Source organism: Phyllostomus discolor, chromosome 9 (assembly GCF_004126475.2).
Source record: "Phyllostomus discolor isolate MPI-MPIP mPhyDis1 chromosome 9, mPhyDis1.pri.v3, whole genome shotgun sequence".
NCBI lineage: Eukaryota > Metazoa > Chordata > Mammalia > Chiroptera > Phyllostomidae > Phyllostomus > Phyllostomus discolor.
The window spans coordinates 8,540,260-8,670,649 of NC_040911.2; the positions used below are offsets into that span (position 1 = coordinate 8,540,260).

At 49.7% G+C, this 130,390-nt stretch overlaps 1 protein-coding gene across 1 annotated transcript; it reads right to left on the reverse strand.

Moving 5' to 3' along the window:
• Nucleotides 1-12,783: 12,783 nt before the first annotated feature.
• On the reverse strand, nucleotides 12,784-59,777 carry ZCCHC2 (zinc finger CCHC-type containing 2). Its single transcript, XM_028524947.2, has 14 exons — nucleotides 58,388-59,777; nucleotides 46,399-46,510; nucleotides 44,221-44,297; nucleotides 41,755-41,826; nucleotides 37,370-37,482; nucleotides 32,539-32,633; nucleotides 30,055-30,138; nucleotides 28,389-28,446; nucleotides 25,954-26,089; nucleotides 24,556-24,620; nucleotides 24,074-24,168; nucleotides 19,765-19,893; nucleotides 14,367-15,788; nucleotides 12,784-13,242 (listed from the first exon to the last, which is right to left on the reverse strand). Exons 1-14 carry the CDS (start codon nucleotides 59,333-59,335, stop codon nucleotides 13,175-13,177), a joined length of 3,474 nt encoding a protein of 1,157 aa, XP_028380748.1. The 5' UTR covers nucleotides 59,336-59,777; the 3' UTR covers nucleotides 12,784-13,174.
• Nucleotides 59,778-130,390: the final 70,613 nt, after the last annotated feature.

The following is a 130,390-nucleotide window of genomic DNA, read 5'->3' on the forward strand; positions in this document are numbered from 1 at the left end:
GACACACCCAATGAGCCAACCCCAAGTGCAGGGCAGGTGGGCGGAGCAGGCCTGCAGGAGCTCCCCCACCGCCGTCCCCCCGCAACCCACCCCCGTCCCGTCCCACCTGGGAACCTGCCTCTCCAGAACCACATCCCAGGCAGCCTGGGCGGGGACCCCTGTGGCATCAGGTCCCGTCAGCCGCAGGCCAAGAGTGTCCATCACACGTGGGCCCAGGTGCGGGATTTCAAACAGATCGTTTGGGACCAGACCCGCGAAGACACTGGCAGAAGCCGTTCTGTTGTTCAGCTCCTGTTATCGAGCACCATCCGTGGATTTCCGATCCGTGCGGCGGGGCGGGGCGGGGGGGGTGGAGCCTGGGCCCAGCCTCTTCCCGCTCACTCTGCTCTGGGGTCAGGGGGTCGTCCTCCTTCAGGGCTCTGGCCCCCTCTCCGGGGCAGTTCTCAGGGCACAGGGTTTCCCGAGAGCTTGGGAGCTGACCAGACGCCCGCTAGACAGCCAGTCTGTGCGGACAGGGTTCTCTCCCACGCCCACTCGTGTTGTAGTTAGAGCTCTCTGCCGTTCCCACCTTCTCTTGCTTCAGCTCCTCCCACGTCTCAAACCCACCGGGCGCACGGCAGCCTCAGCGCTCCCCTTACTGCTTAGCTTAGCAGCTACAGGCCGGTGCTCGCATCGTCTCAGCTGCACTGGGCTTGATTTTTGCCACCTTTTCTTGACCATCCTCTGCGGAGGGTTGTCTACCTTATTACTCTTTTAAAAATGTTTTTAGTTTTATACATTTAAATTTTCTATTGATTTTTGCTATTGAATTTAACTGAAGATTTGAAATTATTTTTTTAAGTTATTTATTTCTAGAGATAGGGGAAAGGAGGGAGAAAAAGGAGAGAAACATCAATATGTGGTTGCCTCTTGCACGCCCCCTATTGGGGACCTGGCCAGCAACCCAGGCATGTGCCCTGACTGGGAATTGAACTGGCCACCCTTTGGATCACAGGCCAGTGCTCAGTCCACTGAGCCACACCAGCCAGGGCTAAAATTAATTTTTATTTTAACAAAGTACACAGAGTCTTTGAAGGCCAAATAGGGCTTTAAAAGCTTGTTGAGAAGAACAGCAGTTCTCCGACCTGCTGACCGACCACTGTCTACTGTCCACCCTCTCCCTCTGGCAGGCACGCCCCTGTGTCCAGCCGCTCACTGACAACACTGCCCACGACCTGCAGCCAGGGCAGAGTGATACCCCACTCTTGACCTGAGAGGAGGTCTCGTATGTCTGGGTGTGAGGTTCACACACTTTCACTGCAGCTCGGGGGTGGCTGGGCGGGCCCAGGGCAGCACCTCCAGAACCCCATTGCTATTCGTCCTGTTTTCCTGATGAGAATCAAGGCATTTCAGTGTTTGTCCGAAGGACTGCGGACGACAGAGTCCAGATCTAAATCCAGATGTTTAGGCTTCTAAGGTGTACGCTTTTAACTTCACGGTTTTCAAAACCCACGTGCATCTGGTTGTCCTGGGTGCTGGTGAAATGCATGTTCTCGGGCCCCCTGGCATCCTGCCATGGGGCCCTGCAGCCTGCATGTCTCGGGCTCCCCGGGGGGCCTTCGAGGGCACCGGGAGGAATGCTGCAGCCTGCTGCGCCCCTCCACTCTCGCTGGACTCGCGGGGCCCTTTCCAAGGGTTTCCCACCAAGAATTATCACCGGCTCTGCCAGCGCAAACACGCCCCCCTTTTCTATGGGGGGCGGGGCACGTCTGATGTCAGCGGAAACGGGATGGACAATCAGCCGAGCACAGTGAGCTCTGTCCTTTGGGGCCCCACGCCCTCCAGAGCAGCCCGCTCTGTCCACGCCGTGTTCCTCCAAGATCTCCGGAAACGGGTGCGTTTTAATCGTCCCTCCAGAGAAGACGCAGTAGCTACTCTGAAGTCCGGACGACTCCCCAGGAGGCGGGCGGGGTGGGAGGAACGTTCTGGAGACCCACAGGAAGCGCTCTCCGCGGGGCTGGCGGACAGCCACGGGAGGGTTTTCCCTCCTGCGGGGAGCGGACGGCGGACTCCTAGTCCGGGCTATTGTCTTCTGTTCCGCCGCGGCCCCGCCCAGGGCGGCCAGCGTGTTCCCGGCGGCGGCAACAGGCAGCACCTGCGACCCCGGCGGGGCGCCAGAATTAGAAACCGCTTACTTCTCCTTTTGCTCTGCACGTCCCTATAAATACACGGGGGAGGAGCCCGGTCCTGGGTCCCAGCAAGGCTGGAGAAGTGATGAGGGGAGGTCCCCGTCGGCCCACAGTCTCTGTCCTCTGGAGGAGCAATGGAAGGGGCCGCAGTGGCTCAGCCCCTGCGAGTGCCCAGTTGTCCCCAAAGCGAGGGACCTGGAGACCCCCAGCCCCTCCGTCCCCCACCCCACAGCCAGGCTGCAGCACCAGCTCCGGGGTGAGGATGCAGCAACCGCTGGGGAGTCCCTCTCTGGCATGTTCTGAATGCTCAAGAAAGAACCACTGGAGCACGCTGGGCGCTGCCTCTGATAAGAATAAAGACAAGAAGGAGAGAAAAAGAAGAAGAAAGGTGGAGTGGAAACCATCTGTCTGGTTTCTGCCCCTTGGCATGCCTGCGTTTCCATTTCCTTGCACCAAAAAGGGCAGAGGCATCCAAAGGATGAAGAGACAAGGGGCCAGCATCTGCAAAACGTGTATCCCACCGAGGGCTGGCGTCCCAAATAGACAAGGAACTCTTCAAACTCGACAGTAAAAAAAACAAAACCCAGTTTCAAAAATCGGCGGAAGAGAGGGACAGACGCCGCACTGCAAAGATGCTCCACATCCTGCATTGCTGGAGAACGAACCGCAGATCCCACGAGAACGAGATCCCGCCACACACGCACCAGAGAGACTGAACCCCAAAACACCAGCGAGGGGGTGGAGCGACAGGAACCCTCCTCACTCCCGGCTGGTGGGGGTGCGGGCGGGCGCAGCCGCTTGGGAAGAGAGTTGGGCAGTTTTGTGCAAAATGAAACGTGCTTTTACCAGACGATCCAGAAGCTGTGCTCCTTGGTATTATTCACCCACATAAGCTGAAAAGTTACGTTCACGCAAACAGGTGCTTAGAGCAACATTATTCGTAACTGCCCAAACCTGGAAACAGCCCAGATGTCCTTTACCAAGTGATAAATAAATACACTGGGGTGCATCCAGACATTGGAATATGCAGGGGAAAAAAAGAAAAGAAAAGAAACGAGCTACCAGGCCATGAAAAGACATGGAGGGACCTTAAATGCGTGTCACTAAGTATAAAGGAGCCAGTCTGACAAGGCTGCGTGCTGTCTGAGGCCAACTGGACAACACCCCGGAGAAGGCAGATCTAGGGGGACAGTGACAGGGCAGTGGTGGTGGGGGGGGGAGAGGCGGGATGGACAGGCGGGGCACAGGGGTGTTGGGGCAGCGGAACTGCCCTGCGTGGTGTCGCAGGGGTAGGGACACGTCACGATGCGTCTGCCAAAGCCCCCAGCACGTACACCACAGTGAACGCTAACATGGACCGACTACGGGCTTCGGCGATAAAGTGCCAGCACCGGCTCACCCATCGTGAAAAGAAAGGTGTCACACGGACGTGAAGGGTGATTGTAGGAAATAAAAATAGCCCGCCCAAAGGCAAGGACGAAACGCGGTCTAACCCGAGAAGGGAGGTGGTCGTAGTGCTGACATCGGAAGGCCTGTCTTCAGTAGGAAGGCATTTTTAAAGGAAAGAGAACCACGTGTTAGTTCCACCTGACCGGCGGGGGGGGGGGGGGGGGGTGCACCACATTTGAGTGCAGAAGCCCTCCCACAGCCCAGCAGGCGGACACTGTTGTCACCTTTACTCGCAGGTGAGGCGCTGTGCCCAGAGGCCCCAGCTCAGGCGGCAGCCTTGGAGATCAAACGCCTGTGCCAGTAACCACTGCATTATCCTGCCCTCAAACAAGGTGCACCTGCACTGAGGTTGGAAGTTTGTCCAGGGACCCCCTGAAAACCAGAGCTGAGTTATAATCCCTTCTCCGGTAGTAGACGGGCCCTTCTGAGACGGCCGTCCTCGCCGTTTGCCCCGGGATGGAAGTGGCGCTCTGTGCCCAGCAAACCGCTCTCCCTCCCTCCTCTCCCCGACCCAGTGAGGGGCACAGTCAGCCTCTCCCCTTCCCGGGTTTTCCTGTGAATCCAGATCAGGGCCCCTTCCCACCGGCCGGCCGCTCTTGCATTAGGTTTCGTCTGCCCCTGCTCACTGAGTTGAGAAGACACGGCTTCTGGTGGCTGGGGACTCGCTCCTGCCCCCAGCTTGTTTGACTGCCGGGAGTGACTAGTGACGCGTGGACCAGGTTTGGGTCTCCCGGGACTTCCCTGAGAACTGTTCCCTGGAAGCCGGGCACAGACGGAGAGCCGGTAAGTGAAGGCGGACGGGGAAGAGGGAGGCGGCAGCATCCCGGGGGCCTGGCAGGAGCCCCTGGGGCCTGACTTCTGACAGCAGACGCCGCTGTTCCTCTACTAGCTGTCGTCTCAGCGTCGCCAGTGACTGACTGTCACGAAACCCGCTGGGCACGATTCCTGAGCTGGGCTGCATGTGGCAGGAATGGCCACTTTATTCTTGAGAGCTTTCTTTTTCTTTCTATTTTTATTTTTTGGTCTTTGGGGCACGTTCCATTCTCACGGTCAGCCTCTGCTTTGCCCTCCCCAGCGAATCCTGGAACGTCCATTCTGCACACCTGCGTCAGTGGAGGCAGGGTCAAGGCACCTGTGATTTTATTTAAGCCCCAGCAGGTGCTCCAAGGTCATGCTTGGGGACGAACGCTGGGCTACCAGATGTCACTTGGGCATCGGAGGTTCAGCCTGAGCAGAGGACCGCAGGCTTTTCTCTTTCAAACCTACTTCTCCTGCCGCCTTTCTGGGTTACGGGGAGGGCTGGCACTCTCCTGTCCTCACCCCTGCCCCCCCCCACCCGCGCCCCGCCACCCGGGCCTTGCTCCCTACTCAGCGGTGCTTTTTCTGAATATACCTTTGATGATGACACTGTTTCCTTTGCCGCCGTCCACCCCTTCACTGAGGAATGAGTATCTCATGTCTCCCTTCTCTGCCCAACTAAAACGTTGTCCTTTAAAAATCCTCCGGGGGTCTCGGCAGGCAGAGCTCACCTCCGTGCTCACCGTGACCCTGCCGCTTGTCACGGTGCTGCGGCCAGCTAGCGATGCCCCTCGCTGCTGCCCCGGGCTCCCAGCCGAGAGACTCCGCCCCACCGCCACCGCCGGGAGCACGCCCTGCTCCAGCACCCGGTGCTGTTCCCCTGTGCGGTGCAGACGCAGCACCAGTAAGGACCGAGTGCAAATCGCGACACTCACAACATTAGGGCCCGAGAGACACTGGCAAGGGCGTCTCTGTTTAGGGCAGGGAGACACACGTCAGGGTCGGCCAGCCTTTCCCACGCGGGGCAGACGCAGGGTGTTTCAGACTCCGGGGGGCCACGGCCTGTCGGAGCTGCTCCGCTTGGCCGGGGCAGGAACCGAGCCCCCGGAGCTATGAATACTCTTTCTTGCAGGACCGGCTGGGGTCCAGAGAACTTCACTCCTAGGCCCTGAAATGTGAATTTCATCTAATTTTCCCGTGTCGTGAAAAAGGATTCCTGTGTTTTTTAGCCACTTAAAGAGGTACAGCTTTTCTCAGCTGCGGCCGCGGTTTGCTGCCCCGTATGTGGCCCCTCCGCGGGCTGGGCCTCACCCTGCGCGGCAGCAGGAGGCTGTACGCGGCGATGAGCCTGACGTTCAGACTGAACGGCTCCCAGACACAAGCAGAGAAGAGCCTAGAGCCTTGACCGCCAGCGACCAGGCTGTGGGCCAGGACGGCTGGAACCCCTGCGCATGCTGCCATCTAGTGGCCGGGCCGCGTAACGTGCGGCCTTCCCTCTCGGCTGGCCCCGGGGCCTGGAAAACATTCTCCCCTCCCATCAGCCGTGGTGACAGCTGGGGGTCAGTGCCCCGACCACGGCCAGCAAGGAATTCGAGTCAGTTAAACCCGAGGTAAGTGGAACAGTAAAGAGTTAGAAAATCTTGACAAATCATTTACAGTGAACAGCTTCCAGCCACAGACGTCTGAGATCATTGAGGTGGGATTTCTACCACCCTCTCCCGACGGAACACACTCAGCTTCCGGGGGAGGAAGAGAAAAGTCCGGGACGGCCGGCCGCTCTGGAGGACAGCAGCAAACGCAGAGCCTGCCCGAGGGGCGACGGGCCTGACCTCCCCCTCCCCCCCACCGCCCCGGCGTGCAGGCGCAGGGTCCTCGCCCTGACACGGCACGAAGCAGAAACAGTCTCCCCGAGGTAAGGGCACGGGTTCCAATCTCCACCCTGTCACTTAACTTCCGAGTCCCTGGGCATGTGCTTAGCCTTTGTGCCTCAACTTCCCCACCTGTAAAATGGGACACAGTACCTACCTCTTAGGGACGTTGTGAGGCTCATAGTGGCCGGCCACTAAAGGGCACGAAGGTGTTTGCTGCCGTTAAGAATTTACTGTGCACCCACTCCGTGTTCGACATTTAGTGCTTTAAGTACTTTGGCAAAGGTAACTGCTGTCCCTCTTCTACACAGTGAAGGGCATCCCCATTCTGTAAGTCAGCCTGAAGAAGGTCATGTGTACGGGGGGGGGGGGGGGGGGGGGGCAGGGGCGGTGGTGTGGGAACACAGTCACGATGGCTGCCACCTCCGGCACCAGTTACCGGAGGCGTCCCATGCACAACTGGGTTACCGCATTGCATCGTGACCCAACCCCGACAGGCCAGCAAGAGTGAGCACAAGGGAGCGCCCGGCAACCTGCTGGCGTTCCTAGCCTTCCTTTGGGGTAACTTGCACTGCTCCTGCTCCAAGGCCAAGGCCAAGGCCATCCTTCTGGGCCTTGGGGGTGTATGTGAGTAGTGGTGGCTGCCAGAGGAACAATCTTCATGCAGATGTAAAAGCTTGGAAAATGCCAGCAGCTGCGTGCATCTCTTCTGCCTGCCCCGATGCTTTATTTCTTGACTTCTGACGTCTGCATGGCCCAGTGTTTCAGCGGGGGGGGGGGGGGGGGGGGGGGGGTGCTTGCATAGGTTTGTCCCCTTGGATGTAGGTGAGAGGTGAAGCCCGTCGGGCCTATCTGAGATAGGCATGTGCTTACAGCCTGGTTCTGAGAGCCCTGAGGTGCCCACTCTGCAACGTCCCTTCACCCCACGTCTTCCAGCCCTTCCACAGACACACAGAAAAGAGACGCTCTGACCAACCAGGACCCGGCCCAGTCCTGTCTCAGGAGTCCGTGGCTCCCTGAGGTTTTATATGGTTTGTAAAGGCCATCGTCCTTGCCTTGGCTGGTGTGGCCCAGTGGGCTGGAGCGTCGTCCCGTAACTGAGACGTTGTGGGTCAGGGCACAAACCTAGGTTGCGGGTTTGATCCCCAGTTGGGGCGTGTCCAGGAGGCAACGGATCCATGTTGCTCTCATACATCGATGTTTCTCTCCCTCCTTCTCTCCCTGCCTTCCCCCCTCTCTAAAACCCATGATCATGTCCTCGAGTGAGGATTACGAGTAAGTAAGTAAACAATAAATAAGTGGGCGGTCACCGCCCTCAGTGCTGCAGAGAAGCACCCGGGGCAGGTGGCAGTGCGGGAGGAGAGCATCAGTCTGCAGCTGGGGCCTGGCCCTCAGCCCCTCTGCACCCTGAGTGTCCACCCTGTACAACAGGGAGGAGGGCGATTCCAGGCCCTTCACAGTTGTGCTGACCAGTGACCACAGAGAAAAACTGCAAAGTACCATCCATGCATTTAAGATGTTTATAACACACTTAGACCACAATGGCCTGAGGAGGAGACTGCTGGTTGCTTCCATGGCCGTCTGCCCGCACTCTTGAAGGTTTTGGGCACAGGCCTGCAATCGCAAACATTTTGTCTCACACTCAATATTCTCTAAATTGCATCAGTGGGAAATGGCATCTGCTTGCGTGCACTCTCCTTGCCCACCACAAGGTGGCGCTGCTGCCCAATGAGCAATTTCCTTCGGCGAGAGGCTGGCCGAGATCGGTGCCCGCGGATCAAGTCGGAGCTGCCAGAGGAAAAAGGAAACAATGAAGAATCGCCCCACCCTAACTTCCCCCACGCCGCCCCGTCTCCAGGAGCAAAACCGGATGCTGGGATTACGAGTGCTGGCGACCGAAACCTGCAGTCACAGCAGAAGAGTTGTGATTGCTTGGCTGTCCCCCCCCCCCCCCCCCCCCCCCGGTGGTGCCCCTTTCCCAGAGCAGACAGGGGAAGCCTAAAGCGCGCGCGCTCCCGAGGTGGGCAGATGTTCGCGGTGGGTGTTCAGCCGCGGCGTCCGGAGGGCTTGTGTTGTTCAAAAGAGGGCTGATGTGACACTGACCTCAAGACCCCGCTGTTCTGGGACTGCACGGTGCCGCCCTCTGGCCGCGGGTGAAGGGTCTAGGGCGAAGCAGGAAACACACACACCAAAGCACAACAACAACAAAAAAACGAATGCGCCCGTTGCCTGAACTCACACCTGCCCCTCCACCCTCACCCCACAGCCCTTCATTCTAAGGCTGACCCAAGTCGCAGTCACCACGTTTGAAATCAGAGGACCCCCCAGGCCTTCACCCCCCACACCTCCCTCCTTTCCCTAAAAATAAACAGGCCGTTTTGGAGGGGCGGGCAGGGTGGGGGAAGTCAGCGTTTTTTCTTATTTGAGATGAAACGATGGGAGGTGGTTCTGGGGCTGAACTCTCTTGTGGTAGCTGGCCGCCATCTGGTGCCGCAGCCTCCACCTTAAATGGTTTTGTGATCAGTACGGAGAATTGGAAGGAGGTGTCTTTCAAGCTCAGAGGGATGGTGCTCCTAAGTACTAGATGTTGTTTTTTTTTTAATTATTTTACACAGTGCTTTAATGTGTTTGGAGCCATCTCAGAAAAATTTAATTTTTAGCACTGACATACAAGAATGAAATGTGAGCCTGTCTCGTAAGGAACTTATTCTATTTTGGTGCTGAAAATGCAGGACTGTGGGGAGGAGCTCTTGTATTAAGAGCCCATCGCTGCCTTTCACCGGGAAGCTCTTCAGCCAGATAGAATCTCTGAGGGCCAGGGCGGTCTGATGTCTTTTATGTCAGTGGTGAGAGCAGACATGGTGACACTTGATAGAGCGGAGCGCTGCTGGCAGGCTTCCTCGCCGGCCGCCAATCACCGCCTTCGAGCAGACCTAATCCCCTTCCCCTGCTCCTGCCTCTTAAACCAGGATCCCCATCTGTTCGTCAAAATTGAATCCCACCAACATCTGAGTGCCTTCCTGGTGCTTCTGCGTGCATTATGTCAGGCCTTTCCCATTCATTGTTTCATTCACTCTCCACGGCCTCGATTTAAAGCCAACAATCGCATTGTACGTCCCTGGAAAACGAGGCTCGGGGAGCCAAGTCGCCGTCTGCTTGCCTCTTCCATCCCCTCCCTTTCCCCCGGCCTCACCCTAACCAGCCTCTGAATGCCCAGGCTTTGTGCAAGCTCAGCCATCCAGCGGTTTCCCCCAAAACTCCTGCTAACGTGCCTTCCCTCTGTGTAACACCCGGTGACGCCCAACTTCTCATCAGTCAGCACGCACACCTCCCGTCCGGGTCTGTTCTGGGCACCCACAACCCTCGTGACTCTTTCAACACGTTCCCTGGACCTCAGCTGCCCTCGTGTCCTCCTCCTGCCCCCCCCCCCGCCCCTCTCCGTCACATCCAGGCGTGGCTTGCACACGCTTCCTCCCCAGAGTGCAGTCCCTTCCCCGGCGCGGTCCCTGGACCCGCCCACACTGGCAGGCTCTGCACACTCACCTCGGAGCCTCACGCAGACACGTCCAGGCCGCCCGGTGTCCCCCTTGCCAACCCCCCGTGGCACTGTTTCGGGGTCATTTCAGGAGGGTGTCAGGAGGCGGCCCGAGGGACTCCCGCGCCGCAGGTGGGAGAGGAAACCTCTTGGAAAGTGGTACGGCCCGTCTTGCGGTATTTATGTGTGTGCCCCCGCCCCCACGCAATGGAATATTGTCAAGTCAGTAAAAATGGCTGAGCCTCAGGAAAGTGACATCCGCTACATCCTTTCGACCCTGAGAAAGCATGCTTCCTATGGCTTATTTTCATCCTGGCGGTGGCGGATATTAAAATATGCACACTTGAGGAATAGTGTTTTTGACTTTTAAAATTGCAAATTAAATTCACGCCGGTTAACTCGGGAGGGCACGAAGGGCAGGATGACCGGACTTCCACAGGGGGCGGGGCCCAGGACACGCCTCCTCGGAAGCCGAAGCGTGTTTGAAGGAGGGCGTGAACTGCGTGAAGAGTAAAATTTGGGGTGGTTCTTCCCTCGGTGTGGGGGTGGGGAGGGTGAAGGGACGGGAGAGGACACAGGTGTGATGCTGGAGACCCGTGCACCGGCTCAGAGGGGCTTGCGTGTGCGTCACGCACGGGTGCACGCTCGGTTGGCGAAGCGGAAAGTTGGTGCCCTGTAAGCCGCACACCCCCCACCCCACCCCGCCCTCTGGAGGCAGAGGGGCTTCTGTCAGGTGGCTCCAGACGGTCACTCGGTGCCCTGAGAGCTGGGGGACCCCCGAGGGCCTGGGCGGAGTGACAAGACATTAGTTGTTGCCAGAGGCCGGGACTGATGCACAGACACCTGGGAAGTGCCGCCCCACCATCTTTTAGAAATCAACGACAGTACGAAAACTGACATGAGACTGGATCATGAAGACCTGACCCATGAAATAAAGGTATGCAGCACTGCGCTGGGAGAGCTGCTGGGGAAACAAAATCATATCGATACATTTGAGAAAGCAAACTGTGTCCTCTACACTTTCAGCGGGAAAGGCCTAAACCAGTGACACGGCTCCAGGGTGACAAGGACTCTGTCCTGGCTACCGGGGCAGCACACAGTGCATGTCCAGGGAGCACAGACGTGCAGTGTCCGCTTCTGGGGGTCGCCCGCCAACCATGGGGCCCAGCTGCCCGGGGGACTGACGGGCATCCGGATGGCAGCTGACTCGGGCCCAGCGCCTGTGCTGCAGGGCGATGGTGGGTTGGTTCTTCGGAGAGAAAAACATAATGAGTGGTGTGGCATGTCCTCCTGTGGTTCAGTTTTATATCATTCGTAGTGAAGCGCAACTCTTAGGCTGTTTTTCATTTTTTTTTTTATTGCTGTTAATTCAAGGAAAAAAGGTTGCATAAAATCCAATCTGTTCTAGAAATATAAGTGGCCTTTCCAGTACATAACATTTCAAATATCAAAGTATATGGTAAACATACAAACGAGGAGAAGGCAGCACACCTCCTATGTACAGTACAGTATTTCAGACCGTGAAACAGGCTCCGTGGAGCACACTGGCGAGCCACCCCCACGCGGCCCGTCCGCGGCTCGTCAGAACTCTCGCTGGAACGACTCTGCGGCAGCGTAACAGTTAATATTTAATAATAACGTGGTCCAAAGTGCCCAGATCAAATAAAATATAATTAATCAAAATAATTTCCTTTACTCAAACTCTGTTTCTTTTTAAATTAAAGCTTTCCTCGACCCCTTCCCACGCCCCCCCCCCCCCCCCCGCTTTCCCCTTTAACTCCCGACCCCTGAAAGAAAGTTTCAAAATGTACATCGGTGCCATAAATACAAACGCTACCTAGGAAGCACGACAGGAAGCTCCTTCTTTCTTCAAGTGTTTCCTTCCATTGAGCGATCTGTCAGGCTTCAGAGCCAGGGCCAGACACCGACGTTCCCTGGCCGCACACCCCGGTGCCGCCCAGGACAGAAACCTCTCGTCCGGGCTCCACCCTGAGGCGCGGGGACCAGAGCCCACCCGGACCCCGGACCCCCGGGACCGCAGCTGCGCGGCGGGAGGTGCCTGTCGCTGCGGGCCGCGGCAGCCTGAGGAACGCCCCTGATCTCCCAGATAACCTCAGTGCACTTTAGGAAATCAAAGATTACCTGGAAGCAATTTAGTACATAGATTGGCTTTAAAAAAACCTTTTTTTTTTAAACAGCAGCATTGAACGTAGTGACAGGACACGGACATGATCAACCCCGTCCTGCGCTCAGCAGTCTGTCACGTCCTCACCAAGCGCGGCAGGAACGGGCAGGGGAGCGGCTCTGCGACGAGAGGCCGGGCAGGGCGCCGACGCCGGGCGCCGGCGGGGACGCAGGGCTCTGTGCGGGCTGCAGGGAGGCACAGCACACGCGTGTTCGCCGCGACGTAACACTGGGACAGGTGGCGCGGGAAAGGGGGGCTGCCACTCGGGCGGCGTCCGAGCACGACACCGGGGCAGGCTGCGAGTGAGACCGGCCGCCCCCACCAACAGACACGCAGGGACATCCACGCCGGCTCGCTCACTCGACGTCTCTCTGAGGCAACGGGCTACAAAGGGTGACGAGTTACCAAGGTCGTCTGTTTGTGGGGAAAAGCTCTCCGTCCACGTCACACATCATGTTTCCTCAGGGTTATATGGTTTTACTGCTTCCACTTATTTCAGTGTGCAGGCGGACAACGAGCACCGTGTGCATGGATTTCCGTGGCGTTGCTCATTGCACACACGCACACTCCCTGGGGAATCTGACTCCTCCCTCACGATTCGGGTGGACAGCTCACCCACGGCGTGTGTACAGAGCAGTCTCCAAGGGTGGGCACCAGGGCACCGGCCCCCCGCCCTGCAAGGGGCCACTGGCGAGCGGGAGGGGGCAGGGAGAACAGTGTGCTTTAGGGTGAGAGTGAGAAAAGCTGGGGAAGAAGCAGAGCATCTTTTTTTTTTTTTTTCAAAACCATATGACTGTCACCAGTGTTGTCAAAAAAAAAAAAAAAAGTTCAAATACACAGTTTTAAAGATTCAGTAAACATTGCACACAGCAAGTATTCAGTGTAAAAAAGAAACACCACGCATCCATGTTCCTTTTGATAGTTTGGATGTTTAAGTTACACGGGTCACACAGACAAGCCGGTTGTTGAACCAGGAGACCGGAGGCTCAAAAGCAATGCGTTCGTTTCTGTTTTGGACATTGGTACAGGAAACAGGAGAAACCCCGACTGCATAGAAATTCCGGAAATGTGTAGACAAAGAAACATGAACAAAATACCTTTCCTTTCCTGCCCTCCACACCCCACCAGGCCCCCCCCACTTCACGTATTAGGCAGGCAAGCTTTACTTGGTTCAGTCTGCAGAGTCCAACGTATCACTAGGAGGGGGGAGGGGAGGTGCGTACCTCAGTCTGTAAGTGCCTAAAACGGGAAAGACAGAACGGCTAAGTCACTGCTCACAAGGCAACGCATCACAAACCACCACAGACAGCACGCGGGCATGCTCGCCGGAAGGCCTCTTCTTCCGCACTCCCGCAATTCCAAAGTGGCAAAATGTTACTTTTCAAAAGTGACCTGAAGTTTGTGCTCTAAGTTCAACCTAAAGCTGTCAAACTCCAGCTTCTTTTAAAAATGCCAAGTAGCCCTGGCTGGTGTGGCTCAGGGGACTGAGCACCGGCCTGTGAACCGCAAGGTCACCAGTTCGATTCCCGGTCAAGGCACATGTCTGGGTTGCAGGCCAGGTCCCCGGTTAAGGGTGTGCGAGAGGCAACCAAATGTTTCTCTCCCTCTTCCTCTCCCTCCCTCCCTTCCCCTCTCTCTAAAAATAAAATAAATAAATAAAAAAGCTTTAAAAGTGCCAGGTATATACTCCCAATTCAAGACTATTTTTGGCAAAATGACAAAAAACACACACAAGTGAAAGATAATGGTGTGAGGTGTATATGGAATTTTGTACCTTACTCATATACTTATTTAAGAACATCTTCCTGTTTTTTTTGGTGGCAATAATAATAATAATCAACTTAGGTCAAATTCCCTTACTACCAAACCAGTGCTTAAAATATTTTGTTCCTTAAAATGCAATAGCATTTAATTTCAAACACCTGCTGGGCAGGGAAAGCACGTGGGGGGGTGCACCGGGCCCCTTGGTAATGCGCGGCGCAGATACTAATACCGAAAACCTTACGTGTCAGATGACTGTCTTACTTCCTAGTTTTTTAGTATGTAAAAATTGTCCTTACTTTATGAAAGAGGATTGTAGCTTTCTAAAAAAGTGCCGCAAGCCAGAGATTTGATGTTCCATAACACAAATTCCCACTCTACTCCTTCAAAAGTGCCTTTCTGGTTTCCTCCGGACTCGGAGATGGAGCCCCTGCGAACTCCCCGGTGCTGGGACCTGGGTCTACGCTAGGCTCCGCCGTCCCGTCCGCAAGAACCACATCCGTAAACACACACCACGACTCCGCCAGGAGAGAACCCTGGCGGCCACTAAGGCGGGGGCGCGGCCCACTAAAAGCAAGTCCGCTGCGAGCCCTCGGGATTACCTTGTTGGCTGGCCTCCATGGACGCCTGCTTGCACTCCTGCGCAAAGTGTCCGCTCACGCCGCAGTTGTAGCACGAGACGTTCCCGCTCTTCTTGGGCCCCGAGCCGCTCGTGTTGGCAACCACACCGGGAGCTGCGTAGACGGCGTAGTACCTCCCGAATCCCGCCACCTGCTGCAGGCCGTAGCTGGCTTGGCTCCCCAGGACCGGGTCGTGCACCAGCCCGTTTGCATACGGGGCCGGAGGCAGAAAGAAAGGAAGCTGGTTTCCGTTGCTCTGATGTGCTTGGTTGAGGTAGCTGCCGTTGCAGATGGACGGCAGAGGGAAGAGAGGGGGGACTCGGTACATGGGCACGGGGTTGGGGTAATAGTAGCTACTCAGCTGGAGGTTGCCGTTGGTCCCACAGCCGCACCTCCGCCCGCAAGAGCCGCAGGGCCCCGAGCCCAGCTGCGGGGGCGGCAGCACGGCGCCGCTGGCGTTCGTGCTCCCCACCGCACTGATGTAGGACGCGCCGTCGCTCTGCGCGGTGCTGTGCGTCAGCGCGGGGCTCGGGCTGGGCGCCGGGCCCGGCGTGTGCGTGGGGACCGCGGGCTGGGCCTGCGCGGACGGCGCTGCGGCGGCAGTCTGGCTGGGTAGCCCTCCCGCGGCGGCGAGGGGCGAGCCCGCCAGGGCGTAGGGGGCTGGTGGCTGAGCGGCCGAGAGGCCGGCTGCTGAGAGCACTACGTTCACACTGGTGGGCTGAGGGACTGTCCCTGCGTTCCCCTCCATTTGAGGCACCATTTGATTGAGTCCTGCCATCTGGGAGGCGGGTTTGGTGGCGGGGTCCGTGGAAGGCCCAGGAGAGCCCGCAAACCCTCCTGGGCTGTGCACCGGGAGGAAGGCAGTGCCCAGGGACCCGACGCTCAGGCCCCCGGCCGGCGGCTGCGGCCCGCCCAGCGCGCAGCCCTCGGAAGATCCCTGCGGCTGTGGCTGCGGCGGCAGCTTCAGCCTCTGGACGTGCGGGAGGAACGTGGCCTGGAGGGGCAAGGGCGAGGCCAGCAGCTCGAGGTGCTTTTCTGAATCTCCAGTAGGGGCTGCGGGCCCCAGGAGCCCCACGGGGGTCGCGCCGGACTCCCTCAGTGCAGAAAGGGCGACAGGACCGGGAACCAGCATGCCTATCGTCTTGCCGTCGCCGGGTTTGGGGGCAGGAACGACCACGTCCGACTTCTGGGCGCCGCTGTGCACGACACAGTGTAGAGCCGGCATGAACGAAATGTGCGGGTACTTGGGCGCGCCGGCGGGGTCCTCGAGAAGGCCTCCGCTCCCGTCTCCCAAGGAGGCGATGTTTCCCGGGGGCGGGGCGGCAGCAGTCTGGGCCACGGAGCCGGAACCGGGGAACCTGCGCGTGGCCGGCGCGCCCGAGTCCTCGGAGTTGCTGTCGGTGTCTGCGGGAGAGCACGGAGAGGCGCGTGACACCGGTGCCGACTCCCACCGCCCCTGCCGGAGGGGGCTTCAGTGCGCCTGACCTGAGCTCTGCCGTTTGGGGCTGGAGTAAGTGGGGCCCCTCGGCTCCCTAACGGCCAACCTGGCCTCCTTTTGATTTTTGGCTCTCTACCTACTTCATTTAAAAATTAGAGAGATTCTGGAAAAGGCAACACCATGGAGACAAAAGGAAGACCAACGGAGGGCAGGGGTGGGGGGTGGCAGAGCGCGGACCAGGAGCATGGAGACTGCCAGGCAGCGAAGACTCCGCGTGATGTTGCCTGGACAGACCGTGTTGTCGGACCTGCGTCCAAGGCCACTGGGAGCGGGAGTGCGCAGGTACACCGCGGCCTCGGGGCAGTAACCACGCGCCAGTGTTGGCTCATCCTTGGTTTAAAAAAAAAAAAAAAAAAGTGCCATTCTAGTGAACTAGGTTGAAAATGGAGGAGGTTGAACATGTGTGGAAAATCTCTGTACTTTCCTTAATTATACTGTAAACCTAAAACTGCTAAAAAAATTAAAGTCTTTAAGAAAATCAGTGGAGAGAAAAGCAACAGAAGGTTAACTGGAGACAATGAAGTGCGATGTAAAATACAGAGATATATTAATTCCACCTTATTGCGGAGAAAAGGATCAGGTATTTTTAACATCAGTCAATTTTAGACAATTCACTTGATTTATAGTCTGCACTGCCAAACCCAAGGTCTTGTATTTGTTGCACATAAATGATACAATTTAAAGGAGCTCAATTCAGAGTGTATTTAACTCAAATATCTAGGGGTAGGAAGTGGAAGAGAATTTTTCCAGAATAAAATAAATATTCTCACGCTGAACTATTTCAGTGGCGCAGAGAGTGTAAAGCGTCCAAGGCAGCCCTACCGCGAGCGCACGGAAGCCCGGGGAGCGGGGTCGCCAGGCGGCGCCGCCTTTTCCAGCAGCAGCACGGCAGGGGCAGGAGCCACACGGCCAGCGCCTGCGCTTATTGCTGCATTGCCCTTGGCTTGTATGCGGAGAGAGCTTCAATCCAGACTCCCCCGGCTCCCTGACTTTCAGTGCAAAGGGGCGAAGATAAAATCTCATTCGCGGTGCTGCGATACCGTGAGCCCAGATGCTGCAGTAACGTGCACGGAGAGCACGCGGTTAGCCGTGGTGCCTGTTCTACCATCTCTGTTCTTAAATAGAAGCAGAACTGCAAAACATACTTAAAGGTTTACATTTATTAAGGTAATAACTAGCTATGTTCAGCTAAGATATTAAAAATATTTTAAACAGAACACTAAAAACAAATCATTTAAGTCTTTCTGGAGGAAGGTTAAACAGAACCTGCTCAGTGGCAGGCTGTCCACAGTGTCATTAACTCGACTATTAGAATGTACATTTCAGGGAGGAGATTCAATTGGTGAGTAAATGGTTCTAGTATAAACTCCCCTTAATGAGGTGTTTATTGCTAAGCTTTACCAAACAAAAAGTATCCAAAGATGAATAACTTATTTAAGGCATTATATCTGTATCTGTACCATCATGATGAGTACAGAGTTAAACATTTGGTCAATTAAATTTCTAAATGAGCTGGACACAACCTTCTCCGCCCCCCCCCCCCAAACTATAAGAGAACGTTTACTTGGAAAGCTACAGAGAAGCAGAAGTGAGCCCTGCGGACTCAGGAAACCAGTTGCAGAAGCAGAGGCAGGGCCCTGGGAGCCGAGGGGAGAGGGAGGCGCTGCTGGGCAAGGCCAGGGGACGACAGCACCGGCCCTGCGGCCTCCAGGGAGGGTGCGCCTGAAGCCTCCTCCGTCAGCAAAAGGCCCCCTGATTTCAAATGGTCCCCGGTGGTTTTCTGGGCAGTGTAAGCACTCATCTAGCTATTTAGGGATAGGCTCTGTCCTATTTTCTTTTTTATGTTGACTTTGAAAAGTATAAAGTCTCAAAACAATACCCCATTAGGACCAATAAGAACAATAGCAACAAAGCCATATGCTTTTCCAGGCCACCTTTTCATTCCCTCAAAATCAAAGCTTTTTCTTTTTTTTTTAACTGCAGTGGATCTTTAGCCCTTGCTGGTTTCAGACAGCCCCGAAGGAGTCTTCAGTTGGAGAAGGCTCGTTCAGTCCCTGCTAGCTGCGCCCACTGGAAGAGGGCGAGCCCCTACTCCACACAGGCCCACCTCAGCCTGCCCCGCGGAATGAGGTGCCGCCCAGCGGCCCCCGTGTGCAGGTGTGCTCTGCAGATCAGAAAGGCCCTGTGGCTGCAGGCTGGGACACACGCAGTGGGGGGCGAGTCACTGCGTGAAACTTTTGGTAGGACTTGAAAATGACTGCAAAAGTGGAGAGTGGCTTTAATTGTACATGACACAGCAGCACAAGTGCCACTGACCTTGAGATGTGACCTGACCCTGTTAGCGCAGAAGCCAGGGTCTCAGAGCGCGGTGGGCTGCCCAGGAAGCAGCCACACGTGGCTGCAAGGCTGCGGTCTGAGGACCTCCCCAGCTCCCCGGGTGAACCCAGCGACGTCACTGAACAACACTGCTGGCAGCACAGCAGACACCTTACAACCAAAAGGCTCGGATGTCGTGGGCATGTGTGAAAAACGACATCCTCACTCAACCTGCATGTTTTTGGGACACCACTTCTGGAATGGCAGACTAAGGACTTCTCACACTCCACTCTTTAAAAGCAACAAGAGTCTTGGCAAACACTGTCAAAATCAAAATTTTCAGACCTGCAGAAATTAACTAAAGACTTGCAGCACTCTGAGGAGTGTTGCTTCAAGAAAAACAGCTGCATCTCTTAAGAACTGCAAGTACTGTGGCGTTTTCCCTCGCCTAACTCTATCTCCCTTTCTCCAGCTCTGAAGAAGCCGTGTGACCTTCCAGTCCCACAGATGAGGTCGCCAGGAAAACCAGCCGCCGAGCGGCGACTAGCAGCAGCATGGGTGTGGGGCTCCACAGAAGCCGTCCCCAAAGACTGTCACTATCTGATCATCTGGCAACTTGCGTTCACTCTTTCACAGTCCTTCACCCACAGGGCACTGGTCACTTGGATGCGCAGCGACTGTTTAAGGGCTTGGTGGCCTGAGGCAGCATGGCCATTAGGGCCAGCAAGGAGGGGACCAGCACACTGTGGAGGAGAAACTGGAGAATGACACATCCACGAGGAGTTCTGAGAGCTCTGATGTACTCCTGGCAATCTGGAAGGCCACACTCCCGTCTAGGGCTGTCTGCATGCCCAGGAAAGACCTAGAAGGATCCTGAACTCTCATTTCCGGTGCCTCTGAGCCTCTGTTTAAGGAAAAACTGAGGAAGTAATTCATACAGAAACCAAAAACCAAAGTGGCAGACGTAAATCCTGACTTATCAATAATTCCAGTAAGTTTAAAGAGAGCATACACTCCAATCAGGCGACGGAGGTGGACAGAACGGCTAGCACACCATCACCCAACTACACGCTGTGACAGACACACCTGAGATTCAAAGACACACATAGGCTTAAAGTGAAAGCATGGAAACAGGGGCGCCCTGCAAACAATGTCCCGAGGAGAACTGGAGCGGCTGCATCACTATCAGATGAAAAGTGAGACAAAAGGTGTTACTAAACACAAAGAAGGATACGTTATAAGGATAAAAGGGTCAACCCGTCAGGAAGCAAAAAATTATAAATATGTGTGCACCTAAGTTTCCAATCTCTCTGCACGAACTCTCCATTTTGTTATGGCTGTCTTCTTTCTATTTAATTTCATATGCAGTGAAGTGCTCTTTTTTTTTTTAAATCAACGCGGCTATGACCTGCTAAGTCACCGGTCTACATGTTCTTTATGCCAATTGAATTAAAAATCAGTGATGCTGTTCATGAGAGCATAAAGCTACTTCCCTTGGGCCCATGTTCAGAGACAACACGCACTGCCCTCCACTGCCCCCGCCCCCGTTCCCTCCGAAGAGCAAACCTCTGTCTCTTTCTTCCTCGCTGTCGAAACTCTCTCTCCCGTCGTGCCGTGGACTGGACGGAGAGCTGTAGCTCTCTGAGGATGTCTCTCCACACGTGTCATGTCCAGATCCAATGTCCAAATTCGCATCTAAAAATAATAATTCTATTTTTAAAAATGGTGTTGAGTAGTTAAAGTAAATTCCAACTTAAACCATTAGAAATTAGTTACAGCTGTAACTTTTTTTTTCCGTTTTCCTGCAATCACCTAAAAAACTGGTCGGTCCCACAGCTTTTTAATCATGAAAAAATTCATTATTAAATCACGATTTTAATTGAAAGTAACTTATACATGCATTCTTAGAGCAACAAAGGCAGAGGGAAAAGTCAACCTTAGTGACTCTAAAAACTCAGAGTTAAGGCTCTTCGTGGGGTCTGTCCAACACCGGCATGCTGGGCCACTTTCAAAGTCTAGATATTCTAACTTCTCAGAACTTGTTGGACATTCACTGTTTCAAACACCTTAAGAATAGGACTGACTGCTAAAAAAATGCCTCCTCGGTTAGAATTACTGTGCCTGAGAATTACTGTGCCTGCGGGCTGAGTAGCTCTTTGAGTTCTGCCCAGCAGCCAAGGCGATGCTGAGGCGGGGTCAGGGGTGGGGGTCGGGGTCATGGTCAGTTAGCTACATCTGTTTGGAGCTCACGGCAAGGTTACTGGCATCACTAGCACTGGCCAATCCTGTACTGGCCCTCACTCAGGGTGCTGTCCTACTCATTCCTGTAAATCCAGTAGCCTGCAGAGTTCCTGCCTTGCAGCAAGCATTCAACCTGCTCAGTGTATGCTTTAGTGCATAAATCCCCACACGAGGGATCTTCAGAACTAGATGAGTGAGTTGTTTCCATAGCCAGCTGGCAGAAACAAACAGAGGTTGCAACTATTAATCACTTGGACAAACTGTGTGTTAGAGAAAAGATGTGGTTTGTGATAGCCAAGTTAGTTAACTAATCTGTGTCTTCTGAAGGGGGGAAATTTGTAACTAACTAGTAAGATTGTTAAGATGACCTAGCTTAACCCAGGAACTCAAATGGTAGATGAATACTCAAATAACAATAAAGTCATTAAATGTTGCTGATTCATTTTGAGTAATAAAATGCAAAACCAGCAAGGAAAAATGCACAAAACCTGGTAACGCTGTAAGTGGCTGAGGCATTATTTGGGCAAATAAAAACTTGACAGAAAAGTAACCTGGCGTATCCTTGTGCACGATAATAGCATTTGAATTGATCCGTTGGCAGTGTGACCCAGGGATGCACATCCACACCAGGGGCCCCTTGGAGACAATCTAATGTGCTACAGTGGCCCAACCTGGCATTCAACTGCACTCGTGAAGCGAAACATAAATATAAAACCATGGCACATACAGAAATTCTGCATATAAGTATTTCAACTGGCATAGAACAGAACGAACCATTTAAGGAAGAAGAGAGTCAAGGATTCAGTGTGGCAGTCTCAGAGTGGAGAGGGCAGGCTGGCACGGGCCTCTGGGGCAGGCGAGCTGAGGTCTCCTCACCCAAACTCAGACAGTGAGACTCCCATGGAGTCTTGGAAACTTCAGAGTAAGTTACAGAACGTGCTTTTTTAAAAAGCAGCCATTTCTCAAAATGACACAATTTTAAAAATTATTTTCTTTACATTATATAGCTAGTAAACATCCGAAGCACCAAATTATCATATATTAATTTGCAGTTTTCAAAGAATTAAATACACAGACCTAAATCTACACTAGACATCATGTTCTCTTTTTGACCATCCAGAGGGTGCTTTGGAACTGTACAGAGTCCTTGGAGCTGTTATGAGAAATGGCGTGACATCCTCGAGTCAGAAGGTGTGCAGGTGAGGATGTGCCGAAGGATATGCCACAAACTGCCCATTTAAGTAAATACGAACTTTATTGTTTGTCATCGTGTCTCACAGGGTAAAGGATCATGCATGCAAGAAGACAAAAGGCAAAAACTTACAGTAGCCACTACTCCAACAATGAAAATCCTGGTTATTAGCATTTATGAACAAACAGGAATTAGTCTGACTTAACTGTTTAGGTACATCAGAACCACAAGTAGAGAAAAGCAGGAGGCTCTAAACCACTACAGTCTTTCGAAAGAGACTGAGAGTGGACCACCTCGCTCCCCTCAGACTTCCCGGTGCTGCACCAGCTACAGGAGGGCGGTGCGGAGCAAACACGCAGGTGCACTGCAACAGACGCTTAGTGATGTCGCCACGGAAACCCTACTTCTCCTCGGTGGAGGGATTTAAGGCTTGAGGTTTTAAAGCAAACCCACTGAAAGAATACAGTCGATGAGCAGCACTGGGAACCTCCTGGGAGGCAACCACGTGGAGAGAGACAGTAAATGATTATTTTGTTCCTTTTTGTACCTCTAGAATTTCGAACTACATGAATGTATTATTACTCAAAATAGAAGTTAAATTTTTAAATTAAAAATAAGTGATATCTATCTTAAATCAAACTGACTTATTTAAAAATCCAAACACGAATCAGAAAGACCCAATATTTTCAGTTTTAATACAATTTCTACATTTTATGATAAGTGTCATTGTTCCATAAAAAAAGAAATCTTAATAGATCTTGAGTTTACTAAATGCTAAAGGTAATTCCTTGATACCTTAATATATTAAAGAGAAACTAATAAATGGGTTTTTCGTAAGTTGGAGTCAGCAAACATCTGAGCTACATTTGACATTGACAAGTTGTACAAAGTATATTTCATTTATAGTTATACTCTTTAAGTATAAATATATATCAATCAGAGAAATACATACAAGATAAAAGAGACAAAATAAGGTTTATCTTTTTCTTTGTAATCCTCAGCAAGGACACTGCCTTTAGAGAGAGAAGGCAGAGAGAGAAAAACACATTGACTGGTTGCCTTCTTGTAAGCGCTGGACCGGGGGACTGTACACACCCAGACTGAAGGCTGAACCTGCAAACCTACGTATCTGCCCAGACTGGGAATCGAACCCACAGCCTTTCAGTTACAGGGCGTCGTTCCACCGCAGCCCCACTGGCCAGGGCCACAGTAAGGTCTATCCTAATCAAACACCCTCAGGTTGTATTGTACATCCATAATATTTGAAAATAAAGAGGAAAGGAAGCTTGTGATAGTACTAAAAAGCTCTTAATAAATTTTACGGCATGTTTTCTTCTAACTTAGAGTGGTGAGAAGACACTAAACTATTGAACGCCTGTGTGCTCAGTACTAGCTAACTGCTTTCCACACGCCGTCACATTCGATTTTTGCGATCTTGTGAGGCAGGTCCTATTCCTGTTTCACAAATGAGAAAACTAAAGCTTCAGAGAGGCTGCCCACTTAGGAAACTGGTGGAGCACCCCATTCTAAGCCACGTCTGTCTGAGATCAAAGTCCACGCGTTTCTCCTCCGACGGTTTGAAGCTGAAAAGGAAGAAGTGTGGCGAACTCGCCTGGCGAGCAGCGGTTCCCAAACGACGTGGGAGGCGAGAGACAGAGGGATCGTGAGAGGACCGGGTGTGCAGGGGCGGGCAAAAGCAGGTTCACAGTTGTGAGCTCACAGAACACAGAGAGTGGTTCCTGCGATATCAGTATTTATTAATTGACTCTTTTCCTGCACCAACTGGAAGCCTCCTTTGTGCACCCCTGCACCCGGCCGAATTCCGGCCAGGAGTGCCCGCTCTACCCCGTGTGTGCTGCGGAAGACAGAGTGGGGGCGGTGCGGGGCTGACCTTGGAGGAGGGAGGACAGAGGCCGGGAAGCCGGGCAGAAGCTACTGCCCACACGCACCAGCAGAGGGACCTCAGAATAATGGTGGGTATACAGAAACCACGCAAATCTAGTCCAAGAACCCGAGGGTCTGAATTCCCCTAAAGTGCCATAAAACTCCAGAAGACAGCCATCACACATGATTCTACACAGTCAACCAGACTCTACACAGTGACTTCATATACGAACAGGTCCCGAGGTCCATGAGGGTGGGGGAGACCTTCGGGGTCCTCGGGGGCGGGGAACAGGCTCGAGAAGGAGACCAGCGAGGAGACCTTGGGCACCAGGGGGGTGCGAGAGCTGGCAAAGGAAACGCACCTCCAGGGTGGCCCCGTATTGCCTAAACGGACTCCGCCAACACTCCAGAATCGTGTAATTCTGAAAGCGCTGTTCGCACCAATGCAGGATAAAAGTACATCAGGGTCCGACATGAGAGCTCAACACTGACTATACAAGGCATCACAGGACATGCATTCAGGTGACGGGTATTTGACACGACAGCAAACATCCTTACCTTTCACAGAACTGCCCTGGGCGTGCTGAGGAGTGGAGAGTCTAATACCGTTGATTCTACTATTCAGTCTGTTGTCAGCTTTCTTAACTTGCTCCCTAAGCCAAAAGTATACAGGTTACCAACACTTTTTATAAGATTCTCTGGAGAATACATTAAGTGCAGTAGAATTACTAAAATTCCCCTCAAAATTTTTTAGAACTAAAAAAAGTTCTTAGGAAGGTATAATCTAAAAGCAAGATTTAGTGTATAGTTCTGACAGTTGCCCTCCAAATGGAGCATAATATTTGACAGTAGCTTTATTTTTATTACTTGTATATGTTGATTATTTTGGATGAAAAAGTAAAGCCCAGAAGTAAAAATGTAAAGAAAAGGAATAGAAAAACACTACTTATTATACATAAACTAAACATGCCCATAATCAAATGCTATGTGTTGCCCTTTCTTCCCAATTTCTATCACAGGGGACATGAAATTGAACCTACTTTTCTACATGTGGCTTTCCTTTCTTCTTATTTATTGAAGATAAATTTCTTTTATCAGCTGAATGCTAGTGGAAAGAATAAAAAGGTATCAAACAGACTAAAGCGAACCCTTATTCTTGAAGGTACCCTCTTATTCTAATATCAACATTAAAATGAGATGCATTCTCAGTTGCATATTCTAACAAATTCTTATTCTCAAGAATAACCTATTACTGAAGTTACCTGCATGAACCACTAAAATTTTTGTATTCCTTGAAAAATACTTATTATTATCAATCATGAGGAAAATATCTAATTAGTATTTTGCTTTTAAAATGGACCTGTATTCTTTTGTGTATTATTTTGACCATGAAATAAAACACAGTCAAGTAACTGGTATTTGCTACAAGTGTGCTTGTATTTTCTTAAAGTTCAGGCTGGCAAAACTACAATGCACAATCTTTGCAACTCTAAAAAGAAACGGTACACAGGCATTGACTTGGAGGTACAAAATGTACAATGTATTTAAAAAATAGATAAGCATCTATTTTTACCGTTTCTATTTTTTAATAAATATGGCTAAGATAATATACAATTTTTCAAAACACGCCTTAATGCTTTAGTTCATAAAAACACATTCCAGCCCTGGCTGGCATAGCTCAGTGGATTGAGCGCGGGCTGGGAACCAAAGTGTCCCAGGTTCGATTCCCAGCCAGGGTACATTCCTGGGTTGCAGGCCATAACCCCCAGCAACCGCACATTGATGTGTGTGTGTGTGTGTGTGTCTCTCTCCGCCCCCTCTAAAAATAAATAAAATCTTTAAAAAAAAAAAAACCACATTCCAGTAAAGGTTAACATTGGATCGAGTGTAATCCAGAACTAGAATCAGGTTAACAAATCTCTGCCTTCTAGGGAGAACGGGGTTCCTCAGTAGCTGCACCAGCGGGCATGCCCCTGGGCCTAGGGTGCCAAATCGCCTATGCTCCCTTGGGAGCACTGGGCTCCAGCATCTCATCAACTCCTAAGGAAGCACATGTTCTTAGAGTGTCCTCTAAGAGTGTCCTCGTGACCCTCAGAAGGCCCAGTGAACTGGTCCTGCTACTCACGAGGGAAGGTCAGCTTCAACATTCACAACGCCAACAGCAATATAGGGACAGAAATGTGAATAATTCTTTCAAAAGTAAAAAAGTTAGCAAAACAACTTAACATACCCCTGGTAGGAATTTAAAAAGTAATCTAAGTAAACTTTTTCAGGCCTCAGGAGAACTTGGATCACATCACCCAACTGAGTTTAGACTCCAATACTTAAACATTCCCTCAGTCTTTCTCACCAGACATGCTCCCTGACGTAACTGGGCTCTGACCGAGGGGCAGCGCTTTAACAGCACAGCACGAAGACCCAACCAAGCCCCCGGATACCTGGTCCGCTAAGGCCACACAGTGCCCCGGGTGCTGGGCAGTGGTGCAGCTCTGCTTCCGCCAGTCCACGATGCCGTTCTGTTCGGAACACTGCATGGTGAGGCCGTCCAGTGGGGAACAAGTTGTACCAGTAGTGCTATCGGGAGCAAAGTGTACACAGGAATGAACACCGAACCTATGGCAATGATCTAACCTATGACACTGAAGAATGAGGAAGCCACAGTAACCCTTTCTGTAGTATCTGATTTTATAGAACACACCAAAGAAGAAAAGCAAAACATACTATGCGAATACACCAGTATACAGCTATCTTATCCACTTAACAATTCACCCCTGTCTGTGAAGAGATGAGTAACAGATGCACACTCTCTCCTTAGACTCTGCACAACCGTCGTCCTGCCCCACTTACAGTCAGGGCCTGCCCCCATCTCGGGAGAACCACTAGGCACGGGAAGGGGCGGGCTAATGCGAATGAGAAAGAGACAACAGCCTCAGAGAGAATCCAGAGAGTAAAGTTACTCTATATGGATTCTAAAATAATAGCGCTTCATATGATCAATGGCTACAAGGTTGAGAATTTGAGAATACTGGAAAACATAAAAAAGAACCAAATTTAAATTCTATAACTGCAGAATGAAATGAAATTAAGGATGCAATGGACAGAAACAGATGAAAAAATCAGAGAAGAGGAAATACAGTCAGAAAACAGACTGGAGCACCGAGAGAAAAAAATATATGGGAAATGCAAAAAATAGTTTAAGAGACGGGGACACAGTGAAAAGTCTAATGTGAGCACTCCAAGTCTTGGAAGAGGGAACAAGAGAATAGGGAAGAAGTGATAACTGAAGAAGTAACAGCTTGGACTGTTTAGCACCAAAAGCTGCCAAGCCACAGACACAAGAGGCAGAATTCATTCAAAGAAGACTACAAACATACTGTAGGAAAACTGCTAGAAACCAGACAATGAGAAAATCTTAAACAGAAATAAGAGCATGAAAAGTACATTAACTTTCAAAGAGCAACCAGAAGACTGAAACGATGGATGCTAGCTGTCTTAAGTGTGAGCTTCCCCGAAAAGCAGAATCTGGAGTGCCACCGCAGATTTGGGAGGTGACCGCAGGAAGCAGGAGCAAGGGTCAGAGACAGTGAAACAGGACAGGAGGAAAATCCAGCGTGAGGGCCCACCACTACCAAGGGTGCCGCTATGTGCAACAGAGGCTCCAGCTGGCTGAGACCTCCCAGGGCTGTCTACCCGAAGGACAGGAGGCTGGAGCTCCGCCCTCAGTGAAGGACTAAGCCCCAGGCAAACTGACTGGCGCCTGTCCACTGCGCTGGCTGAGGGCCCAGCAGGCCCCACAGAATCAGCGAAGGCCCCGCGGCAGAAGGTGGAAATCCTTGGGACAGCAGTAATGCGAGGGGAGACGGAAATCTTATAAATGATTTTACGTGGTTTACAGCAGAAATCTGAGGAGAGGATGAGGAGCTGGGCTGAGAGGAGATGCTGCCAGGGACGGAAGGCTGAGACCGGAAGACAGCGAAACTAAAGGCCGACCTTGGAAATGTGGGTTAGGTTCCAGAGCGCAGTCATAAGGCGAGCATCACAATGAAGCAGGTCACACACACTGTTTGGTTTCCCAGTGCATATAAAAATTATGTTCACACTATATTGTAATCTATTAAGTGTGCAATAGCACTATGTCTAAAAAACACAATGTACATACCTTAATTAAATACAACATATCTGCGAAATGCAATAAACCGGGGTATGCCTGTGTAGTTTCAAAGAACTAACAGAAAATAACGGCCAATCCAGAATCTTATACCCAGCAAAAATGACCTCCAAAAAATGAGGGAAAAATAAGTATTTTTTACAGATAAAAACTAAGTGAATTCATTACTGGCAGATAAGACAACAGGAAATAGTCAAGGACTTTTCAGATAGATGGAAAACAATCACAGATGGACACCCAGACACACAGGAAGGAATAAAGAACAATGGAATGGCTGATGCTAAACTAATGAAAAAAGGGTGCATGAAGTTTAACATATAGACAGCATTAAAACACATGACAGCGACGGTTTGTAAGGCGGGTAGAGATAGTGAGGTTACAGCAACAGAAGATCCTCACACGGTAGGTGGTGCAAACACAACTGGTATCACACCTTAGCAAGTCAGAGATGTACAACGTAACGTCCAGGGTAACCACCAGAGTAGTCTAAAAACAGGGTGTAACTATCAAGACTCAGAAAGACAAGAGAATAAAAGCCACCCAAAAGCATGAAAGAAGGAAAAAGCAAGCACAGAAAACATACAACAAGTCATAAGCGAACAGTAAAATGGTAGAATCACAGCCCACTGGTCACCAGTCATCACAGTAAACGAGACACTGAGTTAAAATGCACCGACGTCTCTCATTCCGGGATGGGACACCTACTTCACAGTGGGGCTCTTCCCGGCGTGCTTCTTGTGCATGACGGGGTGCTGCAGCACGTCTAGGGCAGGGAAAAACACGTTATTACACCACATGCTCCTGCAGAAATCCAAAAGGATCACGCCATAACAGTGTCAACAGACCTCCTAGAGCATTTTTTCCAGAAAGTTCATTAAAGAGTCAATTTTTCAAAAGATACAATAAATGATCGAATTTCCTTAAATATCATCTCAAATGTGTTCACCTGATAGTAAATCAATTGTGTCCAAAACTATACAAGTTAATATGAGCATGCTACTGAAAAACTACAACATTCAATTTCAGGCTTTTAAAAAAACCATTAAAAAAATGAAGTGTCTCAAATACTAAAAATACACATCAGTTAGTACAACAAACACCTGTGTACCCACCTTCTCGATTATCTCTAGAAGTCTCTTTTTATTAAGTAACAAAATGGCCCAGAAGCCCCTGGGGCCCTCCACCACCCGCCCCACACCCTGCTGAGACTAACTAGCTGAAACACCCCAGGCCCATTGTTACGGTCACTGTCCGTATTCGCAGACACAGGCCGTGGTGGTGTCTGTCTGAAGATACTGTAACTATTTTAAATGGCAGCCTGAGTGGCCATGAATAGGCCACGATTTACTTATAACCTGATTAGCACTTAAAGCTTGTGGGTTAACGTCCAGGCATGGCTATTACACCAACGGAGCCTTGAGAAACCCGTCCCTGACCCCTGACACAGGGGCCGTTTTCACAGGAGCAGGACAGCTGGCAGTAGCATCCAGCTAATTACCTCCAGCTTTGCCAGTGTCAAATTTCTGTCCAAAATACTTGTGCCAATTTAAATTCCCATCAGCAGATGAGAATTCCTGTTACTTCGTATCGTTGATGTCAGAGAGAAAATGTTTTGCCAATTTGAAGAGTGTGAAATGATACTCCTTTGTATGTATGTAGGTAGGTATGTGTTTTACTTATTTTTCTGTTGACTTTTTTTGGAGTGACATTAGTTAATAAAATTATATGGGCTTCAGGGGTACAATTCTATAATACATCATCTGTATATTGTAATCTGTGTTCACCCTATCTGTTTTTAATTTGCATTTTTCCAGACTACTTAAGAGGTTGAACACTGTTTAATGGCTTTTCAAGGTTCTCCTTCTACGAACTGCCTATCCTCTGCAAATATTGCCAGTCAGACTGATTTTCTCCTTGACTGTTAGAAGAATCTTTCCACAGTGTGGATGTCACCTTACCTGCACCCATCTTGCAACTGTCTTCTAATCCCCGGATTCCCTGTCACGTGTGAAGTTCTAACTCAGAGTGGGAGGAGCTCCACTCTGCTCATGCTTTGCCTTGTTAAGAAGGCCTCCTTGTCTCAGGTGAACATTTAAAAGTTTAAGGTTTATATTTTACACATTACATTAACCTTATGTTCCATATAATTTGTCATTCGCTTGAAACTTCTGTGCTTAATACAAGTAGGGATCTAACCACACATTTTTCACCTGGAAGGCCAGCCAACACCATCCACTGGATGGTCTATTCTTTCCCCACTTATCTGTAATGCCACCCGTTTCTCGGCTCCTTATTCTGTTCTCACGGCTTGTTTGCCTCTCCGTGTCCCAATACCAGGCAGAATGACTTATTCCAATGAATCAACGCTGACCTTCTTCTTGACTTGAAGCTTCTGAGCTGTCCTCTTTCAAGTGCTCTAATATCTTGGACGTCTTCAGAGAGGACTGTAAGTTATCTGTGGAAAGTATTCAATGCCATTAACTTTTTAGGAAAGTTGCAACAGAGGGATACAGACAACAAACACAACGATTATTTTCCTGCCCGGGAAGGAGAGCGCGGAGAGTGAGCAGTGCAGGACGTCCCCACCAGACAGAACCGTTGAGAAAGCAGGACGACAGAGCGCAGGACGCTGGGCTGGGAGCGGGGACCCCGGTCTGTGGAGCCAGGTCTCCCCATTAAAGCCACGGGACGGAAGCGAGGTGCTTCACACCCGTCAGCTCCTCCCGCCCATGTGCTCGAGTGCTTCTCAGACACTGCGTGTTGTAAGGCTTTTTACAACCTCTAATTGTTGTGGGCCGTTACTTTTATAAAACCCAGCAACAATGTTGTGGCAATGTCGAATTGCAACAAAGACCCAGGGTGTCCTCTCGGGGTCCCTTCTTCTAGGACAGAGCAGTGACCGGCACCCTGGGGACCGGCACGAGCACAGAGCACGCTGTGACGGCCCGGGATCACGTGGCCCTCTAAGTGTGAGCCGGCAGGGTCCCAGCGTCGGACGTCTGAGTCGCTCAGGCGCCTAACGTTTGTTCCCGCGGGTGCGGGGTATGCAATGTCGCCCTCTGTCCCGCAGGAGAAACAAGGGAGCTGCTGTCTTTCAACGGAGCAACAGAGTGGGAATGAACTGGGACGGCACGTTCTCTGGTGGAACAGCTTAGACATCCTGACCAGACTTTCCGTGATCTCAAAACATGTACTTCACTTAGTACATTATTTTCACAACAATCCGAAACAAAATCTTCCAGCTTCTTTAGCATCCATTGCTCACGGCACGTAAATACTGCCAAGCTCTCAACATGTGTTTCCTGTCGTTTACATGTGTGCTACTCACTTGGCTGAGGCCCCCTGGGCAGCCCATTAAAATCTGAATTACAAGTTTGACTTTGTGCTCCAGCGCCTTTTCAGAACTAGACAGACGTGATTTATAGGTAGTCAATGAAAAGTACTTAAACTTGGTTTAAGTAGAAAGCACCGATTGTTAAATCTGTACAGCTTTAAAATGACCAGGATTCTCTTTTTCAAAAAAGCTACAGCCACTATTCAGATGCAAATTTAACCACACAGTTGTTTCTCTGGCTGTCGTCCACTAGTCCCAAAGAGTCATTAATCCTAATTGCTACTTAGCTGTTTCAAATACTTAAGGCATATATACATACATATACACACAAATGATTCAAAAACTTTAAAAGTTAACCCGTATAATATCTAATCATACGTTTTTACCTCTTTCTCTCCCATCTAAAATTGAGAAAACAATGTATTTTCTGTCTCCATTAAATGCAGGAAAATAGGCCTTTCTTGAAAGCAGAAGGGAAGATTAAAAAAAACAACAACAACAACTTAGCCACTTGCCATAGTGATTGTGCTTAAAATTAGCAGAAATTCTCCTAAAGCACACATCAAAGTTACTGGCAAAATATTTGTTTAAAAAGGCAGCCGAGATAAACAAGCATAAAACTAAACATGAGGCAGACTGTGATGAATGCTGAAATGTAAGGGCAAGGTCAAAGTATGGGAGCGTAAGAAAAAACTAGAAAATCTTCACGAGGCAATACGTCGGGTGGGCCTTAAGTCCGGTACAAGCTCCACAGGCTGAGACAAGAGGCAGGACTTTAGGGCTGGGCGCACAAGGAGCCACCGCACGGGGACAGGGAAGGGCCGCGAGCACTGAGGGCGATGAGGAAGGGGGGTGGAGGAGGCTCCAGGCAAGGCTTGAATTTCATGCCAAACTTTGTTTGAACAGGCGATTAAGAAATGGTGTAATCCTGGGACAGGTTAAAGTACAGTGAGAATCAGACCACAAGAGAAGGGCCGGGCTTTGCACAGTCTCTGCAAGAAAAAAATACAAAAGGCCACCCTGGCAACCATGCGACTGGTGAGGAGGGGGTGGAACGGAAGGCGTCCTTTGTCTGGGGCTGCTCGGCCTTTAAACGATTGCATCAGAAGAGGAAAAACGGAAAGAACAAGGCCAAGGTTTGCAGCCTGGGAGGCTGAGAGTTCACCCCTCTGGGGGGGGGGTGGTGGTGGTGGCAGACCATAGGGTGCGTTGCACACCGTGGCCCCTCCACAACCTGTCGGCGGGGTGTGCCATGGAACCTGGGCGTCCTGCAGGCCGGCGTGTGTGAGAGGCTCAGCCCTGGCCTCCCCGGGGCCATCTGTTTCGTGACTTTAGTTTCAGACGTCATTTTCTGTAGAACTGCAGTGTAAAATTCACTCGAAAACTACCCATGTTTCTTCATGGTATGCCTCTGCTCTGGGACTGCAACTGCAGTGACCCCCAGCCCAAGACGGCACGGCAAAGCGAGAAACCCAGGCAGGAAAGCCACGGCCGAGCGCAGACGGAGGGGCGGGGGCTTACTGAGGCAGTGTCGAGGGTCTGACGGGATGGACTGGAAAAAGCTGTGCACTTTCTGACTCTGCAGAAAAGCTTGGGATGAAGTTGCAAATAGCTGCCTGTGTGTAAAAAGAAAAGAGATACGTTAAATTCATGTCATATAAATACACAAAAGTCAGAGTTCAGACTGTAAAGCAAACTTAGGTGGTAGTTTAATTCAGGTATATAAAAATAAATTGTTTTCCTAAGGAACAGAATATTATTTTCTAATGTATTTCCCATAGGAGGAAATGAATAAAACTCAACATCTGCAAGAATCTAATAAACAAGTTTATTTTTAATTTTATATAACATAATCATAAGGTTTGGATCATAAGGCAAAAACCGTATACTGTTTCAGCCTTTTGTCCAAGTGGTCCAGCCACCCTGATCAGAAAAGGAAGTGGAATCTCTTTGCTCCTTCTCATGGGGAAAGCTCCCGTACCCTGAACAGAGGAGGCGGGGCGGTCTGGGGGTCAGGCTAGTTACAGGCACTGCTGCATCCTGACGCACAGCTACGGGACGATTCACCTCAGTGGGCATCACACCACGGTTCTCAGCTCGCATCTCTGCAAACCAACTTTCCTCATATTTTATTAACATCATTAAAAGATTCCAGCTGGAGGTCTTTCCTACGAAGAGGGGCAGAGTGACAGTTCAGTCTAACGGAAAGTTTACTCATGGGCCTGAATGCCAGCTCAGCCACTTAAAAGCCGAACAACCTTGCACAAGCCCTTTGGCTTCAATTTCCTCACAGGGAGACCCCCAGCTCTTCAAGGTTCTCCAGCTCTTCAAGGACACTCGCAAAGATAAGAGGGGAATGGAGGGAGAAAGAGAGGGAGAGAAACATCAATGTGTGGTTGCCGTTTGCACGCCCCCTACTAGGGACCTGGCCCACAACCCAGGCATGTGCCTTGACTAGGATTCGAAGTGGCGACCCTTTGGTTTGTAGGGTGGTGCTCAATCCGCTGAGCCACACCAGCCTGGGCAAAAAAAAATGCATAATTTTTGACCAGACAATTCTAGAAATTTCTCCTACAGATAAATGTATCAAATGTGTTATGAAACATTAATGCAGACCTTCACTGTATATTATTTGCATAGTTTTAAAGTACTTAGAAACAACCAAAGTGGCCATAAAATATACTAATTGGGTGGCGACTAAAAGTGGAATACTATGTAGCAAATAAAAACTGAGGAAGCAATCTTTTTACAGGTACTGACCGGTTACCATTTCCAGTATACATATTTAAAGAAAAGAGTAAATGTCAGACAAGTGCACGGGATAACTGCACAGTAAAGGCAACACAAATACATAATTTCAAGGGTGTATGCACACACAGAAAACTTCTGAACAGTTACATGGGACCTTTAATGAAAGCTTCTTCTAGTGACTAGATTTAGAGACTTTTCACGTTCCACCTCCCTCTGCATTCGCCACAGACAGCTCGAACAACACCTTTATGGCGAAGAGTCTAGCTTCTCTCTCTCTCTATCTCTCACACGCACGCGCATACACACACACGAAGATCAATGCTGTGGAGACCCCTAAAAGCTACAACAAGGCATCAGACAGACCTCTTAATTGTGGTCTTGGCCAAGAGCCTAGGTTCTGAAAGTGGCTCCACGTGGAATATTTTCTCCTTCTGAAAACCTCCAACTCACAGAAAAGCCGCCAATGTAGTAAAAGGGGTGTTTTCCCCTGGACCATGAACAGCCGACCTCGGACGTGCAGCACCTGGGAGGACGTCAGCAGCTCCAACAGGGACACTGCCCTACAGTCAGCACCCGGACACCGGCGCGGGTGACTGACGCCCTCCTCCTCCTCCGCAGACCCCACTTCCGTTTCGCCCCTTGACCCTGCAGTCCCTCTGGACCGCACTGGCCCAGGTCAGACCCTGTGCAGTACCACAGCCGGCTAGCTCCCCAGCCTCCCTGACGCCGCTGGCTTTAGGCGCCGGCCCAGGCCTGCGTTGAATGGTCCCGTTTGGGTGTGCCCGCGTTTCCCGGTGATGAGATCCCAGGCAGGCATATCACAGGACGGAGGAGGTCGTGCTCTCTCACTGCAGCCTAGGGTGCGGCGGGCGACCCTGACTGACCCCACTCATCGAGTTCACAGGACTGGACTACGGTGGCTTTGCCAGGCTTCTCCACCCGGCTTCTCCACCCTTCTTCATCACCCTTCTCCTTTGTTATTTATTTCAGAATGGACGCACGATCGCCTGTTCTTCAATGTTCCTGTTATCTATTCTGATGTTCGACCTGACCGCTAGAAGCCCCTTCAGGCTGGCCGTGTGTCCTTCCGCCCCAGCCCCGCCGTCCTTTGCGCACTTCCTTGCTGGCTGGCATCACAGGCTCACCTCGTACCTTCCCCGCCCCAGCCCTGCCATCAGCTCTTCCTCCACGGGGCCAGTTCCGCTCAGTGGGGAAGGATGGCCCCAGTCTCCCCGGTACGCCCACTGCTACTGGAGTGTGGCTGCTTCCAGACCCTTTCAGTGCAAAACATCAAATCACCCAGGGGACTCAGGCCCTCTACAGCCCAGATTTGGGGCCCTGCAACTTTTGGCTTTTCCCCAAACTAAATTCACCTTTGAAAGGGAGGAGATCTCAGACCATTGAAAAGATTCAGGGAAATACAACAGGGCATGGTGGCGATGGTGACTGGGAAAGCTGTGTGAAGTCCCAATGTGCCTGCTTTGAAGGGGACTGAGGCGTCATTGTCCTATGTACAGTGTGTCTTGTATCTTGTATCTTCTTCAATAAATGTCTCTAGTTTTCATATGACATGGCTGGATACCTCGTACACTGACAATCATGAGTTTGCACCAACATCTTCAATTCTGATGAGACACTCCAAGGTTCATTCCGGCTTCCTCCTTTTCCACACCATGACTCTTTTCTCCAACAGAGAGAACACTGGTTCTCACTCCTGCGACATCTACTAGTTAGGCCAATCTCCCTGCAGCAACTTACCTCCCACTGCCAGTGCTGCTCCCTCTCAACCTCAGTACAGGGTTCCCCTGACCCCACTTGGGCTCCGAGGCCCTCCGGGGCCACCCCGCACGTGTCTGCCCTTGGAGCCATGGCGCCAGGCTGGCTCCCACCGCCATCGCTGTGAGTTCCTCAGGGTTCCCGTCTCCAGGTCGTTAGGTCACACCCCCGAACCTGACACTGCTGCCCACCCCGCCCGGTCCTGCTGAATGGCTTTAGGGCGTAACTGTTCAGGGGGGACAGGAGAAAAGGGGACGGGAGCTGACAGTGACTCTGTTACTACTCACATCAAAATGAACTCTAGAAGGCTCAGAGGTTTACATGCAACAAAGAAAACACAAAATTTATAATCTGTGTATGAGAAAACTTCCCAAGGACCACATAATACCTAGAAACCATGAAAGTCAGAAATCTGAGCGCTCAAAAATCAAATTTTTGTGTGATGTAAGAAAGGAAATACACTATAATCAAAGTGAAGACAAATCTCAAGTTCGGAAAAATGAGTCTCACAGAGAACGCGGGCACCGGCATCGCAAGGCCTAAACTGCAGCTCCCAGTGCCCCTAAAGTGCATACGAAACAAGCTCTAAAAGAACCGTTTGAGCTGGAGAACAACCATCTGCGAACATGGAAGAGTATTTTAAACTGCACCAGGAGTAGGAAAAAGCCCGATCTACCAGCTCTCCCTGAACGGTGAAGCGCTAACGACTAACAACACGCGACCCTGGCACAGGAACGACAGGCCAACGGGGGAGAAGCCCAGCCGTGTTCCCTGCCTAAGAACGCAGGGCGAAGACCCACACGGGAAATCATTAATTTAGGGAAGCACCAGTCCATCGTTTGGAAGCAGAGATAAACTGAGATCCGCACGTTTCCTTAATTCCCGGACCTGAACTGCGGGAAGGATCTTCAACGATCACACCGACAGACGGACAGCGCTGCGGTCTGTGCGGCTCCCGTCCCAGCCGGGTTCCGACCCCGCCCGGCCGCCCGGCCGCCCGGCCGCCCCGAGCCGCTGTCTGCACACCCCACACCGGTATTTTCAGCCGCTTCTGCTCTCAGACAGCTGGCCCACACCCGCAGTCTGCCCCTTCCTTAGCACGTCTCTTGCTCTAGAAGAAAGTCATTAGGCAAGAGGTTCCCTCAACTTCGCACCGTGAAACAAGTACATTTACCTACGTGCACATCCACCTGCCTGCGTAAGGACCTCGTGCCACCCATGATCCCTGCCTCCACGCCCCCCACCCCTCCCTCCAACTTCACCCCTGCCTCTCTCTCCAGGCACTCGGGATGCTTCGGGAGCTAGCCCTGGGCAGGGCTCGTGCTCCCAACCCCTGTGGGCAGCACAGGCAACACTCAACTCGCCTGCACTGCCTTCTCCGATAACCTTCAGCCTCACAAGGGCCGTGCCCGCACCCCCCGCTGTGCTGACCCACCCGTGTCCCGGGAGCAGGCGCCCAGGAAGTGGCGTTTCCTTCACCTTCACACCCACGGGCCTAATCTTACCTGACAACTTAGAACAACACAAACACCTCCCACAGCTGAGCTCTTGGACAAGGGCCTCTTTCAGTAAACACTTCCTGGGGAAAAGGGGTTGCACCGAGTGCCCACAGGGACTTCTGATCTGGGAGAGGTGGGGCGCACAGCAGGGGAAGAGCTAGTGCGGTGTCTGACTGTGAGCCCGGACCTGGACACCGCACGGAGGAAGAGTCCACCCCAGAAAGTCCTCCAGAAAGAGAGCCCCTGGGCTCTGCCTCTCGAGGCCTGCGGCCGGCCGGCCAGCCATCAGCCTGGGCCCCCGCGGGGGCCGCGCCTGCTGACAGTACCTTAGGACGGGCTCTAGGTCGGGATGCCGCCGTTCCTCTCGCTTCAGCGCGCCCTGATTCAGGGCTCTGAGGATGGTCGTGTCAAAAGCCTCTGAAGACAACTCCTTGGGAAGCTGGAGGAGAAAAAGCACAGGCCAGTGTTAAGTTTCCCGCTTGCGGGCAGGTGCGTGTGCTACAAACTACGGGCCTGAGCGGTGGACGGACGCCTCCCGCCCGGTCAGCGCGCCCCCAACGCGGCCCCGTTCCCCAGCTCCACACGCGGGTGCGTCCACACGGACACACGCCGCCCGCCTTCCGGGCAGTGCCCGGGGCTTCCCCAGGAGCAGGGGCGGCAGCAGCGCTCAGCATGCTTCTGGGGCCGCTGGCACCGACCTGGCGCTTGAGCTGGCACCCGCCACGCTGGAGGGACCCCGCACCAAGGCTCTTTAGTTCAGAGGAGCATTGTGCACAGCACAGCCAGTGCCATTTTTATCCCCAAACAGTATTCCAAAAAGTGTTCTCTTGCCTTTCCAGTCATCACTTCCATGCCCCCTTCCCCACGGAGTCTCGGGCAACATCAGGTCGCCAGACACAATATGAAGAGCTGGGTGTGAAAAATGGGGCGGAAACTCTTACTCTAACTTACATTTTAAAAAAGAAACTCTAATTAAAGCTTTAGTAACCTTTTCCTCAACGTGATGGAGGCAGCCTCGGAGCAATGTACAAGAAACCACAAAAAAAAAACCATCACTTGCCAAGAAAATTTTTTAACTAAAAACAAAATTTTAAGACATTATATTTAGTAACCAGTTTACTTTTTCAAATTCTTTGTAATAATTCTCTATAAAACTAACTTTCCAAGCCTTTTGAGAATTCAAAGTTTTACATTTGACTTTTGATAACTAGTCTTTGCAACTCACTCCTAAATTACTGGCACTCCCATTAAAATTCAGAGGAGAACCATTAACACAGTATCTAAGGAGACCCAGGAATACAACGACCTACACGAAGGGTCGGTTTACATATTGATCTTTAATCGGAGAAGCCACAGTAAGCATTCTTCTGCCAGATCAGAATTTCGAGTCAGCAATGCAGAAGTGGAAAGGCAACAAAGGCAGCAGAGGGCAGTATTCATGCTAGGCAGAGTGAGACGGTGGAGTCGGGGTGTTCCGTGAGGATGAAGCTCCTGGTTCTTTATTCATCTGCTGAGGTGGAAGGCTCTGCCCGCACCCCGCACACCACCGGGCCCTCTGACCACCACCAGGAACAAACACACGTTCTGATTCTGCACGTTTTCCACAGGAATGACGCGTCATGTCAGTATTTACATTTTGATGTGACTACTCTGATAGACTTAGGACACTGGGCATACAGTGCCCCCACTTTAAGCACGATTCCTCCCGAACATCTGCACCCAGCCTCAGGAAACCAGCTTCGTGGAGTCTGTTCCCACCACCAAACTGCTGGGGGCTTTTCTGAACCCAGGAAGGTGGGGGCACATGGGCCCCACCCCCCACACCACGGCTGTTCGCGTGACTGGGCAGGGTGTGGTTGTATGGCCAGAGATTTGCAACCTGATTTACTTCCCAATGGGTTTTATCTTTCATTCCCAGAGACTGTTTCCAGTTCTAGAGGAAGGTGTATTTGCTAAGAATATAGCTTTAAATTGTGTCTCTTCTAGTCACTGTTCTGGATCCCTGCCCCAGGTCTTCACTCCAGCACCCCCAGCCTCCCACCCATGGAGCCCTGGCTCAGCCTCAGCACATACTCAGAGTGCTGGAAGGTTCACACCTTGCTCTCACAAGCTTTTCTTCAAAACAAAACAAAACAAAACAAAAAACACGGAGGCCTAACAGAGAACCAACCCCCTCCAAGGCTCCATCACAATTTCGCTTCTGTGACTCCTTGCTCATTCATTCCGCCAACAAACCCCCAGCTGCCCCAGGGGCTGTGGCAGGCACTGCGGGGACGGTGGTGCACGAAGACACAGAGCTCCGCCGCCGTGGGGCTCCCACACAGCCACGCCGAACACCAGACGCCAGACGGGGTGTCAGACGGTCGCTAGGGAGCAGCCGGCGAAGGGGGCTGGGAGGGCGCAGAGGGCAGAGGCTGCTGGTTACGGGGAACGAGAATGTGGACGCGCTGCCCTCGAACTCTCTCTCCTGCAGCCCAGCACACCAGAACTTCAACTCGAGACCAGCTGCACAAGTTAGAACGTGCAGGTTGTCAAGAGAACGGTTTTTGCTCTTAACGTTTGTAGCTGACTTTAAAAGAAAGGTAAAAAATAAAAAGCTATATGGTAAACTTGAAAGTGTACTTGAAGTAGGCAATAAATTTCTAGAAGTACACAATGTTGCCAATTACTTTATGTAACCTGATAAGGCATTTGTCCTAATTTAGAAAAATACTATATTCAAGAACCTTGGCTAAGCAGGGGGATTAATTAGTCACCATGACCCTGAAAAGTAAATTACTTATTTGGGGCTATATTTTTTCAAGCCCCTAAGAAAATGAAATGTATTAAGACAAACCGCCACCGAAGCTTCGGGAGGCCCAGTGGGAGGGGCTCTGCCCAGGCGCCCGGCTCCACGCTGGGGGCCGGTCTCGTGCTGGAGCGCACAGGGGGGCAGGCGAGTGGCAGCCCCGCTCCCTCTGGGTGGGGGCCAGCGCAACAGCGGCACTGCCGGGCTCCACCACGCCCGCCTCCACCCACACTGCTTACGCATACTTTAATGTTCCTGGTACTTAGTTCAGCCTTGGCTCTCTGTGGCCCACAACCCACCCTCCACCCTCCAGCACCAGAGCCCGGGCCCAGAAAGGGCAACAGGAGACAGGAACGTGAAGCACACTGCCAACCCACACGAGCCTGCTCCTGAGTACGCCTGCCCTGAACTCTGAAAAATGTATTGTCGAGAGAGAAAAGTCACAAATAGGCAGAAGAGGATTTGAAATGCGTGTGTGGGGTGGGTTGGGGGCACCCTTCCTTCCTTGCTCCTCAGTAGGCAGAACACCAGCCAGGAGAGACTCTCTCCCAGGGGTGGCTGCAGAGGGCCCCCACCGTGGCCGACAGGGCTCCCCCTCCCCCGTCCCTCCCCCACTGCCCCTCCTCCCTGCGGTCTGAGGCCAACATGTCACGTGCATATGACCTCTCACAACTCGAAATTCACAACCCCCCATCTTTACACGCAGTCAGGTCACCAGAGAGTCAGGTGAAAACAGCCACGGGAAATGCAAATGTTCCAGTCGTCCCAGAGTGCTCCCCCCACCCCCCGTGGGGACGGCACGGTAACCCGCGGGCCGGCGCCCCCCGTGCCGCACACAGCTGGGCAAGCTGCACACAAACGTCCTCTCGGCTGTACAAGCGGACAGAGACCCGTGGGACCCAGGAGAGCAGGTGCATGGTGACGAGCACACAGCTGAAACACCAGCACTGTCCTGGGAACTTCGTGGGTTACTGGCTCAGTAAATCTGTCCCTCCTCTACCTCAAAGTTAGTCATTGAGCTGGGAATGTTTCCTGCTTCTGGACTTTGTTTCAGCTCCATGGTAACAATACATTCTAAAATGTCTGCTTATTGAGAAACGGTAATTTGTTGGTTAACCATTTAAACCTATTCCCTTATTTTAATATTTGTCTCTACCCACATGCTTTCCTACAAAATAAAACTAGTATAAAAGAAACAGAAGTGAGTTTGAACAGAATGATCTAAGACACCGTTCACCTCTGTAAGTCTGTAAGATGTTTCCATTAGCCCTTATTCTCAACACTTGGGAAATCCCACCCTCGCAGGGAGCCGAGGACGACCCGGACCTCACAGGAACAAACGAGATGTGCTTAAGGAAGCCCATAGAGGGAGCCGGAGAGCTGTCAGGTGGGAGAGCCACGGCCAAATGCCAAGGTGCCCTGCCCCAGCCTGCACACTCTTTCTTCGGATGGGCCCCTGCAAGCAGCCACCACCAACACAGGTCTCGGCGAGGAAGCAGAAGTAAGGTTCCATTAAAAAAAAAATGTTAAAAATCCTTTATCACATCCTTATATTGGTAATGTGAGGTAAGAATACTTATATTCAGAATAACATGACACTTTCTACAGCCAGCATTCATGGAGAGTTCTCCAACAGGTATATATGTTGTTGTTGTTTTTAATTTTTATTTTTTGATTCTAGAGAGAGAGGGAGAGGGAAGTCACTTTGCCATTCCACTTGCTGATGCACTCACTGGACATGTGCACCCCAATGGGGACGGGGCCCACAGCCCTGGCATTTTGGGGCGACGCTCTGACCACCTGAGCTGCCTGGCCCAGGCTGCATCTGTGTATTCTAATATTCCTGTATTTATGTTGATACAAAGGTTTTGGATTCTGTATATTATGTAAAAGTCATTTTAACAAAGAAATCTATACTTTTACCTTCAGTAGAAATTCCTGTAGTTCTTGGTAGGTTTTTGTTACTGTGGTAACTGAAAGATCAGACCAATTTACCTGATTTAAAAAAAAAACAAACACATATTACATGGTTACTTCTTAGGCGGGGAAGAGATGGAAAAAAGCCATGTGTAAAACAAAGAGCCTACTTAAATTGTACTAAGATGTTAACAACTAGAAATTTAAAGTTAATCTGGCATTGTCATCATTTCTTCAAGTTTTTAAAATTAACAGTCCACAGATATATTCTACTCAAAAAGATTTTTAGCAACTCCTTTCAAATCCCACGGTCTTCTTAAAAATCTGCTTTTAAAGATAGGTGACTATATTTTAGCGACTTTCCGGAAAGGAAAATGCCTCGCCCCGCTCTGTGAGGCTGCAGAACCCCACAATCGTGCTCCGACAGCACAGCCCCGCGCCCCGCACCCCGCGGGGGGCAGATGTCCCCCCTCCTGGAGCTCACGGAGCGGAGCGCGCCTTCTCCGGAGCAAGACCCAGGGCCGCCCGCCCTCCTCAGAGATGCCACGCTGCACTTTAATGGGGGTTTCTGAGGAGGTTTCATCTTCACCTCAATACTTTCAAATCTGTTAAGGTCTACAGGGCAGGCATGACCCGTTTGGAGAAACTAAAACTCAACTTAGATTTGACCCTAAGTAACCAAAGATAGCCAGAATGGAAATCTATCTGCCGCGTTAGCTCTTGGATACTTTTAATTTAGTGGACCTGACGGTGACTCACTAATAATTTCTACTTTATACTTGTCTGAGCTAAGTAAATACTTGAACTGTGCCAATATCTAAGGCCTATAAACTAATTGTATCATATTAATAATGAGTCAGACACGTAAAAATACAGTAAGGCCTCACTTAGCATCACCAGTAGGCACTGTGACTTAAATAAAACAACGTATGACAAGGCTGATTTCACCACAGGCTAACTGATATAAACAAGAGTTCAGTTCCTAGGGTATCCTATTACTTTTAATGGGCCGACATTAAGTGAAAAGTTATTATGCGAGGACCTACTGGACATACAGATTTTACCTAGCAACCCTCAAAGTGAACACCCATTAACTGACGTGTCTCTCAGATGAGTTCTAGTCACTCAAGTGCCTGTGAGGCAGCTACTGGTGTAGACACTGTCTCGGGGGCGGGGAAAGGGGACAAGGCAGCCGAAGGGGCCGCTGGCTGGGGTCAGGGTGCAGAGGACACAGCGCTCCGGAGAACAGAGCAGGGCGGGGCGCTGGCACAGGGAGAAGCAGGTCAGATGGGGACCATGAAGACCTCAGAGGAAGGGGCGCGAGAGCCCGTGTGAGAGCGGCAGGGGCAGCGGCTGTGCCGGGGCCTGCAGGCAGGTCGCTCCACAGCAGGAGGATGCAGACCTCAAGGAAGGCAGAGCAGAGCTCCGGCAGCACGAGGAGAGCTGGTGACACCGGATGCAGAGAGCGGGGCGTGGCTTATGCCACAAAGTCACTCAACTCAAGTGGAAAGTAGGGATGAGGACCTAAAATCTGCAGATTGAGGATATCCCTCCCATCAAGCAGAAGCCAGCATTCTGGAACTCATTCAGCAAGTGTACTCAGTGAGCCAGATGCGGCCGGTGACCAAGGATGAAGATCCCTGCTCCGCCACGAGACGATAGTCCACTGGGGAGAAAGAGCGCGTGGCCCAGATGTGAGAGCCTGAGGAAGGTGTGATGGCGGTGGCCCTCGGATGAATGACAACACGCCCTGTGGGAGAACAGGGGTGACTGCACGAGAAAGGCACAGTCACGTCTGGCAAGCAGCACCTCTGGGGAGGAACGGGAGGGAGACGCAGGGCGACTCGGCACCTCTCTGTCCGGTTCAAGGCCCGTGCAGCCTCGGAGGAAGGGACGGACCGGGAAGGCCGGCAGGGAGGAGTGAGGACGCCGTGGACAAGGGATCCACGTGACAGGGAACAGGCAAAGAGGAGACCTGGGCCCTCCCAGAGCTGGGCTCGAAGGATAATTAGAGCTGCTTGAAGGACAGATGACAGGAGAGCAATCAGAGATGAGAAGACAGGGCCACGGAGGCCAGGGAATAAAACCACGGAGAAAGAAAAAGAGGAGAAAAGTATCAGGGAGGCTAGCACAGGAAAAGACAAGGCCTGGGACCCTCCTTAAGAAGCACTGGTGAGAGTGCTCACTGTTACTCTGCAGAGACACATCTTACACCTGCCACCGAAGGCTGCTCCTTCTCTGCTGAAGGTGTCAGAGTCGTCTCGGGTGACGGCGCGGTCTAGGAAGCCCGGCCGCCACGCAGCACACGCTGAAAGCAGTGCATTCCCTCCGGTCAGACAAACGTATACATAGGTACAGCTTTTCTAAGTTAGCAAACCTGCCAGAAGTTTCTCCCAAGATCACTTGTCATTCCTTCCGAAAGATTATTTAACAGGACATAGGAGGTATCTTTTGTGGGTGAGAGTAGCTTACTTCGAAGGTGTACTCCCAATATCTGTCAGCCCTTTTTCTCTGGACTCCTCTCAACATTATCTTCTCAATGTGCACAGCTGAAAGAAAGAAAACAGGCTGACTCGTTCTACCGAGACCAGACATGCATTGCAGTTACCCGACGTGACGGACGCTACACGGTGAGCTACGCATCTTCACCTTTACTGTTGCCCTTCAGTCGTGAAATAAAGCAAAAAACAAAAAACAACAACAACCCCAGAAGCACAGCCAGGTGCCGTCCATCCAGAAGTGCTTCTTCTCTGTGCCCCTTCCGCATGCTGAGTGCCTACGTGGTTTCAGGCACTCTGCTAAGCACCAAAGATAAAAAAGATAAATAATAAAAAGGTGCCTGCGGTGAAGATTATTTCTGAGATGGTAATTCCGAAAGCTGTTTGTTATTCATATCACTACAAATACAGCACTTTAGATTCATTCAAAAGAAACAGCACTTAAATAATAATGAGGCTGGTAGTAATGAAGATGATACAGGTCTTAGGAAAGAAATTAGCAAAGTGACTCAACAGACTAGCATCACTGTTGGATTCAGGGGGCAGGAGATGGAGAAGAGGAGGAAGGGATTCACTTTGCCTGAGAGGAAGAAGTTAAAATAGATGAAGCAGAATACACAAAGTAACAAAAGTACGTAGGAAGAATTAAGGTTGTTATAGATCACGGAAGGTGGCCAATGAGAAAGCAAGAAACATAAGACACAGAAATTTGCTGGTAAACAGACCTTCATAATCAACTACGGGGATCTCATTACCAGTATTTGGTGACAGCTTTCCAAATATAGTGTTTGGTGGCCTGCTTCTGGGCCAGTCCCCCTTAGTGGGTGAGAAGTGTTGAGAATGGAGACAAACGAAAACCCCGACGCCAGGCGAGAAGCCTGTGACTCCTCAGAGCTCCCCCAGCATCCCCGAGGCCACAGTGGGGAAGGGGCGCCTGCTGCTTCCGAAAGCTTTTCTATCCAATTATGTAAAGGAGGACGCCACTGGACAAAGGCCATCTGAACCAGCACTCTGCGTGCAGAAGTATAACGCAGCCCCGCTTCTGCACGTCGGTGGGCTACACGGGGACGACTAGGGCGCCGCGGGACGTGGCTCTGTCTTCAGCCTGGACTTGGAGCTCTACCTGCCGTGATCTATCAGAATCCGGACGAGAGGACAGAGGGTGTGTGGTGAGGGATGGCTGATGATGCGAGAGCATCCTCCAACCTCAAAGGCTGGAACTAAAAAGCATGGATTCCATACATGTGTTTAAGAAATTAAGACTACGGAAAAGTTATACCACCTTAACTGCTTGCATTTTGATACACTTTAAAAATATTTGTATTTTTTTTAAAGGACCTTCATTGTAAAACCAAACTCTGCTTTAGGTGACTCGTGTCCAGTGAGCTTGGCTGAAGTGATTCAAGTGGTTGAATAATCTCGGATGGAAATGTGAACTTTTTTAAACATTCAACATTCATATCTACTTTTCCTCCTCTATGAGGAAAAATGCATTACACCAAAAGGACTATCCTTGGTACTAACTTGGACAAAACCATGTCCATTCAGGGCTGTGGTAACGGGGTGCGAGGCTTCTCGCCTGCCTCCCCCTCTTCCCAGGCCGACCAGGTGGCAGTCTACTTTTTCCATTTCCATTTTCCCCTCAACACAGGTAACGGACTCCCCAAATGCTAACGGAAGGTCCGAACTCATTTCTTCTCACGTAGCAAGGTCTTCTCATTCTCCCACCCCGGCCACCTTGAAAACTGCATCACTGTAGGAAGCACGGACTCCAGAAACTTCCCTCTCTTACAGCAAACTTCTGTAAGTTGCAAGTTCTTCCGCAGACACTGAGCAACCTCCTAGAGGTAAAGCCCTATTCTAAACACTTTGGAAACATGGTAAGGTCTTTGCCCTCCAGAGACAGGCAACCAGAGCCAAGACCACTGATGACAAGGCAGAGCCAAAAGCACCAGCCAGGACGGGCCATGCGCTGGGAAGCAGGAGCCCAGAGAGAGACTCAGGATCGGGGATGACTGGCACTGGAGCTACACGCGGGACCAGCAGGGCCTCTCCACTCCGGAAAGGCCAGGGAAGGGGTAGAGTAGCCACTGTAGAGAGCACCCTGCCACTTTCCACCAACAGATGCTTTAAGTTCAGAAACACAGCCTACCTTCTCGCTGGGCTCTGTGAGGCGCCGCAGTAAGTCCGTCATGAGGTATCGGGGCTTGTTCTATCAAACTGGCCTCGTTACTTTGCATGTAATCACCGTGAGCAGAGTCATTCTAGATCAGAAAAGGGGGCATGTGTTAATTGACTAGAAATAGAACATTCCATAAAAGCAAACCGGATTAAAGTCTTACACTTTTAATAGCAACCATTTTAATAGCAACTTTTAGAGATTAAATAGGTGACTACCAAGTAAGGGCAGAAAGGTACTAAGTTTCACAGCAGTAAGGAAAAGCAGTATCAACATTTATCTTCATGTAACAGTAATATTGTATCAATTATTCACTGGCCCCATTTTCTTAGGACACATCACCTACTACTACTCAAAACTGCCAGTGATGTCAATTCTAAACCAAAGTGAACCGGAACTGAAAAAACAAAGTAAGAGACGGTAACCCTTTATGCTAACCCACCATATGTAAAGGCCCTGGTATGTTTTACATTAATTATTATGTAGTTTTTATTGAATACTTGCTCTTAGGAACAATCTGACAAGATGCTCTGCTAAGGAAAAGTTCTACAAAATGTACCATCGATGCATGCCAAATCTTTCTAAACAAGAATGTGTGTGGGCAGTGAGTTTATCACTAACGTTAAACCACCCAACAGTAACCGGGTGCCTAATTGAGTTTGCTCAGCCAATCACTAGTGCCCTGGGGGTTGTTTTACTCCTGGCGGACCTGCTGCTTGAAGTAACACGCAGTATGCTGGTCTACACACAGCTCTCCGGGACTCAAGCGCTGTTACTATATTGTTTTATAACACTGTATTGTTACTGTAACCCTGGTTAAGACAAAAAAAAAAAAATGGTTCTTTGTCAAAACTCATACCATAGCCCCCTTCATGGTTAGAATCTTAAAACACTGCCTCAAACCCCAGATCACCTCAGTTTCAAGAACCAATTACAATTTTACAAATTTGTAATGAACAACATGCATTCATGTTTTAAAACTGCATAAAGAAACGAAGCAAACAGAACAGCCTCAACTCCCCAAGAACCCTAACGTAAAGCATTCGGTTCTGCTGCCCAACGCTGCGTCCCGGCCGGACCAGCAGTCTGAGCTGCCAGGGGCCGGTGCTGTTTCCGGGAACAAAGGGGCACGGGAGACGCTCTGGGGAGCTGGGCTCTGGCCCTGCACAGTAGAGTTTGTCTTCCTTGAGAAACCCAAGGAGATAAAGAGTGTCTGCACAGGACCACTAAGTGAGGGCGAGAGCACAGGCCTTGTAAGTCGAGCCCCAGCGTCTGAAACACTGAGCAGGACAGCCTGCCTGCACTGCTGTCCATCACGCCGATTTCTCAGAGCTGACTGCAGGAGCTGTTCTAACGGTAATGCAGTCGACGGGTATCCTAACCGGGACCATACTGTCTTTGCCACAAAGTAGTGAAAGCACATCGGCCTCACGCCAATGTTTAAGTGCTTTAAAAATCATTACAAATAAAGCACTATAACCTTCTCAAATAGTTGTGTTAATTGGAAGAGGTCTGGTTGACTAAGTCAACCATTTCCTACAGAATATTTTTCTGCCACATGCTTTACATGTGGCTCATCAGTTAAATATTACCCACACCTTCAAATAGAAATAAACGCAAAATATGGAAAAACCAATAGCTCCCAACAAGAAACGACAAACTCAAAACCACAATGGTACCACTTCACATCCACTGGGGTGGCTATTATCCAAAACACAGAAAACAAGCACTGGCGAGAAGGTGGGAAAACTGGAACCCTCGTGCACTGCTAGCGGGAATGGAAAACAGCGTGGCCACTACTGGAGACCGGCACAGCAGCTCGCTGAAAAAATGAAACAGAGAACCACCATACGATCCAGCGACTCCCCCTCTAGGTGTACACCCAGAAGAAATGAGACCAGACAGGTGACCTGTACACCAATGTTCTGAGCAGCACTACGCACAACAGCAGCCAAAGGAACAAACAAACACAATGTGGTGTGTGTGTGTGTGTGTGTGTGTACATCTGAATATTAGCCTTGAAAAGGAAGGAAGCTCTGACACAGGCTACAGCAGGGACGAACCTCGAGGACGTGACACTAAGTGAAATAAGGCAGACACAGAGGACAGATAACGTGTGATTCCACCTCTGTGCGGCCCCTAGAACAGTCACATTCACGGGGAAGGCCAATAGCGCGGGGCTGGAGACAGGGGAGCGAGGGGCGTTCACCTGATGGCCACAGAGCTCCAGTTGGGATGAAGGAGCTGCTCTGGCGACAGAGGGTGCTAACGGGTCGTACTGGGGTGTGAATGTACTTCATGCCACTAAATCATGCACAAGCAAAAAGGGTTAAAGTGGCAAATTTTACATTGCCTACGTTTTGCCACAATAAAATATAAAATTGTTGCCTCCACAAATATTATATTGAAGCTATTGTGAGAAAGTAGTTTGCTTCATAATAGAAATCACATTTTTAAAGCCTGCAGTTACTTTAAGGACATAATTCAGCAACTGAGAAAAGACTTCTCGTTTCATCAACCAGGGAGAAAAATGGAGTTTGATTCTATTCAAGGACCTAAGTCCATCAACACACGAAACACCTACTAATTAAGTTTTCTTTTCCACCCCAAGTTTCAAGCATGTCTCAATGCTATAAAATCACGCATACTACGTTTAGAAACCATTTACAAAATTTAAAATGTTATTAATTTTAACAAGAATTTAACCGAAGGCCTTTTGAGCAGCAGAGGTGAGAACCGTGGAACTGGCCGGCCCTCTCTGCACACCCGGCTCACGTGCTCTGCTCTGCTGTGAGCAGGGGGAAGGGCACTGCAGACCCTGGGAATTGCTGGGGTTTAATGGACTATCACACAGAGGAGTGATGCCCACTTTCTCCATTCAGCTCGGATTTCCATGCAAATGCAATAGGGATGACACGCGAGGGCTGGCATTTCACAAAGGCCGGCTCGATGAAAGTGCTGGACCAAATGAAAAGTGGGGAACTTTTCTCCACTTGGATCCAGACGACAAAGTTTAAAAGTCCAAGCCTGCACAAACATGCACAAGGACACAGAGAACATCAGGATTCGCTTCTCCTGTCTGTGACTCCTTTGAGTGAGGTGTCCCCACTCGCACGGCGAGCCTCCCCTAAGAGCTGCTGGTCGGTTAGCTCAAGTCCACGTGACACGTAACACGGTGAGCTGGACATCTCGTCCACTCCAGGGGACCCTCCGGTTTAACTCTAACATGTGAAGACCCACCACAGCGGCACCCTTGGCAAACAGTGCACACTGCAGCGGGGCTGTGTTTAAGCCGCCCGCTGCACCAGGCCTCCTCCCCAAACTAGCACAACCCCCGACCCGCCCTCTCAGGGGGCGGCCTCTTCATAAGTACGATGACCGCGTTCTCAAAGGAGTGCCCTCCAGATGCTGCGGCATTGTCATTCACATGACTATGCTGTCCCTTCCAAGACCACCAAACTAGGGAACTTCAACCGCTTGAGATCTAGACAGGTTCAACCATACGGCAGAAAAGTCATGTTTCTTCACTATCCGCGTGGAGACATTCCTGACAAGAAACATAATCCCACCAACTCTTAGATTACAGACTGCTCGCTCAGTGACGAAAGTTAAGCTTTTAACATTCTGATCATAAGCAAAGTATAATCTCAGCTCCGCATCGGACTCGCGCCGCCTCCAAGCAAGTCACAGGTTGGAGATCGACGCCAGACAATGGCAGATAACCACCCAGCCCATAGGAAAGGAGTTTGTAATTCTTGACCTTTTCCATCCTATGAAAACATCACCACAGGTTTGTACCAATTTATGTGCCCCTTCAAGCTTAAGTAATGTAGGGAGCATAAACGGTCTGATTCTGGAGGAGTAATCAGTAAGCACAAGTATTTAGCATTTGCCTACTGAGGATTCCGTTTAAATCTATGCTGGTCCACATTATTTACCTCAAGAAACAGTTCCTTTTGTTTCCAAAATAATTGTGCTTATGCTATACAGCCACAAGTCCTTTTACAAAGTGGTGGATAAGTATAATTCAATACAAGACCAAAAAAAAAAATCACTCCCAATGCATTTCGTCTGAAGGCAGTTTATCATATTGGTATTCTTCAGAGCTAACAGTAAAAACCCTAAGCACAGGACATTTTGACTTAGCATTTACACTATATGCAACGTCGGCAAAAAATAAGATGTGACGCCTGAGCCTTTGGGGAACTTAGAATCTACGAGGGAAGGTCAATTTTATATGTGAAAAACAATTCAAAGAACTATAGAAGTACCGAAATCATAACACAGGATACACGCGCTACCAGAATTCAGAGGTGGCAAAGCATCCTGAGAGAGGACCAGCACAGTGACCACTCCAGAGAACAGGTGTGAGCCCACCAGCCTTGGAAGGTAGGATGCACTGTGGGAGAAATGGTGGGAAGATTTTGAGTCCAAAGACTTATCAGTGGCTAGGCTCTGCTTGTCACTGCAAGAAAACGTGACGTTAATATTGCTTTAGGGCAAGGTGTCCGGCAGCGGTATCCCACAGGTAAGAGGCGGGAAGGCTGAAAGCAGGGGAACCTGTTAGGAGGACCATGAAAGTCTGGGCATCAAGTCCCAAGAGGGGACATTGTCAGCAAGGATGAGGAAAGGGTGGGCTCACGGTCTGAGGGGAGGCCAGGACTTAGGTTCTCGAGCAAATCAGAGAGTGACCGGAAGTGTATTGGCAGTATTGAGAAAACTGGATGACTCTGGAAGATTTTCTTAAAATCAATGATGCATACTTTTCATACTTACTAAGTTTAAAGTTACAGTGGCCGCTTCAGGCAGACATACCACAGGCACGCATGCACGCCACGCTGAAGGGACCCCACACCGAGGTTCTTTAGTTCAGAGGAGCATTGTGCACAGCACAGCCAGTGCCATTTTTATCCCCAAACAGTATTCTGAAAAGCGTTCTCTCGCCTGTACAGTCATCACTTCTATGCCTCCTTCCCCACGGAATCTCGGGCAACATCAGGTTGCCAGTGCCAGACACAATATGAAGAGCTGGGTGTGAAAAATGGGGTGAAAACTCTTACTCTAACACACACACACACACACGCACACAAGTTTGTGCCGGCTCCCACTGCAACCTGTTGACAACTTACCCTTTTGCCGGACCTTCAGGGCCCTCTAAAACCCAATCCCTACGATTCTCTGCAAACATCCGTATTTCTGTCCATCCACTGAAACCAAAGTATGTGTATGCTGCAGTCACTCTATGAAATACACACACACACACACACACACACACACATGATGCTGTTTACCAAGGTCTTTCATGTACATGTTCATCTTCACAGCAGTTATATATACAATAAACAGCGATGATACCCCTATTTTAAGCTGAGCAGTCTGAAACTTGGAAAGACTAAACTTGCCAAAGTGACCTCTTCAAAACCTAATCTGACCTCAAATAAATGGTTTCTTGAATGAACATAAAGCCCCTCTAATGCACTACGAGATTGAGAAGGGAGTTAAAGGCCAACTGTTCCCTGGAGCACAGGAAGGACAGGAGGAAGTGGACCACGGGGCGCCCAGCAGCTCTGCCACCTGTAACACAAACACCCGGTTAGGCGCTTCCCTTCTAGAGGGACTGTTTACGGAGACTGGATGAAGGGGGCCTTTGTGACCAAGCGTTCCCTGTGAGCAGGAGTGCTGTCACCACGGCCCTCCACGAGGAGAAACAGAGGTGACAAGTGAGGCTCATCTGCCCTGAGGGGCGTGCCGGCCTTCTGCCCCTCTTTGAAAAAATTACTGGCTTAGCATTTCTCCAGGAAGGACAAAAATATTAAATAAGCTCAACAATCAGCCAATTTAATGGCATCTATAAAGACGGTACTAGAAATGTTCCTTAATTATCCATGTGTTCTAGTCTGTGCTATAAACTGACCAAAAGCTTGTAATGGCGAAACTGCAAAAGGCTTTATAGAATCATTTTCTAGCTAAAGTGAAAACTAGATAAAGATCTAAATAGATTACAGTTGAAGAGTAGTTACTGATAATCCCAATTAAAAACATATTTTCTCCACTCCCATTCCCAAATCTAGTACGGGGAGAATATGTATTCTAATCAATTGTGGCTCAGAGAAATGCTGGACTTTCTCCCCCCATGGGCTTCTTTTATCCGCAGTATACGAGATCTTCACAATGTAACCATTAACAAAAACTACTGCCCCAATAAATGTGTCTCAAATACTGCCTGTTCAATTACCCATCCTTCCTGAACACCAATCAATTCAAAGTACGGTAATAGAGAACAATACAGAAAATACTACACCATATGGACTTTTAGTAAGCGGGGGAAAAAAACCCATTCCTGAAAACAACTGGAAAAACCATGTGGATGACTGGACCTCAGTGGAAAAGAAAAATGCATTGAGCATCATTCTTGGCAGAGAACTCATTCTCAAGATACGAGGGGGGACTCCCCCCAAAAATGCAGAATTATCATCTGGAGTGCAGGCCCCTTTATAGTGCAGGCTTCCCCCACTAGCTGAGTGTTCTAGGAACCCATCTGTTATCAGTGTACTGACTGGTGTTGCTGTGAGAGGCTGTGTTTGGCTTCAGCAAAAATTTTTTTTTGAAGACTCTGTCACTGTGTTTGCCCAGTTCATGATGGGTGGTTTAGGAGTGCACCTGCCCACACCACTCTGAGTGTTCAGTTTTTGACCAAAAATGGCATGACCCCTCCTCATGCTGCCCCATCCTCCCTATTCACCAGATCTTACACTGAGCAACTTTTTTTGTTTCCTAGTATGAAAAAAAGTCCTCAAAGGGAAACATTTTGCTGATGCTGAAGAGCAGAAACAAAAAAACAGCAGAAGCACTAAAAGGCATCAAAATCAACAAGTTCAAAGACTGTTTTGAGCATGGAAAAAACATCTCGATAGGTGTCTTGCCTCAAATGGAGAGTACTTTGAAGGTGAGTTAAGTTTAACCATGTAAGAATACACAATTTTTTATAAATAGATTCTGGGGGGCAGGTAGGGTCCCCCCTCATAGTATGTGATTTTGCATTTTATCTCATTAACTCAGTCACAATTATCCCCATTTTACAGGTTAGACTTCAGCACAGGGATTTAAGTGGGCTGGTTAATATCAGAGCTAGAGGCAGAGCTGGAATTTAAGCCTCCAGGTCTAGGTGAGTGATATACCAAATGTGGCTGTCACTCAGCGCCTTTGAGGGTCTCTACCACACAGTGCCTCTCCCCTCCCCCACCCAATACCAACCACCAAATAAAGTTTTTAAAAAGTATATACATAGTACACTGGTTAATTTCAGAAAAAGATGTAGTTTCCTGTCCATCTCCACAACCCTCTTCTCCTGAGGTATAATCGCAACTTTCCTAAGTTCTCTTTACCTGAGAAAGCCATTGCACAGGGAAACTTATGTAACTGGGGGAGGAAACCCAATAGCTCTCATTTGTTACTAAAATCATCACTTTTTAACTTTGATGTTCCGAAAGCCTTTTCCAAAAGGCATATATAACTGAAATGCTTTTTTATTCTTTGCTGCAGCCAAACCATCCTACAGTTTCCCATGAAAGATACAGCTCGCTCTGACCCCACTCTCAATTTGTGAGATGCTATACCCACTTTTCTACCACCTTCCAAACAGGGCTTAACTTTTACCTATGCTTGCTCACATTTACTGAAGACCCTGAGCCATGCATTATTCTACAAGGACCTACTCACTTAACCCAACAACCCTAATGTAAGCACTGCCATTCCCCCTTCTGTAGGAGGGAGGAAAGCCTTCTCCAAAGGGGACAACACCCAGTGAGTCTACTCACTGTAAACCCCCCCGCCCCCCGCCCCAGCAGCAGCCAACAAGTTAAAGGTACTTATTACCTGTGAGCTTTAGAATTGTTCTTTTTAAAAACCACTTTTGGGAAGCATCTTTTCAGTGCTCTCCCCTCTCATTTTAAGACAGTGGTCTCACTAAGGTTCCAGCTGCCACACACACACACTCAAGTTATCCTAGAGTCGGGCATTTACGTTAAAAAAAAAAGTCTTTGAAAATTTTCTTTTTCAGGCCCCAACATTACCAAAACACAATCTGTATGAGTTGAAATGAGTTGAGGTACTTGTACTGTCAAGTACAAATAGCTAGTTAACCCATGCTATGAGAAAGTAACAGTTTTGCAGTTTTCTTTTTTACTAACTCCATTGATTTCTCTGAGTCAAGGACCCACGGCCTTTCCATTTTTGTGAGATCAAATACGTTTTGGAAATTTAAAAAACGCTAAGCCACAGGATGATCATGTGTCGTACTACAGTTTCCATCTTTATTCCAACATCACTACTCCGGGCCAAGTAACCACCTTTTGAGGACAGTGAAAACACAATCTCCAGACAGACAGAGCCACACCTACGACATTAAGCACTAACCACTATGCTTTTTTCACCTTTGTGTTGCTAATTGGGGGTTAAGTCTCCACAATCTTAACATTCATCTTCACAAACAGTTAACAAGTGTCTTTAGACATTCAAAGAGAAAAGGCTGGTCTGTCTTTTCTCTTTTCAACAAAACAACCCCCCCCACACACAAAACTGTTACCTTTAAAAATATTTATGCAGGGGTTTTGGGGGGACATGGGGCGCTGCTGTTGCTAACACATCATTCACAGTTTGGGGTCCAAACAAGGAAGGACCCACTTTCAAAACCAGGTCTTTTCAGTTATGGTATGTATGTAGTCTGTAACTTTCTTAACATGTAACTACATCAATCACCCAAACTTCCCGGTACGCTGTTAATAAGTATTTTCACTACTGCCCACTGACCTGTTGGTTGAATTTTATGCAAGTGACTGGAAGTCAACAACAGGTATGAAGAACCCAAGTCTTCAAAAAGCAATGCCAACACTTAGTTACCACCCAGTGTAACATTTACTCTAAAACCATCCGAATCACACACAACTCTATACATGTTACCATGAGAAACAGGCTTGTTTAATCCTCCTCTCGCTTTCTAAACCAACCCGGTAGGTCCATTCTAGCGGCCAAGTCTGTGAACTTGTCACCTCAGCTATTAACGCTGTAATCATGGTGTGCCACTCAACAGCTGCTAAGCCCAGTCAACTGGAAAGCATGTAATTAATATAAAATTCGCGTTAAAGCACCTGTTCTACCTGTAAAAATGATTTTTAAAATTTTTTAAGAGAAGCTGCTGTACACGCGGCACGGAATACAGGTCTTGAAAGAGCCAGGAACACTATTTCGGGCCGCTCGACTCTAACACAGAAAAGTCAAACGCCCAGTTCTACTTGACCCACTCGGCACGGATGACGCTGAGATAGTAGCAAGAAACGGACTCATTCCTACGCAAGAAGACCCATGTATCTAAAGGTTACTTCCGGGGCAACTCGAGTCCCCCCTTTGCCTTCCAGGGGCCTTGCCCGCCGGAGGGGACACCCCGGAAACGCCCCACCCTCGGCCAGCCCCCCGGGGCGGGGCCGGCGTGCCAGTCAACAGTCACGTGGGCTGCGCGCTGCCGCCATCTTGCAGGACAGGGGGAGGGAGGGGCCCCCTCGAGATGGGCCCGCAGTCGCGGGCAGCGCATGACCGTGACTGCGCCCGCAGTGCCCCCCGGCCCGCACAGCCCCCAGCCCGCCTGTGCGCTGACGCACGAAGGACGCACGGAGGACGTAAGAGACTGGGGCACCTCCCTGCAGACTCCAAGGTGAGCGCTCCCCACCCGGGGTCACCGGCGGGAGGTCAAGAACAGCGGGGTTGGGCCACAGCGAACCGGGATGGAATGCCATCCACCCCGCCCGCGGCTTCTGGAGCGACACCCTGGAAACAGAGGCAGAAATGTCTTCAAGGCCAGAGCATGGCACAGCTGGGGGACCCGGCGTCCACGCTCACAAGCAGAAAATGCGGGCCCGTCGCAGCTTAGCGAGATGCAAGTGACTGGTTACGGTGACTGCCAGCCACTGCTGGGGAACAGCATAGAACGCATCACCAGTGTCCAGAAATAGCCTTCAGCGGCCCACACAGTCCCTGCATCCCCGGTGGTCTCTTCCCCCACGGCAGCTCGTGGCCGCAGCACTGGACACTACTGAAAGTAGCGGCGGCACGCCCAGCCTGACTCTCTCCACTCCGCCCAGCGTTCCCTGGGCGCCAGCAAAGGCCGCACACCACACTGCAGTCAGGATCAAAATCTTCCGACTCTGGTGTGCACGCATCTCCCCCATACCTAGTCGCCTTCCAACACTTGCAACAATACGCAAAATTTTAAAAGGGGGAAAGGAAAAAAAGACTCCTAGCTATTAAATCAGAAATTGGTTACCCTTGCTTTAATGATATGAATGGAATAATATAAACGGTTCCATTTTCATTATTATAATCTAAGGTTATCTTTACAATAGAAGCTATATCAAGAAATTTAAAAAAAAAAAAGATATAAGCATTGCCCCCAAGTGCAGGCTTTCTTTCCTAAACTGAATGGCAGTGGCATATAGAACTGTTCTGAATTATTTCCATGAGTAGACTGAAAAATTGAAAGGGTTTTTACCATCACTATACACAGTTGCATGCTGCTAGTAAACACTGTACGGTAAAATTTCAAGCTAAGAAAAGTAGGCATTACTACATCTGAGTTTGATATTATATCCCAAAATTGAGTTAGTTACTTCACAGAAGCCTCGTTTTAAAAAGGAGGGGCTCAGCCTGTATTACCACGAAATACCCTCTAGACCCCTATTTCCTGGATTCTATGGGTAAAGTCCACAAGTCACTAGATAAACAGTGTCCAGTTTTAGCTCCAGGGTACTGAGTGACAGCAGATATAATGAGTTCAATTAACTTTCCAGGGGGGAGGGGTGGGGTGGGGTGGGGGGCTCTTACAATATACCAAGTCTGGAAACCACCCAAACTGAAAAGTAAGGCATCCAAATTAATACCTTTTAAATAAGTGTGAACCATAGAAATGAGCTTATTGCACATAGTTTTTACTGTGAAAGCTTCTCCCTCCTCCATTCAATTGTCACGCTCAAGGACTTTATATGGGACCCACGTTATCATTAAGATGCTCTCACGGCTGTATAAAAATGTTATCTTAATGTCTGCGACAAGTGACCTATCTGGACTCTCATTTCCTACACTTTGGTGTTTAATAACTTTTTAGGAAATAACTCCTACGTCTATAGTAAAGGCCCAACAAATATCCCCGGGCCCAAATGTGGAGGCACTGCTGCAGTCCGTTAGAAGCAGGTTATGCCAGAGGTAAAGGTATAACCAGCCCGCCGTAGGAGAGGTCCCTTACCCAGGCAAGCAGCGCTGCTACTTAACTACTTGGAGTCAATTCGCAGGTCTCCACTTTGATTTCTTCTGGAAATCAAGTTCTATCAGCAAGAGCCAAAGACTCTTACGACCCTTTGTAGTGCAGGCACACAGCACAAAAAAAAAAAAAAAAAAAAGCCCTTTGCGCCAGACAGGCGCACGTGGGGAGCGCACCTTAGGGCACTCGGCCGAGCCGTTAAGGCAGAGCTGGGAAACGTGCGAGCAGCGTCAGACCGCGAGAGAGGCGAGGCTCCGCCAGTGGCCAGACTGCGGCGCGCACACCGGCTCCTCCAGCTCTCCGCCTTTCCCCGCACCTAGGGACCGAGATGCTCAAAGCCAAAATGCCCCAAGACCCTTCAACCGGGGAGGGGGCGGGGCAAGAGTACCACGTTTTCCGTGGCAACTCCTTTACGGAAGAGACTTCTAGAGCATTCTGTTATGGCGGGTGCCTCTGTGTGCCGCGGGGGGGGGGGGGGGGGGGGTGAGTGGAACTGAGGCGGCCCAGCCAAACGGAGATTAGTACTACGGGGATGGGGTGGGGATTCGGGGCCACCTGCGCCGCTCAGGCTCGGCCGAGGGGTACCCCAAAGCCAGGCCCGGGAGGCCGCCGGGGCGGTGACTGCCCCGCGAGGGCTGGGAGGCTCGCGCGCCCTACCTGGGCCCTGGGGCCGGCAAAGTTGCACGGCTCCACCTCCACCTCCGCATCCTCGGGGCCCCGGCGGAGCGCGCTGCGGAGCCTCTCCAGGTGCTCCCTCAGGGTGACCCGCTGGTGGAAGGAGAACGCCGGATGCAGCGAAGCCATGGTGAAGAGCAGCAGCAGTTCCTCCTGGGCCCTGAAGCCCAGCCCATCGCCGGCCCGGGACTCGGCGCCGCTGCCTTCCGGGCCGGAGCCGTCCTTCTCGGCGTTCTCCTCGCCCACCCCGTCCTCTCCGCGCTCGCCGTCCGCGCCGCCCCGCGAGCCCTCGCCCCGGGCCGCGCAAAGGCTCCTGAGCACCGAGTCCACCTGGGGCAGGAGGCGGTGCAGGCGGCCGGCGGCCTCACGGTTCTCCGAGCCCAGGAGCGCCAGGTAGACGATGAGCCGCGAGCGTACGGCGGGCTCTCGGAAGTCGGTCAGCGGCCCCGGGTCCGAGAGGCCGTTGGCCTTGGCCTCCGAGTCTCGCAGGTAGTGATAGTCCTTGCGCGCCAGGTCCTCCAAGCACGAGCCGAGGAAGCGCAGCTCCAGCGGGTTGCACAGGTCCAGCAGCCCGCACATGAACTCCAGGCGCTGCGCCGAGCCCAGCACCAGCCCGAACCACTCGTACACCCGCTCCTGCTCGCGCAGCGCCGCCGCGGGCCCGCTGCCGCCGCCGCCCGGCATGCCCATCCCCGCCGCGGCTCCGCCAGCAACAGGCGGCCCGAGCCCCCGGGGCGGCGGCGGCGGCGGCGGCGGGGGGGCCCGCGACGGGCCCGCGGGAGGCGGCGGCGGCGGCGTGGGGCGGCAGTCGCGGCGGCGGACCCGCGGCGGCGCCTTAGTCCCTGGCCGCGCATCCGCTTCGGGCTCCTCCGCCTCGGGCGGCGGCTCCACGGGGTGCGTCGGCTTCAGCGGGAGCTTCATCCTCAGCATCCTCGGCTAAGGCGGCGCGGACATGCGAGCGGAGGCGGGCGGGAGGGGCCGGGCCGAGGGGCGGAGGCCGAGGCGCGGCGCGGCCGTCAGGAGCAGGGCTCCTCCATGCCGCCGGGGGAGGATCAGGGGCGGGTCTCCGCCGGCGGAGGGGGCGGTGGCCGGCCGGCGGGGTCGCGGGAGTCGTCTTCCCGGGCCGGGGGCGGGGCGTGCCCGCGGCGGCTCCTCCCCCCGGCCTCCGCTCCGGACCTCGGATCCCGGGTGCGGCTGGGAGCGAGCGAGCGAGCGGGTCCTCCTTCCACCTTCCGCGGTCCTGTCGTCCTCAGCGTGCTGGGTGCGGTGGCGCTGGAGCGGTTCCCTCGCGAGCCGGAGCGGACGGAGCAGCTGAGAGACGAGGAGAGGAGGCCGTGCCGGGTGGAGACGCTTGTGGGCTCCGCTCAGACCCCTCAGCCAATCAGCGGTCGGAGCCGACGGTTGCGTAGGTCTCCCCGCCCCCAGGGGACGCCTCTCTCGGAGAAGCCACGCCCAACTGCTGCCCGGCCGCCTCCCTGTCGGCAGTTTCCGCGTGGTCTTAAGGTCTGGGTGGTGGCAGCCGGTGGGTGGTCGCGGGTGGGACTGTGGGGCGGCAGCTAGGTGAGCCCGCGCGGGGCGAAGAGCGTGCGGGTCGCACGTGATTGGAGGGGAGTGAGGAACTGAACCTTTTCCATGGGCCCTAGCCCCACTTTGGACTACTAATACAGCGCTCTGCCCTTGGCTTGGGCCACCGCCCCACCTCCGCCTGCGCGTGGCGGGCGCGGAGAGCGAGTCCCCGGGAAGGGGGGCGGGGGGTCCCTGGTCATTGAGAGCGCTAACCCCAGCGGGACCTCCTCCCGGCTCCTACAGCCCGGTCGGCCTTCTGGAAGTCGGCAATGGGTTAACTCCCACCCCAACTTGACAAGGGTCGGTCGTGCGGACTCTGCGTTGAGGATCGCGGACCCCCGCGGGCAGCAGGCTTGTGACCTTGGTTGGGGGGGCGGGCCCGAACCAGACACCTGGGTCCTGGGCGAGCGCCCACGCTGCACGGTGCGGAGGCGGCGACGCGCGGCCCGAGGGGCGCAGAGGCGGCCGGACCGGAGGGAGCCCACGGCCTCTGCGCCGGGGAGGGTCGCGCTGGTCGCGGCTGCCCTCGGCCTAACGGTTGCCCCTGGTGTGTAACGCTCTTGGAAAACTGCCCCCACGACAGTTTGGCCAAAGAAACCGTTCCCCCGACCTTTCATCTTTGGGGAATCATTTTATTTGCCAGGGAACGCTTGTGTGCCCGACGCTGGCATTTTGAATAGCGTGCCCGTGTGACCTCCCTGTGACTTGAGGAACCTAGGAAGCTACCACCTTGACAGGCTTTCAACTAGTTAAGCTTTGTTACATTTTTAAAGTTTGAAGACTTCCGAAATAGATCACTGGCACCACTTGCCTTTTTTTTTTTTAAGCAATATAGTCCAAAATATTAAGACCCACCTGGATCTTGTGAGGGCTGATTTTAAAGGGTGATTAAAAAAAAAAAACAACTAATGTTTTAAATTGAGAAGCCCTACTGTAGCTACATAGTAGGGACATGGTAAAAAAAAATAAGAATCATTGCTACTCTTTTCTAAAATATCAGAAGTCTGTTGGGAGGCTAATTTAAAATTTAGTAAAAGGCTGGACTGAAGCCTCAATCAGTTTCATCGATCAAATGAGGAGACAATTAGTTTCAACACATTTGAGACTGGCAGTTGCCCCACCCTGTGTATGAAAGCCATGCTTTCATGTACTTTGCCATTCTCTTGCATTCTTGGAATGTAATTGTAGAGATCCGTAAAATCAGGAGAAAAATTTACAAAGACGTTTAACAGTTCTTTTTCACTATCCATTTCAGCTGCCCTGTAATCTCCTACCCCGTGTCACCTGCTATTCCCACATTTCTCTAAAGCACAGGGTGCAATACTTCAGGCAACACATAATATTACTCTTGCTAGACATTCACAGGTCCATAGTGGGTCCCCTATCTGGACAGGGGTATTTTGTGTAGTAAGCTAGTATTTTACCTCTGGGTGATTTTTGTATGTGACCCCCCGGCAAAAGGTCTTTACATTTCCCGTGGCAATAAGAAGCCATTGGTGTGAATGATCTCTCCACAACACTTGATCCCTAAGTTTTATGTCAGAATTCAGGTATGGATTTGATGGTGATGACTATCCCTCCTTACATCTTCGGCCAGTGTTAGGAAATGCACTGATCGTAGCTCCTACATACACATGATATACAAGGTCTGTCCAGGAAAAGTCCAGCCATTGTTAACGTAATGAGAATGGTCTGCGCGACATCGCTGTAACCTGGCAGCCAAGGAGAGTGGACTGGAATGCGCATGCGTGAACAATGATACTTCACTGTACTAGTCAGTGGGGACTGTAGACGCCATTGAGTGAGCATGTGTACTGTGTGGCTGTCCCATTCAAAACGACTGAGCAAGTAGAACAACAGATCTACCTCAAATTTTGCATTAAGCTTGAACATTCCTCTGTGGAAACTATGCAAGTGATGCAGAAGGCCGCCGCTATGGGCAACTGGCGACTGGCAGCTTCAGCACCACAACATGCCTGCTCTTGCGTCACGTCTGGTGCAGAGTTTTGGCAAAACGTCAAATCACCCAGGTGACTCAGACCCCTCTTCAGCCCAGATTTGCTGCCCTACAACTTCTGGCTTTTCCCAAAACTAAAATCACCTTTGAAAGGGAAGTGATTTCAGACTATCAATGAGATTCAGGAAAATACGACAGGGCAGCTAATGGCGATTCCAACAAAGGATTCCGCCGTGTTTGGGACAGTGGAAGAAACTAGGAGAACTGTGTGAGGTCCCAAGGTGCCTACTCTGAAGGGGACTGAGACCTCATTGTCCTATGCACAATGTTTCTAGTGTCTTCTTCAATAAATGTCTCTTTTTCATAGTACATGGCTGGATACTTTCTGAGCAGACTTCATTTATACATGGTTTTATGATTCTGGTTATCAACCATGGGCTGGACAATTTGCTCTTTTTCCTCCAGTGCATTGTTTCGAAGCCCTCTCTTAATACTGCAACTCAGTAGATGAGGCCTCAGTGATTTTTCCCACCCTAAGGTAAGGAAGAGAGAATGCCTTCAGTGGAGGTGATATACTGTTGCAGTGCTTTTCAGGCAGGGGCCCACCTGGAAATCCCAGCGTGAGGTGCAGGTGTGTTTAGTTGGGAAACACTACCCAGCAGATTCTAATAAGATGCCCTAGGAAGATATTCCTCCCACTGGACCCACCTGTATATTACCTGTCTAATCATTCAGATGGGCTGGGTAGTGTTAAAGTGGTAACGGTGGGTATGCTATTGCTTCTTGTCCCTAGATGATATTTAACGCATATTCAATACGCTATGTCTTACTTGCCACTTTAACAATGAGGATGTTATTATTGACATCACTGTCCAAACATTTATATGGGGCCAGAAGACTGTTTTCAAGTTAAGGTTATACCTTGAGTTAAGACAGTATCCAGTGATTGAGGATTGAGGAGACCTTCCCTGTTGCAGCTGGGTTACTGCAAGAAATTTCACTAAAGCCACGGTTAATTGGATGGTTCGGAGCAGACTCATAATGATATCAACTCAATAAAAAGGATACCCAGATACAGCCACTTCTACATCCTGAATCAGCCCATCGGATTTATCCCGAGAATTTGTCTCCCGTGAATGTTGACCTGCTTGCTCCCTTTCCCATTGCACCTCCCTGCCTCTTTTCTCCCTGAGAATATAAATATCTTTACCACAGTGGCTGTGGCTTACTCAATTTCATATTTTGATCTCTGGGACACAGTAGATGTTTGTTGAATAAACAAACAGTTGAATAATACTCCAGGAACCAAAAGTAACTGCCAGCAGCTCCTGGGATCACTGCAATCCTTGTTCCTATCGAGCAGGGAAGGGAAAACGTGTGTGTCCCAAGCCAGACGCATCCTGAGATTCATTCTAACTGAATTGGCTTGGGTCACAAGCCCCCATTTCCCAGTCATTCACTGGAACCAGATAAGTGGAGTCAGCTTCTTCGGACTGCTGTGGGCCCCGCCCCCCACCGGCCCACAGCCCAGAGCTGCTGGAAAGGAGGAAGGGAAACACGATGAGGGGAAGCGACCAACCAGTGTGTGATGTCATTGTACTTGCTATCTGTAGTTTTGATCACTTGAATTGTCATGGGTTTAAGGTTCCTCAAAAATAAATTTTTACTGACAGTGACCAGAGGGGAGAGAAGAGGGAATTTCAGGGGAGAATGGGAAGGGTTTACAGGAGCAAATTTAAAGGACACATGGACAAAAACTAGGGGGAGGGTGGTAACGGGAGGGAAGTGGGGAGGGTTGGGTGGGTGGGCTGGGATGGGAGTAAAAGGGAGAAAACTGTACTTGAACAATGATTAAAATAACATTTAAAAAACCCATCTAGCTGATGATACGATGTTGATTACATCAGGGGTTTTTTTGCAGCATAAATATGGCAATTATTTACCTTCACTGGACAAGACTGTTAGGAATCTAACCTTATTTCCAGTGGCCATTTTGTCTATGACAATAGACTTAACAGAATGCCTCATGTACTATCAAGTTCTTTCATCAGTGTTGCTTCTGTCAGTGTCACCTACTCCCCAGAAATAAAAGCAATATGCTGAAAGGAACTACTGTTATCTTAAAAATAATAATAATAAAATAAATAAATAAATTTTTGTTCAGTGGGATCACATATTTTCGTTTAGTTAGAGCATACATTTAAGAGATATTCAACATTATATTGGTTTTTTAATTTTATTTTTCAGAGAATGTTCATGAGTTTATTTGAGTTGAAACTGGAACCATTGCCAGGAAGCAAGATCTCAAATGCTTCCTTAAGTCGTTTTTAAAGATTACAATGAAAAAGCTCGCCTAAAGGGGTTACAAAAAGCACAGGTAAATTATTCATGGATATACACCTTTAGAAAAAATTAACTGCATATTAAAAAAATTTTTTTTAAGTTTTTGTAAGGTTACAAAAACACCCCACAAGACAGATTTGAGATAGAAACCAATCAATGCTGTGACAACATTCCTACTGATAAGCTGGGAATCCACGTCCATCCGTGGTGTAGGCACACCTGGGGAAGGTTAGCACTGGGTTAGCTTCAGCGTCTCCCTGGAGCTGGGGTTCCCTGTGTCAGAAGCGTTCTTAGGGACTTAGATGAACCAGGTGCCTGAGTTCTACCACTTGTCCATTCAATTTTTGGATAAACCCTGAAATCCAACAAATCTTTGAAGCCTGACCAGGGAAAAAAAAAAAAAACTTGATTCTAAAGTGGTTTGGTTTAGAAAATCTTCTGGCTGGGGTTAAATTGAGGAGCCAGATGCCATTCGGCACCTGCCTGGGGCTGCGGGAGGTCTGCAAACAGACCTTTTGCCCAGCTGTTCAAAAACACAGGTGCCCTCTCCCCCAAAAGACAACATGGCCTTCTAGGGACCCAGGGATGGACGTCCTGGAAGGTCGGCTCGCTAGATAGAAAAATAACCACTGCTCCAGCAGTGTTCTCTGGGATGGAATTTGCTGGGTTCATGTTCTTTAAGGACCTGGTTACATCAAAGTCTTGGTGAGCTGTTGTCAACCCAGCTTAAACCCATTATCGATTACTCTTTTGCCTTCATAAAAGAAACCTGGTATTTGTTAAATTAAGTATCCAGCTTTCTCTAAAGATCCTCTGTGGCTTGGGGGACACCTTCACCAGTTCTGCCGGAGAGACCTTGATCAGTAACCCAGTAAGGGGAGCCCATGCTTCTTGCCAGTTGGTTCAGAATTCCTGAAAGACTGGGATATGCCGAAAGGACACACAAGCTAATCAACGCTACACGAAGCAGCTCCCTGGGCCAGATCAGGCAGAATTTGAGTTATCAGAAAGAATAAGGTGGTACGAGTGAATAAAAAAAGAATCTAAGTCCATAGGGGTTCTCACAGAAAAAGGCAAGGAAGAGGGTGCAGGGAAAGCTGTTCTTTACAGAAGAATGCCAACTAAAAAATGTAGAAGAAAAGGAGAGTTTTGCAACCACCCAATGTAATGACTGAGGCATTTTCGGCACCGGGTGCAGAGCTGTTGGAGGGGAAGCATTCACAGGTTTTCAGGAGATGCCATAGTTAAAGGGGGGGAAGGTACTTTTACACGGATGAATCTGATGGATCACAATCAGCATTACCAACAGGGTAATTGACTACTCTTCCCCCTGTCATGGATGTCACTGAAAGTACGTGCAATAGTTTTGCTCAAATGTTTACACTGCATCTAGTCACGAGGAAACAAGGCAAATCTGGACTGCGGAACATTCTAGAAGACAGTCTTTGAAAATATCAACATCATGAAAGCAAACACTGGCGGGGGACTGTGCTCAACTAAAGGAAAATAAAGAGACACGGCGACCAAATGGAAGTCATCAGCTATGATCGGATCCTGGGTTACACAAACCAGTAAAAAAAAAGTCTAAAAGGCATTTTGGGGATAATTAGGTGTATTTGGATATGGACATCTTACCAGACACAGTCACTATCAGTGCGAACCGTTTCAGGTGACATAATGACATGGTGGATGTACAGGAAAATTCTCTTGTTTCTAGTTGGTACGTGCTGAAGCCACAAAGGTTGAACTGTCATATTTATAACTTACTTTTTAACTAGAGAAATTATATGTAGATAAATAAAGCAAATGTGGCAAAAGATTAACATTAGGCAAATGCAGGTAAAGGTTCTGTGGGTGAACTTTTTACCACTTCGTCTTGCTGTAAATGAAGTATTTTTTTTTTCAAAATACAGTGGGAAAATGGAGATCACAAGTACACACCCATAGGATGAATTTAAAAAAAAAAAAATTATTAAGTTTGTGAATGCCGTTGAACATATTTAAAGTTGTTTAACTGGTTTGGTACATGGGTCAAAAGATTAATCAAGGTCTTCTTGGAACTCTACGTGAAATAGAACAGTGAGATAAGTCAAAGGAACATAGAGGCTTCATGGAGATTTGGTTTTTTGAATTTGTTACCTCCATATATTGGTCTTTTAAAAAATCAGAGACCGGAGGGATTAGAATCACCTGGTAATGGCTGGCAGCGTCAGAAGGCGTCCCAAGAGTTAGCTCCTTGTCTTGTTCTGCAGGAAACCTGGGGCACAGCCAGACAAGGGCAAGGTCATCCTCAGGCAGAAACATTCCTGAGGAAGGGAGCAAAGCAATCTCTCCGGAACCAGACGTCACAAAATCACGGGGAAGCGCCACAAGGATAGAGTTCCATGTGGAGTGCCTTATAATTAAATCATCTTAATTAAATTTTTAGATCTTTCGAAAGTGATTTAAAGAAACTGCTTGTAACCTACCCTAGGGAACATGGACAGTCCCTGCGTTTAAGGCTGGTGCAAACTTTTCCATGGAAACGGCCACTGTACCTGGTGGGCATGAGGCTTCCATCGCTGGAAACACACGCTGTCCCAGAGAAGACGTGGTCCTTGGGGTTTTCCCCTCGCCCTCATGGACAATCCCTGAGACCACGCCGCTGTCACACTGTGATTCCGAGTCAGGATTCCGCCGTCGTTTGGTTAGCAATTCAGCTTCCCGTGACTTCACGCTGGGAGGCCAGGTACCCTGAAGAATGGAGACCTATAATCCATTCCCAAGGAAGGGATATCCCACGCTGTAAATAAATACGCTGACATTCCGGTTTGCCAGTGCCCTGGAAGTGTAATTAGAGGGGTCACTCGCCCTGAATCTTACCCATTCGGGTAAACAAGTGTCACTTTCTTGGACGGTGACTTGAGTAACCTGCTCTCTGGTTCTTTCATGCTGTTTTAATTTATACACCGTGTAAATGTAAGTCATCATTTAGATCTAAACAATACCATTTGAAGAACACTAATCTTTCTTGGGGAAAAATTTGTTTGAAAGAACTTTTTAAAAATAAGCTATAAAATGTTAAGTGTTTCTTATGAACTTTAGAGGGTTGGTTACAAACCTTTATGTAGAGAGAAATACATACTAAACACTCTTACTTAAATCCTGTAAACAACTGATGCTCTGTAAGATTTAAAAAGATTTTGATTTTTAAAAATTGACTTCCAAAACAAAGAGTGTATTTAAATCATGTTAAATAAACGAGGAATTTCTTTAATTCATTTAAAACTAGTCCATTAAAACCCATCCAATTTGTTTATACTGTAGAGAAACAATTTGTTTTGTTTTTCACTTTTCAACCAATTATGATGGAACTATGTGGATACAAGTTAAGCAACTCTAAACTAAACAATTCTTTTGCCGTGTTTATCTCAGAGCATATCTATACATCGGAACATTGGTTTCATAGTCTGACTATACTTGAAATACTCAAAGATATTTATTTTGCCATTAAACCTCAAGTCAAAGTTTATTTTTCTTGCATGTAATGTTTGCATTTAAAAAGTGTCATCACCACTTGTAGCATCAAAGGTTTTCGTCGTTAAGTCTCAGTTGGTGACTCAGGCAATCAGCCATAATGGTGCTAAGGATGACATGGTGCTAAGTTAAGACTCACACACATTATCAATTCTCCAAATCCTCCCCCTAGCACCCTCTCTGCTTCCACGAAGTACACACATTATCAGTTCTCCAAATCCTCCCCCCAGCACCGTCTCTGCTTCCACGAAGTCTCGCAAGCATGAAATGTCCAACGGCAGAGAGGGAAACGCCCGTGTGGCACCATCCTAGTTTCGGATCCCCACTGGGACAGCTCCGGCGTCGGCTGCACCACAACACGCCTCTCCAGCACATCCTGCCTGTGACGTTCAGCAATGACCTTATGAGTTGGGGTGTGCAGCCACCAAGTGACTCAAAAGTAGAGCTGCGTTAATAACACAGGGAATGGCGGTCGTTATTTCCAGCTCCACCTAACCCTTGTGGTCCAGTGTGTTCCCGACTCTGATGACTTGAAGGAGTCAGACGGAGCAAAGAAATAACAGCCAGGAGAAAAGATGCATTCCTCCACAGCAAAGCACGAGTCACTCTGAACAGAGCAGCCGCAGCAGCAGTACAACACAAGAGCCTTGATAGGGTCCTGAATTGTGTTCTATTGTACCAACCACTTTATTCGCACTCTCTGCTCTGCATAGCGTTCTTTAGATACATGGCATTTTGCAGATAAGGAGACTGAGCCTGAGAGGGGACGCTGTTTCCCAGGGTCTTGAACAAGAAGGTGGTTGTGATCCAAACCCTACCTGGCTCCCCTACAACCACGATTTCAACCACGATCCCATCTAGATAATGTGACCTACTTCCAGTTAAAGGGTCCAGAGAGTTTAAAGTAAAATTCACCATTTGTTTCTGACTCTAAAACCCACACACATTCACTACTGAGATTTTTATTAAAAAAGAAAAATTCCAAATAGACCATAATTCTATGTATCTACCTACAGCTAGGCGCTACACAGTGCATTTCCAATGTTGTCCTGAGACTGCAGGAGTGTGAGTGTGCACATGTGTGTGCAGAGGCGTGCAGGGCTCACGTATTACACACTGTAGTTTGGGGGATGCTTCTCCCTCAGTCATTCCAGTGGTCCTGCCCCTGCGTCCCCTCTCCCACAGCCCCTGATTTTTGTGGGGATACAATATACATCCTTAACTTTTCACGGTTTCCGTTAGATGACGTCATTTCCACTTCGTGCAAAATGTAGGAACCTTGTGATATATAGGTTCATTCACTGCTGCTTGGGTTCATGTATAGGTTAATCGACTTGTAATATATGGGTTCACTGCCCATTTATGGAGTGTGTAAACACAGCCCCCACTTCCTGTCCTTCACACTATGTCATCACTTATCTACTACCTGCATCCACAAACAACTTTTAGGGTTTAGATTCAATAACTGTCAAGCGTCTTTTCATTAAAAAAAAAAAAAAAAAAAAACCGCCCTGGCTGGCATAGCTCAGTGGATTGAGCGCAGGCTGCGAACCAAAGTATCGCAGGTTCAATTCCCAGCCAGGGCACACATGCCAGGGTTGTGGGCCACGGCCCCCAGCAACATTGATGTCTCTCTCTCTCTCTCTTTCTCCCTCCCTTCCCTCTCTAAAAATAAATAAATAAATCTTAAAAAAAAAACAACAAGAACAAAAAACAAATGCTTTTAATGGAGAAAGAAAATCACACCAAAAACTCTTCACATGTGTTCTGCGCCTGTCAACAGCACATGTCTACCTTGTGGGTTAATGTTCTTGAGAGAGGAAAGAAAGCCTCTACATCTTAGGGACTAGCGCCTAGAACAGTAACTCTAATTCTGTCGCTGTACGAAAGGTGCAGAGGAGGATCTGGGCCAAAGGTACTGTGTGCAGAGTAAGTGATCAGCGTGTATTTGCAACACCTTTGCCCCCTTGCAGAACTGAACTTACAACCTTTTACACCAGGAGAGAATTAGCATCCACCAGCATTTTTTTTTTGACTATGTGATCACCGGTCATTAATGTCTTTCAGACATTTCAGAAAATGATACATTCCCCATTCCTGACTGTTTGAGTTCATAGTAATATCATTGGGAAAATGTTTTTAGGGTGTGTTTTCTGTTTAGTTGTTTATTTTTTGCAGGACAGGTAGTTTATTTACTATTTGAGCTATCTTTCAGAATATACATTTTTCTCTTGCCCTAAAGTTACCTCTTGGGGAGGTACACTGTTAAGTTTATGCTATGAGTACGTTCACCTGCCTGGTTATACCACATTTATCTATTTTGGAAAGTTAATTTTTAGGGATCAGATAACATGTTTATCTAGCTTGCCAAGAATAGGTATATTGGGCTTCTGCTTTATTCCTTGTATGGACATTTCTTATCTCCTCCTCATTGTTCTAAATCTTAACTATCCTCAAGGATCAAGCTTAAATCTCCATTCTCCCATGGCTCTCCCCCCCAAAAAATGGTCTTTTTCTCTTTCATTCATTCATTCATTTAGCAAATATTTATTGAGTGCCCATTCTTTGCAAGACACTGATTAGGTAACAGAAGTTATGTAACAGTTGTCTATATCAAATACTTTTCCACTTGTAGATACTTTTCTGCATTTTTTATTCCCTCGGCTTAATTGTGAGTTGCTTGAGGCTACGTTGCATTGCCTATAAAATGTAACAGGTGACTTCTGTTAGTAAGGGTTCAAGAAAAAGCTTCATTAATCTGATGATTACATTTGTAGATTTTCTTTAAATATACTTACATATGCAAGACACAGATAGTTCTGATAGTTACCATTGATCATTGCACACAAAATATCTTACTTAATACAGGTATGAAACTAAACTTTGAAGCTATTCAAAACTCAGTCACCTCCTTATATCTACAGAATCATTTCCCCCCTGCATTTCCCTTTCCTTGTATTCTCTGGCTCTGTAAGAATGCTGTGTTTATGTGTGTGTGTGAATATGCAAATATAAAGCATTAAAGAACCCTGGTCTCCATCAGATCCCCACGTGGCACACCTGAGTGTAGGACCCAGGAGAAAGAGTCCTGGGGATTAGCGTCTAAAGCTTCTAATCCCTCGTGAATGTCAACTTCCTCCTTTGCGAAATGTAGGATATGAGAGACATAGCGCTGAGCTAGGTCTCTTCTAGCTCTAAACTATACGAGCCAATGCGGACTAATTTGTCCGACTACCAGCCAGGAAGAGGGACATCAGAATTTAGTGTACAAATGTAGTCTGCAGCACTCGCAAATCCTAGCCTGCTGTCTCCTCACTTTCTAATACTTACGAGGCTGGTAAGTCCTGTTTTCCCAGCCTAGAAAGCCCTTCTCACCTCATCTCTGTTTACCTGAGTCTTAACTCTGTAAGTGCCTGCCTTTCCCAGCCATCGCTGTCCCCCCAGTCTCGCCTCCCTGAGCCGCCACAGCCCTCACCACCCGGGGTTCAGCAGCCCTGTTTTCCCCTTTCTGTGTGTAGTTCTTGCCTATCCTGTTGTCTGCAGACCACATGTTATACTCCTCTTTATGCCGCTGTGTCAAAAAAACTGATTAAAGCTTGATTTTCCAATCAAAATATAGTCACGTTAGTGAACTGCTAGAATCTTTCAGAGGCATAGGTAAAATAAGGGATACTTTTGTATACATTAGAGGTGTGTCAAACTGCTCTTAATGGAATATTTGCTTCGGACACCTGTGAGTAGCTGATTTTACCAGGAACATTTACATTAAACAGGTGACTTCATTTTTTTTGAAGTTTTATTTATTGATTTTTTCCTTTTAGAGAGACATGGATTTGTTGTTCTACTTGTCTGTGAATTCATTGGTTGATTCTTGTGTGTGCCCCGACTGGGGATCGAACCCACAACCTTGGCACATGGGGACGACGCTGTGAACAACTGGTCTACCCAGTCAGGGAACGAGGAGTTACCTGTTAATGGCAGCATTACAATTGCACCTTTTCCTTATCTTTCTACATTGTTTCTGTTTTCCTAGTTGCCAAAATGGAGCCTACTTTAATTCTGGAATAGAAAACAATGCAATTTCAAACGTGATAACACCAAAACTTCAAGTTGTACGTAGACATTTTTTGGAGCTTACATATCTGAGTGATTCAGTGTCTGAAGTATGTGTCATTGTCTAAATAGAAGTTCAATCTTCACCCCCTCTCTCACCCTGAGTGCTGTCAACTCTGAAGAACGATCTAACCGCTGGGTCACTATTTTGAGTCCTTCCATCAAACTTTCCAGCGTCCCATGGAATTTGTGGGCTGTTTGGATTGCGAGGGCGTCGAGAAGCAGAGCGCATGAAGAGAGTCCCAGGCTCCTTTCCTCCACCTCTGGCCAGAATACCAGCGAGTCCAGGAAGTTCTCCATCAGCCCTGTTTCCAGTGAAGGTGGAAATACTGGATAGGGCTCACTCACATTAGGCTGCGTAGTGGGTCAGAGATTTTTGGTGGCCTTCTCACACCAAGGAATATACTGACAGGGTAAGTTAAGCCACAGATGCATAGATACTGGGGCAGCTATTAGGATACCAATAAAGTACATGCATTTTACTTAATGCTAGACTAAATTTGCACGCCACTGAGCTCTCAGCCTGTTTAAACTTCCTGTTCAGAAATATCTGCCTTGGAATAACTGGTGTTATTTTAATCAAGTTATAAAGGCACAAAGGGACAATTCTAGCAAACAGGATCAGATAATGCCACTAAAAAGGGGAAAAGAATATCCTGAGAAACAAAACAGAAACTTAAGGGACAGAAAATGAAACGAAACTGAAACTTAGCCAGCAGTGCTATTAAAAAAAAAAAAAAGTCCCGATTTTAACAGAGTCCTAGCAGGTAACCATTTATGAGCCAGTAAGTACCAAAAGAAAAGGAAACAAATGTCTTAAATGTTCCTAAGTGACAGCTGTACTCGAAATAAAAATGTGTAACTAGCTGTGTGACCTCGCTGAAGTCACTTAACCCCTTCGCGTCTCAGTTCACTCACTTGTGAAAATAGGGGACTCCTGTACATCAGCCTGTGTTAAACGTAGAATCTCAGGGCTGGAAAGGAAAGTCATTGGGCCCGGCTTCCTGCACTGGTACAGGGCCTCATTCCTGCCCTGCTTCCTCCCAGTCCCCTCCCAGTCAGGGCCACATCCCTCCTGTCCCCACGGGAGCTCCTGTGGCAGCCAGAGTTTCTGTAAGGCACCGAGGTCAGGCAAACTGGGTCCCAAGCAGTGTGGGTGACGGGGTGAAGGGGGAAAGGCTGGGAAGACATTAAACTGAAGATGGCTCTGAGGGACACACCTGAGCGGTCCGAGGCTTCTCGCACAGGACACAAGCATCCATCATTGTCACGGAGGGAGCCTATGGCGATAGAAAGGGACAACAAAGCCAGGAACCAGAGACAGGGATGACCACCACCAGGGGTGTGACCCCGGAGGGCAGGATGCCACACCCAGAAGAGAGGAGTCCTGTGCTTATTTAAATGCAGTCACCGTCTTGAAATTGTTAATACTCTGCTAACAGGGGGCCCCACAGCTTTGCTTTGCACCAGGGTCCACGGAGTGTGTAGCCAGTCCTGGTGTGACACCCAAGACTTGCTCAGCAGCAGGCTGTGGGCAAGTGAGGAGGGGCACACGGGAGATGGGGAGCTCCCCAAACCCCACTAACTGGTAGGACAGAGCTGAGGGTCCCCGGGGCTGGGGTCAGCCCCACAGAGCCAGCTCCACAGAGGTAGCTAGCTGGCAGAGGGACGAGGGCCTGGATGTTGTCAATTTTCCCTTTTATTTTGTTGGGTTAAAATTCATATAACGTAAAACTAACCGGTTTAAAGTGCTGGGTAGAGTTCAGTGGCAGTTAGTGCCCTCACAACACTGTGCGACCATCGCTTCTATCCAGTTCCAAAACCTTCTCAGCAGCCGGAAGGACAACGCCGCGCCCCTTGCACAGCCACTCCCCGCTGCTCCTCCCCTCTGCCTCCGGCCACCACAGACTTGCTCTCGGTCTCTGTGGGTTTACCTGTCCTGGACAGTTCATGTAAATGGAAGCACACAATGAGTGACCTATTGGTCTGGCTTCTTTCTCTTAGCAGCATGTTTTTGATGATGTACAATGTAGCAGTTAGCACTGTGGCATTATGGCTGAATTATATTCCATTTTATGGATATACACATTTTGTTCATCCATTCATCCATCAGTGGATACACGGGTCTTCTTCTACCTTTTGGCTATTGTAAATGGTGCTGCCGTGACCATCCATGTACATGTATTTGTCTGAGACCGGTTTTTAGTTCTCTTGGGTATACAACCTGGGGTGCTAGATCATACGGTGATTCTGTGTTTGGCTTTTTTAATTTAAATTATTTTATTGTGTGTTTGGCTTTCTGAGGAGCCACCGAACTGTTCCCTACTGTGGCTGTACCATGTCACATTCCTGCCAGCAACGGACGAGGGTTCCAGTTTCCCCACATCTTAACCAACGCTTGTGAAGTTCTATTTTTTCCTAACTGCGGGTGTGAGGTGTATCTCATTGTGGTTTTGACTTGCATTTCCTTGATGGCTAATGAGCTGAGCATCTTCTCATGTGCTTGTCAGTCATTTATGCATCTTCTTTGGGGAAACGTCTACTCAAGCCTTTTGCCCATGTCAAACTTCGGTGATTTATCTTTTAGAGTTCTCTATATGTTCTGAAAACAGGCCCCTTCTCTGTTATATGCTTTGTAAATACAGTTCCTCTATTGTGTAGGTTGTCTTTTCACTTTCTTTTTTTTTTTAAAGATTTATTTATTTATTTTTAGAGAGGGAGAGAGAGAGAGAGAAACATCAATGTGCGGTTGCTGGGGGCCATGGCCTGCAACCTAGGCATGTATCCTGGCTGGGAATCGAACCTGCGATACTTTGGTTTGCAGCCTGCTCTCAATCCACTGAGCTACGCCAGTAATAGTCCTTCAATGCACAAAGTTTTTAATTTTTATGAAGCCTAATTTGGGGGGGTTACTTTTATGTCATTTCTAAGAATCCATTGCCAAATCTTCAGTCAAGAAGACTGACCCCGATATTTTCTTCCAAGAGTTTTATAGCTTCTAACTTTAGGTCTTTGATCCTCTTTGAGTTTGTTTTGAATGCAGTGTAAGATGGAGCGCCAGCTTCATCCTTTTGCCTGTGGATGTCCAGCTGTCCCAACCCCATTTGTTGAAAAGCCATTCTTTCCCCATGTTATTATTGTCTTGTCACCTTTGTCGATTAGCCTCAGATGTATGGATTTATATCTGGACTGTCAATTCTATTCCATGCATCTATCTGTCTTGTTATTTTTAATTGGTGTGGAGAGCATGTGTCAGAATGGGCTGCAGCCCGCTTTGCACAGGGTCATGGTAACACATCAGTACAATCTGGCCCAAGGCTGGATTTATAAGCGCTTGGTGTATTTGATAAGAGAGTGCAGCTGTTTTCACATCAAGTATAAATACTAGAAACACACATGCTGAGACAACAATCTGGGGACCTTTCCAAGAACTTGCGGTGACTATACAGAGCACCTGGGCAGATATACTGGCAGAACGGCCCTCATCTTGGTGGATGAACCACCTGTTCTACAAGAACAACCCTCAAGGACGCCGCAAACAATTCCGGACATGAAGCTCATACGTACAACCAGGAAGAAATTATGATGCATTTGCCTGAAGCTATTTTATTATTTTATTTAACCTTTATTGTACTTTTTCCCATTACCATTAAGTTCTTGTATGCCTCCCTCCCCCCAGCCATCCCCACACTGTTGTCCATGCCCATGAGTTCTCTCTCTCTCCCCTCCCCCCTCATCTTTGCTCCAACCCCAGAACTGCTAACACATTCCTTCCTTCCGTGGCCACACCCTTAGAAGGCCCTGCAAGAGAGGGATGGGGCCTCTTCTGGGAGCTAATAGGCTGCTCCAATCAGGTTTCAGAATCTTCAGACTCTCCGCGTGACTGATTTACCCGCTCTGCCCCCCCCCCCCCCCCCCCCCGCCTTAAGCCCACCCCCCCACCCCTGACCTCTGCAGGGGCATGGGCAGCAGTGAAAATGGAGGCCTGAATGCCGTCCTCTATCAACTGAGTCATAAGTCAAGCTAACAGGCTGTTAAATGGTGTTGTGTCCTTCTTCCCTGACAAAAACAACTTCGTGATGACACGGAAAGCCGGTTCCAACTTAGAATTCCCTGCTCGCTCCTGCCGGTAGCCCGCCCATCGCTCATCTGGCCTTAACCCAAGCAGGACTTCCACGTACGTGTGGACACGCTAGCCAACGTGTGCCAGGTCCGTATCACTTCTTACGACTGCATTGGGATCGACAATTATCTCAATAAAAATGCAAATAAGAAAGAGGAAGAGGGAGGAAGTCTGTGGGTGCGTCTGCGCATGCGCCGTGTGTTCGGCCCACAGACCGCACTCAGGTGCCCCTGCGCCGGCCTCCTGCTTTACAGGACCCTCCTCCCAAGACAAGGCGCCCACCGGCTAAGGGGTCTCATCTAGAACTTGCTCGGAGCTTCCCCTTCCAAATGAGGGCCTCGGAATGCCCTGTGGAAAGAGCGCGCCGCCCACCTCCAGGGCCCTGGGGCCGGTCCCTTCACTGCGCAGCCGCTCTGTGCGCCTCCAGGCCCAGGGCTGGCTGCCGAGAGTATGAACTGAACTCGATTTGGAAAATGAAGACTTAGACCCTGGGTGACTCCCCTTGGAGCGACCGGTGGGGGAGGGGGACACATTGTCTCTCTCCTTGTAGCCACAGCATGCTGACAGGCAGGCGGAGCCAGCCCTCACACACTCCCTGAACTTGACCGAGTGGGCCCTGCTTCAGAAAACCCGCGGGAGGAAAAGATCCACCAACTCGGCTCCAATCAACCGCCAACGGCCCTGACGGCCAACAGAATGTCAGGCAGCCGTGCAGCGATGGAAACGCGAGTCTGAGCTAGCACCGGCCTTGTCTCTTGGCCGCACGCTGCCCATCACGAGCTGATTGTACTTCTCTGCAAAGAAGGGCCATCCATCCTGGCTTCCAACGCCCCACAGTTCAAAGCACTGGCACGCTTTCCAGGTCCTCGGGCCCTGCCAGGACATCTCCACCAGAGGGGCACAGGAGGGTGTCCCGCCACATGTAACAACCCCGTTCTCTGAGGATGAAGTGAACTCTGACCTGGCTGTCATGACCCCGGAGGGAATAGCACGCAGGGCGAGCTGACCTCAGAGTACAGTTTAGCACAAACTTCTGGATGTTTAATATTAGTAACAGAATCATCTGTCAGCCACCAAGGGCTGCATGTTTTGGAGTTTGGAGCATTTCTTTTTCGATTCCAGCCTCCTTTGTATTGCACAGTGGACTTCTAGAATTACCATCTTAGGTATTTATGCACTGCCTCGTTTTCCTCCCAAAAGGATTTAAAAGCAGCTTATCTCCCTTTAAGGTTAATGGGCTTGGGTCCTAAAATTCTCCAAAATGCATTTGGTTTTATATCAGCCAGCCCAAATGTCTCTCGGGAAATTGTCAGAGAAAACACCTCGGCGAGGAGCGAGAGGCTTAGTGAAGCCAGCGGACACTCGGGTCCGAGTGCAGTACAAACGTGTCTCTCTGCTCGTGGTCACAGATGAGGAAGGGATGGGACACCTCAAAGAATGACTTTCAGAGGGTTGTTCCAGAGAACGGGCCCAGTGAGCACTTTGTTGAAGAGAGCAGAACCCGCCGTCGGTGTGCTGTGGACTGGGAAAGCGCGGGGCGGCAGCTGCCCTCTGTCACAAGCATTATCGTTTCCGACAGCAGCCATGGTGTCAGAAGCCACCAGATCCAGCCCTGTGACACCCCTCTCGCTCCGGAGAGTGCCGTGAGTACCCCCAGAGTGCAGAAGAGCACTCGTGTGTGTCTGTGTCCCGAGAACAAGGCGTCACGCCCGGCACCTGGTAGGCACTACGGTGGTGAGCTGAGTCTGCAAGCCTGCTTTTGACAGCTTCCTCCAAGTCACCTGTTAGAATGTTGAGCCGTGAAAGCTCAAGGACAGAACTATTGATCCTCCAGGTGCCAGGCTGACAATAATTTATTAATCCACCCCAGAGGGTGGTTCCAACTGAAAAGGAGGAGACTTGGTGGGGACATGACACCTTTGTTCAAACACTCGGAAGGTTGTCCCAGGGCCAAACTGGGAACCAATGAGAGAAAAACAGAGAAAAGGTCAAGTTCTCCCCCCAAGAGTATCATGGGTGAGGGCAGGGGAAGGGGCATTCTCATTACTACTGGAATAAGGGTAAGGTACATTTTTTTTTCTGGGACAAATTTGGTAATATATATGAAAAGTCTTTGATCTGGAATTTCATCCCTAGATCTTGGTCACTAAAATTGAATCACAGAGATACATGTACAAGGCTGTTTGGCACAGTCTTGGCTGTAACAGTGAAATATTTAGAGTAACAAAAACTTTTGACAAGAAGGGCTTAAAGGAACTATGATATATGTTCGTTAAAGGCAATATTATACAGCCATGAAAATGGTGATGTAGAGTTATACTTATTTGAATGAACATATGTTTGTTCAACATGGTTATGTAGGAAAAGCAGGATATGCCCTGGCTGGCATAGCTCAGTGGATTGAGTGCGGGCTGTGAACCAAAGTGTCGCAGGTTCGATTCCCAGTCAGGGCACATGCCTTGGTTGCAGGCCATGACCCCCAGCAACCGCACATTGATGTTTCGCTCTCTCTCTCTCTATCTCCCTCCCTTCCCTCTCTAAAAATAAATAAATAAAATCAAGAAAAAAAGGAAAAGCAGGATATAAAAGGTCCCACTTTAACTTAATAGAAATATATTTGTGTATTTATGTAGATGGAGAGAGACACAGAGAGAGAGACACAGACAGAAATTCTTCACGTATAAACATCAGAATGCTGATGGTGGTTATCTCTTTGCTTAGCAAGAATACGACTAATTCGTCATGTTTATTTTTATCTGTTATATCTAAACTCTTAACTATGGATTTGTGATACGATATTACAGTACTAATAATAACAGTGATGATACCAATAACAGTAATAATAACATAATAATAATCATGACAATCAGGACTGATGGAAACGTGCTCCTGCTATTTATTAACCTGGCGAGCTCTCTCCTGCCCAAGTGCCCGGCTCGCACTGCAGCGGTTACCGGCTGGCTGCTGGGGCAGGGAAGCTGGGACAGAAGGCGCTGAAGCCACTTCCAATGGTCGGAAACCGTGCCTAAGCTCCTGGCACCCTTTGTCAGGCAAATGCCGTTTTTCAGACATGACAGTTTGAAATTCTTTGCAAGGTGGTTTTGTTCCTGATGAGGAGAATGTCTCTTCACATCAGAAGTGATAGTCTTCATATTTGCCTCTTTCTATAACGTGTCAATGAGCAACAACATACGAATTGGAATGTTCTCGTTTTGTTCTCTGCTTTGGCACCGACTAACTTTGCGTCTGGCCCTGAAAGTAGAAATATTTGCTTCACATCCCACTGTTTACAGCGTAAGCTTCATGAGGCCAGGGATTTTGTTTGTTTGGTTCCAGGGCCCAGAAGAGCCCCTGGCACACAGCAATCATTCAGTAAATATTTTTTGAATAAAAAATGAATGTTGGCAGAGGAAAATGTGCAACTTGGAAGAAAGCTGCTTTGTGAATACATGCTTTTGCTGTATTCATTTTAACTACTTTAAAAACATGGGTTTCTAACCAGAATCCCAACACAGAAACTCAGTCTTTTAAAAAATGTAATGAAATTTTCAAATCACTAACATTCTCTAAGAACCCAGCATGACCTTCATAGAGCCGTATATTAAAAAATGAAAACCACTGCCCTGGGTGGTGTGGCTCAGTGGGTTAAAGCGTCAGCCCGTAAACTGAAAGGTCACAGGATGGATCCCTCCCCCTTTCTGCCACCACCCCCCTCCTCAGGGAGGGCACACACCTAGGTTTCGGGTTTGGTCCCCAACTGGGGCGTGTGTAAGAGACAACTGATAGATGTTAATCTCTCACATTGATGTTCCTCTCCCTCTCTCCCTCCCGTCCCCTCTCTCTAAAATCAATAAGTGTGTCCCTGGGTGAAGATTAAAAAAAAAAGAAAACCACTGGTTATGCTGCAGATAACCACTGTTCAGTAGTACTTTTTGTGATGAGAGAAAGTCTCCAGCTGCCTTCTCCAGTACGGCAGCTACTAGCCCCCTGAGTTTCTGAGCACTGGAGCACTGGCAATGGGGCTGTGGGAGAATGAGGAGCTGAATTTTAAATGCTGCTTAATTCTAATTAATTTAAGGTTAAATAGCCACCTGCGGTTAGTGGCTACTATCTTGGATAGTGCAGTTCAAGGTCAAACTTCTCAGTGTAGGTGACAAGGTCGATAGCGTGTATTTACGAAGATCCTGCACGTGAGCACGAAACCATTGCTGCCCCCTAGACTGAACTCTGTACTGAGAGGAGGAGGTGGAAATCCACCCAGGAAACCGGTCTGCGTGGCAGTCGAGGATCTTCCACAGACTTAACACATTTCCTCACCGCACAGCCGGGCTAATCTCCAGTAGCTCTGCTACACTCTGGACATCCCACAAGTTTATTTGCATGCAAAATAAGGTTTACAAAAGCTGCAAAATCCAAAGCAGTGATCCGTGCCCTGCCTGCCATCACCAACGGAATAAAAAGAGCAATCTGCCTGAAAGGTATTATTTTTATTCTTGAGTGCCCCTTTTATTCGTTGATTATGGTACAGTACTTGGGCACGTCGCATGCCCCCTGGCCCTGCTTTGGTAACATCAGTTAGAAAGGAAGGGTTGTTGTTTGTTTGTTTTTACTTAATGACCCCACCACGTCGCCTGGAAAGCAGAGAGCAGCACCGAGGAATTAACTGAGTGCACAAGCAAGACCACCCACCCAGGAGGGCCCCACTCCCGCAGTGCTCTCCTTTCAGTCAGCTGAGTACTGACCGTAATTCGTTATCTTACCGGTGTGTCACTGCCTTGCGGCCATTCTTAGCAACACAGACATCACTGTAGGTCAAAGAACAGGAAGCAATTTAGGAGAAAAGCACAGTTAAAGGGAGAACACAAAAATACAGGGTCTGGCACACAAATAACACCCGCCTTTTTATCACAAAATTTCTTATTACAAAACCATAAGCGTGTAATTCTGTAATAGAACGATATCACACTCTAGCACACCATATGACATTTTAGGTGAAACGTTCAAATTAAAACTATAGATTATTACGCCCATATTACCCTACCAACCCCACTCAAGCAGGTCTTATTTCTGCCGGACCCTGTATATATTTTTTGTGAAATTAAACAAAAAAAAAATTGGGTGTATAAAGAGGAATAAATAATAAGAACCAATTACTAAATGAGGTGCAATCAGAAACAGGTTCGCTGGTTCCCATCACTGCCTTCAAACATGTGTCTCGTCCCGTGTCCCTTCCCAGGGGCTGGAAGCCTTGGAGGCCACCTTTGTGTGTTCCAGATGCTTCCTCTGTCAGTCTCCAAGTTGTCACTAATTCCTGAGTTCCAGATCTGATGCTTCCTCTCCAATCCCACTGCTACCGCCGGAGCAGAGGACTTCACCCTTGGGTGACAGAGTCTATCTGTCTACCCCTAGTGCCTCAGACTGAATGTTTCTGCCCCCCAAATTCATCACCTGAAGCCCTGATCCCATTGTGCTGGTGTCTGAAGGTGGGACCTTTAGGAGGGGAGTCAGTCGGTCATGGTGTGGGGAACCCTCCTGAACGGGGTTAGTGCCGTTATAATGGAGACCTCACAGAGCTCCCTCAGTCAACCTCCCTGCGTGAACCAGGTGGCCACCTGACACTGAATCTGCTGGTCCCTTGATCTGGGACTTCCAGCCTCCAGAACTGTGTAAAGCAAGTTTCTGTTGTTTATAAATCACCCAATATATGGTACTTGGTTATAGCACTGCAGATGGAGTAGGACCCTGGGCTGAAAGGTCTCTCTGCATTCCTATTCCAGGAAAATGTCCCTGACACAATGCTTTTACCATTCCCCCAGCCATACAAGGATGTGGAATGAATGTCCCTCTTCTGACCCAGGGACCTTCACGGCTGCTGGTCCTCATTGCAACAGGTCCCATTTGACCTCCGCAGCACGATGTAAGAATGCATGACAGGTACCTTCCTGGGAATCAAGTCCTGTGTCCTGGGAATTGGCTGTGGCCTGGGCAAGTCCCCTGACCCCTGGGTTTGAGTTTCCTTATCTCTACGTGTCATGAGTTTGCACATCTCTACATGAGACTGGGTAGTAGGAAGTTGTCTTCCAGCTCAAACTTTAAGACAATATTTTTTTGTTTAGTCACTTCATTCTGAGGGTCTTTCATGGTTTCATCCTAGTCTCTTTCATCACAAGTATCTTCTACTTCTCACTGCAGAGGTTCGGGGCCTCCCTTCGCTTCTCTTTCTCAACCTTGCTCAAAGCTCAGGTCCTTCATTGTGTCAGCACTCGTGATACAGACTTTCTTAATGCTGGGTTATTATTCCCTGTGTGTGTAATCGTGGCTGTTCCCCACTGAGAGTTCAGCTAGCCTGAGGACAGTGATCACACTCTGTGATTCGAGTATATTGCCTTGGTCCACTTGGGCTGGTCTCATGAAAACACAGACACCGGGTGGCTTTTAAACACCAGGAACTTACTTCGCACAGTTGTGGAGGCTGGGACGTCCAAGATCAAGGCCCTGGTGGATTCTGTGTCCACTGAGAGCCTGGTCCACAGATGGCAGTCCCACTGTGTCCTCACGTGGTGGAGCGTGTGAGGGAGATCTTTGGGGTCTTTGTAATATAGACATTAATCCCCGTCTTGAGGGCAGGAGCACCTATCAAATCACCTCCCGAAGGCCCCACCTCCAAATACAATCTGGGGAGTAGGTTTCGACATCTGAATTTTGGGAGGACACCAACTTTTAGTCTATAGCACAGCTGTTTCATAGTTTCTAGCCCAGTTTTGATTGCATAAGAGCTGTGCAATAAATACTTGATAGCTGATTGTTAACCATCCTGTATAAAAGTTAGCGTGGCACTTATTTATTTGTTCACCCAATACACGTTTACTGAGAGCCTGTGATAAGACCGGCATTGCCCCAGGCAAGAGGGGGCACCTGTCAGCAAGGCACACCTGCTCTCCTGCCCCGTTGGAGCACAGGTTCAAGATCGCTTGTCCTCGTCCACCTGTGTAATGTAGAGTCCTCTCAGCTTACGCAACCCATTCTGTCGAGTCTGCGTGGTGAGTCTGTTGTTTTAAAACCGTGCAAACACATCTGAGCAGGCCCTCCCTCGCCGCGAGGTTCACGGTTACTGGGGCCATGCCCGTGGGCAGCTGTGCCCAGTGGCAGCCTGGCCGACGCCTTTGCTCAGTTCAATGCCTTGTCCTTCCAGCTCCTCTGCTGCCGCCATCTCCACACGCCCCACAGGGCGCCTCGTCGGCGGGACCTGCATCTCACAGCGGCGGCTCTGAAACTGTTTGGCCTTCAGAGCTCTGCGTACACTTCAAAATTGTTGGAGCTCCGAAGGGCTTTGGCTCATGTGACTCACAGCACCACAGTTATTTACTCTATCATACATTTCTAAAAAGGTTACTAAATCATTTAAAAGCAATAAAAAATCTACTATTTGTTAACACAAATTGCATATTTTTAATGAAGAATAACTATATTTTCCAAAATCAAAAAACACTCAGTGAGAAATGTGGCATTATTTTGCATTCTTGCAAATCTCCTTCATATAGGGCTGACTATCTCTTTAATATTAAACAGCCGGATGCTCCCGCCCACTTCTGTAGAGACTCGCTCTGTTGTAATACATTGTTTTGGTTCAAGTACGTGAGAAAAAAACATCTAGCCTTGTACAGACAGATAAGCGTTTGGGAAAGAGAACACTTTTCATAGCCTTTTCATAACATTGTGGACCTTTGACACCTCACCACAGGCAGACAAGTAGCCGTCCTTTAAGGTTAGTGCGGTGTGGAATCGGAGACTGTACCTGTGAAATGTGCCCGCTCATTCGTATTAATCCATTGCTCTCTCTTGCCCTTCGAGTGGAACTTTTCATCGTGCCCACGCATAACCTCATAACATCACGCATTGACTATTTGAAAAATGGTCATTAACTGAATAGTGGAGATCTTCCACATGTTGGTGCATTTCACTGTATAATATATAAAAAAAGCCACACACATTCATTCATGTCAGCACCAATCTCATCTGAAAAACCTTTACGTCTTGGGAAGCTGCCAAGCTGATGATGCCTCATACAAGATTTTTTTAAAATCGAATTTTTGCTTAAAAGCTCCAAAGAAACAAATGCTCGATTGCTTTTCCTCGGTGCAACAAGCTCATCCGATTCCTTTTCAGGAAAACGGCCCCCAAGCTGTCAGGTCTGAACCACCATCACTGCCACCTGCTCTCTCAGGTGAAAGGCGTTCCGCCCAGCACGCAGGCAGCTCGGTTCACAGTGTCAGCAAGCCCACGAGGGCCTTTCCTGCAGACGGCCCTGGTGGCAGCCGAGGCGTGTGACGCGTGCCTTCTGTTCATCACACAATGTTTCCAAGGTCGAGACCTAGCCCAATGAACGAAACAGGCCAGATAAGGTCCCGGGCGTGCAGGACGCTAGCAGCAGACCATCTGCTGACCCGTCCTCGGGGTCCTGCTCTTTCGGGAGGGCCGTCCTCAGGAGCTCTGCTGCCTTGTCACATGGCCCGTCCCCTCAATGCACTGCCTGATGCTTTGCTGGAAGTCACCGGCTTGTGGGGATGTTACCTGCCCCGCTGTTTCCACCGCTTGGAAACGCCTGGTACTAGCTGCCCTCCCCCAGTTCCAGCTCCAGCCCCCGTCGCACTGCATGGGGGCTGACACAGTGGCATCCTTTCCCCAGGCTTTGCCATCTTTAGTCACAGGACAAAGGCTTCTCCAAGTCCCACAGGGGACCAAGTCCCTCGCCTTGCTGATGCCCCTGGGGGCCGGCAGGGGAGACTGCAGGGGCCCCAGGCCAGGCTGGGCACACCGCCGAGGCCCACGAGCCCCCAGTGACACAGGCAAATGACCGCTGGCCTTTCCAGTCCCTAGAGAGCATCCCCAGCCAGCTGCGGTGGCCCCGGTCGGTCTCGGGGACACACTTTGGGGACTGCCAGTAGCACTCTGGCATCGGTCAGCCCCAAGGGGCAGGCGGCTCGCTGCGGTCAGACTCGCTCGTCGGTGCAAAGAATCCTTCTCAGGCCAACGCCCCCTCGGGTACCCTTGGGTGACCAGAACCCTGTATTTCACCCTGGGGGTGAATCACCTTGTTAGTTCCCTTGAGGCCTTAAAAGCTTTCCAGAAAATTCTTTCTGATATTCCTTGCATTCTGTTCCCCCCCCAGGAAGCTGTCCACTACGCCTCTTGTGCAAGAACACGATTCCCTTTTCCAGGTACAAAGAGCGTTTATGTTCTCTCATCGTTCTCAGGTAATATACTTCTCCGTTTTCTCGGCTCCCAGGTAACCACTTAACATTTTGTCTTGTTTGGTTTACGCTGAGTTCTCAGAAGCTGGTTTGGGCCCCCTCATGGGTTTAGGGTCCCAACAGGAAGGAATCATGTACTGAATGGATCTCACTTATTTTTAGTTTTAGTTCTTAGGAAGGCTTCACTTGGACAGTGAGGCCGTCAGTCAACAGTTAGTTCCTCTCCTGAAAGACACAGGAGGGACTGCTTGCTGGCCTTCCAAGCTTTCTCTTTCTCTTTCCTGAGGCTGCACGGAGGTTGCTGGTCCTCACGCCTTTGGCTCTTGTTGCCGCCCCCTCCCCCTAAGGGAGAAGCACACGGACCAGGGTGGGGGCCAGAAACTGCACCCCAGCCCTCTGAGCTCAGGAGCGCCTGCGAGCCTTTTTGCCAAAAGGTGCACATTACCATGCCCTTCACGTCCCCCTCTGTCTGCGGTTCCTAGATCCCACATAACATCCCCGTGATGCTGTAACAGGCGATGCTTATCTGGGAGACCCACAGAAGGCAGAGAGTTTTAATAAAACAAGATGAAAAACGTAAGTCTTGAGAACACAGAGATGTCAAAGACACATGACATATTAAAATAAAAACGCATTCACCATCAAATACTAGAGAAGTATACACGGTAGACAGAAATAAAAAGATTTTGCAGTTTATGAATCATTCCTCCTCCACACCACTCCACGCTTCTCCGTGGAGCTCTGATCGTGGCGTAGGTGTTTGTTCACGTGGCTCGTGCTACATTAGATCTCGGTTACTCGGGGATAAATACCAGGTTTTGTTTATCTCAGTGTCTGTGGTACCCAGCACGGGGCCTAGAAAATAGTGGATGCGCCGTAAAGGTTTATTCGTGGGAGGAAGACAAGAAAGGGCTTCCGAGAGAAAAATGGGGAAAACCTCCTGAGAGAGGAAATCGGACTCTAGCACAGGAGCTGACAGGGATGAAGGGACCCTCTCGGATGCCACAGAAAAGGCTTCTTAGGCAGCCATTGTGGCACGTTCGCCCCCAGCCTATCAGACAGGTGCCGAGGGTTACCCTCCGAGTTGGGGGCGGGGACCGTGGGGACAATGGGACAAGACTCACTGAGCTAGTGAGTGTCAGAGTGGTTCTCACACCCATAGTATCTTGTAGGCCCCAGCAATAAAAGCAAATTAAATTCATCACCAAGAGAGAAATACCTTTGAGTCTACCAGGAATGGACGGGGGATAGTTTGAGAACTCAAGATAAACCAAAGCAGCAGCCCAAGGCCATTTCATCGTCTCTAATAAGAAGGAGGGGACAGAGAGCTTTGGGTCACAGCCATCGTCATCCTCGGCACCACCGTTAAACAAGCAGAAAGGGGGACACCAGTGTCCTTGGGCAGACATCCGCAGTCGAAGATGCATTTTGGAGAACGATGCCCCTGTCCTCACGAGACCCAAGAGGCAAACGGGGCAGCCGGGTAACTCGATGTCGCCTGCTGTTTCTTTTACACTGTGATTTTAGCCTAGGAGTTACCGAGCACCTCTGTTAATGCGAGGTTCTCCAGAGGGTCAGTCTTCTGTTAACGTGGAAGAAGACGGAGATCAGGATTTTTATACCTTCTGCAGCAGACGGTTAGAATTTAAACATCACGAAACACAGGAAAGAAGAAACGCAACCCAATACCTCGAAGCCCTCCTTTCTTATCTCCCAGGCCCAAACCTGCAGTAGGGTTCCTGTAACTAGTCCTGAGTCGCTCTCCTATCTTCCTCCCTCCCTGGAGATAACCCTCCAGGAGGTGTCTGTCTGGACACACCCCAGGGCTCTCCAGATGGCATTCCAGGAACCGCCTTTCTAAACCTCTGAGGTCTCCTCATACACACACACAGGAATGGCCTTGAGCCGGAGGAGGGAGCGGAGTTCAGCGGAGAGACGCTGTGGCGGGGAGGCCAGGGGAAAGGAGGAAAGAATGCCCAGGGCCATGCTTACTTTAAAAGGCAGAAGGGACACTGGGAGGGAGATGAGAAAACCCTTATATGTATGAAATCTGTCACGGCCCTGGTGACGCAGCGTTGCCTCAAGCCGGTCTCCACATTACCCACATATCTTAGCAGAAGTGCAAATGCTATATTCGGCTTATAAATATTTCACAGTCAGGCCTGTTTACTGCAAGACTTTCCTAACCAGAGTCAAGTAGGTTTGAAAGCAAATTATCACGGTGTTAAGCAAAGCCGATAAGCCTCCCCTTCCCGGACTTGGCCAGATGCTATTCTAGAAGACCCCGGCCCTCCCTTCAGGCTCATGGTTGATGCTGGAGATGCACCCAGAGCTTCGGGGCTCCCTTTTCAGGCTCTGCTCCCTGGTAAATGCACCCTCCCTCCCCACCGCTGTCTTATTCACTCTCTCCCACACTCGACAGTACCACAGAAGCTGTGGACCAATTGCATGGAGGTTAGTGACTGGGCCGCAGTGCTGGTCCCCAGTATGAGCTTCTGAAGTGTATGAGTCAGCGTTTCTAGCACACTCACAGACCTGTGCAGCCACTATTCTTTACAGCCGAATATATTCCCGTGCATACGTGTACCACATTCTGTGTATCCATTTGAATTGTTTCTGCCCATGGTATACACTGCTATGAACATAAATGTACAAATATTCGTTTGAATACTTTTTTTAACACATTGCATTTATTTATTTTTAGAGGGAAGGGAAGGGAGGGAGAAAGAGGGAAAGAAATATCAACGTGTGAGCGATACATCGATTGGTGGCTTCTCTCACATCCACCCCATTGGGGATCTGGCCCGCAACCCAGGCACGTGCCCTGCCCAGGAATAGAACGGGCGACCTTTCAGTTTGCAGGCTGGCACTCATTCCACTGAGCCGCACCAGCCAGGGCTCTTTGGAATACATTTTTTCAATTCTTCTGAGTATGTACCTAAGAGTAGAATTTCTGGATTGTATGGCAATTCTGTGTTTGCCTGTTTGAGGAGCTGCCACGCTGGTTTCCACAGAGGGCGCACTGTTACGCTTCAGTGATGTGCTTGCCACCTCTTGTTATTTTCTGGTTTTTGTTTTGTTTTGTTTTGTGTTGATTTTTTAAGTAATAGCCACCCTGGTTGGTGTGAAGTAGTATCTCCTTGAGGTTTTGATTTACATTTTTGTATTGACTAATGATGTTGAGCTTCTTTTCATGTGCCTCTTGGCCACTTACGTATCTTTGGAGAAACGTCTGTCCGTGTCAGAGGGATGTTGAATACGTACGCAAAGAAGAAGTGTGATGACAATGGAAATGATGTATCGCCACTCACAGCAACACACTGACATATCTCTGAGCACACTCTTGAGCAAAAGCAGCAGACCCCAAAGAGTATTACATGGTATCATCTCATTTAATGTGTACATAACGCATATACAAGGTCCGAAAACACACGGGCAAAACGAACCCATTACCTAGAAGTCAGGGGAGTGGCGACCTTCAGAGGGGTCGTGACCGGGAGAACAGGGAGTAAACTGGAAGACTTGGGTGTGCTAAGAATGTCCCATTTCCTGTTCTGGGTGGTGGTTCACTAGCACGTTTACTTTTTCAAAACCCATCAATGTGCATTTATGATTGCTGCCCTTTTCCTCCTAAAAGGAGCAGGGACGAAAAGGAAACTACCACTCGTTTCCCCTAAGAAGCATTGTTGCTCTCGGGTTGTTCCTATTTTGACCTTCCCAGCTGAATGTTGCTAAAACACAAATTGTAACAAAAGGCCTGTATGCTAACAATGATCACCTCTGGATGGCAAGATTTTAAGTGTTTTAAAAGTTTCAACATTCTTTGTAAATACTATTTTCATTAAAATGTTAGCAGTTTGAGAGGAGAAAAAACAAAGAGAGGGCTGGGACCTCCTGCGGCTGTACACCCAGCCCTAGGGGTCCGGGCTTTCTTGCACATCCTCCAGGGTGCCGAGTCAGGGGGTTTCCGCACAGCCGTGGACACTCAGAAGCTCATTCTGCAGCCGTGCACAGAAAGGACCGACTGGGAGATCTCCCAGTGGCCGGCGGTGTGGGCACTGAGGTCATGAAATAATGCTGATCCCATGAGTCCCCTGCTTCACACACTTCAAGTGGCTTCTGGCTGCCCACAGGGTCAAGTCCGACATGCTCTCAGTGGTGTGAAAGCCCCGCCTACGCCTCTCCCCACCCGTGCGGCATCTCTGCTCTGACCACGTGGGCCTCCCTTCAGCTCCTCAGCTGTTGGGCTGCCCCCCATTGCAGACTTCCTGCCTACTGTCTCTCTCCCTGACGCCCTCCCTGCAGCGCACAGCCCAGGTAACCCCGGCTCATCATCCAGATCGCAGCTTCATCAACTCCCCACCCCACCCCGCCCCACCACGGAAGCTGCCCCTGAGCCTCCAGTCAGGTTAGGTCCTCCAGTTCCACGCTCCCAGAGCAGCCTACAGTTCCCCAGGGCACACTTGCTGTGATGCACCTATTTGCACTGATTTTCTTACTGCCGGCCACCCTGAGAGGGCAGGGATGCAGTGGGCTCACCTACCACTCCCCAGGTTCAAATGCATAGCAGCGGGCTTTCTGTAAAGACCTGTTGGCCGATGAACGTGGCGAACCATGAGGACGTCCTTCCAGGGGGAGGATGCCCGCGAGAACGACAAGGAGGGGAGGGGAAATACCAGTGCAGAAGCCCATGCTCACCCTTCTCCAAACTGGACTCTAGATGAGGAAGGCAGCCCACTGTGGAGGGGACCGTGTCGGGCTGGCCACCTGTCTCACTACATGCAGTTTCACAGGAACAAAGCCAAGCGCTTTCATTGAGGTGCTGCAGTGCATGGCTGCTCTCTCACGGTGCCGGGGCCGGGGAGCTGCGGTGGGCAAAGCCTGCAGAGGCTAAACTATTTACTGTCTGGCCCTGGGCCGAGGAGGCTTGCCAAGCCTCACTCTGGAAGACTGCGTCGAGGTTCGCCATGATAATAGCCGGGGTTACCTTCATGGGGCAGGATGACAGACGAGCTTCATGCCCTTCTTCATTTTCTGCATTATTCATGTTTTCAGCAAAGAACACTTTCATAATCAGTAAAACAATAAACATCATTAAAAACTGGGTGGCGCGTGGCCCTAATTCTGTTTAGTTTTTAATTTCTACGTGTTTCATATACCCTTTTCAGGAAAAGGCTTGTTCATCGGAGCAAGCTTCTTTGCTGGCTTGGAGAGCGCAGTCAAATCAATCGGTGCTGCGGAGCAAATCTGTTTCCCCATTTCCAGCACCGGAGGGACTGTGCTTTTCTGCTCTTTTATGAGTCGGGCTTTTGATCCTGAGCTCAGGGCGTCAAGCTGAACCTTTCTATAGAACTTGGATTCCAGAAAATGTGTGCCTGCTGCATACTGTACGTGCCCACAATCACCATCTTTTTTTAAAAAAAAAGATTTTACTTCTTTTAGAGACAGGGGAAGGAAGGGAGAAAGACAGGGAGAGGAACATCAATCAGTTGCTTCTCATATGTGCCCCTGACCGAGGACCAAACCTGCAACCCAGGCATGTTTCCCGACCGGGAATTGAACCTGTGACCTTTCAGCTTTCGGAACGATGCTCAGACAACTGAGCCACCTTGATCAGGGCCACAGTCACCATCTCTAGGAGAATACTGGCTGATACCTAGCTGTATTCTACTGAGACTTTTTTCCATATTTTAATAACCATTATTAATATTAGCTAACACTGCAACACACACACCCAACTCTAACGCTGATTAAAGATTTTTTTACTTTTTTAAAGAATTCGTGTATTTGTTTTTAGAGAGATGGGAAGGGAGGGAGAAAGAGAAGGAAAGAAACATTAATGTGTGGTTGCCTCTTGTGTACCCCCTAGGGGGACCTGGCCTGCCACCCAGGCATGTACCCTGACTGGGAATCGAACCAGTGACTCTTTGCTTTGCAGGCTGGTGCCCAATCCACTGAGCCACACCAGCCAGGGCTGATCACAGATTTTTAAAGTGTTAGCAAATTAATTAAAACAAAGTAAATCACCTAGATCTTTAAATATTTGATTAAAAGAACAAGGCCATGTTTCCCAGTGAGACGCTGTTCTCTTCTAAAATGTCTCAAAATCATTTAAATAACTGATTATCATATAAATCTTTCTGCTCATAAATTTCCATTAGAATGTAAGCTCTGTGAGAAGATGAATATCATTGTCTGTATTGTTGATGATTGGGTCCTGGCATGGAGAACCGTAAAGGGCACATAGTAGGTGCTCAGTAATAACTATTTGTTGAATGAATAAGAGAAATAGATAGGAAAAAACTAGTCCACAGGGACAGTTGTCTTTTGTAAAACATTTTTGTTAATTATAAGAATGAAGTACACACTCTTAAAAACACCTAGAAAACTAAGAGAAGTTGAAAGAAACAAAAATCAACTTTGTTCTCTCAAATTTAAAGCTATCATTATTTTGTTGCATTTTTCACTTTTTCCATATGCATAATTTTTAATGTAATACACAGCATCTATATATACAATTGTCTTCCCTTTTTAAAAAAATTTTTTAAAGATTTTATTTATTTATTTTTTAGAGACGGAAGGGAGGGAGAAAGAGAGAGAGAGAAACATCAATGTGCAGTTGCTGGGGGCTGTGGCCTGCAACCCAGGCATGTGTCCTGACTGGGAATCGAACCTGCGACACTTTGATTCGCAGCCCATGCTCAATCCACTGAGCTATGTCAGCCAGGAATTGCCTTCCTTTTAAAACTAACCATACAGTACCAGAATTTTCCACGTAACTTCAAGGTCTTTGTAAACGTTAACTTTAATGACTTGAGCAGAATTGCATTTACTTAATAATTCCCAGGCTCTTCCCTTTGGCAGTGATAAACAATGCTGCAGGAAATGCCTCAGTGCGTTTAGCTGTTTCTCAGAGGGCAGGTGGTCCTGCAGCACGCAGCGTGCAGGTTGTGCTGCAGTAACAAACAAGCCCCAGGCTCTGTGCCGATGACAGTGGGCTCTGTTTAGCCTGTGCCGTGTGCCCCCTGCCAAAGTGGGAAGAAGTCTGAAAACACTTTAGTGCCTGTCCAGTGAACTCCACAAATATTTGTTGAGTGCCTGTTACTACAAGGCCCACAGCTGGCCCAGGGTATCATTGAAAAGACTTTCTGATGAGTCACAGATAAGCGAAAGCTGGGAACTGTATTTTCAGAACAGGCTATGCAACAGAAGGAAAAAAAAATCAATGAAGGCAAAAAAAAAAAAAAAGATCATTTTCCTAGTCTGGTCATCCGTGTGCCATAGCTGTATCATTCGAGATGCGAAGTCTCCTTTACTGTCTGCTCCTTACAGTCAGTCCCTCCTCGCGCACACAGGCCGTGCGCCTGGTGTGTCCCCACGCCAGGGACACACCATGAGCAGACGCGGTGCCAGGCCCAGGCATGGCCGGCTCTGGTTTTGTAACGCGCCCCTGCTCCCATGACCTCAGAAGCTGTTGTGAAATTTTCCAAACCCAGCAACACATTTCAATTTACCAAAAACAAGGAAATACAATCAAAAGGCCCTTCAGACAAACCATCCCAATCCTAGGAATTGTCCTAAGGAAATGCCCCATCAAAGGGATAAAACAATGAGCTCGTGAAGGTCTTTGCTGCAGCCACCTGTAACCGTGAATTACGGCAGTCGACTCGGGTGTATTTACTTAGAATTCTTTCAGGTTCATGATGTTGACAAGTATCTTGGACCAGTAAACATCAGTCAGTGCGGAAATTTTATAGATGCTTATGCTTTGAAATAAAAATGGGGAACTTGTTTGTGATTTAAGGTAAAAATGGAGGAAATAGGACATTTCCATCTATGTTGTGCAATTATGTATAAAATATGAATATGTTTAAAAAAGACTAGAAGCAACTATGGCAAGTGAAATGGTTGATTTGTTAGGGCAGGAAAATGTTGCATTCTTTCCAAAGATTTAGTATTTTTGTTGTAATATTTCAAACAATGAAACATTTAAAAAATATATATATATATAAAATAAAATTTATTTCTGGGAGGAACTCCATGTCAAATTAGGATTTTTAAAAGCTGGAAATAAACATTGTGTTGGGATGTCAGTTCGTGAGTTCTTCTGGAAGCATCTTACCCACTGTCCCTGTGCCTGATGTTCCGTCCTCACGACTCAGGAACGGAAGCGTTTAGCTTAAAATCCCGCCAGAGAGCTGTTCGTACAAGAGCACCCACAGCTACCTGTCTTGCGATCCCTTTCCAAGGCTGACGAGATCCGAAGTAGACTGAGGCTGCTTCTCCACGAAACCTGTAGGTCCAGGTAACAGAAGATGCTTTTCAGAACTGACCATATGCAAGCCTCGCACAGTGTCTGGGACGGGGCCCAGGGCAGACACCCAAGAAGATGCCGACGGGGAGCAGAGAAGGAATCAAATTATACCGCACAGCTGACACCTGTGGAAGGGGCGGGCCGTACTCCCCAGAGCAACGGGCATCCCACGGAGGGAGGCGGGAAGGACAGGGAGCTGAGGACCAGGGGCCTGGGAGGACACAGTCCTTCAAGTCCCTTTCCACCTGTGAGCCGTGAGTGGCCCCGGAGCTGATGGAGGCAGAGCACACCGCTCCGGAGCCTTCCCCCAATTTTCACAGCCGGGTCAATGGGAGGTGGCGGGAGGCGGCTCGTGAAAGCCACCAAAGGGCCTCTGGTTTTGTGCAGCCATGTCTGCTAGCTGCGTTCCTTCGTGGACGCGCCCTCTGTGGAGATGCTGAAGGGCCTGATTCTTGGAACCACTATCTGTCCTGGCATCGAAAATCCTTCGGAGACATTCCCGTGCTTTGTCCTTTGAATCCGTGGTACAGTAACAAGGCCAGAGACTTTTTTTTTTCAGTTGCTTTAACAACTGCCCTTGGTGGTGGTAGTTTGTTAGTTTTTGGCGTTTTAGGTTTGCCTGACACAGAGCCAACTTCCTCATGTGGTGAGCTTGGTGATTTGCACATCAGAGCGGCAGGGGCCTTCTAAGTGACACTGATGGCGTCAATCTCGGCAGCCCGTGGCCACATGCCACAGTGTCACCTTGACTGTGTTCCTGCAGACCGTGCGGTGGCTGTCAACCTCAGCCTCTATTTGGCTGTGTCTCTCTGGGCTGAGCCAGAGCAACGAAAGGACCGAAGGGACCGAAGGGACCAGTGTGGGTTCGTCGGGGCCCTAAAGAGATGATCGGCGTGTTCTCGGGGTAGGAATATCTGCTGCGCTCATGCTGAGCACCTGCTGGGTGGTTGCTGCGGCCGAGCTGGCGTGGGAGGCACTGGATCAGGAGCCCAGCCAATCTGGGTGGCCCAGCTGGCTGCGCCAGCACGGTGTCCATATGGAAGTTCTTTTACCCTACTTTGTTGCAAATTTAGCTGAAATATGTCTATCCCGTGGGGCACTGTGAAGTTTCAATTCCCTTTGCAAACATTTCGAGGTTCTCAGTGGAGATGAGAGGGTGATGGTTAAGTGTGGGTAATGAAGGAGACCCCAGTCTTCTCTCCTGGGTGGCTCGCTGGCCGTTTATTCCTTTTCCATGCAGCGATGAGATCCCAGAGTGCTGACACCTGAGAAAGACCGCCTCACCTGCATGCCTGGTTTTTAGTTTGCTTGTTAGGGCCTTCTTGAAGGAAGAAGCTTTACAAAAAACAATAGATGCCAAGGTTTCAGAAAACCACGGGAAGTGAGCCTTCCGCTGCCAAGTTTCAAGAACACTTGTTCTGAGTAGCTTTCAATCATGCGCTGCAATAACTGATTCATCTTCCTAGTGCATTGCATTAGAGGGATTAAAAACAATACTGCCCTCCATTTATATCCAGTTTTATGAGTCACTTGTATGATGGTGTGTCCTCGGGAACCAACAATGGACAAGACAGTTAAATAAATGCTGTCCCCACAGAAGTTCCCCGAGTGACGGGAGTTTCTGTTAACCCTTCCTGTCCACCGAAAGTTGGGTTTCCTTCTGAAAAGGGGCCCCCACCTTGAGTGGATGGGAATCCCAGAATCACCTGGAAGCTGACATGGGGACCCCCGTCTCCACCACCAGTCACCCCGACACGCACTGATCCTGATATTCAGGACCTGGGAGATGAGGGCCTGAGCCCTCCCCTCTGTTGGAGGGGAGCTCATGGTACTTGGTACATTTAACTCCTCCTCCACCTGCAACAGGAAGGGATATTGCAGGTGATTATTGATATTGTTGGATTAATATTTACTGTATTTGTTACTATTTTCACTATTTTGTTACTATTTACATTGCCCTGGAGCTTTGTGCTTATGTTTGTCTTCTACTCTTTTTCTTCCTTTTGTGGTTTTAATTACATTTTATCACATTACAGTAATCCCATTTTATATGATTCCATTTTCTCTCCTTTCTTAGCAATTCAGTAATACTTCTTAAAATTTTTTCATGGTTTCCCTAGAAGTTGCAATATAATTTACAACTAATCCATGTTCACTTTCACATAACACTATCATTTCACAGGTAGTGTGAGTACTTACAACATAACGATCCCAATCTCTTCCTTCCATTCCTTGCATCACTGCTGTCATTCTCTTGTGCATGTGAATATATACAGAAGATGTGTCCATCAGCAGACACAATTGAATACGTTGTTACTATTACTATTTGGAACATGTTAAATCAATTAAAATTTAAAAAATAATTTTTTTCTTCACTTATTCCTTCTTCATTGTTCTTCCTGTGTTTATGTGGATCCAAATTTCTGGCAGATTTCCTAAGAACAAAGTTCCTCAATCTTGTTTGTCTGAGAAAGTCTATTTCTCATTCTCTTTTGAAGGATAATTTTTCAGATTACAGAATTCTGTGTTGGTTGTTTTTCTCTCACCACTTAAAATATTTCCAGCTCACTATCTTCTTGCTTACATGGTTTCTGAGAAGTCAGACAAAATTTTTATTTTTGTTCCTCTACAAATAAGGTGTTTCTTTCCTATGCTTTCTGTTGGGATTTTTTCCCTTAATTTTTGATTATCAATAATTTGAAATGATATGCCTAGGCATAGGCTTGTTGCCCCCCCCCCCTTTTTCCTGCTTGGTGTTCTCTTAGCTTCCTGGATCTTCTGGGATCTGTGGTTTGGTGTCTGACATGAACTGGGGGGAAATTCTCAGTTATTATTCTTTCAAATATGTTTTCTACTCCTTTCTGGCTTTCTTCCCTTCCCAGAGTCCCATTAGGCATGTGCCATACCTCTCATAGTTGTCCCATAGCCCTTTGAGGTTCTGTTCTGGGGTGTTTTGGGTTTTTTTCAGTCTTTATTTTCTTTTAAGTTTCAGGAGCGTCTACTGATGTATCCTGTGGCTCAGAGATCTTTTTCCTCAGCCATGTCCAGTCGGCTAATAGTACCACCAAAGGTATTCTTTGGTGGTACGGTGGTCTGTTACGGGGCTTTTGATCTCTAGCATTTCCTTTGGTTTTACTCCTTAGGATTTCCTCTCTCTGTTTACGTTGCCCATCTGTTCTCTCCTGCTCTCTCCTTTAACCACCAGAGCCCTTAATTTATTCATCACAGTTGTTTAAAATTCCTAGCCCGATATCTCTGCCATGTCTGGTTGTGTACTCATTCTGTCTCTTCAAAGGATGTTATTTGCCTTCTGGTATGCCTCGTACATTTTTTCTTGATAGCCAGACGTGATGTACGGCGTTGAAGTAACTGATGGAAACACGCCTTTAAGAGACTCACGTGCCACTGAACACCAGGCATACGTGCTGGGCAGTGCAGCACCAGGCGGTGTCGACACCGCACGAACATCACAGACAAAAGCTGAACACCATGTACGCCCCTGGGTTACATGGGAGACACCCAGGAAAACTGAGTAACTCACCCAAGGGCTGAAGCCGCCGCCTTAAATACCTCGTCTACGTGAAGACAAATGACGATGCGGGGGGTGGGGGTGTCAGCCATGGGAGGGGACCGGGAAGAGCACAGTAAACAAGGGCAAGGTTGTTGTGCAGACTGAAGTCTCTGCCCTCTGCATCAGGAGGAATTTCTAGAGATAAGGTCCCCCCTCCGCTTCCTCATACATTTTTCTACCATTTATCTGACTATCTGTCTATCTGCTCAGATACAAAGAGATAATCACAAACAACACACACAGGAACATCAGCAGGAGTGAAATCGGGGAGGCAGACGCCCTTACAAACACAAACGTCTCTGACAAAGGGGGACTTCTGTTGCTATTCAGAGCGGCTCCAGTGTCTGCTGTTTCTTAAAATTAGCCAGCCTAAAATAATCCTCGGGCCCAAGAGACCTATTTCGGCGTGACGCAATGTGTTCCCCTGCAGCTCCCAGGCTACAAGCCTGTGCAGCGTGCCACTGCCCTGAGCCCTGCAGAGAGTCGTAACGCGACGGTGAATGTGTGTGTGATGCATTGCTCTCGTGCACAACGCCGAGACGCCATAGGGAGTTTTCAGCTCCATTACCATCTCATGGGGCCACCATTGTGCACAAGGTCTGTGGCTGACCGGCTGTTATTCAGCGCATGGCTGTCGTGGGGGGAGGGAAGCACTCTCTAGTCCTACGATGGGTCTTGGTCTTTTAGCCAGTCCGCACCTCTGGACCGTGAACCTGCCAAGTGTCTCTCCATTGTTGTCGCCCCCCACAGGCGGGGCAGGATGGCTGGAGCAGGCTGCGTTGGGTACTCACCTCCCTGCAGGTTAGTTAGGGGAGGCTCTGGGCAATGCGGTCCTCTGAGGACAGGCCTTGTTAAAACGAACAGGGCTCTCTAGCTTAGTTCAGAATGGTTCCTTTTCCCCGCCCCCTGCCGGAAGCCGAGGGGATGCCCCCCACCCCAGTACGTACGGAAGTGAGATCCTGGAGGAAATGCCACAGGGTCCCTCTGAAGTGCCCACCTCTCAGACTTGTCCACGCTGAGCCACCAGCAATTGGTCAATCACGGCGCAGGGAAGAGACTCTGTCTCTGCTTCCAGCCAGGGACAAGGACACCCAGAGGAGGATCGTGGGAGGACACTCTCTAACCCACTTGGTACACCTGTTTCTCAATCCAAACAAGCTTTACTTTTTAAAGGGTCGCTTTTACCCTAATTTTAAAAAGTAATATATAACCACATAAAACTTAGAGAAAATCAGAAAATATATTTTTAAAATAATGTAAATAAAAATTATGTAATCCTTCTTTTTAACCCAGATTTCACTCCTGCTAATGTTCCTGTATATTTTGTTTGTGATTATCCCCTTTGCATCTGAGTAGATAGACAGATGGCAGAAACACGTAGAGAACAGAGCTCATATTATAGATTCCAGTTTCATACCCTGCTTGTTCCAGCTAAAGTGCTATGATGAATATTTCTTCATGTCACTTAAAACGCTTATACCCATCATGCTCAGTGGCAGCGCTATCATACATTGTTTAGATTTCTATCATTTTATGAATTGTCCCTCGTTTGGGAACTTGGGGTTTGTTTTGTAATTTGGGGGCAGAAATGTGTGATAACATTAGATTATTTCCTCCGGTTGGTGTCCTAAAAGTCGAGTTGCTTGGCTAAAGGGTGTGGGCACTTGAAAGGATCTTGATGAATACCACTGATTTATTCCCCAAAACCTCCTGCCTGTGCCCCTTCCACCTCTTCGCGTGGACTTACCAGTGTATCACAGCAGCCCAGCATATGGATAGACAGTTCTTCGTGGAGTCAGAGGCCGCCAATCCATGCCTGCGGGGACCTGGGCTGTGGAACTAACCTTCTCATCATTTTCACTGTGATACAGCGGTGTCGCTAAGCCCACAGTAACAGCGCCCCTCCTCTTTAATGCAAAGGCTTTGAACATTTTTCCCCACTGCTGGGTAGAAGGCTGGTGAACCCAGGACCAAAAAGATCTCAGAGAGAAGAAAGCATTGCCAAAAATGAGTTACCTGTTTTTTCCCCTAATTTAAACCCAATCCACGACAGGAAGGAAACGGGAAAGGAGGAGATGGAGCGCACCAGATGGATCGTTAGCTGTTCACGTTCCCTCCTAACAAACCCTGTAATATAAGCCATTGGAGGCAGACATTGAAAATCAACAGAATCATTCGTTCATGAACCAGGACACTGGGCGGTGTTGGTGGAAATGTTGGCCGGGAAGTGCCAAGGTTGATTCCTGAGACCACGGCTGGAAAAGTCAGCGTTTGCAGGACTCACCGATGCCACTGAGCAACTTGGGAAAAACCTCTCTGGTCAACCACTCTTTTCGAATCCCCTTGTTTCATTAAGTTTTTACTACAATATTTTACTCTATCTTAGAGTTGGGAAAAGGTGTACCCACACCCCAGCTCGTTAAATAAAACATTGTATTCATGCTTAACAGGTAGCACAAGTTCAATCATTGTTGCTGCTGTTTAGTGCCTGGTTGTGTGTCCACACCATTTATTTACCCAAAGTTGCAATGACAAGTATTCAGGTGGCTTCTGGTTTTTCATTATTGAAAAAGTGATGCTACGTAGACTCTTGTACATAATCTTGTGCACATCCCTTTGGGTTTCTGTACAGCTGTGGTCAAAAGGCCCACACGGCATGAACTTCTCTAGGTGTCACCCACTGCTCTGCCAGAGAGTGGTGTCTTTGAGCTCCTATTGCCCCACAGCCTCATAACCCCACAGCGCCAGACGTCAAGTCTGGTGCACCTACTGCATTTCAGTTTGCATGCCCCTCGTTACTAGAGAGTTCCAGCAGTTATTGGCTATTGGTGCTGCTCCTATGAACCCCTTCTTGGTCATACTGTTTGCCTCCTTTTTGAATAAACAAATCTGGACAGATTGAGCATCCTGGTCAACTGCCAAAGGGGAGAGCCATCCCTAAGGGGAGGGTTGGGAGGGAAGGAGGTGTGTCCAGATGGTGGTAACTGGTCATTGTTCAACCGCCAGCAGATGGAAGCACAGCGCTCCCCGCTCCCGCCCCCAATGTTCAGGGCTTCTCCCTGAAACCTCCCAGATTGTTGTATTTTAGGAATGACTTTTCAGAACCACGCCAGTCTGGCTCCCCCATGAATCAGCTCAGGGCTTTTCCTAAAAGCATCAGAAACCAGCTCTAGGCAATGTAAGCCAAAACGGAGTGTGTGGAAAGGGCGCCAACAATATTGAGAGGGTTCAAGAACCAGACTTGGACAAGGGCTTCCGAAACGGGAAGGATGTCCCCGGAGCAGTTCACAGAACCGGTCTGGCGGAGACACTGCCCTTGGCATTGGGAACCACACGGGGGACTTTGAGAAGAGTGGTTTCACCGCCGCCGTGGGAACCAAAGGCTGGCCCGAGTGAGCTCGGGAGAGAAGGGGAGAAAAGGAGGTGGAAGAGGTCCCTGCAGGGGGAAGCAGAGAAATGAGGCTGCGGCTAGAGGGGCAGGGCGGGGGCGGTGAACGGAACTTGGGGTCGAGAGGGTTTCTCGGGATGGGAAACATGACGCATGTCTGTATCCTCACGGGAGGGACCCAGGGCCGGACCTTGAACGGTTAGTCATGGGGGTAGTCTTTGAGTAGGTGGGACAGGAAGGGAGGGCAGGTCCCTGGAGTGACGGAGTGAAGCTGATGGGAACGGACACAGGGAGCCCGGCGGATTGGGCAGGTGGGACGCAGAAGTTCCTTTCCAGTTCCTTCCACTTTCTGGGTGACCTAAGATCAATTGCCAATAATCAAAAGGGGGAACGAGGTGAAGGTGTGAGAACAGCAGAGAAAAAGCTGTAACCTAAATCAAAATTCAAAGTTTTCTTTTCAATGTTCCTGGTTTTTTGGGATCCTCTGATAAAAACCAAGTGGGGGAAAAAGTCTCTAAAAGGTGCACTAGCGAACAACGGCGGGAGTGTTTACTGTGTGTGGTTTTATCTTTGGGGTGACCAGCCGGTCCACAAGAACAGTCTCTGTATCAGAGCACACCCTCAGTTCGGGAAACCACGATCGATTGACCTTTCTCCAGAAATGAAAGTGGCCGAGAAGGCAACAGCAGCTTGCCCTAAGCTTGAAGTCCAAGTTGTGATATTTATCCCGACCAGCCTTCAGAGGGAGAGACAAGAACCTTTCAGAGCAAAGGGAACGTTTTCGCCGGGCTGGTCAGCGCTGCGTGTAAGAGGGCAGGAGACAGACCCAGACGCAGCCAGTTTCACTGCCTGAGAACTGGACACGGCCGGCCTCCGACGCGGGCATCAGAATAACCGTCTGCGGGTGAGCACACTGGGAAGACGGCCCCGCCTGACGCAGAGCCTGCGAGCATGCCAAGCACCGTGGGTGTTTCAAAATGAATGTTTTGAAACTTACCGCCCACACTCGCCGCCTCCCTGCGCCCGTGCATTTCAACACCGGCCCAGTGGTGCAACGTTCCTATTCCCCTGGCAGCCGCTCCTCCCCAGGGGCTGTGCCGGGCCAGGCTTCCTGGGAGCGGCCTCCCCGCACAAGGGTTTGAGAGCGTGCGATGGCCGGCACATTCGTTTGATCTGAATAGTTATTTCCAGCACAAAACTTCACCAGGCCGTGGGTTTTCTCTCTGGCCCCACCCCCAGCGTGGTGTCTCTCAGACGCCGCTTTCTGCCAGCACCAGCCGGAGTGTGGCCTTGACTACCAATGATTTGTTCCGCTTCATTTAACCTGAGTGCCTCCCCTCCCTGCCCCTCCCCGCCCCGCCCCCACCCCTTTTGCGGGTGATCTGATTCCTTCAGAGACCTGTGCCCACAGATGCAGGTTAATTTGTTAATGGAGCCCGAGTGCTGCCAGAACATCAGGCGGTCTCCGTTTGCCGCTAGCCTGTGTCTCGAGGTGAAGTGCGGGCTGTAATGAAATTGTATGGGGTGCAGAAACGAGAGCTGATGAATTATAGCCAGAGAGTGGCACGGATGACGGGCAGTCACCCCGAGGAGGGGCATGTGGGTCTCAGCACTGCAGAGGACACGAAGCAGGCCTGGGAGTGGGAAGATGGGTGGCTCCCCACCCACCCCCGCCATCCACCCAGCAGACAGTGGCTGCTGCTTCTGGAAGTTTTAAAAAAATTTTTAGCCCTGGCTGGCATGGCTCAGTGGATTGAGCGCGGGCTGAGAACCAAAGTGTCCCAGGTTCGATTCCCAGCCAGGGTACATTCCTGGGTTGCAGGCCATAACCCCCAGCAACCGCACATTGATGTTTCTCTCTCTCTCTCTCTATCTCCCTCCTTTCCCTCTCTAAAAATAAATAAATAAAATATTTTTAAAAATTTTAAATTAGGTAATTAATGTTTTAATTAATATTATCTTTAGTTCTCACCCCAGGATATGTTTATTGATTTGAGAGAGAGAGAGGAAGGGAGGGACAGAGAGAGAGAGAGAGAGAGAGAGAGAGAGAGAAACATTGATTTGAGGGGCAAATTTGATCAGTTGCCTCCTGCAGGCGCCCTGAAGGGGGATTGAATGAACCTGTAACCATTTTGTATACAGGGCAATGCTCCAACCAGCTGAGCCACCCAGCCGGGACTGAATTTATTGTTTTAATGGAGATGTAATGGACACATAACATTGTGGAGGTTTAAGGTGCACGGCCTGCTGATAACGCACAGCGAGTGACGCCGGGCAGAGAGGCGCCCTCCTGCCCCCAGGACTGCAGTTTCAACTCGATTCCCTGTGACTCAGCTGTCACGACCTCTCTGGGCACAGTCCAGGCGGTGCGTGTTTTGTGGGCCCGGCTCCCAACCCAAATGCAAACGCCTTATCAGCCAAGCAGATGGACGGAGCAGCTGCCCCTGTCCCGGGAAGCGGGAGTTTCCTCTCCCCGGCGGTGGGGAAGGGTTTCCTGTGAGGACACCACAGTGTGAAGAGTTTGGGGAGGCAAGACGTTCTGAGGGTGTGAGGGATCTCGGCAGAGCTCCCCCAGGCTGCTGGGATGGGCTTTAAATAACTCCACACTGGCAGCAGTCGGGAGGGCAGCCAAGCAGGAAGGAATGCTGGGACAAACAAGCGGGCCACCGGAAGGCCAGCCCGGCCCCGCCAAGCCACAGCTGGCCGCAGGCTGGGAGGCGGTGGTGGGCAACCGTACCAACAACATGGCATTAATCCCCATGAGTGACAGGAGGAAGCTCTGGAGCACTATGCACGCTCCAGTAATTAGATAAGGCCATACCACCAGCAGCTGGAGTGCCAACTTAAAGGGGTGCAACTAGGAAGCATGTGAATTTGCCTGATTTGATGTTTAAATATTAAGCAACCAGTCAGGAGTTCTATACTGGACACTTCCTACTCATGAAGCACCATGCTTGAGGGATAACCAAGAGCCACGAGCACATTCCAGCACCCCCTGCCCCCCCCCCCCCCCCCCGCTGAGCTTACAGCTACAGGGACGCGCGTGGAAGCCAAAGGAAAACCTGGGTTTATTCTAGCAGTATTGTATACTGTCCCACAACTGACCCTGTATAACAGAGACTTTTTTATTGCATTGTTGGGCTCATGTGAAATAAGGAGAGAAAAACAAGCAAGATGAACTCAGAGTGGGAAGACCGGGGAACAAGTAAACACGGAAGGACAGTGGCTTTGTGCTTGGCCACCGGGGCCAGCACTGGGATGGTTTGTCTAAGCCACCGGCCGCAGCCCAGTGGGTGGGCACCAGCAATGAGGACTTTTGGAGTAGGCCCCCGGTCCTCGGTAAAAGCAAAAGTCATCTCTGGGGAAAGCCTTCCCGGTCTTAGACCCTCCAATGCCCAGAAATTGAGATCAGCCGATGCGCGCAGGGTCAGGACGTGGAAACACAAGCAGAGACGCCACCGCGAGTGAGAATGAGCAGAAACTACGAACCGCAGAGTTCAGCCCTCATCCTCCAGGTGATGAAATGACATGACTCAAAAAATATAAAAATAATAAGGTGTCCAATGTTTAAAGACTAAAAATGGGAATCACAAAAATAAAAGCAAGCAATTAGAGCCTCTAAAAACGGACCAGGAAGATTTTGGAAAAATAAAAAAAGTAAATTCAAAAAATGAAAAATAGAATTGTAAAAGTTAGAAAAAAATACACCTGCATGAGTGGGTAAAACAGCAAAGTAGATGTAGTTGGTAAGGTCATTCTATTTACTCCTTGAACAAATATTTACTGACTATTTACCACGAGTCAGCTACTGTTCTAGGCCAGTGCAGTGAAATACAGCCATGAACAACACAGACAGAAATTCCTGCTGGCACACAGGTTACAAAAGAGATTATAGCAAGTAATGAAATGCATAGCGTAAGGGTTTGAAAACCGTAAATCAGGAAAGGGGTGTGAGCAGAGCTATATGTTAAGAAGGAAGAACAGAAAAGGCCTTGCTGAGACATTGACGTTGGGTAAAGACCCGAAGGAGATGAAAAGGCAACCCGTGAAAATATTCAGGGAAAAGCGTTTTGGGCGAAGGGAACGGCAAATCCAGTGGCCCAGAGAAGGGGATACATGTGATAAATCTGAGCTCCTGGCAGGAAGCCATGAGGGTGGAAGGGCCTAAAAGGTCACGGGGCAGGGGCAGGTCCTGGGGGTCTCGCAGGATGATAAGGGATGACGCCAGGCAGCAATCCCGTTTTAAAGGCCGATCTGAAGTTACTGGTTATATGTTTAAATTTGAATGTGTTATAAACGGGGCCTTCGAGGAGATCCGCACAGCTCTTTCCATCCTGGCTTACCAGGCCTTCTTCCCCTGCACATGGAGTGCTCTCCTCCCTGGCCCTTCACCCTGGGTGTGTTTCCCACCCTGTCTGTTGAATTGCTTTGCACCCCCACACCTGTTTCTGTCTCACTCTGTACATACAGAACGGACACTGCCTCACGGTTTCTGTCTTATGTCTGCACCCAGGAGCTTTGTAAGGACAGCGATGAGCCACCGCCTTCGAACCCAGTGCTCGATCAGCGGGACTGAGCTCTCTAAACCCCACCCGATTAGCACAGGAAAAAGCTTAAACGGTGACTGCTCACAATAAGATTCTCCTGGCACTGTGGCCAGATTTGGTTTGTCTTTAATTTAGGCACACTGCTGAATGTGCAATCAATATTTTAGTAATTACGTACAAATAGTTCTCGGTATAAATCAAGGTTGTTATCACTGCCTTAAGCTCTGGCAGCACATCCTTTCTTGGAGGCCGTGGCTGTTTCCCTGGTGTCAGAAGCCTCCGTCGACGCCCAGCACCCTTCTCCTACAAAGCTGCACGGTGGGGCAAGCTGGGTAAGGAGGGCAGACACCACCCTAGGCTTCGGTGAATCTTCAGCACCTCTCTCACCAATGGGAGACTCGGGCTTCCACGCCTCAGTGCTGGATTCTAGCCAGAAGGCCATGATGTGTTCTCTAGGCCACCACGCCCTCTTCCACAAAACTCTCCAAGGGATCATCAGGACCTAAGGTCACTCGACTTGAAGAAAGCTCTGGGACACTCATTGCATGGCAGAGGTGACCCATCCTGATGTGAGGGGACCGGCGTTTTGTACCCCTGTTATTGTACCCTAGTGGCCAGCCAACCAGAGGTCAGGCAAGGCAGCTCCCGTGGGCCAGGCCAGTCCTCCAGGTAATCAGCTCGGAGCAACCGGGAACAGGTGTGCTGGCCAGGTAAAAGCACCCGGGCAGGCACCCGCAGCAACCAGTCAGTGCTTCCAGAAGATTCAAGCCAGAACAAGATGGCTTGGCCAACAAAGATGAAGCAAGCACAAGATCTCTCTCTATTTTTTCTTCTTTTCCCACTAGGAACTGGGCTTAGTACCAATCCAAGACAAAAGGGTTCTTCAGGAAGAGGTGCCTGATGGTGAGAAAATCCACATGTAGCCCAAACTTTTCATTAAAGTTCTACCAGATCGCTCAGCCTTAGCTGAACTTGTCCAAAGCATGACAGTTCATATATTTTCCGTATTCACCGAGGGATCCCACCCTGAGTTTTCTGGCATCCCTATGCCAGAGTCTCCACAGCCTCCCACCGTGTTAGACGGAGCTCCACTATCTAGCCCCAAGTTCCCCATCATCACCCCCATTTCCACCCATGGCAATTTCTTTTCTTTTCTTTTTTTTTTTTTTAAGATTTATTTTGGAGAGGGGAAGGGAAGTAGAAAGGGAGAGAAACATCAATGTGTGGTTGCCTCTCACACGCCCCCTGCTGGGGACCTGGCCCACAACCAAGGCATGTGCCCTGACTGGGAATCAAACCAGCAACCCCTTGCTTTGCAGTCTGGCACTCAGTCCACTGAGCCACACCAGCCAGGGCTCCACCCCTGGCAATTTCAACTCCCTAAACCTGTACCCAGTGAACAAGAAAATCTAGATGCAATCACGACCACATGTAGTAATGAAAAGAGACTTCAGAGGAGGAAACCTGACCTCAGAGGCCAAGAATCCCAGAAGATGACCTATTTCTTCATTTTTTTAAACCCTCGCATGAGGACATATTTTATTAACGTGTATTTATTTATTTAAAATATTTATTTATTTATTATAAGTAAATTTTAAATTTTATTTATTTATTCCTTATTTTAGGGAAAGAGAAAGGGGGAGAGAGTGAAAGAAAGAAAGAGAGACACATTGATCTGTGGCCTCTGGTATGTGCCCTGACCAGGGATCGAACCCACAACCTAGCTGTGTGTCCTGACTGGGAACCGAACCCACAGCCTTTTGGTGTATGGATGGGATGGCATTCCAACCAACTGAGCCACCTGGCCAGGGCCATGTCTTCAATTTTTAACTACAGAGAACTGTCACCTGATTTGACACATAAGGCTTTGATCTGACTTATAATCAGAAGGGAGAATACTGCTCACCTCTCCATTTTATTTCAGTGTTGCATCTGCTATCATTGCCCTTCGTTTGTGTCCCAGCACAGACATTAGAAAAGAGGGCTTACCGACAACCCTTCTTTTAAAGACAAATCAGAAGTGTGTCCAAAGCTCTGCCGCCTGCCTCCCTTCTTGTTCTAAACAATATTCATGGGCCTCCTGGTTCCCCGGGAGCTGGGCCGGCAGACACGCCCCTGGCTTCACACCCTCCTATAACATACACCCAGTCCTCACAGAGCTCGGGACGAGAAACCTGCATCATTCGCTCCCCTCTCGCTGCGGGTTCCAAGTAAATTAAAAGCTGAAAACAAAGATCCTAATAAGAGACGAAAAACAAAACCTAATTTACCGAAAGACCTAGTCATTTACCCCCCGGAGGTACGAATCTCACAGGCCTGGCCCTGAATCAGGGCGCTGAATCCAAAAACACGTGTGCTAAATATGTATTTAAGCCTTCCCCCAGACAGATGACTAATGGGTGTTACGCCGTCTTTTGTTTCTCGTGTTAAGCCCACAGAGATAATTATTTATTCAATAAAACTTAAACAGTGATCACAGCGTAATTGGAGGCTGAGGGCAGCATTTTCGCTCCTCGCCGCCCCTCCGCAGCTGCGGTTGGCACAGCCCTGGGGCTTCCCCCGTCTTGGGACAGTTTATGGAGAGGCAAACCCAGCCCTCCTGGAGGCCCCTTGCCCATCCTCTCCTGGCCCCAACCATCACCCCCTTATTTCTACCGGTTGCATTTTCCCCGCCCCTCGGGAAAGGGGGCTGTTTCCCTGCTTACTCTTTGGAAAGGGGAGAGCAGCTATCTTCAAGGGCTTTTCCTTTTTAGGCATGAGCTTTCCAGGGCTGGGGAAAGATTCCGAACCATCCAGGAGACCCGGTGGTCATCTGTCCAGCGGTCTGAGCACAGCCTGGATGCTCAGCGGGTTTCACGATCAGGAAACATTGGGAATAGAGGGGACCAGGTGAGTCACAGAAGACAATGTGCCCGTCCTGCAGGTGAGCTAACCAGAGACCAAGAGAAGGACATTCCCACAGGTGGGAGCCAGTTCACAGTTAAAACTGGTTAGTGGAAGAGCTGTGTCTAGATCCAGGGACCAGGTCGTGGTCCCTGTCCCATGGGGCTCCTGAGCCCTGTCCCCACTCCACATGATGGCAGTTTCCCAGGCAGCTCCATGGGTCTCTTCTGGCTTCTGGACGGTGTCACTTTTCTGCAGTGACTGAATTTCTACACAGCATCCCGAGACAGGTGATGCCTGGGAGGGTGGGGGACTTGACTTCTATGTGGAATAAATCCTGTAAATCACTCTGGTTTATCAAAATATGGTTCAGGAATCATGCAAATAAAGCCCATGTTTGGTGCACATCTTAAGAACAGAGGAGTCCTCCCTTGTCTACAGGGGTACCCCCAACGCCCCCCAGTGGATGCCCCAAACCATGGATTCTATCAAACCCTGTCTGTAGGTACTATACATACACACCTATGGTGAAGCATAAGTCATAAATTAGTCACAGTAAGAGATTAACAACAGTGGCCAATGATAGGATAGAACAATGAAAACAATATACGGTAACAAGTTATGTGAATATGGTCTCTCTCACTAATGTTCCTGTTGTTCTGCACTCACCCTTCTTCTTGTGACGATGTGAGGTGACAAAATGACAAACCCGGTCCTGCATCTGCGTAGCCACGCCTCACTCGCAGTACATGGCTTGGTGCCCCTTGTTTCTGGGGACCCTTTGCTGCAGGCTTAGCATTCTGGCGCAACTGTTGCCATCAGTTGGCACACGTGTTCTCACTCACTCTTCCACCTGCAGAGGTAATAATGCCTTTTTTTGTCTTAACCACGCCCTTGTCATGCACCATGGCTGTAATTTCTGCAGTTTGAGGTGCGGTAGCAAACTAGCAGGAATTTCTTTTTCCTTCTTCACAAATTCACGGATAGAAGATTTGTTCTTACTGTAGATCTTAGCAGCCTCAGCATACGATTTTTTTGTTTCCTTACTAAGTTGACAACTTCCATTCACCTTCCCACATCCAGGAAGTGCCTTGCAGCTTCCCTGTGGAGAATCCAAGCTACCGGCGTCACAACTCCTGGGCTTTGGGGCCACCGTTCGGTAAAGCACGGTGACTTGAACACAGGCAAGAGGCCCAAAGTCCAAAGTCAAGGTCGGAGGGGGAAATCCTTCCTGGCTCCTGGCAGTCGCCTTGGTCTACGGCATCACTCTGATCTCTGCTTCCACATCACGTGCCTTCCTCTGTGTGTGTGTGTGTGTGTGTGTGTGTGTGTGTCCTCTACAGCAGGGGATGTCAGACTCATTTCCACCGGGGACACATCCGCCCCGTGGTTGCCTTCAAAGGGCCAAATGTAATGCTAGGACTGTAAAAATGTAACTACGTCTTAACAGTTAAGCGAGAGCTCAGCGCTGCCGCTGGGCAGAATCAAGGTGCCGGCTAAAACAAAGCGGAGGGCGGGATTCGGCCCAAGGGCCTTATATTGGCCACCTGTGGTCTACAGTCTCATTTTTTCCCCTTTAATCCTCACCTGAGGATACGTTTGTTGATTTTAGAGTGAGAAGAAGGGAGAAAGGGAGAAACCTCCATTGATTGCCTCCTGCATACATCCCAACAAGCGGGGATCGAACCCACAAACTTTGGTGCACGGGATGGTGCTCCGACTAACTGAACCACCCGGCCAGGGCCCCTTCTGTCTCTTATAAGGACACTCACATTGGGTTCAGGGCCCGGCTGACTCTCATCCCGATCCTTAGCTTAATCCATGTTGAGGTCTGGGTAGACATGGAATTTGGGGGGAATATTCTCAGCTCGGGGCTCGAGGCCCCTATCACGTCTTTAGTTCCGGAGCCACCTAATGTTGGCAGTGGGACTGACCCGAAAGGACAGGGAGAGTGGACGGATGTCACGATGGCTGGACAGAGACCAGAGCTGGGGCTCCAGGACCTCCCTCACCCTTACTCCTGCAGCTGAAATTTCCCCAGGGACTGTGTCCAAGCAATTCGACTCAACCTCCATGGCCCAGTCCTGCGAGAAAAGGCGAAAAGCTCCGAGAGATCTTTCTTCCATTGCGATTCCTAAGGGGGTGGGCACTGGGAACCACCTGGGTGTGGGGGCTTTCACAAAGCACGCCCGCCTCGTGAGGGAGCCGTGGCGACGGTGAACAGGCTAGTGGGAGGCAGCCCTGGTGGAGCAGCGGGGTGGGCCCGGACGGAGCGGGGCTGTCTTTGGAAATCATGCCTGCGGGTTCTGGGGGCAGTGCCATGACACATAGGGACATTTGCAAGAGGAAGGCGCTGCCCAGGAAATCCAGCTCCGACTGGAAGGAGGCATCTGGAAGTCTCCAGGGCCCCACCATCCTGGAGAGGCCCAACAAGGAAACTCGGGCATCTGAAAAGCCAGCGGTGCCCCTGGACCGGGTACCAGCAAGAGGCTGAGAGATGCCATGCCAGGAGCTGACCTTTCACGGTGTGGTTGCCATTGCGGGAGCCCAGGCTGGTGGCCAAGGTCACTCGGCCTCATCGCCAGCCCCTGAGGATGTTAGAAGGGTTCTTAGGAATTACTCAGGAAGTAGGAGGAAAAGTCATTTCCTCCAGGATCCCAAAGCGAATTAGTGGCTGAAAGAGGATGAGCCCCACTTCCGGGGGGCAGGGAGAAGAGAGCACACAGGAAGGGGAGGCCAGACGGAAGCGCGTGGTCCCTGTGCCTGACTGCCCTTGAACCTGGGCCTTGCGGCTGGAAGGATGGAGCTGGACTCCGACATCGGTGGGTCCCTTCCCAGGCAGAGGGGTTGCAGCTTGAGTGGGAGAAAATCACCGGTGGGGTTTCAGTTTTTAAATTTTTAAATCCTGTGTAATGAGAACAGCTGGAGAGTAAGAAGGGATGGGGGTCATGGGGTCAGAAGGGGGCTTTCCTGAGACCTAGCCCCCAGCGCTGAGGCCAGTGAATGTCCTAGTTGAAGGTTGTGGGTTAAAGTGAGTGGTGGCGGCAGTGTGACTCAGGCAGGAATAAGGGGAGGGGCTTTGTCTGTAGAGAACTTAAACCATCCAGGAGTTTTCACCTCGCACAGGCAACTCGGAGTAAGTCATTTGTACAGTATTCCTCCCTGAATAGTCTTGTCGGCCTAAGTTTGAACCAGCTGTGGTTACTGCTGAGTTTAATCTTGTCTACTGAAGCCTGAACTAGCACATTCCTATTGTTTGTTTATCCTTTAATGAATATTGTATTCCACATGGAAGTTAATTTGGCTGTCGGCTCGCAAGGCTGTCGCTGTCAGCTACGTGCTTTTGTTTCCAAGTAGCGCGGGAGAGGCAAGCAGTGGGAGCGAGCGGAGACAGGGGGACTTGAGGGACTCCCAGTCCGTTGTTGCATGTAGGCGGACGGAAGTATTTGCAAACAGTCAGAACCCGCCTTGGACAAGGCACTGGTCTTTGGTGCAAAGAAATGGTGGAGAGGGCTGTTACTTCTGATAAAAAAAAAGCAGGGAAATGAACAGTTGCATGGAAAAGAGAATCACATTCACGGAAGAAGTGTGGCGGAAAGGTGCTGGTCCCAGGTGGCCCGGTGACATTACAGGGGCTGTGTTCGTAGGCCGGGTCACTTTCAGCAGGAGTTGGACAAGAATGCACTGGCTCGAATAAGCCCCTGTCTGCTGTTATATAGCCACAGCAGCACAGCAGCACAATCGGAGCAACACTCTCCGATTTTTGCAGAGAACCCAAACACAAAAGAGATTTGTGATGTTTCCTAATGATGGTGTGTGTGTGTGTGTGTGTGTGTGTGTGACAATTTCAACTGTGGGGACCTTTGAGAGCTGCTAGGATTGATCCTGAAGAAAGAAAGAAAGACATGGACCGTGTTGCTGTTTCAGCAGTTTGCTGACGCGGGTTGGCATGGGTGGCTGCCAAATTTGGCTTTATGCTTACAGTTCTCCTTAACCACTTATGTATCTCCTGTTGCAGGTGAAAGAAAATTCAGAAATTAAAGTGGATGGAAAATATTCCTCAGTCAGCTATGAGATAGACTGGCAAGTCTGGCTGTGCTACATGTGAGTATTCCAGGAAGATCCATGTGGATGAAACCAACACAGTGGCAGAAATCTCAAGAGCAAAACTGCCGTGTTCTATTTGTTCTATTTGTTCCATGTGGATGAAACCAACACAGTGGCAGAAATCTCAAGAGCAAAACTGCCGTGTTCTATTTGTTACCGACATGTAGGCACAAGGGTTTCCCGTTTTCTTAAAAAAAAAAAGATGAACTTAAAAGTATTTACTTTTCCTCTTTTTTGGCAATGACCTTTTTATTTACTTATTTAGTCGTTTACTTGACTGCCGTGAGTATATAGTTGAGGTTTGATCACAGAAGCATTTCCGTGGTTTGCATTTCTTGCCCGGCTGTGATTTCTGCGACAGCAACGACAGCAGCGAAGCTGGGACGTCCATCTCCGCGGCTGCCTTTATCCCACAGCAGGCGCCGGCTCTCCTCTTCTCTTCTCGGATGAGCAAAGGGGGAGCTTGCCGGATCCTGCCGCGAACGCACCTTGCTCCTGGGCGGATGCCGGCTTCCACTCTCAGGTGTTCTTACTTCTGCAGACTTCTTTCTTCTTCAGCAATTTAATTCCACTGCCCCGCCCCCCATGCTCTCTCTCCCCTGGCTCCTCCCCAAATCTTCACCCATGGGGAGTCTGCGCAATACAAGCGTGGGGGGAAAACTGACCCGGCTTTGATAATCTGGGCTCTGCCACCTACGCGGTGTATGACCTGGGGCAAGTCATTCTCTGAGCGTCGATTTTTTAATCTGTAAAATGGGGATAGTAGCAGGTCAAGAAAATTCAATGAGTCAACACCTGTAAGTGATTTAGCACCAGGTCTGCCCATAGGCACCAGGGCTGTGGGCTCCAGGGACGGGCGTTCGAATGACAGGATTTTAGGCATTATTGTTGTTGTATTTTTTTTAATAGATTTTTAAAATTTATTTATCTTTAGCGAGAAGGGAAGGGAGGGAGAAAGACAGGGAGAGAAACAGCCATTGGTTGCCTCTCGCGCGCCCCCTACTGGGGGCGTAGCCCTCAAGCGGGGAGGAGTTTTAGGGGTGATCATCAGTTGTTTCTTTGCAAAGACCTACTCTGTACTGTCTGTCTTAAAGAACTGAACAGTCCGTAGATGCTGTGGCCCTCCCACTAGGGGCCCGCGTTCAGGTCTGAGCGGTTCCGCCTGGGCGCCCACGCTCGAACAGCCGCCCTGAGAAGGACTGCAAGGCCTGGTCCCCGCTCCCTGAGAACGAAGCTGAGAAGGAGCAGTGACCCCAGCGCAGACGCACGCTCAGCCGGTCTGAGTGCCGACCACGATTTCCCGGAGGCGGGGCCATCATTTGAGAGGCGGGGCGTGCGTCTGAGCTGGGCCGAACCTTAAAGAGCTGCTTGGCCACCCTAACAGCCGGCGAAGAGGAAAGAAATTGGCAAACAGTGTTTTTAAAATACGTTCAATGCCAAGCAGTCCACCTTTCATTCCCAATGTTTATTCATGGGCATTTTTCAGGAATCCCCGTAGCAAGTGCCCAACGATTCCAAACGTCTACCCGTGACTGAGACGGGGCTTCTGAAATGCACTCACGCCTCCAACAGCTTGGATGGAGTGCAGAGTGGAGGGTTCTTTCGGGGCGAGCTCAGCGGTACCAGAAGACCCCTGCCTCCCCAACCACGCCCACCACCTTCTTGGTGGTATCATCCGAGGGCGAGATAGAGCCGTGCACAATGCCTGGAACTTCGAGTTACCGAGAATCTTTTTTTTTTCTTTTTTCTGAGATCAAGTTTGGTTGGAGGAGAAAAGGGAAGCAGTCGGGAGCCTGCACCTTTGACGAGAGAGGAGAGAAAGGTACAGAGAAGGAGAAACGGAAGGCACCCAACATCAGATCCGTCCGTCTCCTGAAGCCCGTGGGGTAGCTCAGACTGTGCAGCCTGCCACGGAGCCTCCAGGCCCGGGTTATCTGGGGGGAGTCAGTGCCCTTGGCTTTGTCTTTCTGGGCCCTTCCTCACAGCCACGGAGCTGGCACATCGGAGGGCAGCGGGAAGCCTCATGCGCCCCTCCCCACCATCCATAAACCAATAACCGACATTGCAACTGGGGGAGGTGGAGATGGCAGGCTTCTCCCGGCTGTGCCGACGGCAAAGCTCCGCACCAAGGTATTTAGCAGCTCTGCTTCGCTGATTCCTGTGTAACGATTATGCCAGTCTCTCGCGTTTATGAGCCCCCTTCCCACAAGGTCCTCAGAAGGGCAGCAGGAAGAGAAGAAGTCACTTACTGAGGACCTGCTACGTGTCGCGTCCTTTGCTAAGAAGTGCCATGTTTTCTTTCCAAGCCTCATCATAGCACGACAAAGAAAGAACTATTTCTCCTGGCGTGGCAGGTGTGGCTCAGTAGATTGAGTGCCGGCCTGAGAACCAAAGGGTCGCCTGTTCGATTCCCAGTCTGGGCACATGCCTGGGTTGTGGGCCAGGTCCCTTAGTGGGGGGGGTGTGAGAGGCAACCACACATTGCTGTTTCTCTCCTTCTCTTTCTCTTCCCTCCCCCTCTCTCTAAAAATAAATAAATAAACTCTTAAAAAACAAAGAACTATTCTTCCCAAATCTCAGTTGAGGAAATTGAGGATTGGGAAATGTCACGAAGCTGGTGTTGAATAGGACCTTTGTCAGTTAGAAAAAAAGCAAGCTCTTTACCCTGGCTGGGTACTCAGTTGGTTAGAGCATTGTCCTGATACACCAAGGTTGTGGGTTCAATTCCTGGTCAGGGCAAATACAAGAAGCAACCAATGAAGGTATAAGTAAGGGTAAAAACAAATCGGTGTTTCTCTTTCCCTCTCTCTCTAAAAATCAATCAATAAAAGAAATTTTGTTAAGGTAAAAGCAAACTCTTCTATAACCGATACAAAGGGGAAGCCTTTTTCCAGGTGCACAGTGTGGTGGCCAGGGAGCTCTTCTCGAAGTGTCATTACCCTTCAGTCCCTGTTGTTTCTTGCCTGATGCCCGTCAGTGGCCCCAAGTTCAAATACTGGCACCGATCCTGATGGGAGAAGTTGGCTCAGGCCCTTTCTTCTCTCCCCCTGGAGAGGCACGCAATCCTGTCATGTGAGACCACCCATCCTTCCAGAAGCTGTTCACCGGCACGGAGCGGTCATTGTGTGTGGGCCTTTGCTCAGTCTGGCCGGCACCAGATGGCGTCCACCGCAGAGATGCTGACAGTGCCTTCTCTGCCCACCCCGGCCACCTCCAGGCTGGGCGCCAGCTACCTGAACACAGGTGCCTCCACTATGAGCCGCCTTGCCTTTGTCTCCAGCTGACCCTACTACGGCTTGGGTGTGTGTTGATCCAGGGAGGGAGGGGGAGGAACTTGATCCTGGCTGAGGCTGTTCCCCAGGCAAGCAGTCAGAGATTCCGTCTCATCAGAAGATTAAGGATAAGTGCTGCCAGAGCCATCCAGGCCTGCCTCCCTGAGCTCCTCTTTCATCCCAGATGGCTTCCCTTAACTGCGGAGCTCGGAGGGAAGTGCAAGGTCCCAGGGTCAGCCTTCACTGGGGCTCCCCCTAGTGGAATTGTCTTCAAGTGCAAGCATAATGCTGCCAAGGCTGCCCCTCTGTGTAAGGGGACTGGCATTTGCTTCTTATTTTAGGCAATGTGTCAACAGGGTGACCGGGCACTTCCTAAATCCAAATAAGCCGAGTTACCCTATCATGGGTTTAAACAGGGCTGATGTTAATTGAGGAAGGCTATCTCCCAGCCTCATAGCTGGAATTCCATTTACTTCTTTTTATTTTCGTCACCGGAGTGATAAAAATAAATGGAATTCCATTTACTTTTTCTATTTATATCCCTCTGAAGTGCTGCCCTTATAGGAAGTACGCTGCCTCTCCTTCCAAACAAACGTAACCGTGGTGCCTGTCACTGGCTGCCTTCTCTGTGCCAGACGCTGAGCTAATTGGCTCAGAGGCGTTATTTTCTTAACTACTAAATACACATGCCAGAAGTACTATCATTCTCATTTTACAGGTGATGAGGCTGAGGTGTGGGTAACTCTCTGGTCCCAAATCACATAGCTCTTTATTGGTGGGGCTGGAATTTAGATTCGCATCTATGAGTCCAAAGCTCATACTGGAGTATCGTTATAAAACTTTCCACAGTGATCTTGGTGGATTCTCCTTGACCAATCTAGTTCTTTTTTTGTCTCCGCAACCTGTGACTCACAAGAAGAGCACCAGATTGAAGTGCATAGACCAATACCTAAAGGTCCAAACCCATGTCAATGTCCCCACATTTTGCCTTTGACCACTAGGTGGAGACATGCCTATTTTCTCTCCTCCAAAAGATCTTGAACTGTTTTGTTTTTGGTTTTTTTTGGATTGTTGTTCAATTCCAGTTGTCCCATTTTCCCCCTTTACTCTCCCCTGCCCTGCACAACCCCCACCTCCCACATGAATCCTTCCCCCCATTGTCTTTGGTCCACGGGTCCTTTATACATGTTTCTTGATTACCCTTCCCCTTCTTTTCCCTGTTACCCCTCTCCCCCCACCCCTCTGGTTACTGTCCGTTTGTTCTTTATTTCAGTGTCTCCGGTTCTATTTTGCTCTCTTTTTTTGTTGATTAGGTTCCACTTATAGGTGAGATCATTTGGTATTTGTCTTTCACCGCCTGGCTTATTTCACTTAGCATAATGCTCTCCAGTTCCACCCGTGCTGTCGTGAAAGGTAGGAGTTCCTTCTTTTTTCCTGTTGCATAGTATTCCGTTGTGTAAATGTACCACCATTTTTTGATCCACTCATTTGCTGGTGAGCATTTAGGCTGTTTCCAGAATACAGATTAAAACCACAACGAGATACCACTTCACACTGGTCAGAATGGCCATCACAAACAAATCAACAAACAACAAGTGCTGGTGAGGTTGTGGAGCAAAGGGAACCCTGGTACACTGTTGGTGGGACTGCAGACTGGTGCAGCCACTATGGAAAACAGTACAGAATTTCCTCATAAAACTAAAAATAGAACTACCTTTTGACCTGGCAATTCCACTGCTGGGATTATGCACTACGAACCCTGAGACACCAATGTTCTTAGCAGCACAATTTACAGTCACCAAGCACTAGATCTTGAACTCCTAACCACATGCATAGTACGCAGGTCTCCACTCTAGGCCCCCGACATCCAAGTGCTATAGAAAGAGAACCAATTACTGATGAGTAAAAACACGAAACTGAGCCCTTGAACTACCCTCTCATCACAGTGTTTCTCTAGGCTTTATTAAAAGCAAAAAAAAAAAAAAAAATCCACAGTGATTCCAGATGATCGTTGGATCACCAGTCCACATACATGCATGCTGTGGACACTGCAGGCTTAAAAGGTACATGAGTGTGTTTGTGATCCATAAGGAATTACACCAATGTTATAATCCTAAAAGTAAGATGTATGTATCTAATGAAGGCAAAGACGTGATGAGCAACTTTAAAATGGCCTTGGCAGCTTTTATAAAATTACATCTAATGCGTATGGACTATGCACCCGGAGTAGAAGGTAATCGGGGTGCAACCTCTCTGTGGTTGGCCTTACCGGGCAACGTACCAGGTCCTGTACAAGGTGCAGTGAATACACTGGTAGGAGCCTCACAGGCAGATGGGAGCCGTCCTGGGAGCTACGGGAGTGTGAGAGTGTGTGCGGGTGTGTGTGCACATGTGTACGTACAGAGCTGAGCTGATCCTCACTATTCACGGATTTTGTAGTTGCAAATTACAAAAATTTGCTGACTCACTAGAATGTATTTGTAACCCCATGATCAATACTTGTAGTGCTTTGGTGGTCATTTGCTGAGATGCGCAGAGTAGGCAAAATGCTGGCTGAGGGCGGACGAGCTGGCACTCTCTCTTCTCACTTCAGCTGTCCTACTGGACGCGAGTGACTTAGTGTCACATTTTTCTCATGGTCGTGCTTTGTGTCGACGTCACTGTTTAAAACGGCCCCTGAGCACAGCGCTGAGGCGCTCTCTGGAGTTCCTGAGCTCGGAAGCCTGCACGTGCCTCCCGAGAACTCGATGTTAGATCAGCTCCCTCGGACAGGAGTTATACAGCACGGCCGTCGCGAGTTCCATGCAGCTAATTAACCACAGATATTCAATACGGCATCTCTAAACAGGGCCACGCACACAGCAAGGATGTGTCTCCACCGGGTGATGAAAGAAAATGTGACCCAAAGCGTGAAGGCCGTAACCCTGCCGTCTCCCTGGGAGCAGAGCTGCAGGGTTCACCGATTCAGAGCTCACGGTGGTGGCAGAGACCTTAACTGCTGTGAAGAACAAGAAGTGGCCACACACACACACACACACACGCATGCACACGCACACACACACACACAGTTAGGTGAAGTGTTAATAGAATCCCACTTGATCCCGATCAGGACTGGCGTCTACGAGACCAGTGCGGCTGCTCAGCGAGCCCTCAGCTGGGTTGCATGCGCAGTGGGAGGAGGATTGCACGGATTAAGGTGCCGGCACCAGGTGAAAACGAAGTTGTGGGCTTTCCAGAGGACTGCTCATCCATGGGCCAAGTTGCCTGATCTTTGCATCTTTCATTTAAGGCGGAAGGCATGCAGGAGGAGGAAGAGGAGGAGGAGGAGGGGGCACACAGGAACGTGTGTGTGCCTGCAGTTGGCAAGGGGGTGGAGGGACTGGAGAGAGCTGACTCGCTGATCCCATGAGGTTCCCCACAAAGAGCAGATCTAGATTGAATCCTGTCGACGGGATCCAGGGACGACCACTACAGACGGGAGCGTCTTCTTACAGCTTTCCTGTTATGTTTAATCTTCCCCTGGGTTTTCCTGCCCTTCGCAGCATTACATTGCCTTGGGTGGCTTCAAAGGAATTTCTGATCTTGTTCAGAGCTGACGGGGAGCAAGGAGTGTGTGCAGCTGTGTTCCTTCTTGCGGAGCCCACGTGGGAGACAGGAGCCTGGGGAGAAGCAGACGGTGGCAGCCAGCCAGCCAGCCAGCCCCCGGGACCTGTTGCGAAGGGAAGCCGGGGCATCCCCAGCACACACAGGTCGCCCTGACCCAGTGCCCACGGGCACACGCTCCTTGAGTGACTTCCCTATGGCCAGCCACCCCAGAGGAGCCTGGACCTTTAAGGACGGTGTCAGGAGGAGCTGAAGACTGCAGCCATCGGGGCTTGTGGAAAAGGCTCTGGCCAGCCCAGATGGCTTTGTTGATCTAACCCAGCCAAGGAACAAGGAAGACACCTCACAGGCCCAGGGGAGAGTGGAGTGTAAATACCAGCCGGAAGGACTCCAGAACCACTCAGGAAGACTCAATAGTGCCTTTGTTTCCCTATCACGGAAAAGGATCTTTCTACTCGGAAGTGTGAAATGAGAATAAGCTTAGAGACATGAAACCCAGGGTGGGAGGAGCCGTGTGGCCCAGGGCAGGAGATGGGTGAGCTGACATCCTCAGGGCCCGGAGCTGGGAACCCTTGCGGGGCTGGCGTCTGAGGGACCTGAGCGAGGAGAGGAAATGAGGAATCCCAGGACAAACCCGGTGTCTTCAAGGAGACGGGGAGAGGTGGGATCTGGGCTGGATGGACGGGTAAGTGTTAATTCCTGGCCGAAGATTAGAATCTATCATTCAGTAGTCATTCTTCAGTGCTAGGCCTGAGCACTGAGAACAAACGTGGTGCCAAACTAACCACACTTTCCTGTTCTATAGGATCACTATTATATAAGCAAATCAGGGGAAGTCCCGAGAGCTCATGGGGGTGGACTCTGGCAAAGGCACCGCGTAAACATGGTGGAGAAAGGGTAATTGGATGGCAGCCCATCACCCAGAGCTGGATGGACAACCACCTGGCTGAGGGCTCAGCCAGCTGATGGCATGGGCCCCTCCCAATTCTAAACACAGCAAAAGGGACGGGGTGCCAATTTTGAGGAGGAAGCTGATAACTTCATTCCTTTCTACTATTGAACTCGGCACTGAGAATACAAAGATGCATTTCTTCCTTAACTCCCACAATTCCAGTCGGTGCCCCCTCCAACACCTGCACACGAACCTTCCAGATAACATTATACTGACCCCCAACGTGGGAGAAAACCCCAACGTCCATCAACGGGTACACGGACAACAAAATGCTGTATAGCCACACTTAAGATGTGCACGTTTCATTATACACAAACACCACCTAAATAAAAGAACAGTAAACACCACCAACACAAAACCATGGTATAGCCACAGTGGAAAAGCATTTGCCAAAAAATGAATGGGAACGAGGCCCTGGCAACCTCCGCAACATTAACGAGCTTGCAGACGTCACGCTCGGTGAAGGAAGACGGCACAAAAGACTGCCTGTGGCGTCCCTTCATCTCCATGTCCTTGCATGAACTGTCCACAACAGGCAAATCTTCGGACACAGAAAGATTAGTGGTTGCTTAGGACCAGGTGTGGGGGCAGGGGGTGGTTGCGGGAAAATGAGGAGTGACTGATAATGGGTGTTGGGTTTCTTTTTGGAGGGCATGCACATGTTTTAAAATTGTGGTGTTGGTCACACAACTCTCTGAAAGTACAAAAAAAATTGGACTGCACACTTCCACCGTCTCAGAAAGTTCTGTAGGACAGCTGTCATTTAGGAGGTTGCGCTTCCAACTGTAATAGCCTTGCTGATTTTTCAAAGGTGCCCTAGGGAGGCGACCTCCTTCTTCAGCCTCTAGAATTGAAATCCTGTTAACGTCACACAAACCGTCTCTATCTGGGCTTGTCGGAGGTTGAATCTGTTTTAACACTGTCAACACCAGATATGTTTACTGATGAGAGAGAGGGCGAGGGGGGTGGAGAGAAAGAGAGAGAGAGAGAGAGAGAGATGAGAGAGAAACATCAATTGGTTGCCTCCTGAGTGTGCCCCAACCAGGGGTCGAACCCACAACCTACATATGTGCCCTGACAGGGAATCGAACCCACAACCTTTCAGCATGTGGACAATGCTCCAACTAACTGCACCGCCCAGCCAGGGCAAGCTTCATTTTTGTAGGTGGTGGATTTTCTTACATTTTTGCCGATTTTACATTTTATGCATCCTAATTCCTTTTCTCAGTGATAGTGGCGAATGAAAACTTGTCAGAGCTTGGAGGAAAGCGTAGGGAAACTGAGGAGAGCCATGAGGGAGAGGGGCTAGCTGGAGGCATGGGTGCTGGGTGACCCCTGCTGACAGGCGGTCAGGTAGACTTGGGGACGAGTCGGGTCATTAATGAGGGTCCCCTCCATGACCCAGAGATGGTGGCAGCCGGGGTTATAAGCAGCCACGATATGCCAGCCTTGACTTGATATGTACCCATCACTATGACCAACAGAACAGATTTCAGCGCCTTCATGGCTCGATGGTCAAATAAACTGGTAGCTGAGGAAGCCATGCCCGTGTGAGGTCTCGGTCTAGATGGGCAAATGCGTGGTCCTGGCGGAAGGTGCTCACAGCGAGGCCTTTTTGTCTGTGTCTGCCCATGCCGAGGATCCCTAGCAAAGTCCCCTGACTGCAGCAGTTGTCTTCCCCAGGTGATCTTCCGTGGAGGGGACCAACCCTCCTCCCCTGAGACACACCTTCGGACTATCTGATTGGTTCCTTCGTGAGATGCCTTTCGGTCAGTGACCTAGAGGCTTGATCCTGCCCAGGCACGATTCCTGGAGGGGGCCCATGGGGGCCGTTTCTGGGCCTTTTTTTCCCTTGAAGACAGAGCTCTTCGAACGGTTTGCTCGGACACCTAGAGTTTCCTGAAAGGTGACAGCTGGACGTTCCTGGCACGGGGCTGACAGGACAGCGCGTGCTGGCTGGACCCGACTGAGTTATTCCCCATCATCTCGTGCGGGCAGGTGCCAGCATGCCTCACGGATGTAAGTCAACAGTCGGAAATAGGACCAGGGTGGCAACAAGGAGATCTGGGCAGAGGCCACGGTGGAGCCTGCCAATCACGGTTGAGAAAATACACTGACAGGGTCAGACCGTCAACTATGAAACAACCTTCCAACTTGCCGTTTTTGGAATGTCATATTTTCCAGCATTCCAACAGGGAAGACAGATGGGTCCAGCTGTCCAGTGTGTTCTCCGTGTACTGAGAGGCCAAAGCCAGGGCAAACAGGCGTGCGTGCCGGACACAGGCATGAGAGGCGAGCAGGTGCATGGAGCTGGCTGACCTCCGCCGTAAAGGCGCACTCCGGGCCAGAGTTTCCTGGGGCTCATCCCTGGAGCATGCGAACATATCACCTCACATGGCACAGAGGACTCTGCAGTTGTGATTAAGTTAGGGATCTAAAGCGGGGAGAGCATCCTGCACTGCCCAGGTGGGCTCAGTGCAACCACAAAGGTCCTCGGAAGTAAAAGAGGGACGCGGGACAGTTGGAGAAGGAGATGTGACCGCAGAAGCAGAGGCGGGGACGGCGAGGCTGCTGGCTTTGGAAGCAACGGAGAGCTGAGAGCCGAGGAACGTGTGAGCATCTGGAAACCAGGAAAGGCACAGGCCTCCTCCCGGGGCCTCCGGGGGGGGGGGGGGGGCGGGGGGGAGCTGCGGACACCTAGGCCCTAGCGCAGGGAGACCGGCTTCAGATCTCTCCCCTCCTGACCTGCGAGAGAGCCCATTTGTTCCTCGAGAGGCTAAGTCTGTGCTCATTTGTTACATCCGCAATGGGGACTGATACACCTGTCTTGACCACATGACTGCCTGAAGTTTTTAATGAGAAAAGTAGAGGATATTTTTCATAGCCCTCAGAAATATAAAATGTCACTCTGGGAAGACAAAACGAAGCCTGATTTGCATAAAAGACATAGGACGTAAATTTCTCCCGACTGAGGGGGATGCTTACCTGTGGATGTCCTCTGTTCGCAGCCTGGGAGTGTGTGTGTGTGGGGGGGGCTCTGTGCCATCCAGGCACCAGCCAAAGCAGCGTCCCACGTGCACGGAATGGCCCTCACCCCTCCTTTCACCAACTGTGTCAGGCTTGAGCGATTAGTAAAACCAGTTGGCAGTAATTACATCACTTCTCTACCCATCTCCTTTGATGTGGTGTAAACATTTAAGCAGGCTGACAACATTGCCAGTGAGCAAGTGCTTATATACAACACCTGCTAGGAGCGAACAATCGACTGAGTTGAGAATCGCCAAGGTAAACTGCTTCCATGCCTGGGGCTTCTGGAACCCTCAGGCCCCATCAGGGCAATGATGTAGTCGGGAAGGAGGGTCGCCGTGGTCACTGAGAACCCTTTGGAGTAGAGGTGAGTTCATGTTTGCTGGGGTCACACCCAGGATCAGGTAGGGTCAGGACGGAGCAACTGGGAGGGTCGTTCGGGAGAGGGGACTGTTTGCTGCTGGGCAGGCTTCCGGGTTCTTCCGAGCAGGACAGTCCCCAACAGGAAGACAAGGCCTTAAAATAAGGAGCCATTTGTAGGTACCAGGGGTTAGGACTTCAGCATATTTTGGGGCAGGGGGAACAATTCGACCCACAGCACCTGCCAGAGGCCACACGGAGGGAAGGAGTGCTTGACTGAGAGACTTGGAGACCCAGCGAAGGTTTGGTCCTGAAGTCCTTCAAATCCTGGGGGAGAAACGACCCCCCAGCTTCCAAAGCTTCAGCGGTTCTCCGCTGCGCTGGCTGCCGGGTAGGGGCCATACATGCTTGCTGGGAGCAGGCGCTTCTTTTGCTTTGGGGAAACACACTGGTTGTCCCTATGTACACAGAAAGTAAAGCAAATATCCTGTTCTGAAATAAGGCAGCTCTAGGCCAAGGGGCTTCTCTAGTAACATGAAGTCCTGTCTTTACTAAATCGGCAGCATGTTTCTGGGGGGAGCCGCTGGGCCTGGACTCCGGGTAGGACATAAATGGTTTTCATGTGCATTCTTTTGCCTGGGTGGGGACGGGAGGCATGGCTGGGGGGTGGGAGTTACAGGTGGTACTCTCTGGTTCCAGGCTGAGGTTAGAGGGGAAGGTAGCCCTGAAGCTAAAGCTGGCTGTACGGACTCGCCATCGATGGTTGTATAAACATTCTCAGCGATTTTGCAAGCTGGTTGACAAACACGGCCATCATGAAAAATTAAGTTATGCAGACTTGCAATTAAATACATTATATTAAACACAAAGTTGATAAATACTAGAGCTCATCGCTTCATAATGATATCGCTGCTTTATCATCTGTGTCCTTGAAGCCTGCGTGTCGGTGGGTGGGAATTTTGTAGGGGGCGTGCTCCTGCGCCTCTGGGTCCAACTCCCATCTGATGACCCCACGGCTGGCAGCCTGAAGTCAGCCACGGTGGGAGCATTTACACGTGGGAAGCACAACACACAGAATTGGCTCCCGCCAGCCAGCCGTGAGACATCTGCCGGCATGCCACCAGCAGGGCTGAGGGAGAGGACCCTGTCCCTTCTGTACTGGAAGAGGGGAATTGGGTAGCAGGGTAGTGCCTGTGTATGGACAAGTCAATGCGGGAGAGCCCGGTAGCGTGGGCAGGCAGGCGACGGAGTGGCAAGAGGGGACGTGTAGATGGAGCCCAGTCCAGCCCAGGGAGCCAGCTCCTCAAAGAATTTATAGACCCTCTAAGCTTGGGGCTGGCAACTGAGTACTGTTGTTTCAACTCCATTCTGGGGTCCCCCCAAATAAAGACGACTATGTAAGCAGGGATGGAGGGGTCTAGAGAGAGTCTCAGAAGGGAACCTGAGAAAGGACTGGGTTTCCAGTCATTCCACAGACAGGGGCTCCACATTGTGTCTTCAGAGAGACGGGCCATGTCTCTCTTCCAGAAAGTCCACAGCAGTCTTCCCTGGGCTTCCCCGAGACCCCCCGTGACCCAATGTGCTGCCTGCGGCATTTCCCAGTCACCCATCCTAGGAGCTTCCCAGTCACCTGTCCTCGGAGCAGCGCAGGGGCGAGGGCTCTACCACAACAGGCTTTGGAAAGTTTGAAACTAGACACGTGGCCCCCGGGGGCATTGACCTGGCCGGCATTTTCCAGCCCTGCTCACAGTCCAGGGATCCTGAGAGGAAATGCCTGCGGTTTTCCTGCACAAATTGGACTCACACAGAGAACTTTCCCTGGAGTCCTTCCTCCTCACTGCACCACCCAAAATACTCGATGAGGAGGAACCCTTTCGCAATGATCTAATGAGGGAGAACCACCGGCAGGATACTGTCACCTCCATCATGTGACCAGGAAGCATTCCCGAGGGCCTGCGCTGCTAGGTTTAGCAAATAAATATATATGACATCCAGTTAAATTTGCACGGCAGATCGACAAGAAATACCTTTTAGTACCTGCATGTCCCATGCAGTGTTTGGGCCACACAAATACTACAAATGCAATTGTTGGCAGTTCAGCATCAGCACCTGACTGACCATTGGCCCAAAGACCTCAAGAGACACTTCTCGAAGCCATTCTGGTGAAACTGAACCAGTACCCTCGTCTACCTGGGGATGCCGACATTCAGTGATTCTTCCAGGGACCATCAGCTCGAATCCCCACAGGAGCCTCTATGTTCTATTTGTGAAGGGCTGAGTTTACAAATAACGTTCCCTTGGCTTGTGACGGGCTGTGGGAAAACGGGCCGGGGAGGGAGGGGGAGTCCCGCCCAGGTGCCTCTCGGCAGCGTCTGGCCCTGTCACCCTGGGGCCCACACATACACACTTTACTCTCCATTTCCTGGGGTAATGGGGCAGACCAACCAATTTCCATTCTCCAAAGACAGTGACTCCTGCAAGCTGTGTTTGTCTTAATACTGCTTCATACAATCATTTTGATGACAGAATTCTCTATTGATGTTCCATTTGGACTAATGTTCATTGGTTCACATTAGCTTGTAGCAGGCCTGGACTGACGGGGGAGAAAACCCAGTCGACTGAAGCAGTGAAGGGAATCAGAGGCAAATTGGAGCAACTCAGTGCCCTCAGCTGGCTGTGCATAATTCTGGAAGTAGATAATCTGTGTATCTACAGATGGTTAACTTAAAAAAAAAAAAAAAAAGCGCCATTTCCTGCGAGAGAAATGAGAACGGTCCAAGGTTGCCATTGTTCTAATTACAGTTTCGGTTTCTCCCAGAATGCAGGAATCTTCACATTCTTTTCAAAACAGCAAGAAGGAAGTCGAAAGCTTCCTTTTAAAGAAAAATATAACCTCATTTCAATGTTTAAAAATATCCTGTGAGCATAGGACCAATTGCTATCTTACTTATAGCTCGGGTTCCAAGGACGTTGGTTATAAAAGTTTTAATTAAATAATAAGAAGGCAAAACCATAATTTAAGAGTGCAATTACCCAGAAGAATACTGTATCTCATTAGTAACCTCTCTGGATAGATCTAAAGCTTATGGAAGCCTTGCTTTTAGAAAACAAAACAACCTTAGCCACTATTTTCAAGTGTTTTTAGAGTCAGTTGGTGGGCAATACCAACTGCTGGCGAGGAGGGGGCAATGGGCTCTCTCTCGCGCTGTCATTGGGTGAGCACGCACGGACCATGCCATCCAGCATAAAGCCATGTCCGCCCAAAAACCTGGAGGAGGAGGTTCGCAGTGGTTCTACTTACAATCACTGTGCAACTTCCCAAACTGGAAATACCCCAAAGGCTGCTCACCTGGTGATAAACATATGACAGTACATGCAGACAAAAGACTGCCGTGCAGAATGTGAAGGAGCGGACGCTGATGTGCCCAACAGCCAGCACTGCGCTCAGTGAAGGAGGCCAGCCCCGCGAGGCTGCACACCGGGGGAGCCCCTGCACCGTGGAAGAGGCAACGTTGGAGGGATGGAGAACAGGGTTGGCAAGGAAACTCCTGCATGGATGGGAGCAGCCTAGGGCCCAAGTGTCGTGGTGGTTGCCTGACTACGTGCATGAGAATCCACAGAACTGCGGGCCGAGGACGGGTGCCTGTGAGTGATACTGACTCCGTGAGACTGATGTAAAACCCCGTCACTTTCTGACTCCCTAACTATCATGCTGACGCCGAGTGTGCTCTCATGAACACCGTTGGTGTGAACAAGTGCGGGGAAGGTGAGCGGGTTCTTTGCTCTTTGCATAACGAGCCCGGAGGCTGTGATTTAGGTGCCCGTCTGGGCAAGAGGCGGATGCGCTCAGTGGACAGGGCCTGTGAGCCGAGGGTCCTGAAGAACAGTGGCCACCATCGTCCCTCCTGGAGAATGTCCTCCCTCTCATGCCCGCTGTGCATCGCCCCTGCTGTACACAAATGCCAGGACGTGACACATCCAGAAACTGCTGGGTCTGTGTCTGGCTGCTTCACTTTAAAGAACCCTCATCCATGTCACGATGGCTGCTTCGTCACTTACAATGAGCCCTGTAACGAACGCGCAGGCACCGACACAGACCCCGAGGCATACAGCCGGCAGGCTGCAGTGCTGGACGATCGCTCGTCAGCTTCCCTGAGAGAGGCTGCTGCTGCTCCTGCCATCGCACGTGAACCTGCACTTGCCCCAGGTGCTGCAAAGGGTAGCCGGAACCATCTCATTCACAGGACAGAAGCTCTTTGGGGGCATGGGGCCGACGGACTGTGTGCTTAGGACAGAAAGTGTCTAATGCCAAGTTTTGGGGTTCCCTGTTGAAGTTGGGACACTAGGTCAGATTATAATAAAAAAGGCTTGGAGTCATTTTTAAAATACTCCCATCCACATCACATCAGTTCAACCCCGGTTCAGCGTCACGTGGCTACAGCTGGAAACAGAAGGAAAGAAGAAGCACGCATCCGGACGTGGCTGGCTCTCCACAAGGTCACGGTGACGGGGCAGGACCGAAACTCTGGAGCTTGGGGGCGGGCGGACTCCACACGCTAGCTTTGTTCATCAATCTCTCTGCCCGTTTCCTCTTCTGCAAAGATAACAATAGCCCCCTGGTGGGTTTGCTGTGATGATTACATGGGATAACATGTATGTAACCCCTCTGCAGGCTGCTTCTACACTTGGTAGCTGCTTGCCTTCATGGTAACTAGCTGATGGGAAGTGAGGCTCTTTCTTTGGCTGGAGTCAGACTCCCATTCTTGGCTTCTTCCTGTGATAGAATTGCCACTGATGGCTGCGACTGCTCCTTCCCCTGCAGGCAGCCACAGTGGAGTTGTTTACGACAGGAATTGAAGGTCAAGGGCAGAGGCTGCTGGCATTGTGAGAGGCCCAAGCTCAGTGACAAATAGCAGCTCAGCATCAGGCCAGGTCCTGGTCAGAGCTCGGGGTCCCTGGCTCTGCCATCACAGCTCCCCCCAGTTCTGACATCTGGACTTTGCAAGGCCCGAGGTCCGTTTCTTTTTATCTTCAGGAACTATTTCCCCCCAGATTTACTGAAATACAATGGACATATTCTATAAGTTTAAGGTGTACAGCGTGATGAGTTGATACACATAAGGTATTACGAAATGCTTACCAGAGTCAGGTTAGTTAACACCTGCATTATGTACCATGATTACTTTTGTGTGTGTGGTGAGAGCGTTTAGCAGGTACTATCTTAGAACTTTCAAGTGTTTCCTACAGCGTTGGGAACCGCAGACACCATGACGCACATCCGGTCTCCAGGACGCACTCCTCTCGTAACTAGGCGTGTGGCCCCTGCGGCCAGCATCTCCCCAGCCCCCATCCCAGCCCCGGCAACCACCAGTCTACTGTTCCTATGAGTTTGGCTTTTCCAGATGCCACACATAAGTGAAGCGAGATCATACAGTGTTCGTCACTGTCCGTCCGATTCCGCCCCAGTAGGTTTCTGTTCATCACTTTGGACAACGCCCTCCAGGTCCATCCACGCTTTGCAAATGGCAGGATTTCCTTTTTTTAATGGGCAAATGCTATGTCATCAGGAATCACTGCTCTGTTTCTCCTGCACCTTCCGAACCACAGCCAGCTGTGCTGCATAAACACTGTATTTTAAACAGGGAGGAGGGCACACACAGAGTACTTATTTAAATAGTCCACTCCCCGCCCCGACTTTTCTGGGGGAGCAGAACCTTAAGTTGTGACTGCTTCTTATCATGGCTTCCGACTAGAAAAAAAATGCATCTTTTCTTGAGTCATGACCCAAACAGCCTAACCTGGAAGAGAAAAAAGGTCCCCTGATGATGTCATCCTCACTGTGTTTGCACCTGCCGGCAGACCCCAGCAGTCTGGGGCTACCCGTGGACACATTGCTGGCCGCAGGCCCACTCTCCCGAGCAGCCTTGTGTTCCGTCAGGGGCCCTCCTCGGTCAATGATGGGACCGACCCACGCAACCTATGAACAGTGGTCTGTTACTGGTTTACAGCTCCCGAGGCTTAATGTTTGGAGAATGAACATTTGTATCTTAATTTTTCAGTGATAGTGGTAAATACTTACAGAATGCTCCAGAAGCTTTAAATACGTATTTTCCCATGGCTTCTTTATCATTGAAATAGAAAGACTCTAAAAACCTATACATTTTCATACCCAGAATATATAAGGAACTCTCAAAATGTAATAAAAAATAAACCACCAATTAAAAAATGGGCAAAAGATTTGAACACACAGTTCACCAAATAAGAGACACAGATGGCCAAATAAGCATATAAAAAAATGCTCAGCCATGCACTGCATATTAAAATGAGGTACTATACGTCTGTTAGAATGGCTAGAATTACACAGTTGACAATACCACATGCTAGCAAGGACATGGAATGACTGGAGATCTTATTCATTGCAGATGGGAATGCAAAATGGTACAGTCACTTTGGAAAACAATTTTGTGGTTTCTCTTAGAGTTACATATTTACCATATGTCTCCACAATCTCACTTTTAAGAGAAATGAAAACACATGCCCACACAAGTTTTCAGAGCAGTTTTATTTGTAATTACCCAAGCTGGACAGCATCCAAATGTTGGTGAGCCCATAAACATGCTCACCGTGGAATACTATGCAGCAGTAAAAAAGGAGCGAACTCCTGGTTTCCCAGCAACTTGCATGGATCTCCAGGGCATTGTGCTGGGAGAAGCCGAACTCAAATGGCTACCCACTGAACGATTCCATTCACACGACGTTTTGGAAAAGGCAAAACTCTAATGAGGATGGAGAACAGATAGCTGTTGCCAGCGGCTGGGCAGAGCAGGGAGGGGACTGACCACAAAACAAAACGGGGGAAATCTGGGGTGCTGAAAACAGTCTGATCTCAATGGTGGTGGCGGTCACACAACAACAAACATATCTATGTTAAAACTCACAGTAAAACTGCACACCCCAAAAGGCCGGCTCTTACTAGATATGAATCAGAAACTTAATAAACCTAATGAAAGAAATTATGTGTATTTTTCCACTGATACAGTGTTTAGAAAAAGCTCTTTTAAGAGCTTTAATTATGTGCTTTCCTTTCATTGT

Bases quoted from the DNA above. Each gene is read 5' to 3' on its own strand.
- ZCCHC2 (XM_028524947.2), bottom strand. From the start codon at position 59,335: ATGCTGAGGATGAAGCTCCCGCTGAAGCCGACGCACCCCGTGGAGCCG. The intron at 46,511-58,387 runs GTAGGGCGCGCG...TTTCTGATCTAG, and splicing joins TTGCCGGCCCCAGGGCCCAG to AATGACTCTGCTCACGGTGA. The intron at 24,621-25,953 runs GTATCCGGGGGC...TCTTTCCACTAG, and splicing joins GTGTGGCCTTAGCGGACCAG to CATTCAGCTGATAAAAGAAA.